The sequence below is a fragment of the Lethenteron reissneri genome, chromosome 16 (genome assembly GCF_015708825.2).
Source record: "Lethenteron reissneri isolate LAM-NWPU_2019-01 chromosome 16, ASM1570882v1, whole genome shotgun sequence".
Classification (NCBI taxonomy): domain Eukaryota; kingdom Metazoa; phylum Chordata; class Hyperoartia; order Petromyzontiformes; family Petromyzontidae; genus Lethenteron; species Lethenteron reissneri.
Window position 1 is genome coordinate 10,677,153 of NC_083794.1, and position 121,896 is coordinate 10,799,048.

The window sequence follows — 121,896 nt, forward strand, 5'->3', positions numbered from 1 at the left end:
ATCACGTGGCCAAACGTCGCTGCCACACTGGAGGCTGGGAATACATCACCTGGGACCCGCCATGGGCTGCTTGGGAGACTAGATGGAGACAAGATGACGCGTATTTCCTTTCGCGGCAGCATCACCGCAAGCAGTACAGTTATGCACGCAGGAATCTCCCTGTCAACTGCGAATGGTCAAGCCACAGGGGCGCCATCGGCGAACCGTCCCTCCAATAAATTTGGCGTAAAACCATGATGAGGAGGGAAAATCGTTACATGCCAAACATAAGATCCTACTTGATAAAATGGCCTTGTCACATACGTGTGAATTTCTCAAAAAGTGTTATTTCTTGTAGTGACCATTTGCTGTGCTGTTTTCGTTGTAAACCAGAAAGGTCGGAAGGGATCCAACCAATCGCATAGTTGTAATTGTTTATTTTCAGTCGTCTATTTTTTTAGTATGGCTGTGATATTCACAGTAAAACAAGACAAGTCTTGTGGTGCAATGATAATGTGACTTCTCCGATAGTCTGTTTTCCTATAACGCGGTAGTTGCGTTCCTGTAAAACACCGCATTATAGAAAAATCACGTTCTAATAATACGGGCTAAAGCACAGTCCGCGATAACACGTGAGATGCGGATTGTGCAGGCTGAACAAAGATTGAGGCGCGTGGATAGCACGCGCCTCAATCTTAACCTGGAGTGCACGCACGCCCTGGGGGTGCGAGATGATGCCCTTTCCGGAAGGTTAAGAACCACTGATCGAGAAGCAGAGGTCGCAATTGGGTACCCGATACCCGTACCCGACCCGATACCCGGCTGGGTACGGGTACCGGTTTGCGACCCTGGTGCGGCCAGGTACGGGTAGGCCCTGAGTTACTGGTGAGTCACCGTTTGTCACTCATTTCCCAACGTCTTGTCTCTTCTCACAATTCAAGTTCCTCGAATCAACCCACCCGTGCCTGCAACATGACTTCATCCCAGAGGTCGCAATCGGGTACCCGTTTGTGACCCTGGTGCGGCCGGGTACGGGTAAGGAATCAAAACCCGTTTGCGACCTCTGTCGAGAAGTATCCCGCCTTGGTTGATGCTATGCCGAGGCAGCCGTACAACGGCTTATTCCGACTCGTGCGACGTAGTTCTGTTCGCTCAATCGCGTGATATCCAATTCACATCAGCGTCATGAAAAAAATGCGCACCCTAATACATTCATCACGTCATATCCAATTTGCGTTGTGAAAATGCGGCGTTATAGGAGAACAGACTGCACGTGAATAGATCGAGTACTTTACTCGTGGTAAAGTGTGACCTGTAAGCCCTGATCTACGTTGTAATAAACATGTACATCTGTTAATCAGTTGTGTGAATGTGTACCGACTTGCGTTGCACAGTGCAGAATAGTGGCGTGCATATTATTTTGTACATAAATGCGTTTTAAAATAAAGGCAATGTTTTTTTGTACAAAGCAGTGATTTGTTTTTTGTGTTTGGAACAATTCCTATTTAAGTTCCCATACCATCGATATGTACAAAACATGTGCCTAGGTTCTGTACATTTGTCAAATCGATAGTTACAGAAATGTTAAAGTGGCCACTCAATTATAAAGTACAGGATTGAATTCCCTGCCTGCATATAATGTAATGCAGGCATTTATAAATGCCCTGCTGGATGAAGGCCTTTCTACGCAAGTGTTGGTAATGGGGGTTGTTTAACAAAAAATCACCATGCTTGCCACATGAACTGCAATTCCTTGCGGATCTCGTCAAGGAGCATAAACCATCCCGCGAGCTGCAGTCATCCTCGCAGCGTCTCTTGTCTAACCATCGAACAAAGACGGTCACTGCATCTCGCGCTTTCAGATGCGCTTCTGCGGCCGTCTGGAACACTTTCCCGATATGAGGAGGCCTCTGGACTTGTGCACTTTTAAGTCTGTTGAAAACTCATTTCAATAGAATTGGTTTTTGTGTTTAGATTGTTGTCCTTCAACACCTCCGATTAGCACGGTTGGCTACGTACGGTGCGAAAGATGTTCAACATACAGCATACACGTTGGTGAATTGGAGCCTTGGGCCGGTTCATACATGACTCAACACTGATTTTAGCTGTGGCCAGAAATCGAACTCGGGAGGTTGTGTTAATAACGCTGTGTGATAACCAGCCCCTGGGATACCTCCTGTATACCAGGCGAGGTAGTTAACATCTCATAGCCACTGTAATGATGAGAGAGAGACACGCAAACTCCAAATATACAGCAGGCGTCAGGGTCGGGATCGAACCCACGACCTCCTGTATACCAGGCGAGGTAGTTAACATCTCAGTCACTGTAATGATGAGAGCGACACGCAAACTCCAAATATACAACAGCAGGCGTCAGCGTGCGGATCAATCCCACGACCTCCTGCATACCAGGCGAGGAGGTTAACATCTCCAAGCCACCTCGAAACGAGGGTAAATCTACCACGCGGTGACTCAGGCCGCCGTGCCGTTTGTACGCCACATTCCACTGGAATCAAATACCAGGTTGCTGATATTCTGAACAGGTCATGGATTATGACGAGTTACCGGTTAACAAACCTAGACGGTACAACAAATACAATACTGTACCCGTTTTAGCACGTACAATTTTGCGACCATTATCTATAATAAGGGGGGGGGGGGGTTTATATCGCATAAATATAAATGTGTCGTTAACCCACCACCACCCGACACAGCCAATGGGTAACGGGTTGTCACTTAAACAAAACGTGCAGATTAGTTCTTCCTGATAACGAACGCTTGTGTTGCGATCAAAACGTAGGTTTTTGTATTTTTTTGTTATTTACTTTGACTTTACCAAAAGACCCAATAATATATAGTTACTACTTCACCACACAACCCGGAGTGTGCTGCTGAAGTACAGCAAACCCAACAACGTGTACAATTTGAGCACCGACCCTGAGCTTTCGCCCGCGATTCTACAACCAGCTTCATCAGGCGGATAACAAAAAAATCATGCACCCGATCGTAATCGATTCTCGATTCCGGGCCGCATTGAAACCGTGACGTCGGAATCGATTCTTACACCGCTAAGGACAAATTCTTGTGCTACAGTTAACAGCAGCGACTTAACGACCCGCTGTTATACAACACTGACAACAGTCTGAGTAAGCATTAAACAACACCGCCTGCCCGCGATGCTGGAGCTGAGGGTGGTGGCGGGCACGCTGGGCCGCCCTCTCCTTCGCGGGGCGCAGCGGCTGCCGTCTGGACCCTCAGGCCGGGACATTCACTGGGGCCTAGAGGGCCCCAACAGAGCCTCGGTCTTGACTGGACACAGAGGCCGCGGGCGGGGAGAGGAAGGGCGGGGAGCGCGGGCGGCTCACAGGCGGGCTGCGGGTGAGAGGGCGCGGGGGGATTGTGGTGTGTGTGGTGTGTGTGGGTGTGTAGTGGGTGATGTTGTGGTGTGTGTGGGTGATGTTGAGGGGTGGGTGTGTAGTGGGTGATGTTGTGGTGTGTGTGGGTGATGTGTTTGATGATGTGAGGATGGGGGGTGATGTGAGACTGGGTGATGTTGAGGTGTGTGTGTAGTGGGTGATGTGTTTGATGGTGTGAGGATGGGGGGTGATGTGAGAGTGGGTGATGTTGTGGTGTGTGTGGGTGATGTGTTTGATGGTGTGAGAGTGGGTGATGTTGAGGTGTGTGGGTGTGTAGTGGGTGATGTTGAGGTGTGTGTTGGTGTGTAGTGGGTGATGTTGTGGTGTGTGTGGGTGATGTGTTTTATGGTGTGAGACTGGGTGATGTTGAGGTGTGTGTGTAGTGGGTGATGTTGTGGTGTGTGTGGGTGATGTGTTTGATGGTGTGAGACTGGGTGATGTTGAGGTGTGTGTGTAGTGGGTGATGTGTGTGTAGGTGATGTGTTTGATGGTGTGAGAGTGGGTGATGTTGAGGTGGGTGTGTAGTGGGTGATGTGCTGTGGGTGGGTGATGTGTTTGATGGTGTGAGACTGGGTGATGTGGTGTGTAGTGGGTGATGTTGTGGTGTGTGTGGGTGATGTGTTTGATGGTGTGAGAGTGGGTGATGTTGAGGTGTGTGTGTAGTGGGTGATGTGTGTGTAGGTGATGTGTTTGATGGTGTGAGAGTGGGTGATGTTGAGGTGGGTGTGTAGTGGGTGATGTGCTGTGGGTGGGTGATGTATTTGATGGTGTGAGACTGGGTGATGTGGTGTGTAGTGGGTGATGTTGTGGTGTGTGTGGGTGATGTGTTTGATGATGTGAGACTGGGTGATGTTGAGGTGGGTGTGTAGTGGGTGATGTGGTGTGTGTGATGTGTATGATGATGTGAGACTGGGTGATGTGGTGTGTCGTGGGTGATGTTGTGGTGTGTGTGGGTGATGTGTTTGATGATGTGAGACTGGGTGATGTTGAGGTGGGTGTGTAGTGGGTGATGTGGTGTGTGTGATGTGTATGATGATGTGAGACTGGGTGATGTGGTGTGTCGTGGGTGATGTTGTGGTGTGTGTGGGTGATGTGTTTGATGATGTGAGGATGGGGGGTGATGTTGAGGTATGTGTGGGTGTGTAGTGGGTGATGTGTTTGATGGTGTGAGGATGGGGGGATGATGTGAGAGTGGGTGATGTTGGTGTGGGTGTGTAGTGGGTGATGTGTTTGATGATGTGAGGATGGGGGGGTGATGTGTGTGACTGAGCGATGGGATGTTGTGGTATGATGGGAGGTTGTTTGTATTAAGCGGGTGGTGTGGGTGACGTTGTGACGTGTGTGTGTGACATGGCGTCATTTGTGATGGGCGGTGTGATTTGGTTGGTGTGATGTGTGTGTGGGAGTAATGTAGAAGAAGTATGATGCGATGGGTGGTGTGATGGAGTATGGTCCGTGTAATGTATGATGTGTGGAATTAAGTTGTGCTGTGATATCATGTGTGATGTGTGCGATATGATATTTCACATGCGTGAATGCATGTGTATGAGGTTTTTCCACGTAAACATGCAATGTGTTTGGAATCGTTGGACCAACGTTATTCCAACGTTCCATGTGTACTGGGTTATGTGGCGTGATGTGATATGATATGTTACGTTAGATGCCACGCGTGTGATACGGTGTATATCACGTAGTTGTATTCACATTGTAGGAATGTGTTTTTGACAGTGTGTAAATTGCTGCATGGCATAGCGTTGTATGCAGTGTGCTGTTGCACAAGGTCACATGCATTAACTGTGATGCAGTCTGTGTAAAGTCAGTGTCCTCATGTTCATTTAACTTTGCAAAGTCCGTACAGATGCCTTTTTCTCACCCTCCACAGCAACTTGCTGGAAATTCCACCGAGCCTACTGTGAAACTCAAGATTCAATTTAAAGAAGGTCTTGTGTTTGGAATGTTTGGCCAATGATTGTTTTATATTTTGCCTGTGGGAGCAAATTTCGAGACACTGCACACAATCGATAGGATGCAAAACTGCGCTCACATAGCCTTGTAACCTACTTGCTGTACGCACGTGTGCGCTCGTGTCCACGTTTGTAAATGTTGTGATGCAATGGCAGTAGCGGTTAGCAATGTGAACCCAGCAACCTCGGTTCGACTCAAGGCCGTGGCTGCCGGAAGTGGCAAGTGATTATTGGACTTGTTTTGGCCCTCCCCTAGGTTGACTGAGCCTTACATGAGTACCTGGCGATTTGTTTAAACATTTGCATTGGGGAGACAAAAGCAGCCACCCATCCCTCTTGTATGTCGTTTCGGCCTTAATAGGTGCTCACTGAAAGCATTCTCCCAACAGTCTGTTAGAGACTATATGGGCGGCGCACTTTATCTTTGTCTATGTGATTGTATTTGTCTCTCTTTGCATGTGTGTGTTTGTCTATATCTTTGTCTTCATACGTGCGTCTTCGTCTGCACGTGCGTGCGCGTATGTCCGTATGTGCACCACAGAACCCGCCGGTGCGGATCTGTCACCACGAGAGGAGCACCGGCTGTCGTATCTCTACGATGGCTTGGTGAGCGGGCAGCGCGCGTGCCTGGCGGAGGCCATCACCCTCACCGAGTCCACGCTCCCGCGCCACCGCCAACTCGCCGGGCAGCTGCTGGGGCGGTTGCTTCACCGCCAGAGGGAAAGGGAAGGGAGTACAGAGGGGCGGCCCGAGACCTTCCGCATAGGTTCAACTCCCTGTCCCCCAAACAGTCGACTTGTCCCATATTTACTCCTGGCAATTCCCGCGATCCTACATACATATATAATAGGTTATGATTATAATGTGCAGATAACAATTTAGAGCTGTTTTGTCGATCTGCTATTAGATGAAGGCATCCCCACACCGAGTTGGTTGTTTGAACCTACTTCACGTTATATTCTTGGTTCTTTCGGTAAAGTCACGTAGTGGATTTCACACCTGATGATGATTGCTCGTGTTGCAGTCGATACGACGTGATAATTTTTATTTTTTATATTTGTATTATTTTATTATTTCCCTTATACGTGACTTTAGCGAAAGAACCAAGAATATGAATCCCTGCAGTCACGAAAGCTTTAAATGAAAATCTACTTCACGTTGTTCAGTGCGGGTTGTGATGGGGGATACCCAGAACTGGTTCAGATCTCACTCACTACTGATCTCCGTGGCTGTGAATCAGACTCAGCCCAGTCGATTTGCAATTTCACAAATCTCTGCATGATCCACCAGCTCTCACCTCGTCCATTTGCCAGGTCACAGGTCTCTGGATTAAACAGAGTATTGGTGTGTCGTTTGCACCAGGACTGTCAGGGCCTCCCGGAGCCGGGAAGTCGACGTTTATCGAGGCCCTGGGGACGATGCTGACGACGCGAGGAGAGAAGTTGGCCGTGCTTGCTGTGGATCCCTCCTCCAGCACCTCTGGAGGTGTGGGCCCCAGGGGGTTCTGCACCACAGCAGAGAAACTCGCATGAGAAGAAATAGTGTTGCCAACTCCTTTTGCGCAATGTTGTCAAACCAACCTCTAGAAGTTGCTAGATGTGGCCAGATAGACCTAGTCATCAAAAATGTAATCAGATGGCGTGCCGGGTATGAGCAGTAAACTTATACAAGACAGAATATGAATCTGGAATGGTTCCTAAATCTGCATAATTGTCCTCATCTCAGTTGTTTGCTACAGAAACCCAAAAAGTTATGAAATCTAGCCAAAAAAATCAAGTTGGCAACACTGACAAGGAACGTTTGCCAGCGCATAAACATTTAGCTCTTCGTGACATTCTGCTGCCGGGCAGGCTCGCTGCTGGGCGACAAGACGCGCATGCCCCTGCTGTCACGTGACATGCGCGCGTACGTGCGCCCATCACCCAGCAGCGGGACGCTGGGCGGCGTCACGCGAACCACCAACGAGGCGATCGTCGTGTGCGAGGCGGCCGGCTACAGCACCGTGCTCGTGGAGACTGTGGGTGAGACTCCGGCTCGCTCGCTCAAACGGTCGTCCACTTGGCCGATCGCTCACCCAACTGATTGACTCGCTCGCTCACTCGCTCAAACACTAAACTGGTCACTCGCCCAGCCAATCGCTCGCTTGCTTCACCGATCGTTGACTCACTTGTGGCTCAATTGCCTCTACTGTCTGTCTGGTTGAAGTGGGAAACTCTGGAGGTGGCTGGGTGGCTCAGAGGCCAGATTGCTAAGCCAGACTGCTCGATTCGAATCCAGGTTTCAGATACCCATGATTAAATTGTGTTTCAAGTGTAACGACATTATCTCTGTCCACTTACCAATACCTATATAAAAAGCGCATCACATTCAATGTGCTTCTACGCTTAAATTGTCTACTTTGCAGCTCTGAGAATAAAAAAATATGAATTGATGAACATTATTCTTCGTGGGAAAGTGCTTACCCCGTACTGTGTGAACCAGAGGCCACTTCAGTGAATCTCAGAGGTAGCTCTGTGACATCCATTTCCTCGGGCAGTTGTTTAACACAAAGGGCGGCACTTGCTCTGCGAGGATTCCGATTGGATACGTTGTCTGGTGACGTGTCATTAGTACAATTGTGATACATTTGGGGCAAATGTTTTCAATAAAGTAAGTGGTAATCTTTGTATCTTCTGATGCTGTGAAGCAGAGTGGGAGGTTTGCGTCTGAGCCAATCCTGCCCCTTTGTCGGTAGGTGTGGGGCAGTCGGAGTTCGCCGTAGCTGACATGGTGGACATGTTCCTGCTGCTCATCCCTCCCGGAGCTGGCGATGAACTCCAGGTCAGCTCTATTATTCCTAGCACCCTCTACTCCCTTGTGCCCCCCATTATGATCCCTGTATTAATCCACTATCTACCCATTCCCCAAAACCTCGGCATCTGAAGATTCATCTCTCCCAATTCAGATCCAGCCAATACAAATTATTTGTTACTTCCTACATAAGAATGAAAACTCATCCACTGTTATTGAGGATTATGGGTAATAATATAATAAGTAATTTTCCACCACCTGTGCTTGTGATTAAATAGTTGTATTTTATCCCCTTACAATAGTTTAGTTTTCATTCGTCCTCACTCTTTTGTACACTATTGTTTGCCCCTTTAGTCTGAAGATGACGTGTTCTACTGGCAGCATATACAAAAAAACCCACCGCGGCCTGTATTGTGCCTGTTGGATGGCGACGCTGTGTACCCCATCGCAGGGCATCAAGCGCGGCATCGTCGAGGTGGCGGACGCGGTGGTGGTGACGAAGGGAGACGGTGACCTCCTGCCGCAGGCGAGGCACATTCAGGCGGAGTACACCAGCGCTCTGAAGTTCATGCGCCAGCGCTTGCCCACGTGGAAGCCTCGGGTGAGACCAAGTCATACGCTCCATGTCATGGCCACACAACCACAGTGCATCCTCGAGATGACATAGGTGGACACATCATATTCTGATACGCTGTGTCTCTGACCTCTGCACCAGCCTTACCATATTCCTAACAATACGGCACATCGCCAACACGTGTGCACACACAGGTACTGCGCGTCTCCGCGCAGACGGGCCAGGGTGTGCCGGAGCTGTGGGACGTGGCTCTGGAATTCCGTGAAATTGGACTGTCGTCAGGCTCCCTGCAGGCACGGCGGCGTGCCCAGCGCACCTCCTGGATGCGCTCCCTCATCCGCGACGGCGTCCTGGAACTCTTCCTCGCTCACCCAGTCGTGCGCGCCCGTGCCACCCAGCTGGAAACCCGCGTTGCCGAGGGGCTGCTGGCACCCGGGGCGGCGGCCGATGCCTTGCTGGCAGCCTTCACGGAGGATGTGGCCAAGGAGCGGTGATAGCGGTGTATGGTCCATCACCCAGTCACCCCATTTTGTTGTTCGCATGATTGTCGAATGATTGTGGTGTGATTATCTCCTGATCGCTGCTTGATCATTGCCTAATTGTTGCGCAACTTTCCTTCGACTTTTTCCAGATCAACGCACGATTGCGGTGCAGTCGTTCATTTTTTTCTCATCATCTCCTGATTCCTGCCCCATCATTGATTGATTTGACTCAAACGTTGCACGATTGTTGCGCGATCGACGTCTGATTGTTGCCCGACGGTTGCCCGATCAATGCCGGATTATTGTCCGATCGTTACACAAATTTTACCCGGACACCGCATGAGTTTTCTCAGGCAGGAGCCGACTTTCTCAGGATTTGTGTTTCTGCCTGTGGTGGAAGCCTTTGACTTCTGATGAGCGAGGGGGTTAACGCGCACCGCGCACGAGTGTTGGCGCTGTGGCTGTGCGCGAAGTTAAATGAATGGGAATTGAATGCCGCGGTGATAATTAAAGTTGCACCCCGCTGGACTCGACTGTGCCAAGGTGTGCAGTGGGGATGCTGTCAATTGGGGTTTACTTTTGCCAAAGGCGTTCTATTATACATTCATGTAAATTTTAATAAATGTGTTCGTGGTGGTTATACATATATTTAGGGGCCATACATATGTTGTGTGAATATTATCACTTATTACAAGCGGTTTAATTATCTAAACATGAGCCACATGTTTACTATTTGCATATAAATGAAAACATTAATTTATAATCATTGAGGCTACAGCCAAGAAGAGATTTGTTACAATGTAAGATATTTATTTTTTAAATGTGATTAAAAGTGATTGACGGCTGCCGAATAGAAACATTTGGACTCAAGACAACAAGATATATTAATCTTTGAATTGCTTAAAAATGGCTTTTTGCAACGAACTGTTTGGGCTCGAGCACATTGACATTTAAAAAAAAACTTGAATAATTTCTATACTGGCTCCATGAATACTGAAGTAATAAAAACATAAACATCTTAAGTTTTCCCAATTATTGTTTCCATAACAATGTACATATGGTTGGTATAAAAAACTGTAAATATTTTAGAGATGAGATATATATCGGAAGGATATGGAATGTACCCAAGCTCAGGTTCTATCAGATGAGCCCTGGACAATGTTCGTCTCTTGTAGTTCTGAGCTATGTAAGACAAATTGCATGTGGCCTAGCAAGCAACCATGCTTCTTGGCACACTTGAGATTTTGTTCATTATTTGTGAATGTTTATGTCGGAGAATGTAATTCACACCGATTTAAAACTTCATCCAAATTTGTATTTTTCTTTACTTGGCTGGAGAGGTGCATTATTGGAATTATAATAACAGAGAAACACATGACATGAATCGGAGAACATGAAGGTTAGAGATTGACTTGAGACCAGTGTACATAAAATAGAAGTATCTGATGATCAGAATATCCTGGAGGAATCCGATGAGCTATAAAGATCTTTTTCACAGATGTCCCACATGATGGCTGGTGGTCGAGACTTAACGGAATGGCAGTCTTCAAGTGAACATGCTTGAGAGTACGTGCTCTGAGGAGATGGAGTGATAAAATTTGTGTGCTCATGCCTGGCTCCAGTTTGACAGCAGAGGTCTCCGAATCAATCGAGCAGAATTATCTTTTCATCGGTTGCGTAACGCTGTGTGGAAGCTACCTGGTCTGTCGCTCTGCATGAAACTTCAGGTCTTGGCCACAGTCATTCCCTGCCTTCTCTACACTTGCGAAACGTGGACCCTCCTAATGGAGCATCTTTGCCGGTTAGAAACATTTAGGCTGGCCTGCCTACGATCCATCCTGGGTTTAGCCAGGCTGGATTGTGTGAGGACACACAAATCCTTGAAAGATGTGGTCAAAGTGCCATCGGTGAGCTCCGGCAAGCAAGGCTGCGTTGGCTGGTTCAAGTAGCCCAGCCACCGCAAGCCTAAACAGATTTTGTTCGGCCGGATCGAGGGGGCTAAACAGGCGCGGTACGGGCTAGAGAAGAGATGGAGTGATGTGGTACAGGAGGACGTGGAGCTGAGTGGACTTGCCGATGACTGGTACCAGCAGTGTCAAGATCGGCCTCTGTGGAGGACGCTACTGGGCAGTTGGAGGCAGTCGCCCTGCATCAACAACGGAGGGCAGAGGAGCGACGCTCACAACAACGAGCGGAGTGCCGGGTGGCTAAAGCAAGTTGGCACAGTAGGGGGCACAGGTGGTGCATCAGCCAGTCATCTCGGTCATCTCAGTCGACCCGTGGCACCTGGGTCTGCCCCGTGACCTGCCAGCGGGCGTTCGACACTTCACGTGGCCTCAAGGTGCACATGGCCTGGCACAAGCGTCGTGGAGATGTCACCGCCACATAGTGGCGAATGACGCTTGTTGAGATGGAGCAATAACATTTTATAATGTGCAGGAGCTATAGGAATTGTTTTTCGCTCGACTAAGAGATGGTGGCTGCTTGGGTTGGGCATTCATCATGGACGTTCCCTTGCTTTGTCACGTAGAGGGGCCGTCCATAAATGACGTCACGCGATTTTGGACGATTTTTGACCCCCCCCCCCCCCTTCGTCACACGGCGTCACAAAGTCAGACCCCACCCTCAAAAATGACGTCACAAAGCTCTGCCCCCGCCCCCCAAATAAGACATGCTTCAAATCGCTTTAAACTATTGTCATTGTAGTGCGTATTTAATGTGGCGCTGCACTCTGATGTAGGAGAAAACGTTTATTAAAAAGTCTATTTAATTAAGTAGAACGTGTCGTCTTTATTTATTTAAAGTTGCGCATTTTGATGTGACGTCACATTCTCAAACCCCCACCCCCCCTAGGTGCGTGACGTCATTTATGGACGGCCCCAAAGGCAAAAACGTGGATAGAAATGTGATTTTTATTTTAATGTCTACGCAACCAATTTGCTTGGAATAAGCCTGCACTGAACCCCAAGGATCTAACTGAATGTTAAGGTTTTCCAATTAAACCTAAGGATCACAATGAAACATAAGGATTTTATTGATACCGAAGGGTTCAAATTACCGGTAATCTGAAAGATTTTATTGAAGCCTAATAATCCAAGTGAAACCTAAGGAACCCGTAGAAACATAAGGAACCTAATGAAACCTAAGGAGCCCAAATTAACCCTACTGAAACCTAAGGCACCCAAATGAGACCTAATGACCCAGTAGAAACCTAAGAAATCCAATGAAACCTAAGGAACCCAAATGAAACCTAAGGAACCCAAATGAAACCTAAGGACCCAGTAGAAACCTATGAAACCTAAGGGACCCAAATGAAACCTAAGGCACCCAAATGAGACCTAAGGACCCAGTATAAACCTAAGAAACCCAATGAAACCTAAGGAACCCAAATGAAACCTAAGGAACCCAATGAAACTTAAGGAACCCAAATGAAACCTAAGGAACCCAATGAAACCTAAGAAACCCAATGAAACCTAAGGAACCCAAATGAAACCTAAGGAACCCAAATGAAACCTAAGGAACCCAATGAAACTTAAGGAACCCAAATGAAACCTAAGGAACCCAATGAAACCTAAGGAACCCAATGAAACCTAAGCAACCCAATGAAACCAAAGGAACCCAAATGAAACCTAAGGAACCCAAATGAAACCTAAGGAACCCAATGAAACTTAAGGAACCCAAATTAAACCTAAGGAACCCAATGAAACCTAAGGAACCCAATGAAACCTAAGGAACCTAAATAAAACCTAAGGAACCCAAATAAAACCTAAGGAACCCAAATAAAACCTAAGGAACCCAATGAAACCTAAGGAACCCAAATGAAACCTAAGGAACCCAAATGAAACCTAAGGAACCCAATGAAACCTAAGGAACCCAAATGAAACCTAAGGAACCCAAATGAAACCTAAGGAACCAATGAAACCTAAGGAACCCAATGAAGCCTAATGAACCCAAATGAAACCTAAGGAACCAATGAAATATAAGGAACCTAAGGAAACCTAAGGCACCCAATGAAACCTAAGGAACCCTATGAAACCTAAGGAACCCAATGAAACCTAAGGAACCCAAATGAAAAGTAAGGAACCAAAGAAACCTAAGGAACCCAATGAAACCTAAGGAACCCAATGAAACCTAAGGAACCCAATGAAACCCAAGGAACCCAATGAAATCTAAGGAACCCAATGAAACCTAAGGAACCCAAATGAAAAGTAAGGAACCAAAGAAACCTAAGGAACCCAATGAAACCTAAGGAACCCAAATGAAAAGTAAGGAACCAAAGAAACCTAAGGAACCCAATGAAACCTAAGGAACCCAATGAAACCTAAGGAACCCAATGAAACCCAAGGAACCCAATGAAATCTAAGGAACCCAATGAAACCTAAGGAACCTAAGGAACCCAATGAAACCTAAGGAACCTAAGGAACCCAATGAAACCTAAGGAACCCTATGAAACCTAAGGAACCAAATGAAACCTAAGGAACCCAAATGAAAAGTAAGGAACCAAAGAAACCTAAGGAACCCAATGAAACCTAAGGAACCCAATGAAACCTAAGGAACTCAAATGAAACCTAAGGAACCCAATGAAACCTAAGGAACCCAATGAAACCTAAGGAACCTAATGAAACCTAAGGAACCCAATGAAACCTAAGGAACCCGTAGAAACCTAAGGAACCCCAATGAAACCTAAGGAACCCAAATGAAACCTAAGGAACCCCAATGAAACCTTCGCGACGACGACGTCACCCTCCGGTCACGCGGCACGCGCCCTGACGTCTGACGTCATCGAGCCGAAGGCGCTCCTTCACGCGAGGCGGCGCGGTGACGTCATGTCTCCTCGCGAGTTTAACAACCCGCGCGTGACGTCACCGCGGTTCGCACGTGGTTGGGGAAGCCGCCGAAGAGCGAGCGAGTTTGGAGTCGCGAGTCGAGCCGAGCTGAGACGGAGCCGAGCCGGAACCGAGCTAGAGCCGAGCCAGAACCGAGCCGGAACCGAGCCAGAGCCAGAGCCGAGCCGGAGCCGACGAGCTGAGGCGAGCGACTGAGGAGAAGGCGCCATGAAGGAGGTTCCCCTCTCCAACTGCGAGCGCGCCTTCATCCTGCAGGCCATCAAGGAGAGGAAGGTGTGAGCGCTCATTCTCCTCATCATACTCATCATCATACTCTCATACTCCTACACATACTCCTCATCATACTCCTACACATACTCATCATACTCATCATCATACTCATACTCTCATACTCCTAAACATACTCATCATACTCATCATCATACTCCTCATACTCTCATACTCATCATACTCATCCTCATACGCCTCATACACATACTCATCATCATACTCTCATACTCCTCCTCCTCCTCATACTCCTACACATACTCATACTCCTCGTCATCATACTCCTCATACTCATCATCCGCCTCATCCTCGCATGGTGCGGTATGCAAACATCGCCACTGGGGAGACAAAGGCGGCCGGGCGTGGTACTGGCCACCCACCCCACTCACGTGCCGTGCCGGCCTTCATAGGTGCTCGCTGACAGCACTTGCCCCACCACTCTGTTGAAGGCTACACGGGGGACTTTTATATTTGTCTAGAGCGGTCGTGGCGGTCACTGATGAATATCTGGTGGTGGTGGTGTTTAAACGTCGTCAGCATTTGGGGAGACAAAGGCGGCCGGGCGTGGTGTTGCCCCCCCCCCTCGTGTGCCGTGCTGGAAGTCTTCACAGCTGCCGCTCGCTCACAGCACTTGCCCGACAGTCCCTTGAGGCTATACGGGGTTTCTCTATTTCACTTGGCTTTTATGGGATTATAAGAGCGGTCCTATAACCCGCATTAGTTTAGCACGTAGTCGTAGGAGGCTTTCGCGACCAGTATCCATAATAGATAAATAAATTGGGGGGGTTAGATCACGTTAATATTAATGTGTCGTTAAACCCGCCACCACCCGACACATGCCACACCGCCCCCCCCCCCCCCCACTGGTTCCGCCAGTGCCCATGCTCAGCAGTGCGGTTGACAAAGGGGCTGTACGTGTTAACAGCACACTGGTCACAGACATGGCCACTCACTCGGCAAAGTTCTCACCTCTCGTCTCCGCTACCCGTGGCCGTGCGGCAGCGCCTCGATGGCCGGGAGACGTACGACTACCGCCGCATGAAGCTCGTGTTCGGCGTCGACTCCGGCTGCTGCATGGTGGAGCTGGGCAAGACGAGGTGAGCGGCGCGCGAACGAGTGGTGAGACTCGGAGACAATCGGGGCTTTGTTTCTGCCGGGTAAGGCCCACAGAGCTGAGCAACTCTCCTACAAGTGTAACAGAAAGTTTAAAAAATAACGAGTGAACACAAACACAATAAATAGAGAGCGACTCGGCATCCTTTATTCCAAGGCTTGTCGGCAGTTACAGGACATTGCAGTTGCATAGAGACAGAGGGAGCAGTGAGTGGCTAGCAACCCACTTAGCACCTGCACACGAATTAATCTCATCGCTCCATCACCCCATGCACAGGAGGCGTTGCTCATATGGTAAGCCCACGCTTACCGCGTGTTCACACAACGCGTTTTCGCTATAACGCAGTTCTTTCGTGAGGGAACACTTTTTGCCAAACATGGAACGCGCACTGTTGAAATGCGGTTTATGAGTGGTCCACGACCAACTACTTTCTTGAGCTGTGCAGCTGAGCAGTACGATACAGTACGCGGAATGATACCGCAACACAGCAGCGCACCTTCAGTTATTTTCCCGCCTTCTCGCCGTGCGCGTGCCTGCATCGTATCTCGCCAAACTTGATCGTTTTTCGCTCGACGCGTTTCATTCGCTCAACGCTGCGCTTTCCACGAGCGCGTCTCAGCGCCGCGTTAAACAACGAGGACCCGCTCTCCTTTTGCCCTCCGCGCCGAGCCGTCTCCTCCTGCCCACAGGGTGCTGGCGCAGGTCTCCTGCGAGCTGGTGGCGCCGAAGCAGAACCGGCCGACGGACGGCATCCTCTTTGTCAACCTGGAGCTTTCGCCCATGGCGTCGCCGGCGTTCGAGGCGGGCAGGTGCGCTCTCGTGAAAAGCTGCCGCTGCCACCGTCTCCCGTCTTCGCACGAGTCTCTGTCGCGTGCGCGCACACACGTGTGCAGGCGGGCTCCGGTTTTACGACGGTCCGATTTTACGGACGATCCACGTTTTTATTAAGTTTACGTAACGGTCGCCGTGGATCGATTTACGAGGCAGAAACTTGTTTTACGGCGCATCTTCCTCCGGCATAAATACATTCTGATTCTGCAATTGAACAGAGTCGGTCTGGTTTCTGATGTGACTTGGCATGGAGCTTTTGTTATTCTGGAGTTTTTGCGGATTTTTACCTGTGAAACCATGGTAAATACGGCTGATAAAAGGAAAAATACATCGACAAATGATTTTTTTACCGTTACAGAAAAATAGGGTCCGATTTACTGTGATCCGGTTTACAGCGACGGGGTTTCCAGTAACAACGCATTACGTCGTAAAAGCGGGGACCGCCTGTACATGTGAGCGTGTGGCTGTACATGCGTGTCTATTCGTGTGTGCGTCTGTCTGCATGTGTGTAAATTACTTGATTCGGTTTATACGTAACAATCATCGCCCCGCCTCCCCCGTACTGCATTAGTCTGCCAGTAGGGGGCGAAGTCATGCTTATGTAGATGTGTCGAACTTGTTTTGCACCGTACACAGCCAACCGTGCGTGCGGTGTGTGCGCGGGTGTGCACGCGTCACCACAGGCAGTCTGAAATGGGCGTGGAGCTGAACCGCCTGTTGGAGCGCTGCTTGAGGACGTCGCGCTGCGTGGACACCGAGTCTCTGTGCGTGATCGCCGGGGAGAAGGTGGGTCATCACTGCCGCTGAATGTGACGCGTACACGTACAGCCCCTTCGTCTATTGTCTATCCACCGCTGGGTGAAGAAAGCCTCCCCGAACCGTCACCGTCTCTCGCCGACTTGCGATGAAACGATCCGCCGAGCTCCTGCACACGAGCCGATCTCAACCGCTCCATCTCAGCAGTCGATGTCTTCTCGGGCGTCTTACCGTCCTATGGCCGGCACTCCATCGTTAGTCTCGACCACCGGCTGTCACCCCTTCTAGTGACAATGCAAAATAAAACATTTGTTTACACATTCGATATGATTTACGTTCTCTGATGCCATGTGTTCCTCTTGCATTCTGCCTCTCTTTCTGTCTCGGTGTAATTCCAAGCATGCACATCTCCCAGCCAATTAATGAGTGTTGATACACATGGGATAAAAACGGAGCACCTGGAGAACACCCACGGGTGCGAGGGGGCAACACTCTATCCCATGCAGAAGGCGAAGATGACATTGTTGCATAGTTTTCTGTCCTGTCTCCTCCTGGCAAGCCCAGGCTATGGCACCTTGTCATTCCCACCGCAACACATGCGCATGGAGTCACGTGTTGTTATCGGTGCCCTTGCAGGTGTGGCAGGTCCGCGCCGACGTGCACCTGCTGAACCACGACGGAAACGTTCTGGACGCGGCCACGGTGGCGGCCGTCACGGCGCTCGCCCACTTCCGCCGGCCCGAAGTGTCGGTGCAGGGCAGCGAGGTCACCGTGGGGGGGGCCGCCCCCACCGCCCCCTTCCCCCCCCCCCCCCACCGCGTCCACCCGCTCGCCAAAGAGAAGCGCTTCTCAATTTTTCCTCGGCCATGGTCAATCCACTGCTGGACAAAGTCCCTCCCCAAGTCGTTGCCCATCCCTCGCGGATCTGCTCTGCAGAAATCCACCTAGTGCCTGCACATTGAACAGATTCCTCATGAATATAAAACAAATAGAGCGGCACAGATACCTACCAGTACGGTTAGTTGCACGCATGTTGGGATGTGAACGCATCGGTGATGGAACACAAGGCCCATCTGTTTCTGTCCGTTTCCGCGCCGACTTTTCTTTGCGCAGCCTCATTCCCCCAGCAAAACAATTGTAATTGATGTTCCCTTAACGAATTGGCATTCCAGCTGGTTTTTTTCTTCTTCTTCTTCAATGAGTGAAGCGACGCGATTTTTCTCTCCACCCCTTCCCAAGTACCCGCCAGAGGAGAGAGAACCCGTTCCGCTGAGCATCCATCACATGCCCCTGCCGGTGAGCTTCGCGTTTTTCGAGCAAGGGTGAGTTCCACACGAGGGCGCTGTTGGCTAGGCATGCGACTACTCCCCCACCTGCACCTCCGCCACTGACAGACTGTGATCGTCCTTGTAAAATAATTGCTTAGCTCAGTGGGGGCTTTGAGAGTTTCCGTGACTTTTCGCAATTCAGGGTAGTGATGTGATTTTAAATATTTTGTGCATTTTTTTTTGCTACCTGCTAATGCAGTGTAAATACTCACGCGTGATGTGTGTGGTTTGTATGTATGTATGTTGAACTTATTTCGCACCATGCTAATCGGAGGTGCGATTGTTTATATTTATGTTTAGATTCACTTGTATTTGTGTCCCTAGTGTGCCACAAGCATCGTGGTGATGCCCACGGTCACTTACTGGCGAATGGCGGTTATTTTAGTTGTGTATGTGAGAGCGGTGGTGCAGTGGTGTGTGCGGTGGGTATTGCGCTGCATTACAAACCCGGAGACCTGAGTTCAATTCCCCCATCACGGTTAACATCGATGGAGAGCGGGTCTCCCCTAGGTCACCTCATCCATTACCAGTTCCCGGTGCGGTGTTTAAACATCGGCTTTGGGTAAACGAGCTTAATAATAATAATGTCTTAAATGTGTCGGTGGCTTTCGGTGCAGCACGTATCTGCTGGTGGACGCCACGGAACTGGAGGAGCGGGTGATGGACGGACGACTCGTGATCGCAATGAACAAGCACGGAGAGCTGTGCGCCGTGCAATCGAGCGGCGGCATCATGCTCACACAGGACCAGGTGAGACAACCACACAGACACACGGTGACGTCACCACGGCACCTGTGCCAGGGCAGGTGCACTTTGAGGCCACGTGCACCTGACACACGCGCACACACACGCGGACACGCCGGCAAACATGGGCAACTGTGGCGAGATCACAACACGCATACACAAACTATAATAATCGTGGCGCTGTCCCTAACCCACGTACCCTGGTTTGCTCTCTCCATCACACGTAGTCGATCTGGAACCCCGTGCTGCCCCACCACCACCACCACGGCTCCCTTCCCCATTACGCTGACTCTGCATTTGCTTGGTTGCCGCTGCCCCCCCCCCACTTCCTTCCCCACCCCCCCCCGCCACCAGATGCTGCGCTGCACGAAGATCGCGAACGTGAAGGTGGGCGAGATCACGGAGCTCATCCAGCGAGCGCTCAAAAACGACGCGCAGGCCCGGTGCGTCACGGAGCCACTGTTTTTAAGAACATACGGTCGCGTGTGTGGAAAGGGTCGTACTCGTGAACATCTATCGAACGTAACAATTCCACCTTGCGCAAATACCGAGCCATGCTCGCGGGCTGTTAAATCGGTTCGGGGCGGACGTTTTGACAGCTCGGATGCACGACCCTGTACCGTGTGGCCGGTTTGCTGTCCGGAGCAGGAAGGAGGGGCGCAAGTGCGGCATGGCGGAGTCGCTGCCAACCCAGCGCATCACGGCATTGCGCGCCGAGGAGGCGGTGGTATCGGCGGAGGAGGCGGAGGAGGCGGAGGACCGAGCTCGCGAGGTCGTTGCCCAAGCGGAGCCCGCGGCCAGCGTGTGCGTAACCGCGCCGTCGCCCCCCACCCACCACCACGGCACCGCCAGCGTACGCCGCGACCACGATGGCTTTACTTTGCATCGTTACGCGCCTCGGGGTCCAGGTCAACCGCTCGCCAGATGCTCGCCCACTCGCCAGATGCTCGCCCACTCGCCTTAACATCACTTGGGGGTGCCGTGATTGGTGAAATGTTAACCACCTCGCCTGGTATACAGTTGGCTGTGGGTTCGATCCTGACCCTGACGCCTGTATATTCGGAGTTTGCATGTTCTCTCTCTCCCTGTGGTGGTGTGCGTGCAGCGTATCGGAGCTGAAGGTGTGGGGACGCGGCACGGCGCAGATCGGCGAGGGCCTGCACAACGCATGGGCCGAGGATGAGGAGGAGTTGGAAGGCGAAGATGACACGGTGGAAGAAGAGATGCCGGGAGAGGAGGGTTTGGCCGATACCGGCACGGAGGTTCGCGATCCAGCACCGGTGCAAGGTGAGTGTCGGAGCAACTCGTAAACTGGGCACTTGACCTTCCACCCTCCTTCAGCAGCTCGCTGAACTGCCACAATTCGACTGTGGGATTTTTAACCCTCCTGTATGAATTATGACATGAAATCCAAGGATGTTTTGCATCACTTTAATGTGATTGTTAGGAGTCTTAAGTCACTCCCCAGATGTATCGAGGACCTCTTGCATAATTTCATAAGTCCACCGCAGCAAACTTGATGCTTGAGGGTTAAAAATTCCATGTTTTTGTATTGATTTGACTCTTTCGTTTGTATTCTCATTTGTTCAGTTGGGTTTGTTTTGTTAACTGCATTGGCCGATATATAATATCGGCATATAATTTGCGTATTATTTCGATAGTCAATTATAATAAATTGTTGCACAATCTATTACCTGCACATTTTATAAGCGTGAGAATCGATTTGAATAACTGAATCGATGCATCAGTACGGGCCTCACTGAAAAAATACAAAGAGCAGTGCGCACTTTAGGCAATATTTATTCAACAGTATAAACCTCTTTGCTCACAACAAGTCACATTTATTTAACCACGTGTGTGATTCCATTGAGAAACGATATGTAGTTTACACCTCCTGCAGAGTTTCATCTGTACGGGTTTAAATAATGTGCAAATTAGCAGTCATTTTCACTTTGAGTAGTATTTCCAGTAACATTTGAGAAAATATAACTTTACATTTTTTTCGGGACGCTTTACAACCAAGGTAGAAAGTGTTTATTCATCAGCTCCCTCCCTTAATCCACAAAGGGCCGGAGGGGGGGGGCACGGTAACACTCATACGATCCAATAATCAAACCCGGGCAAGAATGACCATTTCCAAGAACGCATGTTGGATAGCGTTACGGAATCCACGCGTACGCACGATTTTTTCTCTCTCAAATTGATTAATATTTTTTTCAGCGGACAAGAGTCTGGGCTCGGATGACAGCGAGGAGGACGAGGTGGTCATCCTGAACCCAGCAACGACGAAAACGCAGGGCAGGTAACGTGGGACTTCACTCGTCCGCCACGGCTGCTCCAACCACCCAACCCCGATAGTCTAGAAAGCACATTCTCTCCCTCCCTCCTGACTACAACACCCTCCCCCACTGCCCCATTCAAGTCCAGACTCCAAGACCCTGCTCTGGAATCCTGACTGCCTCTTCCTGTAAAATACATATGCATACTGTTCCTGTAGAGCATTCTGAGATGTAGTCTCATTTAGATGCAATAAAAATCCATAATTCTGTTCAGGTTGTGTGTAGTGTTATCATTGCTTACTTTAATTTACAAATAATAATCAATTCCCAATTGTGCTGCTATTGAACAAAGCACGTATCCATTCTTGAACCTAGCGGCAGCAGAGCCATGTCACTGTGTGTAATAAGCTGTTTGCTAGATAATCTTAAATGTCCCATCTTTGTGCCCGCTAAACTTAAACCCTCAGCTGCCAAATAAGCACTGGAGAGTTAAACTTTATCACAATTGTTTATTTTGTTTTGATGCAAGACTACTAAGAGCACTACCCAAGACGATGGGTTTATTTTTGTGGAAATCATCATCAGCCAAGATCAATCCAGTGCCGGATGAAGGCCTCCCCCAGGCCACCGTCACATCTCATGATCCTGCAATGCAACAATCGATCTTGCACTTACACACGTGCCGATTCCACAGCTCCGTCTCCATGTTGGGTGTCCGTTGGGTGTTCGCTGGGGCACGATGCCTCCTTCGGCTGCCACTCCGTTGTTAGTCCCGGCCATCCCATCTAGCGACGTATCCTACCCAAGCCAACTTATTTTCGTTAAGTCACTGATGCGTCTGACGTGCATATTGTGGAGTACTGGATTTAAAACTAGGACGTCAGTGGTGCCAGCTTCTGACAAGGGCACAGCAATTATTTTCCTGAACCACTTGGCCACCTCGCATATCTACTACGCAGCCTTCTATCGCAGACACCGTGTGGCCGTGGCCACGTTCAATACCTAATGGCATCGAGAAGTTCACAATGGCACACCTTGCACACGTATGTAGGTTACGTGTGAAGCCTTACACGCATGTAGACATCGTACAAACCTTTTGACACGTGCACAGCCTTATTCACGATGCACCCCCAGCCACCTCTCAAGTGTTGCATTGTATATTTGTCTTTGAGTCAAAGAAGGCACTTTATGGCGGGGTTGTTTGTGTGTGCAGGGCTGCACAGAATGCTGGTGCAAGGCCCAAGACGGGGACAGCCAAGACACCAGCAGCGGACAAGAAGAAAACAAAGAACAAGAGGAAAAAAAACAAATCCTGGAACCTTAGTCAACATTTGTAAAAAATAATAATTCTGGGTTTTTTTATTAACTTCAAAAAATTGTGGCTAAAAACCCACACCACAACAAACCTTCATTTCCCATTTTTGACCGCACGCTCAAGACGTTTAGAAAAAATCCTATTTTTCCGTGACATCTACGAGACATTTATGAAAATAGTTCAAATAAATATTGCTTAACCAGCATCGCGATTTTCTCGGTTATCTGATTTTCTGTTTTTGGTTTTCAAGAAATACCGACACGCGAGTGCATGTGACTGCGCACCATTGAAACATCTTCACGTTCCTTAAAATTGTCTCTGGGGCAAAGCACCGACACACGGCAGAGGAGAAGAGGGAGGTGTCTTGGAGTTGATTGCACACTACGCCACCGACCCAGCGAGCCGAGTTCAATCCCGGCCACGGCTGACATCAGTGGCAGGGGGTGATATGTAAAACCAGCCCTCCGAGCACTGCGACCGCTTCGCTTGCCAGCACTGAACCCACGAGCATGGTGAAGTATTGGTCCTCAACCGTACAGGAGGTGGGTTGGTTGTGCGGTCCTCTTGTCCGTACGGCGTGCGTCACTGTCCTTCCGGGCCGGTTCCACGGCGCGACGTTACGCGATCTCCGCCCGGCGATGGTTTCTCCGCGATGGTTGCCACGCCGACCGGGAGGATGGGCACGGCGGCCAGGGCGGGCGCCACCGCTTGGCGGCCACCCGGGCCTGAGATGGCCGCCTTGAGGATCCGGAGCATGAGACGCGGGTCTAGGCTGGCGAGTGCCGGGCAATTGCACGCCTCGCGCAGCTTGATCGCCTGCGGCATGGGGGAACGCGGGCAAACACACCAACAGCATGAAACTACTGTCCAGAAGGTGTTTCAAGATGCATCGATTCGTTGGTACGAATTTATTCTGAGGTTCGTGATATACGTACACTGAATTGTGAGCATACCAATTAGTGGTGGTTTTTGATTCGTGTATATATATTGCCCGCTATGACACGGATCATAAATGGAACCATAGTTGTAAAGTGCGCAAAGCCTGCAGAGGTGCATGCTTGGAATTGCACCAAACAGGAAAGAAGTGTGCATATTCATGAAGATCATGTATAAGTTAGAGGCATCATAATGACTATCAAGAACAGTAAGTTGGATTGGGCAAGAGACATCCATGGAAGGGATAGCCGTTGGTTGACGTCGCGACAGCCAAAGGAGAAAACGCACCCAAGAGGACATCGCCAGCAGAGATTGAATAATGAAATAATCTCGTGTTGTGCAGATGCAAGATGGAATATTACATTGTAAGTAAGAAGATTTGTTATTGCGCACTCTTATGAGTCCAGTCCATCACAAATGCACATTGCAGGACTGAGATGGTGGTTTGCTTGAAGAGGCCATCATCCAGCAGTGAATTGATGGATGTTGACAATGATGCACCGAGCCTTGACGCTCTAGGGTGAGGCTGGTTTTTCATCCGCTGGGACTACGAGGGTGCAGTGTGATGTCAATACCTCTTCCACTGCCAACCAAACCCGGATATTTCTCAGCACTGTCTATCATAACTGCAGTAAAAACTATAATACTTCAATTTCATATAGCATCATTCATGCCAACAGCATCCCACAACGCTGTACATTAATTATGTACAAGGACCATATATACGGTTGACTACGCATGGCGCGAAAGAAGCCCAATAAACACACCTACACACCAAGCAAATTAAATCCCTACTACCAAGTAAAATGAATAAAGAAATTAATAAATGGCACCAAAACAAAAAGCACAACAAAAAAAGTTAGCACAAACAAATGAGTCCATTAGGTCACATCCCAGACCACAATCCCAACTTCTCAACCAAGCCAGGATAACTTCACATAAGCGGTACCAGGTCTCGGTACGAATCAATTCCTGCCACCCCAACACAGGTGGCAACCCTCGTATGGTGGTGGTGGAACGGGAAACATACTTCAGGCAGCAGGCGCTGGAGGTGAGCCGCCCGCTGCTCATGCGAGGGGTGAGTCGACAGCCACTCGGGCAGCATGACACCCTCCTCCTCCGACGTGTGCATCTGTTCCCAGAATGCAACACTGGCTCGGACGTCAAAGCAGGCCTGAATTGGCACATGCACGCAACGCAGCGATAAAAATACATAAATATGTACGATCTAAACTTACGTCTCGATTGTGGTATCCGCGTCATGCCATGTAAAGCTCTCGCAGAGCAGTAAGACTCCGCTCGAGAACATGTTGGAGAACGTCCACGGAAGCAGATGTCGTAGAGTTACCTCCGAGATTGCTCCCACATGACCTCTGCTCCACGCATTTAGGCGGTGGCACTTTCTCACATCGTTCTGCCACCGAGAGTCATGTTATGATATTTTTCAAGATCGGAGCTAGATTATACACATTAAGTGCAGAATCGTGGACTAATGTTGGTGACCAAGCTAATACTTTCAACTCATCAACTCTCTACCACTTGAGAATCCGGTTTAATCACAAGGATTCGAACCCAGAATCTCGGCAGTACCAGTTCAGTCCTCTCATCCCCGAGCCACCTGGCTACTTATGGAATTTATCTTATGTTGTCATCAAGACTTGAACGAGGTTTGGCTGTCTTAGTAAGTGGCTGAGTGACTGGGGGCTCAAAATGTTAACGTTGGCTGTAGCCACCCGCGATTAAACCGTGTTGTCGAGTACAAAATATGTGATAGATTTAAGTCACCGATGACTGCACACGTAACCCATGATATTGTTGTTTTCACTTGATGGTTTGCCAGTCCTTGGCTAATTCAGCACGCAGGCATGAACCGCATCGCTAAGGAGCACACTCCAGCAGTTGTAAGATATATCTTCAAAGGATGTCGTGTAAAGCCGCTGTCAGATTCTTTTCCACAATATGATATGCCTCTGGTATGGATTATTTATTTCACCTTCAAGTGCTACACATGGGCAAGAGGTGAATCCTTGGTGCCGCGTAAAGATTAAGACAAAACAGTGTTTTTAAACCTTTTTTTTTGGGCACAAATGTTGCAGTTGCCACATTTGAAAATGGAACAATGCTGTAACCGTTAAAAACTGCTGTAACTTTAGACTGGTGGAATTTTGTGACTTTGTTAAAATTTCACATCATGCCACACCATTTTGTTAAAAATGTTTTATGGTGGCAGCATTATTTTTTGTGACGGAGGCATGCCACCCATGGGCACTAATACTATCAGTTGAAACATTCCAGGATTAAAAAGCATTGCGCTTAATAGCGTGGCGCTGTTGTTTCGTCCCGAGTTTGGCGCGGCCTGCGATGACGGACAGCGGGAGCCGTGTGGGTGGCGATGTTGAGTAGGAGGACACCAAGCAGGGGCCTACATTTTGGCCGGGTCTGACCAGATCGGCAATCCGGAGAAAATGTTTCTGCTCCCAGTGCACCTTGCGCTATGGCTGTGGGTAAGAGTCACGTGCCACCTGCTGTAAAATTGCATGTTCAACTTCTTTCGCACCGTACGTCTTCCAACCGTGCTAATCGAAGGTGCCGGGGGAAGGACAACGAGCTGCCGCTCCAGTCTGCACACCAGCGGCACGGAAAATATTTGCGCGAGATATTAAGCACCGGTGCCGAGGGCCCCCCCCCCCCCTCGTTGTCTCTGACCTTGGCGGCGAGCTTGAGCCCCACCTCGTCGGCCTCCCTCTCCAGCTGGCGGCTGTAGGGCATGTCCAGCAGCAGCTGTGGGCGCCATGACGAAACGGACGACGGTCATTGGACGTAATTGAAATCACGTGATTGTGCATTGAGTTTCGATTTAAAGCTTTCGTGACTGCAGGGATTCATCTTCTTGGTTCTTTCGGTAGAGTCACGTAGAAAGGAAATAAAACATATTTTATTTTTTAATGTTTTATTTTAATTTTATTATTTCCCTTCTACGTGACCTTACCGAAAGAACCAAGAAGATGTGCAATGAGTGTTACTGGGTGGATGTGAAGCTTGGGGATGAAATTGGAAACATCAGTTTTTGCAAGAAAAACTACGTACGTTATTGTTTTGTAACTATAAAATGTGTCAATGTTTTTTAACTGTACATGCTCAAAACGATAATGTTCATTACATCCCTTTGTTAATCCGCTGCTGAAGGCAGTGGATCAACTTATAAAAATTTTGTACATGTTTTTTATTTTCTCATTTCAAAATCAACTATTTTCTGTAAATAAATGCATCTTAAATTGTATTTTTTTCAATAGTTGTTGCTTTCAGTAAGCAATTTATCAACATTTTGACGTAAAAAAAATCGTAAACTTTTTTAGTTTCTAGTAAAAAAAAAATCCGAGTCACGACATGAAAAGAAAATCACAAGCCATTTGTGTCTAATTATGTTTACAGTATAAACATTAACGCCTTTCAAGATGTACGTTGCCGCATTTGGCGTGACTGAAAATGCAAGGGTCAATGGAAAGCATTACCTGCATTGCCTGGCTGTGAGCCCAATGCCCCAGCGCTGACAGCCAGTCTCTCGGCAGCACGGCCCAAATTATCGTGATAAAAACCAGGGAGAAAAAGTCTATGAAGTGCAGGAAGCTCGCTTTCTCCGCCTGCAAGAGCACACAACACGTTTACGACAATTACGACACACAAACCTTTGATGCACTTTTAATGAATCCATCGCCGCCAGCTGCGACTGGATGGATTGCTACGATTTAAAATTAGAATCACGCATCATTATTTTGTGTCTTGGTTGTATTGTCACGTCTCTCTGTACCTTCTGGCAGAGACTGCAAGATGAGAGAAATAGCTTTGATCTAAACAGAGGACACGTAACCCCAAAATATGTAAACCCGGATAAACCTATGACTGGGGCGAGTTACGTGTTGGTAGCAACGCGGAGTGAGCGAGCGACACTGGGTGAGCAAGTATCTGACAGGCACTATTTTACTCTACCGAGTGTTAACATCCTCAGCGTTTAACAGTACTCTCCTTTTTCATATTTATTTAATTTACCCACCCAGCAGCATAACAAAAAGGCGGCTTAATCCTAGCTGGCTTATCTACATATGCCATCTACATTACAAGGGCTCAGTTCCAGCAGCAGTACTGACCATCTCACAACTCCTCCTCTCCCGTGGCCCTTCCTGGCTCCTCCCCCCTTAACCAGTGGGACTTCTCTCCACTTGATACAGATTTTTTTGCTGTGACAGTTTCACCTGAAGACGGAAGCTTGTGTTGCCTCCGAAACGTCGTGATTTTATTTTTTTTATTAATTTTAATTTCATTTTTTTACCTACGTGACTTTACCGAAAGAACTAAGAGTGTGAGCAAGTGTGCTGCCATTACCGCGTGTCCCAGGACGGCGTGGGCCATCTCGTGACCCAGCACGATGCCCAGCTGGTCGGCGTTGGCCACTTTCTCCAGCATGCCCGTGAACACAAAGATCTGTCCATTCTGCCTCGTCGCACATCAACAAGCACACAAACGAGAAAAAAACGGTTGCAATTTGGATGTATGGGGTCAGTGTCTAAAATGTGACTGCATCTCAAGATTTTGAACAATTGAGGTGGCTGGGTTGGCTCGGCGATCGGTGCACTGAGTTGCCACTGCTGAGATTCTGAGCTTGAATCCAGGAAAGCTGCCTGTGATTAAACCGAGTTCTACAAGTGTAGCGAGTTAATGATGTAGGTAAAACATTAAAATTAATGAAAGTAAAATAAAAATAAAAATCGCGACGTTTCGGAGGCAACACAAGCTTCCGTCTTCAGGTGGAACTGTCACAGCACGATAGCTGTATCAAGTAAGAGAAATTCCAAGAAAACAGTCCTCTTACTTGATACAGCTATCGTGCTGTGACGGTTCCACCTGAAGACGGAAGCTTGTGTTGCCTCCGAAACGACGTGATTTTTATTTAATTTTTATTTTACTTTTATTAATTTAAATTTTTTACCTACGTGACTTTACCGAAAAAACCTTATAATGTGAATCCTTGCAGTCACGAAAGCTTCAAATCTAGAGTTAATGATGGACTCAGCCCAGTCACCAATGACTCAGGATTTCAGCCCTCTCAGTGTTCTGATCTCCAAGCTACCTTGCCGTTATAAGCAAGATACTTTTTTATATACTCGTGGAGCAGCACAAAGTACCCAGAGATAAATAATTTATATCCCCTTAGGGATGGCAGCAATGAACACCGCACTGGTGCTGACGGCAGATAAGCGTAGGCGATGCTTGGCCCCAATGAAAGTGGACGTCTGTTGGCCAAGTCGCCATTGAAAAAACTGTACAGCTCAATCGGCTTTACTCGGGAAATTAATTTTTATGAAAAGCAAGCCCACCTTCTGAACAGTCGCTAAGACTGAACGCACGATACGGAACACACGGGACGCAACATACGAAACGGACATTACAAACGAGTCAAGCTTCCCGAATTAAAATAATTATCGGTAAGATATCTGCAAGTCTTGTGTTCCTCCTGTTTCTTCACCGTCTGTCTCTCGCCAAGGTAAGAACTTGTTACGTACTCGTATCCTTTTAGCGCTGTTTGTCAGCGCCAATAAATGTAGGTATATTTGTATGCTGAACATCTTTCGCACTGTACATAGCCAACCGTGTTCATCAGAGGTGCGGAAGGACAATACAGTAAAACCTTGGATTGCGAGCATAATTCGTTCCGGAAACGTGTTTGTAATCCAAAGCACTCGTATATCCGTTGTGATCACGTGACGCTCGGCAGACAAAGCGTATATACGTACTACTCGTATTGCAAGACCTCGCTCGTTTATCAAATGAATATTTATTTTAAAAATTACTCGTTTTGCAAAACACTCGCAAACCAAGTTACTCGCCTTCCAAGGTTTTACTGTACTTGGTATCCGTGCCATTCTTATAATACCAAGGCTATCATGAGTGCGCTATGTTTTATGTCTTGTAAGCTTTGCAGATTGCTTCCATTATTCCGAAAAACCAGAGAGAGGGAGAACTATTCCCTTCGGGACGTCCCACATTTCCAACATTTTCTGAAGCCACAAGAGAGACCGAACTGTTCTCCGGTGACGGGTCACCACGGACGCTGGTGCTCACGGGCAACACGTAGGCGTTGGCTTTGGGCAGGTCCACCACGCTGACCGTCCAGGGCGTGCTCGCCACCTGGGCCACGTCCTGGTTCCTCTCCACCAGTTGCTGCACAGCGAGAGCCACCGCCCTGTGAGCCGCGTGGCTCTCGGGCAGAATGTTGTCCTTGTACTCTTCTATTGTCTGTCGCGCGCACAGGCAAGACATACATTTTTTCGTCGCAGTAAAAAAAGCCAATTAAATTTAAAAAACGTGGCTTATTACGGCAATGAGAAGTGTACATGTTGGTTTGAGTATACAAAAACCTATAACCAAATCGCCCACAACGTGCCTTGTCTCGACAGATCTCAGAAAGGTCATTTGTGAGTAGATTGTCAAATTTAGTTCATGACGGTGGCACACATGGCCGGCTCTTTTTTTTCGTAAACATAACAGGATCCTTAACTTCCACTGTAAAGGGGACGGCGCAGATTTATTTTTTACAGTTAATACACCCACAGTATTAACCAGGGAGGCTGCTGTGCTCACAACCTCGAACTTCTGCAAAAAGCGGCAAATGCACTACCGCTCAGCCACGCCACCGCCCCCGCATGTCACGTAAATGAATTACATCGGACGCTTGTGTTGCGCCCGAAACGTCGTGATTTAATTTATTTATTGTATACCTACGTGACTTTACCGATAGAACCAAAGACTATGAACTACATCACTGCTGGTCGCCGCGGGCCAGCTTCTGAACAACAACAAAAACAAACCGACAAACAAACAACCTCGTTGTACTCCATCTCGGACAGCCAGGTCAACTGCTCGGAGCTGAAGATTAGCAGCCGCCGGCGCCCCGTCAACGGTGTCTCGTCCAGGTGCGTCACGTAGAATGCCACCGAGAGGCCCCCAATGCCGAGCACCACCATCGCGATCCGCCCGCGGTTTCGCGACGCCCACTCCCGCAGCAGGGTGCGCTTGTCTTGCGGGAGGCCCTGCCACCACTTGCGGAGGCTCCTGCACGGGAGGATCGTCGTCGGTCGTAAATCGGCCCGCAACCAGACGATGGCCTACACACAATTGTGCGATGCTACAATTCTCGAGCCGATGTAATTGTTATATTTTTCTACGGCGGATGTTGTCTCAGGCATGCTCTCTCTTTTGGCTGCCACTTCGTCATTATGTTGAACTTCTTTTACGCAACACACGTAGCCAACCGTGCTAATCGGAGGTGCGATTAGCAAGTTGGTCACTGGTGTCAACCAAGGGCATCACCTCTGCGAGCAATGTGACCTGCCCAAGCCCAGTATAGTTTCTTAATGGTCAGCATGATGCCTCTATCTGGTGTACATTCTATAATCAACGTACTCCACTTTTGTTCTGTGGTTACAATACCAAAAATGGATCTCGCCACGATTCTTTGCGTGCTTTTCATTGTTTGTTCCATTTCCTTAGTTAATGTCTACGCTTTTGATCCATGCATAGATAATATGCACCGATTAAAATACTTTCCCTCCGATGTGTTCTCGGGTGTCACCAGTTGTCGTTTGGCATGATGTGCGATGTTTCACTCCACGTGCTTTCAGCTTCTTCAGGAACTGAATCGGAGGGTCCATACATCACAACAGCAAAAAACCTATACTGTAGTAAAGATCTTTCTCATTTAGCCACGGTGATATGCTGCACAATTGGAATATGACTGTGGGAATTTTTTACTAAACAAAACGAACACTTTGCCCATTCCTGGATGTTCTCTGGGTTCTCTGTACCTGCCCAGGATCATGGCCACCAGCTTCTGCAGGGGCTTGGTGAGGAGCCACAGGAGTGCCGGGGGCGCCAACCGCCGTGACGACACATGCAGGGTCCTGGTGGCCGTGGCGCACGGGGTCCCCCGTGGCTCCACGAAGCAGGAGAAGCGGCCCAAACACATCGGCGCCCTCCTGTCGGCAGAGCCGTCGAAACGTCCCAGCCGCTGCACCCGGCCTACGGAGGAGCCTCCTGCCGCGGAGATGGAGCGGCTGTGGTGGGCGAGGTGGCCCGACACCGCGCGGAGACAGCGAGCGCTGGAGCGCAGCATCGCGAGCGTCGCCCTTGCCGGGACGGACTGACGCTGTGGTGCAGACAGATGCGATGCACACCTCTTCTGAGACTCCTAATAAAGACTGGAAGCTTTGCAGTATATAATAATGCAGCACCGCAATTAAGTAATGTAACTACACTAGTTTGTAGGAGAGCAATCGTTAACAAAATGCGTGATATTAATTGATGTATAAAAGACAAGTAAAATGACGCAAGTATTTTGAGATGCTCTTGTATTTGGGTCTAGATGAATGATGTATTTTATAACATCGTACAGATTTTTTTTTAACTACGCTGTACACCTATAGTGTCCATGGCCGTTCGCGCATCACATTGTTCCATTACACTATTGCGCCTTAAATCTATATTTTTTATGTAGTAGTCAGTATATAATAGATGGAACATGGGGGATTCATGCTATCCAGTAATTGAGCACTGGAGTAAATATCAGAGAGTACAGTTATAAGGGAGTCTGTATATCCCATTCATTCCTTTCGGCAACCTCCACTACGGTGTGTCACGAGAGTCCACTATAACCTGTCACAACGCTCATAATCACAAACATAAAAAGGACATTCTAGATTTGAATCTTTCGTGACTGCAAGGATTCATACTCTTTGTTTTTTTCGGTAAAGTCACGTAGGTAAAAAATAAAACAAATTAAATCATGACGTTGCAGAGGCAACACAGCAATATTTTGCTGTGACGGTTTCACCTGAAGACGGAAGCTTGTGTTGCCCCCGAAACGTCGTGATTTAATTTAGTTGTTTTCTTTTTTAACCTACGTGACTTTACCGAAAAACCCAAAGAGTATATAAAGGACAACTTACTGTTGAAACGAAGAGTTGCGCTATCAAATTAGAATACAGGTTTGACTCCCTGTTGCTGGGTCAACCTCAACGTGACTTGTGCGGGGAATTCTTAACCGTGAGATTTCAGCCAGCCTACTAACGCAGTTTACAATGTGATAGATCGATATCTGTCATCCACTGCTGCGGGTTGTTTGGCCAAACTTCACCACTCTGGTTAGTGTGCTGGTGGAGGGCGGGTACCATAACCGGTTGAGTTTTAATCTTGATTTGAAGCTTTTGTGACTGCAAGAATCCATACTCTTTGGTTTTTTCGGAAAAAGTCACGTAGGTAAGAAATAAAATTAAAATTAATCAAAGTAAAATAAAAATCACGACGTTTCGGAGGCAACACAAGCTTCCGTCTTCAGGTGGAACCGTCACAGCACGATTGCTGTATCAAGTCTTTACTAAGTCTTTACTTGATACAGCAATCGTGCTGTGACGGTTCCACCTGAAGACGGAAGCTTGTGTTGCCTCCGAAACGTCGTAATTTTTATTTTACTTTTATAAATTTTAATTTTATTTCTTACCTACGTGACTTTACCGAAAAAACCTAAGAGTATGAATCCTTGCAGTCACGAAAGCTTCAAATCTAACCTTATCAGTGCCCTATCTTATTACAGACCAAATCAAAACGTATTGGTCACCCCCGTGCCGCTTATAAAATATCAACGTTCATCCTAAAAAGTCCCATCACAAGGGACAAACACAAATAGACAGACGTTGTTTTGCCCGTATTGAAACGGCTGTACGCCATATGGACCTGAAGACTTAATTTCGCTGGACAAGAATTCGGGTTTAAACCATATGGGTTGACAGGTATGCTACTATACACTACACTATATACTACTCACCACTATACACTACACTACTATATACACTATGCTACTATACACACTACACTACTATACACTACTATACACTATACTACTATATACACTACACTACTATACACTACACTGTACACTACTACACACAACACGACTATACCCTACACTACTATACACACTACACTACTATACACTACACACAACACTATTATACACTGTACACTATACACTACTATACACTACACAATACACTACACACAACACTATTATACTCTATACACTACACTACTATACACACTACACTACTATACACACTAAAACTACTATACCCTACACTACTATACACACTACACTACTATACACACTACACTATTATACACTATACACTACACTGTACACTAAACACAACACTATTATACACTACACTACTATACACTCCACTACTATACACACTACACTACTATACACTACTATACACACTACACTACTATACACACTACACTGTACACTATAAAACACCCACGACTCGACCCGGACGTTCAGTTTAGACTGACAACAACAAAACGTCGTTCGTTGTCCGTTGACTTATTTTGATCGTAAAAAAAACAAAACCTCCCTAATAATTCACGGAATTGCGGCGTAGTAAACTCAGGCGAAAGCTTTGACCTGCTGGTGTTTGTTGGTTGACACCGGAGGAAAGTTAAACCTTGTTGTTTGTTAAAGGGTCGTCAACACATAACGTTGACCACCTCGTGAATCGCGAACCGCCTCAAATTAAACCTTCACAAATCATCGGGCTCACATTGTTTTGTCACAAACCCCCTCCCCACACACACACCGACAAACGACCACGATATAAATAAAACTAACTCGAGCCGGGGGATGTTAAACTTTAAAACAACAACGATATTATCGAACACAACACAAATGTCAATTGAACGTCACGTACCGGACACACTCGCGATGACCCCTAACCCGCCATCTAGAATTCGTAGTCCGCTCGCGCCAGCCGCGCGCTCCTGATTGGTTAACGGCACCCCCCCCCCCCCACAAACCACCCCCCCCACACCCCTAAACTCGCGCTCCCATTGGCTGATCGGTCACCCGCCACCCCCCCCCACATCCAAATTCGCGCTCCCATTGGTTGGTTGATCACCCGCCAACCCCCCCCACCACCCCCCCACACAAACCCCCCCCCACACCCAAACTCGCGCTTCCATTGGCTGATTGGTCACGTGCCACCGCCCCCCCCCCCAGCACCCCTCCACCACCCAAACTCGGGCGCCCATTGGCTGGTTGGTCCACTTCCCTCCACCACACCCAAACTCGCGCGCCCATTGGCTGCTTGGTCGCCCGCCACCCCCACCACCACCCCAATAATGCCACCCCCCCCACACCCAAACTTGCGCTCCCATTGGCTGGTTGGTCCACTTACCGCCACCACACCCAAATTCGCGCGCCTATTGGCTGGTTGCTCACCCGCCACCCCACCCCACACTACCCCCCCCCACAACCAAACTCGCGCTCCCATTGGCTAGTTGCTCACCCGCCACCCCCACCACCCCCCAACACCACACCCCCCCTCACCCGCGCTGCCATTGGCTACTTGCTCACCCGCCACCCCCACCACCCCCCTACACCCCCCCCCCACACTCAAACTCGCGTTCTCATTGGCTCGTTGCTCACCCGCCACCCCCACCACCCCCCCAACACCACCCCCCCTCAAACTCGCGCTCCCATTGGCTAGTTGCTCACCCGCCACCACCCCCCCCCACCCGCGCTGCCTACCGCTAAGGGCCACATTGACTCCACATGGCCGTGCCGCCAGAACAGCAGCAATGGAGCGAGCGTGTCCACCTCTCCGGGCTGCTCGGGCTCGCCGTGGACGGCAGAGACGCGTCGGCGGCTCGCCAGATTGCCGCGGGTGATTATAGCGAAACGATCGCGGCGTGAGGAGGCGGGCGGGGGGGGTGGTTAACGCGGGAGAGTCGGCCGTGTGGCTGCTCGCTTATCCGGACTAGTATATTGAGTGGCCGGTCTGGTTGTATTCTGTAGTGTTGTTAAGGATGTGGTTTTTTGAGTTTTACGTTCATTTGTTTACGCGTTGATACCAATGGAATTTTGTACACGCCGAAGGGTCGTCGACCCGAAACGTCGGCCTTGTTATTGACGAGCTTTACCAATCGTATGCGCGTGTACAAATACACACAACACTGAAATTTGGGGTGGAAGCATAGATGTTGCAGCGTAGTATAGTACAACAATGAGTTGTGTTGCAACTCCCCCTGCGGTTTTTAACAACTTGTTATGATGATGCATCGTGGATGTCGCCCATCCAGGCACTCTGCAGGCACGAGCCCGGCTTAGCTTTGCGATGTCTGTGTGGATCGGGCTCTCACTCCTGATTTGGTTGACACGCCTGATATAACATTCTGACAATGCGTCCAGTACTCGTTTGTTGTCAAATTCACCCACAAATATTGGTCCCAAGTGTATCAGGTGCACATGCTTTAATGACAGGCCAATGGATGGACTTGTCCTGCCACCTGAATGTGGAACGTTCACTATTGACAAGCTTGATATTATAACAGTTGACTGTGCGTCCAATACTCGTTTGTTGTCAAATTCACCCACAAATATTGGTCCCAAGTGTAATCACATCCTTTAATGACAAGCCAATGGATGGACTGGTCCTGCCACCTGAATGTGGAACGGTCACCATTGACATAGACATGGGTCCTCGATGGAGATGCACGGATTCCCACACTTAGGCTTTGAACTTAATTGGTGTTTGTGAGTACAAGCTGACAAAACTCGTGCTGTAATCGGCCAAGTTACACATTCCTTGGATTACATCAGTTATGTGAGTGACTACTACTGTACTAATAGTAGGTGACATTTGCCATTTGATGGACTATGAATGAACACTGCTTCTGCAGTTGTTTTTGTGGAATCAGAGGTTGGTTTTTATGGGTTCGTTAGGAATTCTCTGGAGCTATGCACTTTTAAATTTTGGTTGAAAACTAATTTATTTAGAAATTATTTTAGTGTGATCAGTTTGTTGTCCTTCACCGAAACTCTGTTTAGCGCGGTCGGCTACGTACGGTGCGAAAGAAGTTCAACGTACAATACATTAGCTATGGTTTAGGGATAGGAGTTAGTTTTTCAGGTTGAGGTTAGGGTTTTAGTGGTTATGGTTTTAGTGGTTAGGGTTTTAGTGGTTAGGGTTTACAGGTGGGTTTTTTGGTTCGGGTTTAGTGGTTAGGGGTTTAGGAGTTCGTGTCGAGGTTAAGTTTAAGGTCTGTAGTTAGAGTTTAGTCATTAGGGTTTACGGTTAGAGGTTTGGCATTAGGGGTAGGGATTTTAACGTCAGGAGTTCGGTTTACCGTTAGAGATTATGGTCGGGGTTGGTTAAGGGTTAGTGATTCACATTTAGGGTCAGAACTTTAAATTAGGTTCCAGGGTTGGGTTTTACGATTAATGGATCGTCTTAAAAGTGAAATAAATTACCGCCACCACTCCTCCCCATATAAGGCACATTCAGTTCAAGAATCTATATTTTTCCCCACACATTGTGATGAATGTAGCAGCCTCTAATGGCTGGAGGGGGAGTGGGGTGTATAATACTTACATGACCTGGGCCTGTTGATCATCAAGTTCATGTCGGTTTGTGTGTGTGTGATAATGATGGTGGCATTGGTGATGGGGGAAGGGGTGATGTTGCCCAAGCTGACAAGTCTCGTCTTTGCAGATGTCGCCGAAGGCAAATGCTCGCTGCTGGACCTGGTGGATAATATGGGGTAGGTGACAACGACAACAACGACAACCACCGATTCAGTGTGTTTGGCGTCTTAACGCCACCGCATCTCAATATTCTTCGCAACAATGACTAAAAACTACATTCGGGCTGAAGGGGTTGGGGTTGGGTGAGGACATAGCCATCGGACAAAGATAGTCACTGCATATCGTGCGTTCAGATGCGCTTGTGCAGCCATCTGGAATGCTCTTCCTGCTGATCTTTGGAAGTCACTGGAGCTTTTTACTTTTAAATCATCTCGATGGAAGACTCATTTCTTTAAAACTGCTTTTTGTGTTAAATGTGTTGTCCTTCGATTAGCACGGTTGGCTACGTACGGTGCAAAAGAAGTTAAGGTTCAACATACATACGAGAGAGTAATACAGCGGCACAGTCCGGGATCCAACAACAACTACGACCCATGACCAACAACGGGGGAAGCCGGAAAAGTCGGGGCCAGCATCCAACAGCAACGACAAGCCCCGGGCACAGACGGAACAGCACCCATGAGTGCCAGACCATCCTCAGGGATGCCAGGACCCGTGTTCACCAGTGTATCTCGGGGGTCAAACGGAAATTCAAAGATTGTGATAGTTCTGAAAAATCACCCCAGACAGTGCCATGGTGGTTGGTAGGGATGGCTGGTGGCTGGCGTATTGCCTGATGTTCCCCCGGGAATTGACTTGTCGGTGACTATTGCATCCTGCTGCTTGTGTGTGCAGGGTCGTCTCTCCCTGTGTCTGTGATATAGGATTATTTCCACCCTCCCCATTCCCCTCTAATGCCTGTTTTTTTCAAGCAGTTTTTTGTTGAGAACGTGGTTTTGTTGTTTAGCAAGGTGCGTTGAGATGCTGCGGGATATCGGCAGCAAACAAACTGTAAATCATCATATTCTGGTTGGCTAAAACCTTGAGCAGTTTCAGTCTCGACCTGGTTTGCGTACGTGCTTCGGACTTTTATCAGTTGAAGGGGCGCATGTCCAGTTGACCTGGGGAGCAACATTTTAAACGGCGAATGCCAGGGCTTAATGTATCGCTCAATATATTCTGGGTCACTGGTAGACTGGAGTAGATGGCACATGACCAGTGGACACAGCCATAGAAAGATGTATAATGGGTGTGGGTGTGCCAGGTGGATAAATATTATTCAAGTGGCCGAACTAGTCAGAACCTGTTGATATTAAACCCTGGTGCATATCCATATGGGTATGAAGCCACCAGTGTAGCGGTTAGCGCGCTGCGCTATGAACATAGCGGCCAGAGTTCGATTCCGGCTCGCGGCCAACACCAGTGACAATTATCTGAACCGGTCCTGGGCCTCCCCTAGGTTGGCGGAGCCTCAAATAAATACCTGGTGCGGTGTGTAAACACCACTGGGAAGACAAAGGTGACCAGGCGCGGTGCTGCCCACCCATCCCCTCGTGTGCCATTGCCGGCCATCAGAGGTGCTCACTAACAGCACTTGCCCCTACAGTCTGTTCAGGCTATACGGGGGGCCACCACGTCGTCGGAGGTTTCACCACCTTGCATCCGTCATCTCGGCGCGTTGCCGTACGGTTCCGCCTGTGATTGTCGCAGGGTCTATCTCACTCACACGGAGACTGAGATCCGTGCGCTGGGGACCCGCCTGCTCTCCGACGTCCTACAGCACAACTTGCGCAAGCTGCAACCCAAAGAGCGTAAGACGTTTAATGGCCTAGAGTCGAGACACCGTCATCGCTTGCAGTTTCTGATGTTGGCTTCGTGTTTTTGTAGGCATGTAGCGATGAATGGAGTCATTGATTTATATTATAAAGGCACCTTTAAACCTTGGTTATTGCGTAACTCAAACCCTAATTATAACCTGAATACTAGTCGCTGACTGGTAGATTACCAACAAGAATTATAATTGGTTAAAATAGATGTTTAAGCTCGTGTTATATACATTGAATCATCCAACTGAGAATCGATCATCTCTAAATCCTGCAAATGACATGCGAATGTCACATTTAGGCTTGTGGAGCAAACAGCACTGTACAAATGAGCCATAAGCAACAAGAAATAATATGATCGCGATGATTACCAAGGAGACGAAAAATAATCTCTTGTATTGAATAGTGCAATGATCTTGATTTGAAGCATTGCTGCTACATTGGCATTGTTGCTGCATTGGCATTGTTGCTGCATTGGCATTGTTGCTGCATTGGCATTGTTGCTGCATTGGCATTGCTGCTACATTGGCATTGTTGCTGCATTGGCACTCGTGCACCGCCCATGCTGCTTGTGCTGTTGATACTCTTGGGCTAAGCCCATCCCCAAACCTTTCTAAACAGTTTGCCTTTAGAGGCTGACTCCTTTGACTGATGACGACCGCGTGTGTTGCGATCGGTGATTAGTTCAATGATATCGCCGATCACGGGAATCGTTAAATGTATTTAGTTTGTTGTTGTTGATAGTTTGCTCCAACGCGCGATTGTGACCGCGTGTTTTCCCAGTGGAAGTCCTCGCCTTGTTCTACGTTGACAAACTCCAGGACCATTACACCGTCCTGCCCGGCGTGCTGCAAGGATTTGTCGCATTGGTAAGGAACCGCAGCTGCACTGCCTCTTTGTTCTTTTCTAATGGGGAGGGTCTGAAATGCTATTGCCAATAAACTGCAACTTGAATCACTACCTGTGAGATCTTCACTCAAAACTGCTCTTGAGGGGTTGTACACCCCTAGCTGCCACTGCTATTCAGTAGCCTAAAATGTTTCGCTCCGGATGACCTCTGCAAAGTATGATCTGTGTTTTGATTTAGTGTACTGATCTTAAAGTTGCATTGAAAAATGTTGGTACTCCGACTGATGCTCCTGCTGTTGTGGAGTGACTCATGCAGCCAGCTATGGTTGCAGGGTTTGGTGGTACATGTTGTTTACGTCGTATATTGTGATAATTCGGTCACAGTTCCTATGATCACTATTATATTGCTTTTATGGCTTTATTTTGGTGATTTCGAAAAGTTTTTGGTTTGGCCATGTTTATTTGTTGTAGTACGGAGTTAGACTGATGGCCTTAATCTAAGTTGTCTTGTGGTTGTTGTTGTTTGACTTGCATCCCACTGTGATTTTTGCACACAGCGTTGGTGTACGGTGCTTTTTCTGCAATATTTTGCTGTCTTTTCTTGGATTTTTTATTTGCACATAGTCACAAAGTTACTTAGTCACTTTAAGATGTTTTCTTGTTCATGTTTTTGTTTGTTGCGGTTGCACCCGATTCAAGAGCCGAATGGCTCACAGGGCTATACCTAATAAATGAAAACTGAAAACTGTGCGACAGAAGTTAAACATACATGTAAACAAAAACACAGATTATGCTGAAATATGTCAATAAGACTTTCACGAACGTTTCATTTACCGATGTAGAAGTAGGACGAAAACTCCAAATGTTCCACTGTGTTTTTTTTTTTATCGCTTCTCAATGTAATCGGTTTACTTGTCAACACGTGTTAAGTGACGTGGCCAATGAATCACTGACCCTCAACGCCAGTGCAGGGCAGCTTATAGTCTAACCAGCGCTTCCGTGTCAATGTATTTGTTTTTTTCGCAAGCACGGTCAGTCGGCAAATCGGGGTAATCCTTCGACGGATAATCCAGAGTTGACTGTGCTGTACGCTTATAAGGAAGCTTTACCTCCTAACAATAGGCCATTATACTGTTAGGTTTTTTCGCTAAAGTCACGTAGGTAAAAAAATAAAATTAAAAGTTAATAAAAGTAATAATGGAAATAAAATAAAATAATAAATCACGACGTTTCGGAGGCAGTAATTACTGCAGTAATTTTAGCTGTGAGTGTCCCACCTGATGACGGAGACTTGTGTTGCCTCCGAAACGTCGTGATTTATATTTTATTTTACTTTTATTAATTTAAATTTTTTACCTACGTGACTTTACCGAAAAAAACCTAACCGTATGAATCCTTGCAGTCACGAAAGCTTCAAATCTAGAATAGGCCATTAGTGTTTTTTAAATGTAGTTTTTGGTGCTATGTGTAAGCAAATGGCTTTTGTGTTTCCAGAGCAGCGCCCCTAATCTTCCCGTGGGGCTCGAGGTGCGGGTGCTGAAGGCCATCTTCCAAGATGTACACGTTCAGGTGAAGGCTTCCACCTGTCCCCTGAGTTTCCCTGCACTCTTGCGTTGGCGATTTCCTTCAGATGGCCATCGCTATCCACGATCGTGAATCACGATAATAATTCTTAGGCATGCACCGATTCTTAAATTGACGAAATAAGATCAATTCTCATGATCGCGATTCCAATTCCGATTAAATCAGATTCATATAACGTGCTCAACTTTTTGTCGCAAGTCGTGAATTCTCATTAAATATCACAGTGTTGGATGCTCTCCGTCAAACAGACATTCTCATCTACACTGGCATGGCAGTGGCGTTTGTGTCAAACCACATACTCTGCCGATTAACAAGACATCTTCCAAAACTGTAGATAATTACCTTTAAAGTGATGCCCGATGTGTAGCTAAAAGAGGATATACACCCAAGTTGACGTGTACTACCACGGAGATGGAGCCATGTGCAAGTGCTGTGCGAATTTCTGCATCGCGTGACCGTGGGTGAATAGCGATGGCTTTGGGGAAACCTTCCATCTTGCACTGCGTCGACAAGAGGGCTCGAAGGCTACTGGGAGGATTAATTTTTAAATCCTTTATATTAAGTTCGCTTGCTTGCTTACGACCGTGAAAATCTTTCGGTCGTTATTTAACCCACTTCCCGTGATCCAATCGAGCTGACATTTTCCACACAGACTCGTTGTGCGTGACAATTAATGTTCGTGAAAAAAAATTCCAAAATTTTACACTTTTTAGGACAAATATTATATTTAATTACCAATTGCTTAATGGTGCAATGCAATCATCTGACCCATAGGTGGCAGCCATCTCAAGCCAGAGGACGAGAGGACTCTAGCCGCCACGCATATAAAGGATTTATAGTGAAAAACTTTGTTTTTACGGGTTATACTTGTTATGTATCGATGATGAAGTTGCCTCGCTTGTCCTCCTGCCGTCCGCCCCACAGTCCCTGGTCTACTCTGATCGGCGGAGCGTCTACAACATCATCGCCAACTTCATGGAGACCAAAGAGCCAGGTAACTGGGCGGAGCGGGCAAGAGCTGATGGATCGTCTGCGTTGTGTGTCGGTGCGTAAGCGGTGTACGTTATGCAAATGGCAGCAGGTGCAATTGTGTTATATTTAAGTTGTATTATATTCTTAGGTTTTTTTCGGTGAAGTCACATAGGTAAAAAATTTAAATTAATAAAAGTAAAATAAAATAAAAATCACGACGTTTCGGAGGCAACACAAGCCTCCGTCTTCCACTTGAAGACGGAAGCTTGTGTTGCCTCCGAAACGTCGTGATTTTTATTTTACTTTTATTTTAATTTTTTACCTATGTGACTTTACCGAAAAAACCTAAGAATATGAATCCTTGCAGTCACGAAAGCTTCAAATCTAGAATTAACTCGTATTATCCACCATTCTTGGGAAATATCTATAATAATGTTGTTATATGCTAATATGGAAAGGTTTTTCACTACCTGTGTTTTTGTTTTCTCCAGTCATCACCCCGGATAGTTGAGAGTTGACTCCTCCTTGTACTTGGAGCGATGAAATTAGCTCGTGTGCAGGTGCTACGTGGATTTTTACATCAGTGGATCGCGAGAGGTGACGGCACCAGTGGATTGACCACTGCTGATGATGATTAACCAGTGATTGCTTGTATGTATGTAGGTATATACTTACGCGATCTAACCCAAACACCTCTATTGTGGATGATATTGGTCGCGAAAGCCGACGTGTTAAACTGTATGTAGGTATTCATCTTCTTGGTTCTTTCGGTAAAGTCACGTAGAATGGAAATAATAAAAGAATAAAAATAAAATAAAAAAATAATTCTCACGACGTTTCGGCCACAACGCAAGCAGCCGTCCTCAGGTGAAGAACAGGTCTTTCGATAAGACCGAGTCTGAAGCTTAAATAGACGCTCCAAGCCCAGGATGTGTCATTCAGACTCTGTCTTATCGACGGACCTGTTCTTCAGCTGAGGACGGCTGCTTGCGTTGTGGCCGAAACGTCGTGAGAATGATTTTATATTGTTTTATTTTTATTATTTTATTATTTCCATTCTACGTGACTTTACCGAAAGAACCAAGAAGATGAATCCCGGCAGTCACGAAAGCTTTAAATCGAAATGTATGTAGGTATGTTGAATTAATTTTACACCGTACGTCGCCAACCTTGCTTATCAGAGGTACGTGGTAAGGACAACAAACTGAACACAAAAAACTGTTCTAAGGAAATGCATTTTCAATCAAGATGATTTTAAAGTGCATAGCTCCATACTCTTTGCTTCTTTCGGTAAAGTCACGTAGGTATAAAATAAATTAAATCACGACGTTTCGATTGCAACACAAGCAATTATCATCAGGTGGGAAAACCACAGCAAGAACATTTTTTTGCTGAAGTGGGAGAGAGAGTTGCCGTGGGAAGAGGTTATATCGGTAAGAAAGGGGGAGGAGCAAGGGGGGATAGGGAGGGGGGTGGGGTAGGGGGAGGGCGAGCGCTGCGTGGTGTCGCAGTACCCGGCAGATATGATAGACGACAACCAATACAAAGCAGTTAGGGTTTTATCTGGTTAATAACATCCTTCCAATGATTGCTCAATTTGTATCCATCTTCTCGGTTGAAGTTATGTCTGTTTATTTATCTGGATGGCTTCATGAACAAACCTTTGATAGTAGCCCGAAGGTTTGCAGAGTACCTTGGTCTCGGGGAAAAAAACAATATCATGCGAGCCCACAGCGTTATAACAATGGTCAGCCACGGCAGAGGTATTGGCTCTGCCGTGTTTCAGATCTGCCTTGTGTTCGCGAACACGGTCCGAGATATGTCGTTTCGTTTCCCCAACTTCAAATCTAGATTGCATAGCTCCAGTTGATTCCTAATATCGGAGGTAAGAGCGTTCCAGACGGCCGCAGAAGAGCATCTGAAAGCGCAAGATGCGGTGACCGTCAGAGGTCGCAAACGGGTTTTGATTCCTTACCCGTACCCGGCCGCACCAGGGTCGCAAACGGGTACCCGATACCCGGCCGGGTACGGGTAGCCGGGTAGGGTACGGGTATCGGGTACCCGATTGCGACCTCTGGGATGAAGCCATGTTGCAGGCGTGGGTGGGTTGATTCTAGGAACTTGAATTGTGAGAAGAGACAAGACGTTGGGAAATGAGTGACAAACGGTTACTCACCAGTAACTCACGGCCTACGGGTACCCGTACCCGGCTGGGTACGGATTAGCCGGGTATCGGGTGGGGTACGGGTATTGGGTACCTGATTGCGACCTCTGGTGACCGTTGAGCAGGCCAGTTGCGACCTGCGGACTTCATGCAGCCGTGGATTGACCGTGGCCGCGTGACGTGCTCGATGTCCCCTGCAGAGCTGAAGGCACTCGGTACGGACTTCACGTACGGCTTCGTCCAGGCCACGGACGGGGAGAAAGACCCACGCAATCTTCTCATCTCCTTCCGTATCGCCCACGGCATCGTGTCACGCGGGTACCAGCTCGGTGAGCGACGTACGAGTGTCGTGTTCGCTCTCCAACGACGACAGCGACTGGCTCGTAACGGTCGCGTACAAAGTTACAGGCGCTCGGGTGGCTAAAGGGGTCAGGGTACCGAGCTGGCGGTGTTACGGATCATATTTAACGCACTCGAGATTTCTGTTTGTATTGTTTCTGTTACTTTGTCATTATAAATTGGGCTTATTATTGTAACAAGCTCAATTATCCGAACTACAAAATTTTCATGTACGGTAAAACCTTGGATTGCGAGTAACTTGGTCTGCGAGTGTTTTGCAAGACGAGCAAATTTTTAAAATAAATATTAATTTGATAAACGAGCGAGGTCTTGCAATACGAGTAGTACGTGTATATGCTTTGTCTGCCGAGCATCACGTGATCACAACTGATGGATTACAAACACGTTTCCGGAACGCATTATGCTCGCAATCCAAGGTTTTACTGTAATTTGCTACCATTGAAAATACTCGCACGCAATATTTGGTACGTGTTATAAACGAAAGAATATATTTTTAATTGGGAAATTATGAATTGTTGCATTACTGTGCTTGCTTAATAGTGGTGGGAAGTGCCAGGTTATGTGTTTGGTGTTACACAGTCCATGAAGAGGGACAAAGTAATTTAAATATAAATATATCACAACATTATCACATTATTCAGGGATTCATTTCTCAATTAATGCTTTCTTTGGTGGCTGTTAGATTGGAGTGGGCAAGTGATTAGTAGCCACAGCCATTGCAAAAAAAGTATGCTGGATGTCGCTTGCTGGATATGTAAATATTTTCCGGGTTGTTGACCTAGGCAGCACTGGTTCAAAGAAAGCCCCCTGGTGTTACTTCTTGGGTATGGAGGATGGTGCTCGGTTAGCACGCCCGCACTGCAAGTTGGAAAACCTGAGTTCGATTTCTGGCCACAGCTAACCGGGTAAGGGACCCAGAAAACATTACCTTGCCCGGCACACCCCACATCCAGTATACCGCTCGCTCTGGGCTGTAGCTACGAGTTGCGTGCCTACTGCAATCTACCAGTCAGCGGGAGAATAATCGAGAGAGAAATTTAAGGCCTTGTTGGAGATCACAAGTCATTTTGGGGAAAATTTTCCAGATGCTTTTGTACACATCTGACGGTTGCTCCTGTTTGCCGACCGTTGGCAGGGAGTTTTGTGGAAGAACTCTTCGAAGTGACCTCCTGCTACTTCCCCATCGACTTCACGCCGGTGAGTGCCGGTGTCGCCACCGTCGACCCCCGCGCCGCCGGATCTTGGCACGTTTTTGGCTTCCAATTGTCCCAAATTCGGGAAATTATCCGCAAATTGCTCAATTGGGATTATAAATAGCAATCGTTGCCATCCCCCCTACTGCCAAACTGTTGCCCCAGGTCACAAATGAGGGTCATTGTGTTCTCTTTGAGTTCTCACCTGCTTAAACAAACTAAACTTAAATCTTGAATGTTTGTCGCAAGACACGTTTGCCGTGGGTGAATGTTTTTTTGTCTTGGCAGCCGACCACAGACCCGCATGGCATCACCGCCGAGCAGCTGGTCCTGGGACTCCGGGCTGTGCTCAGCTCCACACCAAAGTTTGCCGAGGTACGAGTTTGGGTTTGGGGTTCGGGTTAATGTCAATGTTAGGGTTAGAGGTCATAGTTGAAATTAGGCCCGGAGAGTCAGTGTCAGGGTCAGAGATGTTTTAGAGTTTTGAATTAATGTTCGGTATCAGGTTAGAGTTGGGGTTAAAGTTCAGGTTATGGTGAGGTTAGGATTAGACGTATAGCTAGGGTGAGAGTCATCTTTTGAGGTGGGGTTAGAATTAGGGCTTAAGATGTAGGCCAGGGTTATGATCATAGTCAGAATCAGGATTAGGGTTCGGGTCATGGGGGGGCAGTGCAGGACTTGTGGCATGACCTGAATGAACGTGACGTGTGACCAAACAAGGCGGCAACCCTATATAGCCAACACGACGTGGGGAGGCCTTCAACCAGCTGTGGATTAACAACGGGTTCCACAGTTGTTTCTATCTTTATTCACCTGTCTTTGTATTCTCAGTTCTGTCTGCCGCTTCTGCTGGAAAAGTTGGACTCGGACATCAACAGCGCTAAAGTCGATGCCCTGGAAACGCTGGTGAAAATCACTGCCACCAATTCAACTCGCACCTTGCCATGTCGGCAGCGTGGAATATCGAGACGTTGCCGCGTGTCGTTTAATTTCTGTCACGCTCGTCGTTTCATACTCACCTTTCCCTGTGTGCCACCCCAACTCCCCGTGCTTTTCAGATTTCCTGCTGTGAAGTGTACACGTCCGTGGAACTTGCACCCTCCCTCCCTAGCCTGTGGGCCTCCATCAGACGAGAGGCAAGTTCTGGGATCACTTTAGTCAATCAAATGGCACTTGTGTTTAAACCAGGGTGGGTTTTCAACTTTGTGGCCAAGCATATATGTATGTTGAACTGCTTTCGCACCGTACGTAGCCATCCGTACTAATCGGAGGTACGGGGAACAAACTAAACGCACAAAGCAGTTCTCAAAAAATTAGCTTTCAATCAAAATTTTGAAGTGCATAGCTCCAGTGGCTTCCTAATATCGGAAGGAAGAGCGTTCCAGACGGCTGCACAAGCTCATCTGAAAGCGCACGATGCAGTGACCGTCAAGCAGGCCAGATGTAACTCACACAGGACCCTGAGAGTGCTTACACCGAGAGTTTATGGCCCCGCCGAGATATAAAGAGACACGTGACGTGGCGTGCAGTAGAGGGCAGTGCTGCAATTCCATTCTACTTCATTTGTTCGCTCCCACATTTATTTCCTCCGCTTTCACCAAACCCTCACTGACCAGCGTGGCCAAGTACAGTCTAATAACCCCCCTACAACCCACACGCCGTAGGGAGGCCCTCGTCCTGCGGCGGAGTGCCAGAATGGCTGCTGCGCCTGTAAATGTACATCCACGTAAGAAATTGTTCACTCGATAAAATAATTTGAAACTAAACCGCGCCCTTCACTTGCCCCCCCCCCTCCTTCCTCCGATGGCCGTCTCGTTCTCGCGTCATCACCGTGGGCGTCCCGGGACGGCGCGTCTCACCCGGCTGCCCCCTCCCCCCCCACCGCAGGTTTGCCAGGTGGGCGGCAGCGGCAAGGTGGAGGGCGCCGCCCTGCGGGCCCTGCGAGCCGTCCTGGTCTCCCTTTCGCGCTCGGTGGTGCCCGCCGACGGCGATGACCCCCTGACTCCCTTCCTCTGCCAGATTCACGAAGGTAACGAGTGGGGTCTTGCCTCTCCCGTCTCTTTTTGGTTTTCTTTTCACATTTTTGTTGCAACAAAGAAGCGAGCCCGATACGACGCGCCCTCAAATCCCGCGGTGGTCCATTCCGGAGCGACGGAACCGCATGAAAGGGGGGGGTGGAGGGAAGAAGGGGAATGGGAGTCCCCGCTGCCCTAACCAAGTGAGGACCTCGCGCTGCGGGGAAGATGAATTGCCTCTCTGACTTGACTCGCGATACGACAGCGTATTCCACGATAGGACGAATACAGCGATATCGGTTTTGCCATTACCTTGGTCATTTGTGCTGTGTCGCACTTATTAAATGTTGATACTCCGGCTGATGCTCCTGCGGTTGTGGAGTGACTTATGCAGCCAGCTATGGCTGCAGAGTTTGGTGGTACATGTTGTTTATGTCGTTTATTGTGAAAATTCTTTCACAGTTACTATGATCACTGTTACATTGCTTTTATGGCTTTATTATGGTGATTTCGAAAACTTTTTTTGGTTTGGTCATGTTTGTTGTAGTACGGAGTTAAACTGATGGCCTTAATCTATGTTGTCTTGTGGTTGTTGTTGTTGTTTGACTTGCATCCCACTGGGATTTTTGCACACAGCGTTGGTGTACGGTGCTTTTTCTGCAATATTTTGCTGTCTTTTCTTGGATTTTCTGTTTGCATATAGTCACTTTAAGATGTTTTCTCGTTCATGTTTTTGTTTGTTGCGGTTGCACCCGATTCAAGAGCCAAATGGCTCACAGGGCTATACCTAATACATGAAACTGAAACACTTCCGATACAAAATAAATATCTTGACCCTCCCCACCCCCCTCCCCATAGAAATCTGGTCCAGGAGTCTAAATACAATGTGTGTAATGTTTAACCCTTCTGCCTAATTGTTAGACCATGGGATCAGAACCCTGATCCTTTATCCTAAGGAGGCAAGTCCTATTGCCGTCACAGAGTTTGTATACGATGACTCTGACCCCCGGGGTGCAAGCTCTCATGAGGTCAAAATACGATGTCACGCCAGCCTTGATAGGTGCTTGACTACATTGCTTCCACGGCGGTCTACGCTTTGGCTGCATCGGCGATCGCCGTCATTCGTCTTGTTGCACCTCTCAGATTGCCGGCCTCCGCTCTTGGGCGCCGACATGGCCCTGGTGTGGCCGAGCGCCAAGCTGCTGCAGGCGTGCTGCGGGGCGTCGTACCGCGCCTGTTCCGTCACCGTCTCGGCCATCCTGCCTCTGCTGCTGCAGCAGTACGAGGAGCACCAGCAGGTGAGAGAGACAGAGTACGCGAGGAGCGGTGGTGCAGCGGTTAGCGCGCTGCGCTACGAACCCTGCCACCCGCGTTCGATTCCCGCTCACAGCCAACAACAGTGGGGCTTATCTGAACCGATCCTAGGCCTCTCCTTGGTCGACTCTGCCTCAAATGAGTACCTGGTGCGGTGTGTAAAAACATCGCCACTGGGGAGACAAAGGCGGTCAGATGTGGTGCTGGCCACACACCACCTCGTGTGCCGTGCTGGCCTTCATAGGTGCTACCTAACACCACTTGCCCCTACAGTCTGTTCAGGCTGTATGGGGGATCTTGGCCTTTTTTGTAGGAGCAAACCAGAGATCCAGGGCAAAACCCGGGACTTACACTCGCTCTCTGTACATCTGTCTACATCATCAACACATTTTTGCTGTACATGGCAGGGGGGGAGGGGTGGGTGGAGCGGGTGGACAATAACTGGTTAACGTGATCCAATTTGAGGCGACATTTTACGTAAAGTTGTGTTGATGTTCGGGATTTACTCGATTTAAAACGGGCCAAATTGATGAAAGGGTTTTCTCCAAATCTTGGAGGCTCAAAGCAGTATGATAAGAGTACCCACGTCGGCATCCCGGCCTTGCCAGCTGAGCCGCTATCCGAGCCCCGTTCTCTCATCGTGGCCTGCAGAACTGCTTCCCGTGCATCCAGCGCCACCGCCACCGTCACCGCCGATGAAATGCTTCTGAGGTCAAACGCACGTTGTACAGAACGCCGTGCGTGGTAGGTGATTTTTTTTTTCCTCTTGCTTGTTTCACAAAAGATCCCTTCTCCTGCAGCTGGCAAAGCGGCACACGGTGCTCGGCATCCTGCGTGGATTCCTCACCAAGTGCCTGGACGTCGCGTCCACGGAGGAAGGTGGGTACAGCTCTCCGCCGAACGAGCAGCAACCGCCGCGCCACCGCGACATGCTGCGTTCCCGTCTGCGGAGCTCGAGCGAGCGAGCGAATTGACGAGCGAACGAATGTGTCCTTCCGCCGCCGCAGTGGACAGCCCGGTCGCCCCGTTGGTCGAGCGACTGTGCGAGCTGCTGTACGGGGCCGTGACGGATGCCGGCGTGCAGCTGCGGTGCGCCGGTCTCGCCACCCTCACCGTCCTGGCCAGGCTGCCCGGTACGCGTGATCGCCGTGCTCGCGGACGCCCGCGTCCCGCACGCATTTACACACACACAGAGAGGTGACCTCGAATAAGCCCTGTAGACTGGAGCAGGCTAAGTGCTCTAACACGGGCACCGGTAAACGCAAAAAAAACACGCGCGGAGGAATTCTCCCATTGAGCCGTATTGACGCTACCATGCTGGTGCTCGTGCACAAAAAGACAGATTTCCCCCGTGTAGCTTTAACAGACTGTTGGGGCAAGTGCTGAAGACCGGCACGGCACGTGAGGGGGTGGATGGGCAGCACCACGCCCGACCGTCTTTGTCTCCCCAGTTGGCTTGTTTACACACCGTACCAGGTACTCATTTGAGGCTGAGCTGACCGAGCGGAAGCCCAGAACCGGTTCAGATAATCGTCACTGGTGTCGGCCGTGAGCGGGAATCGATCTCGGGTCGCCAGGTTCGTAGCGCTGCGCGCTAACCGGGAGGCAAGTAGCATGCAAGTCCGAGCCGCCTTTGTCTTCCCAGCGCCGATGTTTACAACCGGCACCATGCGCGCTTTTAATCCGATGCTCGACATGGAATTTGTGTTTCTTGCAGCTTGCCTCGCGCAGGCAGACATCAACTGCGTCGTGGGCCACATCACGCGGCTGCTTGTGGAGGACTCTGACGAGCAAGTCAAGTAAGGCCGCTTTGTCACAGCACGACCACTCGACTGGCACTGATGTGACACAGCAGCAGTGCAATGTTGATGGTGTGTGTACGAACGCCAGCGTTTTTCGCTAATTGTCAGAGGGAGGCCAATTTCGCCGACAAGATGTCACCAGTGTGAGGGCCGCCACACCGCCCGCGAGAGGGGTGTTTTCACTATTTGTGTACTCTCAGGGGCCTCATTAAAACCACCAGGGGCCGCCAGTGGCCTGCCAGCCTTGCAATGATCAACACTGGTGTACACGTACAGCCCGTTAGTCAATCCTCCTCCGCGTTAGAAGAGAGGCCCTCTCCTGCGCCGTGCGGGTCCTGGGTTGTCTTTTCACCACACTTCACCACATTGGACATTCCCAGCGCAAGTCGGTGAAGGCGGCAGTGACGTGATTCCAAGTGTATTAAGGATCCTGTATCACCATTGGTGCCTCATTTTCCAGTAAAAAATATGATAATTGGTTTTTTACCCTTTTATCTGGCAACAAAACTGACACCTTTTTTACGAGGAGTCAGAGTTATGTTTTTTGTTTGCATTATGACTGCAGGTATTGTGGTCTATGCAAACATGACTCCTCGTAAAAAAGGTGTCAGTTTTGTTGCCAGCTAAAATGGTAAAAAAACAATTATCGATCCTGTATCAGTTCACTTTGTATTGGTAAATTATGTAGACCCGCAGCCTGTAACAACCTCTTGCGCAAACACCAGTGGATGAGTGATATCTGAACTGGTCCTCCCCCCGCGTACCCACCCCCACCCCAGCTTCACCAACAAACACTGACCAGTGTGGTGAAGTATGGTCAAATGACCCCCATGACCGACGGAGCATGGCGAGGCCTTCATCCAGCAGTGGATTGACACATCGGCTGTTTGTTATATTTTGTTATACGAGTGACACACAGAGTCCCGCAGACGGCGATTTATTTCCCGGCCGCCCAAACGCCTTTGTTATCGTCCGCGACAGAGAAGCGCACGCGTGGAATTACTCTTGAGAGACGGGAAGAGCAACTCCGCATGCATGGGGGGGAGGGTACAGCACACTCGAGACATCAGTCTCGGCCGTTAACATAAATCAAGTTGTTCTCGGGCAGTCGTGCATCGCTGGAAGGGGCGATGAGCAGTATTCTTAGGTTTTTTCGGTAAAGTCACGTAGGTAAAAAATTAAAATTAATAAAAGTAAAATAAAAAGTGGGCCTTTCCTGGCCCCCCCCCCCCTCAACCATTATATATACGGAGTCGTACTGTGACGGTTCCACCTGAAGACGGAAGCTTGTGTTGCCTCCGAAACGTGGTGATTTTTATTTTTATTTTATTAATTAAAAATTTTTACCTACGTGACTTTACCGAAAAAACCTAAGAATGTGAATCCTTGCAGTCACGAAAGCTTCAAATCTAGAACGATGAGCGGTGGTCGAGACTAACAACAGAGTGGCAGTCAAAGGAGGGAGCATGCCCGCGAAGAGAGCGGTATGTGTGCAGGAGCTAGGCGGGTTGTTGCTTTGCGAAATATTTTTTCTCCTGCAGCAACATCGTGAGCAGAGGTCATCGTCGAGCAGTGGACAGGTCACTGCCGACGACGATGATTTGGATGTGCGTTTGCATCTCCGCAGTGGCGCTGCCATGCAGGCGACCTCTGCCCTGGCTCCTCTTCACACTGACGCCTTCCTTGGCCTGGCTGTTCCGAGACTGCTCGAGATTCTACACTCAGGTGCAGTGGGAACTTTAATTTTTTCTCTTTCTACGTGCTGTTTGTCTTAGATGAGTCTCTAGTGCAGTCTCCTCTTTCCATTAGCTTGATCATTTCTCTGCTGCACTGTTTATTCGGTGTCGATGACGATGATGAATTCCGATTTAAAGCTTGAATATGCTAAATTCCTCTTCATATGCACATTCTTTTGTTAAGGCGCTCTTCTTCCACCTCCAACGCAGCTTATATATAAGCTCCTAGCTTGGCAGTGTCTCATTCTTCACCTGAAGACGGCTGCTTGCGTTGTAGCCGAAACGTCGTGAGAATTATTTTATTTATTATGTTTTATTTTTATTATTTTATTACTTCCCTTCTACGTGACTTTACCGAAAGAACCAAGAAGATGATGAATTCGTATGGGCCAATGCGTTTCTAAGTGATTTTGCCATTTGGTTGGTTTGCCTGAGATTTGGTGAATTGCATATACACCCACCCATCCACTGACCCACTCACATACTCATCCACCCACTCACCCTCTCGCCCACTTACCCGCCACCTTTACACGTGTATTTAGGGCAGCACCAATTTCGCTGCTTCATGGTGCGGTGTTCCATAGCCGCAGTTGCACACAGGGAGAGTTTTATTATCCACGCGAGCATTATTATCTGAATCGTTCGTCGCTTTTGCAGATCCGGTTGAGCTGCTGCCCATTGTCGTCTGGAATATGGAAGCCGTGTATTTTGGCGGTGGGCTTACTATTGAGCTGAGAGTTGAGGAACCCAGGCAGTTTAGTGGTGGGCTTGCTGATGATCTGGGCGTTGTGGAAGCCGGGCAGTGTAGTGGTGGGCTTGCTGATGATCTGGGCGTTGTGGAAGCCGGGCAGTGTAGTGGTGGGCTTGCTGATGATCTGGGCGTTGTGGAAGCCGGGCAGTGTAGTGGTGGGCTCGCTGATGATCTGGGCGTTGTGGAAGCCGGGCAGTGTAGTGGTGGGCTTGCTGATGATCTGGGCGTTGTGGAAGCCGGGCAGTGCAGTGGTGGGCTTGCTGATGATCTGGGTGTTGTGGAAGCCAGGCAGTGTAGTGGTGGGCTTGCTGATGATCTGGGCGTTGTGGAAGCCGGGCAGTGTAGTGGTGGGCTTGCTGATGATCTGGGCGTTGTGGAAGCCGGGCAGTGTAGTGGTGGGCTTGCTGATGATCTGGGCGTTGTGGAAGCCGGGCAGTGTAGTGGTGGGCGTGCTGATGATCTGGGCGGTGTGGAAGCCAGGCAGTGTAGTGGTGGGCTCGCTGATGATCTGGGTGTTGTGGAAGCCGGGCAGTGTAGTGGTGGGCTTGCTGATGATCTGGGCGTTGTGGAAGCCGGGCAGTGTAGTGGTGGGCTTGCTGATGATCTGGGCGTTGTGGAAGCCGGGCAGTGTAGTGGTGGGCTCGCTGATGATCTGGGTGTTGTGGAAGCCGGGCAGTGTAGTGGTGGGCTTGCTGATGATCTGGGCGTTGTGGAAGCCGGGCAGTGTAGTGGTGGGCTTGCTGATGATCTGGGCGTTGTGGAAGCCGGGCAGTGTAGTGGTGGGCTTGCTGATGATCTGGGCGTTGTGGAAGCTGGGCAGTGTAGTGGTGGGCTTGCTGATGATCTGGGCGGTGTGGAAGCCAGGCAGTGTAGTGGTGGGCTCGCTGATGATCTGGGTGTTGTGGAAGCTGGGCAGTGTAGTGGTGGGCTTGCTGATGATCTGGGCGGTGTGGAAGCCAGGCAGTGTAGTGGTGGGCTCGCTGATGATCTGGGCGTTGTGGAAGCCGGGCAGTGTAGTGGTGGGCTTGCTGATGATCTGGGCGTTGTGGAAGCCGGGCAGTGTAGTGGTGGGCTTGCTGATGATCTGGGCGTTGTGGAAGCCGGGCAGTTTAGTGGTGGGCTTGCTGATGATCTGGGCGTTGTGGAAGCCGGGCAGTGTAGTGGTGGGCTTGCTGATGATCTGGGCGTTGTGGAAGCCGGGCAGTTTAGTGGTGGGCTCGCTGATGATCTGGGCGGTGTGGAAGCTGGGCAGTGTAGTGGTGGGCTCGCTGATGATCTGGGTGTTGTGGAAGCTGGGCAGTGTAGTGGTGGGCTTGCTGATGATCTGGGCGGTGTGGAAGCCAGGCAGTGTAGTGGTGGGCTCGCTGATGATCTGGGCGTTGTGGAAGCCGGGCAGTGTAGTGGTGGGCTTGCTGATGATCTGGGCGTTGTGGAAGCCGGGCAGTGTAGTGGTGGGCTTGCTGATGATCTGGGCGTTGTGGAAGCCGGGCAGTTTAGTGGTGGGCTTGCTGATGATCTGGGCGTTGTGGAAGCCGGGCAGTGTAGTGGTGGGCTTGCTGATGATCTGGGCGTTGTGGAAGCCGGGCAGTTTAGTGGTGGGCTCGCTGATGATCTGGGCGGTGTGGAAGCTGGGCAGTGTAGTGGTGGGCTTGCTGATGATCTGGGCGTTGTGGAAGCCGGGCAGTGTAGTGGTGGGCTCGCTGATGATCTGGGTGTTGTGGAAGCCAGGCAGTGTAGTGGTGGGCTTGCTGATGATCTGGGCGTTGCGGAAGCCGGGCAGTGTAGTGGTGGGCTTGCTGATGATCTGGGCGTTGTGGAAGCCGGGCAGTGTAGTGGTGGGCTCGCTGATGATCTGGGCGTTGTGGAAGCCAGGCAGTGTAGTGGTGGGCTTGCTGATGATCTGGGCGTTGTGGAAGCCGGGCAGTGTAGTGGTGGGCTTGCTGATGATCTGGGCGTTGTGGAAGCCGGGCAGTGTAGTGGTGGGCTCGCTGATGATCTGGGCGTTGTGGAAGCCGGGCAGTGTAGTGGTGGGCTTGCTGATGATCTGGGCGTTGTGGAAGCTGGGCAGTGTAGTGGTGGGCTTGCTGATGATCTGGGCGTTGTGGAAGCCGGGCAGTGTAGTGGTGGGCTTGCTGATGATCTGGGCGTTGTGGAAGCCGGGCAGTTTAGTGGTGGGCTTGCTGATGATCTGGGCGTTGTGGAAGCCGGGCAGTGTAGTGGTGGGCTCGCTGATGATCTGGGTGTTGTGGAAGCCGGGCAGTGTAGTGGTGGGCTCGCTGATGATCTGGGCGTTGTGGAAGCCGGGCAGTGTAGTGGTGGGCTTGCTGATGATCTGGGCGTTGTGGAAGCTGGGCAGTGTAGTGGTGGGCTTGCTGATGATCTGGGCGTTGTGGAAGCCGGGCAGTGTAGTGGTGGGCTTGCTGATGATCTGGGCGTTGTGGAAGCCGGGCAGTTTAGTGGTGGGCTTGCTGATGATCTGGGCGGTGTGGAAGCCAGGCAGTGTAGTGGTGGGCTCGCTGATGATCTGGGCGTTGTGGAAGCCGGGCAGTGTAGTGGTGGGCTTGCTGATGATCTGGGCGGTGTGGAAGCCGGGCAGTGCAGTGGTGGGCTTGCTGATGATCTGGGCGGTGTGGAAGCCGGGCAGTGTAGTGGTGGGCTTGCTGATGATCTGGGCGTTGTGGAAGCGGGCAGTGTAGTGGTGGGCTTGCTGATGATCTGGGCGTTGTGGAAGCCGGGCAGTTTAGTGGTGGGCTTGCTGATGATCTGGGCGGTGTGGAAGCCAGGCAGTGTAGTGGTGGGCTCGCTGATGATCTGGGCGTTGTGGAAGCCGGGCAGTGTAGTGGTGGGCTTGCTGATGATCTGGGCGGTGTGGAAGCCGGGCAGTGCAGTGGTGGGCTTGCTGATGATCTGGGCGGTGTGGAACCCAGGCAGCGTAGTGGTGGGCTCGTTGATCAGGAGTTTGTTGATCACGTTTCTTGAATCCCATGAATTGGGCATTGTGACGGCGTCTTAATTTGTCGTTTAAAAAAATGTATAATTGTTTCTTGCACGTGCGCGATATGTGTTGAATTGTGCATGTTGAAAGCGGATAAACAATGTCTTTGTGTGACGTGTATTCACGTGACCCCCGCAGCCACTCGAGGCGTGTACGACATTCACCACAATGGGGGGCGTAGGGAAAATCATCGTTTATCAAATTGAACCACTACCCCAAATCATAACAATTCATCTTTATGTGAGGGGGTGTGAATTCTGCCATGCTGATGCCTTTTGTGCATTGTTTGTGCCCATGATTGGCAAATGATATGAAAGTGATATGCCAACGTTATACTTGAATAGATTGAGCAGAACAATTATATATACAATCATGTTTTATTTAAAATAGTCAATTGTTGCAACTATACGTTTTCCCCCAATTATCTTTAATTGTATTATGTTGAACTTCTCTTACACCGTACGTAGCCAACCGTGCTAATCAGAGGTGCGAAATTGTCTTAATCGTGTTGCCATTTTATTCTGTTCAAATATAGTTATTTCAAATTATACAGCACCCTGTAGATAATTGCAATGAGCTCCAAATAAGAATTTGCGGCATTGCTGGGAATATAAATTAAAAAATAGGTAAACTAACGATGTCTTTTTCATAAATCCGTCTCTCCCCACAAAGTCCGATCTTTTAAACGACGCTTTCCAACAGATAAAAATGGTTTGCGATCGTTGAAATGGTACGATCGTTGGAACGCGACCAACGTTAAAACACGGCGCGACCGATCCAGACTCTCTCCTCGGGCCTGTGTGTGCCCCTTCTCATCCCCATCTCGTGCTCCATTCTATGCTGCATCCACTGCACAAACCACGGCAGATGCGGATATATCTGATGCGCAAATAGAACATTAAAAAATTAACCCGTAAAAACAAAGTTTTTCACTATAAATCCTTTATATGCGTGGCGGCTAGAGTCCTCTCGTCCTCTGGCTTGAGATGGCTGCGACCTATGGGTCAGATGATTGCCTGCCACCATTAAGCAATTGGTAATTAAATATAATTTATTTTTTCCTAAAAAGTGTAAAATTTTGGAAAAAAAATTTCACGGAAATAAATTGTCACGCACAATGAGTCTGTGTGCAAAATGTCAGCTCGATTGGATCACGGGAAGTGGGTTAAAAAACGACCGAAAGATTTGCACGGTCGTAAGCGCGCAAGCAAGCAAGCAAGTGAACTTAATATAAAGGATTTAAAAACTCTCCCAGTGTGCGACTGTGGTCCAGAACGGACCGGACAACGTATAACGACGCAATGCCCCAATCCGCAAATACGAAGGAGACATTCGAGCGATACGCTACTCCACCGATGAATCTGTGATTGTAGTTGTTGATCCCACGTCTACATCAGCCAATACGGAAGAAAGAATCCGACGACTACCCAACGTGACGCGTCGCGCCTTGTCTGGCAGATGATGAGCGCTCCAGGAAGGCCTTGCAGTGCACGGAGCGCCTGTGCTGCCACCCGCGCCTCACCTCCGCCCTCGTTCCGCACCTCCTGTCCTTCCTCGGCTCCACGGGCACAGGTCAGAGGGCGCGACGCGGCCGGCTCCATTATTGGTTTGTTTTCGTTGTTGCCGATGTTGTCGTGTTAATCGCTGTTTATCCGAAGTCGCTGTTTGTTGAAATAGTTTGTGTTGTTCGTTATATTCCCTCCTGTGGGCTTATTTTTCCGGGCGTCAGTTTTTCTGAGCATTAAAGCAGTAGGCACCGAATGGCACAGGCTCGCTTCGTGTGAAATCTCATCAAAGTTGTAAAATCATGATAGTCGTAATAATACAGCAGCCGGAATAAGCATGCGCTAATAACGTGATCGGTGCTCAAAATTAAATCCGTTGCACGTCAACGCAGAGTCTGAAGAGTACGACTTGCATCCCACTCTTTGTCAAATCGACCGAACTCAAATATAGAGGTGCGCTGGTGGATAAGATGTGACCCACCGTAGCATCATCAGTGCGTGGGCTCATTTAGTCTCGAATTGGCTTCGCATTCCTTTACATCCCGACGGGGATTAGTGCCGGATGTCACTTTTTTTTTCACAGTTTGGTGCTTTGGTCTCACCACAGCAATTATAAGAAGTCGCCCGCACGATACGCCGCCTAATTGGCTCGCTAAGTTGAGGCCCTGCCATTGTCTTTTTGTGGGTTTTTGTTTTTTCTAATTTGAAGGCTCATTTGTGATGTTTCGGTGACGGTTGGAGCAAACGTGGTGGGGGAATTCCTAACCGCCGTCCAAATGTCGCCGGGGGGGCAATTGGCCTTCGTGCCCAAACAACGGTTACTTACCAGCTGCATTCGGTGCATTGTGGGTAGAGGCAGGGCGGGGGGGGGGGTGTCGTGAACAGGAACTGCAGAGGGCTTTGTATCCCACCTTGCTTCCCGGCATCATTTTCATTGTCCACCATGATCAATCCACTGCTAGATGACAGTTTGTCCAAGCTGTTGCCCCCAACAATCTTCCCAGCACCCGCTCACGAGCCCCGTTGCACCGTAGACTCTTGCCAGAATCGCGACAGCTGCCTGATGACGCTGTTCAACGTTGTGAGATTGCTCTTCGACGCGCACCGGTGGTGCCGCTGAAACGGGCAATACATTGGCATGGTTATTCACCACGTGACAACTTCATTAATGGGCTGTGTCGGGTGGAGAAGGGTTTACGACACGCAGTTTACTACACAACCTGACTCAGAAATTGTTAATCGTAGTGTTGGCCCGTGAAAGGCATTCGCGCGCTGTATTAATTGTAATTGGCATTCGTGCAGAGAAGCCTCCTGCGTCTCAAGTCTGGTCTGGTTTTCGGGATGTTTTGCCAGTTCCTTGTTTAATGAGTTTTTTTTTTGGCTCTCTGTGTGGAAGGAAAGTGCAGTACCCAGAGAATAGCCACCATGTATGCGAGGGGATTGCACTCAAAAGTCTGCACACATGGCTGAACGCGCACCGACTTGCACTGCCGCAATATCCTGGCCACCTGCGGCCCCCAGCCGATGTGTCATTCACCAATCCTTGCCTTCCGAAGAGCTGGATTATGAGCACGAGCCACTGCGCCAACCAGTTTGTTTTTAGCGTCATTATTTCGGGGAAGATTTCCCGGATATTGTGACAAATGACTTCATGTTTATACGATGAAAAAAGTAACACGATAAAAAAACATCTCTGTACGCAGCGTAACTGCACATCAACCTTGGCCATTTTCAATCCAATTGCACGTCAAAAATGTAGGCAGCCTCTTAATTAGCAACAGGATGACATGTTGTGTTTGGAAGTGTCTGAATGCCACCGCATCTCACCAACGATTGCTGACAGGCACCATTAATGTCACGAAAGATTTTTTTTTTCTCCCTTATTCATATAGCGTGTTCAGGAGCTCTTGACGTGTGATGGGAGGCTTACATCGCATCCCAACTCAAACGTTTGAAACGGCACCCACCAGTGACATGTCCCTGTGCGGCACCAAGGTGACTGCTTTAAATTTCCACGCGATAACCCACTTCGTTGAGCTATTACTTGTGGCCAGGTCGCTTCCAAAAAAGCATAGCTCAGTGGGCCTTACCTGGTAGAGACTTTGAATACTCATAGTGCCACACCAAGCCTGTGACCAAATCACCACATCATTTGATACCGCCCATGTCTGACCGCCCCACCACACAAATTTACCTTCCAACTGGCAAGCGCGGCGTAGCGCCACGGGAAGCGGTGTGACGGTGTGGAGGGGATTCGTGGAAGGTGATCTGGTGGCTGCTTTGGGTTGTTTTTTTTTGTGGGCTCCAGAGGAAGCTGCGCTGGCGGCATGCGCCACCCTCCTGTCTGTGGCCGAGGCTCGGAGCGGAGTCGAAGATTGCCGGCGCCTCCTCTACACCACGGCCGTGCCGCACCTCCTACGCCTGGCCGTGTGCGCCACGCTCCCGCGTGAGTCTCTCCTCTCGACCCGCTCGCCACCCCCGCGTAGCGATTCATCGGTTTGTCCTGTTTACTCGCTCACTAGCTCTCCCCGATCCAGCTCGCGAGATGATTCATCGATCGGTCCACTCTGCTCTGGCCGCTGTACCTTGGCCAGCTCTCGGAAAGATGAATCGATTCGTCTTGCTTTGCTTGCTCGATTGCTCCCCGCTTTGCCAGGTCATGCTGGTTTGCGGGCACGAATACAACGGAAGCATCCAATTTTTCGTAAATCGGAAATAAGAAATGGTCTCGCGCACGACTCTGCATGTTTCACGAGCCCAAGATAAATTTTTAATCAGTTAATCGATGCATCATCGCATGCCTTGTTGCAACCAAACGGGCACTTTTTGGTTGCAACTAGGCATGTTTGTTTTGTCGACTAACATCTAATGCTCACGATGCGTGCGTAAAATTGCGCGTGTGAGAATCAGTCATGCAAACGGACATATTTCTATACTCTTTGGTTCTTTCGGTAAAGTCACGTAGATATAAAAAAAAAAATCTTAATTTTCTAGAGGCTAAAACTCAACGAGCCAAACAAACAGAGCAAACGAGATCGAAATGGGCAACAGGTGACACAGGAGACGGTTGCAGATGAGACGGACGCAACCAAAAATACAAAATGAAACAGTCCAGATGAGTCCGATCAAATGAGACCGTGCTGTTGTTAGCACGTTAACCACTAAGACCACCGCTCCCCCACACCACTTGCTGACCCACACCTCTTCCCGACACACCAGTCTGGGCTTCATTCGCCTTCGTAAAGCCCCAGCGCGCAAGAGCCGATTTCCGCAGTCGGTCGCTCGACTCCCAGCAAAGTATGCTGCAGCCCCTGGTGTCGGTCGCGGTCCCATGTGTTCTTCCACGTCTTGTGGCATTTGAATCCCGGCCGTGGATAACAACACTAGTAGGTCAGCTCGGCCTTAAATCAGTACCTGATGCTGTGTGTGCAAACATCGGGCTACGTAGTGCCGACCTCGCCCGTCCCCCTCGTGCGCCTTTTCGAATTTAATAGGCGCTCGCTCTTGACACTTGCCCCAGCAGTCTGTTGAAAGCTGCAACTGGGTTTTGGTTATCTCTGCGCGTCTCTCAGACTGTCTGGAAACTACTCCAGTCTTGGCGTCATTGCAAACGACGCACAACCACTCACATGTAGCCTACACAGTGCTGTTGTGTTGGAAGCTTGCCAGGTATCATTACATCGAGTGCTGTAATATCCTTAACACTCCCCGCCCGTGAATTGTTTTAAACATCATCTTTCAGTTTAACACGTAGGCTTTCGCGACCAATATCATCCATAATATAGGGGTTTTTTTTTGAGTCGCGTCATCTTTCACATCACAAATAATTGATTTTTCGCGTAAAAATGTTTTTTCTATTCATTTGTTTTTCGATCGCACCTTTTCTAAATTCCCCAGCGAGACGCGCCGCAGAATTCTTGCGCTCCGAGGAGGTCGTGGCTTCCATCGCGAAGGTCCTGAGCACCTTGTCGAGCCGGGCGGCGGAGAGCAGGTCTGCACTCCCACCACACGCTTACGCGCACTGAGCTCTTTCAACGAACGCCCGCCTCCGTGATCGAGAGCGGAGAGAACACTGCACGCCCCGGTCCCTCTGCCTAACGGGCCTTGCGGTGCGCTTCAAATGCCAACGTCTGTGCGATCGACCGTGATATCCGGGTTTGATGCTAGTTGTGTGTCAGTGTTGGAGGAGTTGTAGATTAGGAGTAATCTGGCTGGCCCAATGGCGAGCGCGTTTCTTCCACGGGTCACCGTGCTACTGAGCGTGCGTGGGCTTCTGCCCACAATTTGGTCGTCGTTGATCCGGCCTAGTTGGGTTTGATTGGACACGAAATGAATAAATGGAACGGTGTCGATGTGATGAGATCAAAGTGTCCATTTGGAGCTCGCAGAACAGCGCGACCTCTTCCACGGCCCATGATGATCGTGATCACAATCCATGGGGCAGATCGCCCCGTGCACATTTCGTCTTGTGTTTACACTTTCCTCTGTCTCGTGCCAATGTCCGCAAGCAGTTGGCCGCGTCTTTCTGGCGCCCATCTCTTGTGATGTCGTCGTCAAGCCATTCTCTGTGAGGTCTTCCTCTCTTTCCGGTTCGTTATATTTTTCCGACCAATAAAAATTTTAATTTTCCTGTTGTCCATCCTTCATACGTGTCCAAATAGTACCAATGTCATTCTCATCACCGCCTGCATCATCACCAGGTCGTCTTCTTCTACTTGCAACCCTTTTCTTACTTCTACGTTGGTCGCTCTTTGGGTCCAGCTTAGATGCAGGATCCTTCTGTAGCAATAATATTCGATTCTATCGCTCATGGAATCTGGAATTTCAGTGCTTCCTCCAAGATGCCTTCACGTACCCTCGAATCCACGGAGTTTTGGGGCAGCGATTTCCCACCCACTGTGCATACGAGAGTAATAAGAGCAATGTTAGATGCGTCACATTCAAACTGATATTTAATTTTCAGGGCTGGCATTTAGCCAAATTAAGCGCTGAACCAGATTTAATGCGACGTGGATTTTTTCTTATTGTATTTATGCGTGCAGTCATTTGTGGTGGTCTTGTGGAAACCGTCAACACACGCCACTTGAGGACCCGCTTTTTAATTGCATGTGGCTGCTGTAAGGTGAATGTAAACACAGAGGAGCTCAGCTGTGCTGGCTCCAGTGCTCGCTCATCTCTCCGCCAGCAGCCACCACCACCTCCTCCTCTGAGAAGGGCACTTTAAACTTAGCCTCTCCACAGTCCTTTGTCACAGAGGTTTTTTTTTTGCCCTTTCTCGCTAAGCTGGGCTCCACCTCAAAAAGAAAAGAAAGGAAATAAATTGCCCATTGTCTGGTGCCAGCGGCTGTCCAAGTGTGCCTCTTAGGGCTGCTGTCGATTTTCGCCGGCATTTTCACTAGAATTTGACAATTGGTGAACCTTTGTGCCATTCGTGCCGAGGCGTAATGAGTGCGATCACCAGCCGGCAAGGAAGCCATTAACAATGCATTTGATAAGCTCAATATATAAGTGGAAATCGATGGCCATGTCCTGTGCCTGTGTGGTTGTCATGTGTCTAGGCAGGGGGGCTCAGGGGATTTTGTCTGAAGACCTTGAGCCAGCAATAGCCTGTGCGCCGTATCGAGTGCTTTACCCGGCCTAGTCACTGCTGGGTCTGGGTTTTGATTCCTGGGGCAGGCACTGAGAAGTGTGTGTGTGTGCATGGGGAGCGGTAGTGTAGCGGTTCGCGCGCTGCGCTATGAACCTGGCGACCCGGGTTCGATTCCCGCTCACGGCCAACACCAGTGACGATTATCTGAACCGGTCCTGGGCCTCCCCTAGGTCGACTCAGCCTTAAATCAGTACCTGGTGCGGTGTGTAAACATCGCCACTGGGGAGACAAAGGCGGTCGGGCGTGGTGCTGGCCACCCACCCCCTCGTTCGTGTACCGTTCCGGCCTTCATAGGTGCTCGCTAACAGCACTTGCCCCTACAGTCTGTTAAGGCTATACGGGGGATCTTTGTCTTTGTGCATGGTGCAGCGGTTAGCGCACTGCACTACAAAATCGGCAACCAGAGTTCGATTCCTGCTCATGGTCAACACCAGTCACCGTTATCTGAGCCGGTCCGAGGCCTCCCCTAGGTCAACTGAACCTCAAATGAGCACCTGGTGCGGTGTGTAAAACATCGCCGGGCGTGGTGTTGGCCACCCTCCCCCTCGTGTGCCGTGCCGTCCTTCATAGGTGCTCGCTAACAGCACTTGCCTCAACAGTCTGTTCAGGCTACGCGAGGGCGGGGATCTTTATCTTGTCTTCTCTGTCATACTCTGCATGTGGATAATACGTACTAAAGCTGCGTTCGCCTTGACCGACCGTACAAATCCGAGCTGCCCTCCTCTGCATCCCCTCCCTCCTTGTCGCGGCAGCTGGGCGGACGGCATCGTTTCCCAAATCGTGTCCTTATTCCTGGACGGAGACCTGAGCCTCCTGCAGGAGGATGGTGCAGCCGCAGCCTCCTTCCAGCCGCTCCACGTACGTTCCCGCGTCCGCCCGAGTTGGCCGTGTGTGGGGACGTGGGGTGCGTTTGGGGCCCTGTGGGTGCCACGATGGCGAGATGTTAACTACCTCGCCTGGTATCCAGGAGATTGTGGGTTTGATCCAGACCCTGATGCCTGCTGTATTTTTGGAGTTTGCGTGTCTCTCTCCTTGTGGTCCTGTGTTTTTTTTTCTCTGGGGTGCTATCAATTTACACATGTTGAGCTATCATTTGTGGCCAGGTCGCCTCTGAAAACGAGCTCTATGTGCAGCTCAGTGGGCCTCACCTGGTGAAATATAAAAAATAGTTTTAAGATGGGATCCCAGAGATAGCAGACACGGATCACGGACAGACATGGAGAGAGATGGTCACACAGAACGGAAAGGTGTACTCGGCAGGATTCGGACACAGAGACACACAGTGAGGCAGACACGAACAGAGGGAGAGAGACACCAATACAGACAGACACACAGCGGGGAAAGGACAAAGACATGGAGAGAGACATCATGAGACAGACGCATGACAACAAAATACTGGGACACAGAGAGAAAGACACCAAGTGACACAGAGACACAGAAAGAGATAGATTATGACAAGACAGATGACGATGGTAACCACTGAGACAAAATCACAGACAGGGAGACACCGAGGGACACGTACAGAGATAGACAAAAAAATACAGTGACACAGACATGCACAGATGCGCACAGAAAGGAAGAAGAGACACAATGACACACATCTAGACAGAGACAGACAGAGATAGATCAAGAAAGACGACTGAGATTATTATTTTTATTTCCCCAAACAGGAGCGAGAGCAGTGCGGATTTACACACACACACCACGTAACGACGTCACGCACGATACACATGTGACACACAGACACGTTACACACGCATACACACGTTACACACATTATACAGACGCTACACACACACTCAAACGTTACACACACACACACACACGTTACACACACACACGTTACACACACACACTTTACCCATACACACGTTACACATGTTACACACACACGTTACACATACACACGTTACAGTTGTTACACACATTACAAACTTTACATGCACAGGGTACACACATTATACGCACGTTATATACACACGTTACACACGGTACACACACATGGTACACACACACGTTACACGCACACACACACATAATGACATCCCTGCCCGTCACTCCCGTTAGTCCATGGGGGCCACAGCAGACATCGATACCACCTAAGGTAGCGACACTTGAGTTGTGCCGACGTATTCACGTGCTTATTAAGAGTGAATGATTTGATAACACACTCGTATGAAGTAATTCTCACATAATTCACTGGAGTTGGCCACTTAAAAGAAATCGGAACCCTTGAGGTTCATGGCCCCCACGGCTGGTACCGTCGAGTAAATTGTTTGGCGTTTCCCCTCCCGCCAGGCGGAATCTCCGACGCCGCAGACGCAGCTGACGGTGCTACTCTCCGCGTGCCTCTCCTTCCTGCCCCGAACGGTACGCGGTCACCACCGTCGCCACAACCACCGCCACCGTCACAACCGCCACCACCCCCCCTCCCCCCCCCCCCCCGCTTAGAGGTGCAGCCACACCTCGTGAGCTGGGGTGGGGGTGGGCTTGAGGGTTGCCTTACAAGCGAATGGTTAGAGTACAGACATGAGCCACGAATTTCGATTTAAAGCTTTCGCGACTGCAGGGATTCATCTTCTTGGTTCTGTCGGTAATGTCACGTAGAAGGGAAATAATAAAATAATGAAACATAATAAAATACAATACTCACTATTGTATTTTTTCTCACTATTGTATTTTATTATGTTCTATTTTTATTATTTTATTATTTCCCTTCTACGTGACATTACCGAAAGAACCAAGAAGATGATCCATGTAGTTCGCCACCCACCACCCACAACTCGGCCGTGGAAAAGAGGAGTTGCACTGCAGCGTCGTTTTGTTAAGCTGCTGGTTCCGTACTGAATCCTGCTGGTTTGTACGCTTGTACCTATTTTTTTTCCATCTTTTTTTATCGCAACTCTGCGCGAGCCGGGTACAATACGCCGATCGCGAAAACAGGGTGGAGAACAGAAACTGCTCAAGCAGCAAATCCGATTTCTCGCGCAGCGGGGGGGGGGGGAGGAGATTGGCCTCGCTGCCCCCCCCCCCACCCAAGGTGGGGATCACGTGCAGGGGCACGAAGACGTACATGGGGGGAAGGGGTGAGGGGGGGAAGGAAACTAACATACTGGGGGAAGAAGAGGCCCAGGGGAAGGGAGTAGTACGGACGTTGAAGTTGTTTCGCACCGTACGTAGCGAGCCGTGCTAATCGAAGGTAGGCAGAGGGAGAAGGGGAAAAGGGGGGAACAGGAAAACTTGACAAATAAAAATAACATGCGCGCGACATTTTAGCAGTAACCTCCCACCGAGCGATGCTCCGCCCGCGCCCGTCACCGGTCGAGGGGCACCGCCAGAGGTCGCAAATGGGTTTTGATTCCTTACTCGTACCCGTACCCGGCCGCACCAGGGTCGCAAATGGGTACCCATACCCGTACCCGGCCGGGTACGGGTACCCGTTTCCTACCCGTAACCTACCCCAGTGACTCACGGCCTACCCGTACCCGTACCCGGCCGCACCAGGGTCGCAAACGGCTACCCGTACCCGTACCCGGCTGGGTACGGGTAGCCGAGTATCGGGTAGGGTACGGGTATCGGGTACTCGGTTGCGACCTCTGGGCACCGCACCCTCGTCTTTTACACCCGTCCCCACCGCCCGACGTTCCCGCCCACGCACCTCATTTCAAGCTCCGTAGGTGGGGGGGGGGGGGGATGGAACCGTCTGTTCTCAAACTCCCGTCGCCTCCCTTTCTTACGCTTGTGGCCTTAACGGCTCAATCCCTGCTTGGGCTAGAAGGGTGTTGCGGCGCTGCTGCCCCATGCAAAGGTTCCGTCATCGGCGGACGCAGCGTCGATGGGCGTCGAAGGGCGAAAACACGTGGGCTGAAGAAACGCCCAGGACTTTTGTAAAAAATGAATGTGTAGGCGTACACGCGGCTATATCGGAGGATTTAGGAAGTTGGGGGAGATGGGGAGGGGGGGTCTCTGTGTCCCGACACTCATCAGCAGCGAGTCGGTGGACTCTTGTTTGGGGGGTGGGGGAGTGGGGCGATGGGGGGGGGGGGTGTGTTTTTGATTGGAAAACCTTTTTGCTTTGTACTCGGGTTTTTAATTAACGAAGTACTGCGCCGCGTCGCGCTTTGTCATTCCAGGTAATGCGCCGACCTTGATTCGACGTGCGTGTGTATAGATTCGGCGCGGAGTCGTGCGCGTGCGTGGATTTAATCTCCAGCAGAGCCGCATTCGCTGCCACGCTGCCAAAGTGCGCGCCGTGTAATTTAGTATTAATTTTGAATCGTATCGCAGTGTTTATTAGACAAGGACCCCGATACTTCAGTACAGATTAACTCAATATTACATGGGGGGGGGCGCGCTTTGAAACTGCAAAGTGCGCGATTTAAATTTCGGTAGAAAATTTTAATTGCATCGGTATTATATTAATATTACTACTTAAAATGGGCCAATAAATGTGTGTGTGTAATGCGTGTGACGTCACTCCACATGCTGCACCCCCCCCCCCCCCATCATGAATATTCATGAGCGGGTGGATTTTTACACTCGCGCAGAAGAAGGTCGAGCGGAAAGAACATGTTTTTTTGCAAATTCGCTTTAAGTTTGACGTTTCTTTATTGAAAGTGAATCTAAAAAATAATTCTACGCAGCAACAAAGTGGATTTGCTGTCTTTATTTATTTCTTCAGCACTTGAGACAAAAGGTCAGTCTACTTTATGCTTCTACGTTATGGTAAAATGGACATTTCTCGGTGATTTTCAACATTGTATCGATTTCCAATTAATTTAAACCCCAGCGACCGAAAGCAGAAGAGAATAAAGTATCGGAGCAGTGAATTTGAACAAATTGAAGGTCAGTTATATGCAGTGCTACAGTGAAATGCAGTGAAGTGTTTGATGACATACATTTGTGCAATATTCACTGCCATTAAATTTACACAAGATACAATTATACCCTGCTCAATTTTTTTCCTAAATATTACAGCTTCCGTCCTAGGACGTGCAAAGAAGCAAGTGTATATATGAGGCTGGGAACGAACTTGTCGTTGTATTCGCTCTAATACATGGAGTCGGGGCAAAAGAATGAGGTGTGCATTTCAATTTGTCTGAATTTTATATTCGACCGCAGTGTTATACAAGATTGAAAATTTTCCATTTTCTGCCGTGATGCCGATGTATCGTTCGACTGACACCGCACCACAGATGGCGCCCCCCCCACCCCTCCCCCTCTGCTCCCCACGCATTTAAAGAGTCGGCGAGGCTTGGCGGGGGTCAGGGGGAGGGTGGGGAGCGCAGTGGTGGCGCGGTGTTTGTCGCAAATAATTTAGTCGACGCCTTACATCTCCATCCGCCTGCGATCGAATCGCCCGCAATGCGACCGATCTTGCAGCCGCATCTCGGAAGCTGCGCAGGTTTTAGCCTGCACATTGCTTGGTTGATGGATGAGTGCCGCGCACTGGACATCCGTGAAAAAGAGCTTCACAGCTGATCGGATTCTTCCAGGATAAAGATTCTGATTCTGGTTGTCGTAGGCGGCTGCAGACCTGTGCTGCGTGGTGGATAACGTAGGGCTAGTGTGCGACCAAACCCAGCGTTGCACCGTACTACGCCCCCGCGTCAACACTGCCCGCCAGCGTGGTGCGTCGCGGGTCGCCCCCCCTCCTCCCCCTCAGGCGCCATCGGATTGAACCCGCCGCCGCTGCCTTCCGCAGGTGGCCGTGCCGTCCCAGGACCGACTGCTGCGGGTGCTCGTGCACCTGTGCTGCTGCTCGCTGCACGAGCCCACCTACTCGGCCTCGGCGAGCTGTCTCGCGGCCCTGCTCAACAAACACCCAACCGGTGGGCAAGGCCGTGCACGTGGGAGTTCCTGGGGTGGTGGTGGGGGGCAGGTCGGAGACGCTGAGGGCTGCCACCCCCCCGGTTTCAAAGCTGGAGTTCGGCTCCCCGATCGCGATTAAAGTGTGGTTGAATTGGCGGCACCCATCGGTGTAGGGGAATGGCACCGCAAGTTTTCTTGTTTCATAAAAATGCCGCTGGATAATATTGTTCTGGAAAGCCAGGAGGGTGTACAGTACTTGACCTAACCGTGGAAACTACTGGATATCTGAAAAAAAAATAATATTCTGATTCTATTTGTTTGTGAAGAAACACAACGGAGGTATCTTATTATTCCATTGTATTTGGGTGTGTATTGAATACCCTCCTTAACGCGTTACACACTGCAGGGGAGGAATTGGATTCCCTGCTGGACGACTTCCTGGACAGAGTTCATCGCGGTCTTCTGCCCTCCGAGCCCGCCGCTGAGCGGAGGAGAGCCCTCGTCTCGCTGCTCTGGGTCGGTAGCTGTCTGTCCTGTTCTACCAAACAGCCTCTGCAGGCGATTACAGCTCGCAACAACAACAACAACAATGGCCGTTCACCACTAAGTGGCGGTCACGTAACCACGGCGCTTGTGCCAGGCTAGGTGCACTTTGAGGCCACGTGGTCTGTCAAAGGTCCGCTGGCAGGAGGTCACAGGGCAGACCCAGGTGCCATTGGTTGACTGACTGAGATGACTGGCTGATGCACCAACCGTGCTTGCCCACTGCCAACTTTCTGTGTTTTAGCCGCCCGCCACTCCGCTCGTTGTTGTGAGCGTCGCGCCTCTGCCCTCCGTTGTTGCTGGAGGGCGACCGTCTCCACCTAGCGTCATTCACGAACCTCGTTCACCGATCTTGACACTGCTGGTACCAGTCATCGGCCAGTCCAATCAGTGCCACATCCTGGACCAATCCATCTCTTCCCTAGCCCGCCCTACACCCATTTAGCCCCATCTGGCCAAACAGAAGCTGCTTGGGCATGCGGTGGCTTGGCATGTAGGCTACAGCTCGTACAACAAGACAAAGATCCCCCCTCTATAAGCATAGCAGACTTTTGGAGCAAGTGCTGTTAGCGAGCACCTATGAGGGACGGCACGGCACATGGGTGGATTGGTGGCCAGCACTATGCCCAGCTGCCTTTGTCTCCCTAGTATCAATGTTTACACACCACACCAGGTCCTGATTTGATGCTGAGTCAACCTAGGGGGGCCCAGAACCGGTTCTAATAGTCATCACTGGTGTTGGCCATGAGCGGCAATCGAGCTCTGGTGGCCGGGTTCGTAGCGCTCCCCCGCCCAGCTCGCGCGCAAGAACGCGATGCACACGCCTGCGGCGACGTCAATCAATCCGTTATTCAGTCATCCGGCTCGGGGTAGACGGCTCGGACAATGGATTTCCGTGTCCGTGGCACGTTCATTCCCTCCGTCTTCTCTTGCAGCTCACAAAGGCGCTGGTGATAAGATATCATCCCACAGCGACCTTCTTGGTGAACCAGGTATTGACCGCGTTTTCATTTGGACCGTTTCAAGGAGGGTGACTGCGTTATCCGTGTGTTCCTATAAGTGTCTAACACGAATGTTCACGATGTTAACTAGCTCGCCTGGAATGCAGGAGGTAGTGGATTCGATCCCGACCCTGACGCCTGCTGCTGTATATTTGGAGTTTGGGTGTCTCTCTCCCCGCGGTCGTGTGGATTTTTCTCCGGGTTCTCGTGTTGTTCACTCCACATTTACGATCAACGTGCGTTTTAGAGTATTCGGACGCTATAAAATTCCACGTGATGGAGCCACTTGGTTGAACTCTCATTTGTGATGGCCAGGTCGCTTCTTAAAGCTACACAGCTCAGTGGGCCTTACCCAGTAAAATCAAAACTAGTTTTAGTTTCGTGCCCCAGTGGGGGGGCGACATCACCCCCGGCCCTTCCTGTGATCGCCACAAACCCCCCGACCCCGCAGCTCGTACAGCTGCTGAGCGACCCGGAGCTGGGGCCGGCGGCGGCCGATGGCTTCGCGCTGCTGACGAACGACACGGACGGAGAGCTGAGCCCCGCGGCGCACGCGGACGTGCGCCCGCTCTTCCGCCAGCGCGTGTACACGGAGCACGGGCACGTGCTGCTCCTGCAGCTCGCTTCCGCCCTGCCTGGTGAGTGTCCGCCACAGCTACTCAGCCCTGACACTTAACCCTCGTCACCCAGCCCTCTCACTCTTCACCCTTAAATGTCAACCATCACTCGGCGGGGAGGCGCGGTGGTACCGCTTGTGCCTCGCAGCAACAAGGCCCTGGCTTCGGGCTTCGATTCTCCGTGAAGTTTGTATGTTCTCCCCCAGCTTGCCGTGGGTTTTCTCTGGTATCCTCCCATCGCTAAAACACACACAGTGTCAGTGGTATCGGCCGAATTAAAAGTCGTTATAATTCTTATTATCACAACACTTGTCAACTAGCCTTAACCTTAAACCGACCTCTTAACCCTGTCCAAGATGCTTAGTTCACCAAGCCGACGGTGTTTGGCGGATCACTCTTTCTCATCTCTTCCGCCGGGCCCTGCAAGGTGGTGCTGGAAAGTCCCTCTGGGCCTTCCATGACCTAAACCCAGTGCTGCATTATCCCCGTAGCAAAAGTAGCACGTGCTACTTTTTCTTCCTAAACCTTTGCCGCAGCCTATTGCCAGCAGTGATTCGTGATCACAATCTCGAAAGTTTACGTGACAATCGCCCCGAAGATAACGCAGCAGTATTCTTTAGGGGGAAACAAGTAAACCCGTAAAAACAAAGTTTTTCACTATAAATCCTTTATATGCGTGGCATCGGAGCGGCTAGAGTCCTCTCGTCCTCTGGCAGCATTAAACAATTGGTAATTAAATATTTTTTAAAAATTCCATAAACAGTGTAAAATTTTGGAAAAATTTGTTCACGAAAATGCATTGTCACGCACAACGAGTCTGTGTGCAAAATGTCAGCTCGATTGGATCACGGGAAGTGGGTCAAAAAACGACGATTTGCACGGTCCTAAGCAAGCGAACTTAATATAAAGGATTAATAAGTATAACCCGTAAAAACAAAGTTTTTCACTCTAAATCCTTTATATGCGTGGCGGCTAGAGTCCTCTCGTCCTCTGGCTTGAGATGGCTGCCACCTATGGGTCAGACGATTGTCTGCCAGTACTAAGCAATTGGTAATTAAATATTTAATTTGTTTTCCCTAGACAGTGTAAAATTTTGGAATTTTTTTTTCACGAACATTAATTGTCTCGCACAACGAGTCTGTGTGCAAAATGTCAGCTCGATTGGATCACGGGAAGTGGGTTAAAAAACGACCGAAAGATTTGCACGGTCGTAAGCAAGCAAGCAAGCACGCAAGCAAGCAAGCAAGCGAACTTAATATAAAGGATTTAAAAAAAAAGACTTGACCGAATGTGACAGGCTTGCGTGTACCGCTCGTGTATACGTGCCGCAGTGCTTTTGTCAATCCCACCGCTGCACGGAGGGCTCCCAAGCTCCGCGCGGGTCGTCGGGGTTATTTTACCCTCCGTCACCACGCGGGGTCCCGTGCGCATCGGCGAAGGCAGTGAGCAGACACTTGGGTGCATAGCCGTGTAGGACTATGGATTTGAGCAGTTTACGCCAGCTGCACCCTCCTCAAAGTGAATCTTGAAAGAGTTATTATTAATCACGTTATAATTGCGTTACGTAAGCCAAGCCTGCAAAGATCATCTCGGTGTTAATTACTAATCGGCGCCTTGGTTCAGTCCAATCAATCATTACGTTTGTAACCACTCGCAGTGAATTAGCTGATCATTATATTATCTACTTAGCCTGGAGATTAGAGAGCGGTGCTCAAACTGCACACCGATGGCCTCGCGGCAATATACCTGTCGCGCTGCAGTTAAAGGTGTTTCCATCTTCACACGACTCGCCAACCCCACCTGCCCCATGAGTAATCGCTCGACTCTGCAGGCGCGAGTCGGGGTAAACCCGCACCGATCCGGTATTTATTTCCAAATCTCTTTCTTGTCGCAAAGCAAAATCCATTGCGCTGTACTTCTGTGTACGCTCCACCGATCACACCTCCAGCAAGCAATCGCCGAATTGCCGGCGTGCACTCCGCATCTGCGATCCCCCCCCACACCACCCCCACCGCTTTCGCAAACCGGCATCGACCGGCGTGATGAAGTATGGTCAAAGTAAACCCCCCATCCCCCCAAAACCCGCACGGCACGGGGTGGGGGGGGGGAGAGACTCTCATTCAGGATGGGAATTGATGAAACGGGCTGTGCATAGACACCTCCTCCTCCTGCTGCTGCTGCTGTTGCGGACGAGCGCCAGCAACACGCGACCACCATTCGTGGGAGTGGGTCGCCTTCGCCCTAAATAGATCAATCACGACCGCCAGAGGCAGGAATCGCCCCGAGTCCTTGGCAGGAGAAGGCAGATGTGTCCTCGTGAAAAATGGATCCGTTCATATTTAGCGGCATCTACAGTCTACGCGGAAACCCTGATGAATCAAGTTTCGTGCGTGGCTCGTTTATAAAAAATAAATCAACTAGGGTTTGATTCATGTGCCCCGGGGAGGGCTTGCGCGTGCGTGCATGGGTGCGCGTGTGCGCAAGCGGTATTTGCTTAAGTAGCATGCGTGGCACTTTCCAACAAAATGCAAAAAGTATTAAAATCGATGTTCTGAAATCTGACCGACAAAATTCCATGAAAGCTGCGCTGGTTCAACAAAGACGGGAGCATCAACGGCCAAACCTCGCAACCACCGCCGCCCGCTGTAAAGAAGGGGAAATAAAATGTACATTGGGAGTCGATGTGTCATTGTTTTTTTTTCCCCCCAAGAGCGATTTCACAGAAGCATGTGGCCGTCGCAAGCTGCATTTCTAAATACCGACCCTGCCGTAGACACACTGGTTGTGATACATTTTCATTGTATAAAAAAACAAAAATTCAAGCATTGTATAATAAAAAAAAAAATCCCCCCCCCCCCCCCCAAATAAAAATAATGTTTCACACCAATAGTGCCGTGGGTAGCTGGAGGGGGGGACTCAAGCCCCCCCCCCTCCTTCTGGGTTCTTATCGTCGGGTCAAAGAACAAACAATGATGGTGCATTGCAAAATGTGTACAATGAAAGCGATTAATGGGTGTCGCTTTCAGCCTTTCCTTGTCGTACACACGGAGTGGTGGGGGGATGGTGGGGGGGGTGGTGGGGGGGGTGGTGGAGGGGGTGGTGGGGGGGGGAGGGTGGGGGGGTGGGGGTAGCTCAAAGCCGGAGCAGAATGCACGATGGGCAAACGCAGATCGTGTCGTCGTTCCTCATTCTGTTTAGCGTTTCAAATTTGTTTGCAGCTTATTAAACATCGTGTCACTTTCTGCCCACCCCAGCATCACCCGAGTTTTTGTATGGCCCCCTTTTTAAATAAGGTCATGCTACCATGTTAATAACAGACAACGGCCAAGCCATTTTTGCTTTTTTGCAATGGCTGAGCCATTTGCTTTTGCAATTGCTGAGCCTTTTGCAATTGTAATCAACGACGAGTATCTTCCCTGGTGTCGCTGGCTCTTTAAATTATTTTTGGAGGTGGGAGTGCGGGAGCGGGTGGGGGGGGGGCAGGGGTGGGGGGGGGGCGCGATAACAGCTGTGCCACATTGCTCGTGGCGGGGACCACAGTGACCGTGCATTTAATTAAAGCGCGGACGGCACTCGCTCCCCCCCTCGCTCTCTCTCTTGTCTCTCCTTGCAGATCACAAGGCGCACTGCCTGAGGGCGCTGTCACATCTACTGGGATCCCTGCCCAAGCAAGTTGTCCTCTCCGAAATGCCCACGGTGAGAGCGGTGCGAGCGACGCCCCTTTTACTTGTGGGCCCCCCCCCCGTGCCGACGTCATGGTCCAAGTTTTCCAAATTTGGGAAATATCCGCAATTCACTCGGTTGGAATATACTCCATTGGAACCTCATTTGGCAGTAAGAATATGATAATTGGTTTTTAATCCTTCTATCTGGTTGTGCGCCTTTTGGCGTCATCTGGTCCAACCCATGTGAGACTAGGCTCTAAGGAAAGCTGTCTCGGGTGTGGACCAATCAACTTCAAGGACAGTGCATACATCATCAGAGTTATTCTTTGGTTTTTTTCGGTAAAGTCACGTATAAAAATAAAATAATAAATTAAATAATAGCATACGACGTTTCGATTGCAACACAAGCAATCATCATCAGGTATAATGAAATAGCGACATAGAATATAACCAGAAAACTATAGACAGACATATAAGCAGACAGATATCACCAAGATACATAGAGAGAGCAACCCAGGTACAGAGAGAGGTGATCAGAGTTATGTTTTTTGTTTGCATTATGACTGCAGGTATTGTGGTCTATGCAAACATGACTCCTTGTAAAAAAGGTGTCAGTTTTGTTGCCAGATAGAAGGGTAAAAAACCAATTATATGGAATATACTCGGCAATCATCGCCCCGGACTGCAAAAAAAACTCCGCAGAGCCATGAGACTTTCTGTGTAAACGAGCACAAAATTAATAACATTCCCCACTAGACACGCCTGTATAAATGTACCTTGAACTTGCTTCGCGATGTATGTCGTCAACCGTGCTAGCCTCACGTCTCGTCTCGGCACGCACGGTAACGCAATTGTATCATCGTGCTTTGTTTAACCAGGTAAGAGCCCATTGAGATGATCTATTTTGACAGTGGAAAGCTGGAGACACATTAATGGGGACAGGTGCCAATTTGTACAACCGAGATGTGGGTTGATTAATATACACTCGGCAGTTCGAAATCCAGCACACCGTGACCCACGCTAACCGATCTCTGTCATACTGCGGAGAGAGACACTCGCCCGCGCCATGGGAATGTGGAATTTCTGCCCTTTTTTGGGAATTTCCACCTTGGTTTGATTTCCCGCTGTGAGCAGCTGAAGCGAGAAATGAACCTCCGGCTGCGTGGAGGTAGTGCGTGGGCGGTTGGCGTGTGCGTGGGCGGGGGACGCACGTGTGTGTGTGTGTGTGTGCGCATATGTGTGCGTTTGTGCATGTGTGAGTGTGACTTTGTGGGGGTTCAACACATAGGCTTTTGGGACTGATATTATCCGTAATTGTTTTTTTGGAGGGGGGGTATGGGGAGAGTTCCTGGGTAGAGGATGCGTCGTCGGCCTTGCCGTACGGACATGAGATTTCGTACAGCTGCTATTTCCGCCAACATTACGGCACAAAGGCGATCAAGGAGGCGCTGTCTGTCACAGACGGGCATGGGGGGGGGGGTGGTTTTCCCCGATTTTAAGTAATTCGCCGGGAATTTTTTTTCTTGTTCGAATCACGGCACGGGTTCTTTAACGTCCGCCGTGAAGCAGACGCGGCGGAGTATTTGCGTTCGATTACACCGGCAGTATTAACCAGGGTGGCCCACCGGTGCCCGACCCGCAAATCTGTAATGAGTGGCAGATGCCGCGGCATCGCGCGGCCGTGTAACCCCCATGACCTCTCTCTCTCTCTACTACTGGACATGTGTGAAAAATAACTTTACAGCACATCGGATTCCCCAAGTGTAAATACAAATATTCTGATTCTCTCGCAGCTGTGCCCCGTGCTGCTGGACTCGCTGAGCTCGGCGGACGCGACGGTGCAGCGGTCGGCGCTCTCCCTGCTGCGGGAGGCGCTGTGCGACGCGCCGCTCACCCTGAGCGCGCACGTCGACACGCTCGTGACGCGCCTCCTGCTGCTCTGCGGCAGCGCGGCCATGGTGAGGGGCTGCGTCGCTCGCTTGCCGCCGCGCGCGTTCCCGACGACGCGAGGTCACCGACTCGAACGAACCCGCGCACGGGGCTCGCTCGTAGAACACCTGCTCGCTCTCCCGCGAGACGTCCGCTCACCCGCCCGTACGCGCACGCGGCAATCGTTGGCTGGCTCTCGCGACGCTCGCTCCCGTGCGAGTCGCGCTCCGGCGGTTTGCACGCGCTGCGCTCGGCTCGCGGGCCAATCGATGGCACACCTGACGCTCGAGGCGTCTGCTCGCTCGCTCGCACGAGAGCGACGACGTTTTTTACGAGGCTGCACACGTGGCTCTCGCACTGGCGCACGTACACACACACGCGCGTGCACACACGTACACACACACGTACACACACACACACGTACACACACACGCGCGTACACACACACGCACGTACACACACGCGTACACACGCGCATACACACACACTCGCACGTACACGCGTGTGCACACACGCGCACAGATGAACGCGCAAAACCCCGCGCGGAGAACTGTCGCTCGGCGTACCGCGATGGGGCGATGTCTCTCATCAGATACCGGGTACCGTGGGGGTAGGGGAATGGGGTCGAGGAGGAGAGTGTTTATTTTTTTCACGTCCTCCAGGGAGACTGCAGATGAAATGGCCAGTTTATTTTTATTTTACCTTTGTAACAGGAATCTTGAGGGGGCCGTCAGAGGGTCCATTCCATTAGTTTGAGCAGATTACTTTCCCGATTTGGATGCAACAATTGGTTGACACACGAAGACTAAAGATCGCCTGTTTTGCCTTTAACTGGATGTCGGGGCAAGTACTGTTAGCAAGCACCTCTGAGGGTCGGCACGACACGCAAACGGGTAATGCGCCTTTATCTCCATCGTGCTCATGTATACACACTGCGCCAGATTCTCATTTCAGGCCGAATTGACCTTGGGGAGGCCCAGAAGCAAGGTTTCAGATGTTTGTCACCACTGTTGACAATGAGCGTTTATTTAAAAAGCGTACGCGCTCGCTTGCGTGTCATACACACATGTACGCGCTCGCTTGCGTGTCATACACACATGTACGCGCTCGCTTGCGTGTCATACACACATGTACGCGCTCGCTTGCGTGTCATACACACATGTACGCGCTCGCTTGCGTGTCATACACACATGTACGCGCTCGCTTGCGTGTCATACACACATGTACGCGCACAGGTTGTGCACACTCACGCACTCACACACACATGCACTTACACGCGAGATAAAGTTCCCGCGTGTCCCGTGCGCCTGTTTCCCCCCCCCCCCCACATGCTCATGAGAGCTCGTAAAGAGGAGCGATCCATTACGTTAATCGGAGCCGCAAATGATTCAATTAATCACCGCGGCTGTCGCCAATTTAATGCCGCTTTCTCAAACACACGGCGGCCCGCCGGGGGGAGGTTTGCCGCGACCTCCACGATCGCCCGGCCCCCCCCCCCCCCCCCGACAGAGGTCGCCTGTGGGGGTTTATTTTACGAGAAGCGCCGCTTGCCGCGTTCGGCGTCGCAAAAAAAATGCTGTGCGAGCAGCCCTTTTGCGTGTGGATTCCTTAAGCCCCTTCGCAACCCATCCTCCCCCCGCAGAGCATTTCAGAATAATAATCTGGCAGCACAGAATGGAAGCGCTCCGGGGTTTTTATTTTTATTTCAAAGAGCAGCGTTGTAGCGCGAGATTCTCTGCGCGGAAACATATTTAGGAAATTCTCCAAATAACCGTGCAGTTGCCGCTTTATTATATGTATTAAAAAAAAAAGATGTTTTACAGTAATAGTGGCTCGTAAACATTGCGGTAAGCTGGAGTTATCACGCGGAGAAAGTGGGGCTTCATGAGCGGCGGTTGCCATAACTTCCTTTCACCGTCGTATCATTATCAAACTTTTTCTCTGCCTCGCCCGGGTCAAGGCTGTCCCACTCGACCCCGCCTCTGTAGTTTATACACGGCGTGTGTGTGTTTTCATCTTGTTTGTTACAGAGAGTGAGGATGGGAGCCCTTCAGTGCATCTGCGCGTTGGTGCAGCTGCCAGCGCACGTGGTAAGTCGCCCTTCGCTTCCCGCTTCACGGCCACGCGCTAGTCCGCTGCGGGTGGCGACGTACGTACGTAGAACTTTTATCGCATCGTACGGAACCAACCGTGCTCAGGTGTGTGGGGAGAGGGGGCGGGCGGGTGGGGGGAAGGACATAAACCAAACACAAAAAGCAGTTCTAAAGAAATGAGTTTTCAATCTGCGATGCGATCTCCGGCGCGTCCCGAGAGCGCTTCTCGCGCAAATCCAACCGCGTCGGTCGATGGCGTCGCTCCTCCGAGGGAGCTTAAGACGTCGGTTTAAAAGTGCGAGTTTCGCGGCCGGCGCTGATGAACAGTGATTGCAAAGCAAGCCCCGATTGTCCTTTTTAATAACGCTTTCCAAACCGAAGTTGAAAGCGTTGCTGAATTAGCTTTGCGTTTCCGTCTGTAAAGGGGGGGTGCGGGGTGGGGGGGAAACGGGGGAGACGCGATAATTTTCCTGAAGATGCTTCGCTGTTATTGAAAAAAAAATGTAATAGTGTAAAGCTCCGCTGCTGTCAGGGACTTACCCCGCAGACGTCAGGCCAACTTGGACAAAGCTTTGGCCAAAACTCGGAGACAACAAAATCGAGCAGGGACAAACCCAAGCGGCCAATGAGAATCTCCATTATGCCTCGCGCCAATGTTTGTATTTTTCTCATTGGCGATCTACCCTGTGCATAGTTAGTCCACAAGTTTAATATTACAAAGGCATATTTTGTCAAACTCGGTTTTTAACAAAACTCAAATTCCGCCCCCTAATCATATGGCTCTCCGGTCGATCACCAACCGCAACACCGCGCTAGTCTCCAATGAGCAGTCTCCAATCGCCAAGCGCGTGTACTTTAAGTGCACCGTACAGAAACGCGAAATGAGCTCATCACCACCACCACCATCCCTCCACTTCCATAACCGCTCGCATAAACGCCGCGGATCGCTTCGCTTGCACGCGAATGGTCGCCGGAGATTGCCTTTCAGAATGGACGCGTTTCCAAATTATCCATGAAAACCGAGCGGCCACCAATCGTCTTCATTCGGCAGTGGCTGCACCCCCCCCACCCCCACCTGACCCCGAAGGTCCACGCCACCGGCGATGACAAACATTTGCGTGCGAGGCCCACGACCGCGCCACTCCAATCGTCGGCGCTAATGAGCGCTCGCTTTCCGCGACGACCTCAAACCATGGCAACCCTTGTGCTCATTAAACGCGTCGCGCAATTGGGAGCACTTCCGTGCGACAAGGTGCATACTAATGTCTTCACAGCGCCCAGGCCGGCTTAAGCGGCAGGCTGACGATTTTAAAAACCCACTTACCGCGCGCCGTTCCTTCATTTCGTGTCCATCAAATCAACTCTGAGCCGCTCGGCGCATTAAAATAAATTTCTTTCTTTATTTCCACTCCCCCCCTCCCCCCCCGCCACCTAATTTTTTTTTTTACGAAGCGACCGATTAGCTCTGCGAAGAATAAAGGCGAAGGAGTGAATCTGGGGGTGGGGGAAATTAGCAGCCGACCCCACACAACAATGAGACTTATCGTGCAGAAGACGAATTCTTATTTGTTTAGAAAATTTCCCCGAGGTGAAAGGGGTTCAGAATCACGTGGGGAGAAGAAGAGGCAAGGTACGCAAACGTACAGTACAGGTTACGCTGCAAGGCACTGTCGCGCAAACACCGCAATTTTACCGAATGCCGCCACCTTCGCCGAACGGTGGCAGCGAGCCACTTCTGAAGGTGATGAGCCCGCTGCTGCTGATACGCCAGCGTTGTTGTGACGCCAGCGTTGTTGCGACGCTCGTGTTGTTTGCGACACCGCTGCTGTTGCGACGCTGCTGTTGTGACGCTGCTGCTGTTGCTGCTGCTGCTGAGACGTGTCGGTGTTGTTGCGACGCTGCTGTTGTGACGCTGCTGCTGTTGCTGCTGTTGCTGCTGAGACGTGTCGGTGTTGCTGCGACGCTGCTGCTGCTGCTGCTGAGACGTGTCGGTGTTGTTGCGACGCTGCTGTTGTGACGCTGCTGCTGTTGCTGCTGTTGCTGCTGAGACGTGTCGGTGTTGTTGCGACGCTGCTGTTGTGACGCTGCTGCTGTTGCTGCTGAGACGTGTCGGTGTTGTTGCGACGCTGCTGTTGTGACGCTGCTGCTGTTGCTGCTGAGACGTGTCGGTGTTGTTGTGACACTGCTACTGTTGTGACGCTGCTGCTGTTGCTGCTGAGACGTGTCGGTGTTGTTGCGACGCTGCTGTTGTGACGCTGCTGCTGTTGCTGCTGAGACGTGTCGGTGTTGTTGCGACGCTGCTGTTGTGACGCTGCTGCTGTTGTGACGCTGCTGCTGTTGCTGCTGAGACGTGTCGGTGTTGTTGTGACACTGCTGCTGTTGCTGCTGCTGCTGTTGCTGCTGAGACGTGTCGGTGTTGTTGCGACGCTGCTGTTGTGACGCTGCTGCTGTTGCTGCTGAGACGTGTCGGTGTTGTTGTGACACTGCTGCTGTTGTGACGCTGCTGCTGTTGCTGCTGAGACGTGTCGGTGTTGTTGTGACACTGCTGTTGCTGCTGCTGCTGCTGTTGCTGCTGAGACGTGTCGGTGTTGTTGTGACACTGCTGCTGTTGTGACGCTGCTGCTGTTGCTGCTGAGACGTGTCGGTGTTGTTGCGACGCTGCTGTTGTGACGCTGCTGCTGTTGCTGCTGAGACGTGTCGGTGTTGTTGCGACGCTGCTGTTGTGACGCTGCTGCTGTTGTGACGCTGCTGCTGTTGCTGCTGAGACGTGTCGGTGTTGTTGTGACACTGCTGCTGTTGCTGCTGCTGCTGTTGCTGCTGAGACGTGTCGGTGTTGTTGCGACGCTGCTGTTGTGACGCTGCTGCTGTTGCTGCTGAGACGTGTCGGTGTTGTTGTGACACTGCTGCTGTTGTGACGCTGCTGCTGTTGCTGCTGAGACGTGTCGGTGTTGTTGTGACACTGCTGCTGTTGTGACGCTGCTGCTGTTGCTGCTGAGACGTGTCGGTGTTGTTGCGACACTGTGCTGTTGTCCTGTCAGGTGCTGCCGCACAAGCAGGCGGTAATACACGCGCTGGGCACGGCACTGGACGACCACAAACGGCTGGTGCGCAAGGAGGCCGTGGAAGCTCGGACCGCGTGGTGAGTACACGGTGTGTGGTGAGTACACTGGTGAGTACACAGTGTGTGGGAGTACACGCACGTGATGAGTACGTGGTGAGTACACAGTGTGTGGTGAGTACGTGGTAAGTACGTGGTGAGTACACGGCGCGTGGTGAGTACACAGTGTGTGGTGAGTATGTGGTGAGTACACAGTGTGTGGTGAGTACACGGCACGTGGTGAGTGTGTGGTGAGTACACAGCACGTGGTGAGTACACAGCACGTGGTGAGTACACAGCACGTGGTGAGTACACAGCATGCGTGCGTGCACACGCTGGGCCCCTGGCTCGCCGTGACCGCCTCAACGCGCACCGACTCGCTTGTTCACAAACGACGGCACGCTCGTGCACGCTCGTGGCACGCTCGTGCACGCTGGGCCACAAGTTAAGTCGCCCTCTGGGCATACAAACACGCACTCGCCCACACACAATGGATTTGCTCGCTCACTAATGCTGGCTCGTCCGCTCACTCGCCCACAATCACCAAATCTCACAGGGGGCGGTGGAAAACACAAAGGGCTGTACATTTTACACGTTCCAGTTTATTGAGGCTTTGAACATAATATCAAATGCTTGTAAAATATCCTTTTCTTTGGTATAAAAAAAGCCACACTCTAAAAGGTTAAATTATTTAAAGCAGAACACACTTGAAGCCTATTTTGATTGCTTGTTTAAACAGGGTTTTTTTTTCAGCCGTAGGTTTTTTTTTTTAAATATCTCCTTCCCTGGAACGGAGGCGATGTTTTCCCGCGTCTCGATGGGTTTCGTGAATCTCCCAGTTACATAAAGGACACAAACAATCTGACGCGTGTAGCAGCACTAACGCACGCAATCAGCGCTTGGGCTGCGACAGCCGGTGGAGATGCAAGGAGAGCAGAGGTCACTCGCTCGCTCGCACGCATCTGCCCCACGTGACCCAGGGTGCCCTTGCGTGCCCAGTTTGGATTGGCTCTTTCCCAAGCACTGGAAGAAGGGGGGTGTGTGTGGGGGGTAGGGGGGGGCAGCTTCTTGAGGCGATGCCATCTGGAGTTTTTCTCACACAGTGAGTGGCGCAGATTTCCCACGCTGCACCTGGTACACCTGGAGCGTCTGAGGGGTCGCGGAGCGGGGAAACTACAGCCTGTTGGCCAAACGTGGCCACGCTCCCGCAGTTCATGTGGCCCACGTGCCCCCCGTATGGCCCACTACTATATCGGACCACAGCCTGTGGGCCTTGATGCTATATAACCGCTTCGAAAACAGCCTGCACATTAAATTGTACCCGCCGTTTAAAATGTCCTAGCCACACTGTAATTGGGGACTAAGAAGGGCCATTTTTAGAAAACTGGGCACCAACAACTAATGTGATGGTGCCGTTGTCTCCGCAAGGGCCCCTTGACACAGGCAGGTCAGTGTTGGCGGTGTTGTTTATTGCGTGGCCCGCTAAAAAGAATTTTAAAGTCCTCGAGAGGGAAAGTCCTCCACTGGTATATAGCTTTGTGTGGCGGGCGTGGCTGCAATGGGGTAATGGTTGGCACTTGGTGTCAGATGTAGTTTATTTGTTCTGCCAGAGTAGCAGTTGAAAATGTGGGGCAGGTTTCTCGAATCCCTCCTCTGACTCTGCCTGCCTCGCGGCATAAAGGGAAGCCCGCCTGTGTGAAGGGGGTGAGTGGACTCCCACCACCTCTAAGATGGTTCACTGCTGTGGAAGAGGATATCCTCCTGCTGCTGCAGCCCCTTCCACCAGCAGTGGTATCTGCAAGCAGTTGCAGGGCTGTGCCTTCACCTGCCCGTGCAAGTGTAAAAGGGCGAGTGTGTGGTCTGCACTGCTAATGAGGTCGTGTGCCGTGCGTGTGCCGTGCCCGCCCGCGCCAGGTACATGCTGGGCTGCTGACAGGCGCCTTCCTCGCACCTGGAAAGACCTCCACACCGAGCAGCCGACCCGCAAACAGATTGCCCTTAATCCTAATCGCTCATCTTCTTTTTGGATTCGCCCACTGCGAAGATTGGATCCCCCCCCCCCCCACCGCCATGCCATGTGTTCTGCCCAAGGCATTAGACCCCGCTTGGTCTACGACGGCGGGATGCTCGGAGTGGGGTGAGAGAGGTGTGGGGAAGATGAGGGAGCAGGAGGAGGAGGGGAGGATGACGATGAAGGCAGGCAACATGACCTCCCTCTCTGCCTGCTCACTCCCACCAATCTTGGGCGTGACCTCTTCCTGCAACCCGCAGCGATCAGTAACGTTTTAAATCTGCGCAATATACACGCAGCCGGCCCCCCGGGGGTTAAGAGGCTTTACTGCGAATTGTAATTAAGCCGTCGGGTTCGCCGCCGCCGCGAGGATTGGCTGCCCAGTGGAAGGAGGACAAGGTGGATTCAGCCGCACCCTCCGCTGTTCCGCGAGCATTTCACAGCGTGGATGAGACAGGGGCGTGTTGTTTGTTGAATTAACGCAAAGGCCTTTTTGTACCTTCCCCCCTCCCCACCCCCATCCGTGCAATCGTGCTAATTAAAGGTTTTTCTGGAGCGTGCCAAGCGTTACTGTTCGATCTCGCTGCTTTTAAAAAAGGTTTGACCGACGACCGTGTTGTATCGCAAGGCCTGGGAATAACGTGAATTCTCGACGCAATTAACACAACCGTTCGCCCAAAGTTTAAATAATTGTAAGTGCATTGTTCAGTAGTATGTAGAGACTAGTGCTAGAAAGTAATTTCAAATATATTTTTAAATTACAATTATGAGATGTAAGTTGAAGTAAAAATCTGAAAAAGGCAATGTAAATTCAAGGCACTACATCAACTCTTATTTTGATTTGTAAACAATTCAGCCTTGCCCAGAGTAGATGAAAATCTTCAACTTGAATTTTCAAAAATGTGCATTGGCCAACAAAATATAATTTTAATCTCCAACTGCATAGGATGCGTGATTCTGGGTTGTACCGCCTCTGCTGTTTAGCACGATGTCCGACGTTTCGCACTCTCGGCTTGGTCAGGTTGGAACTAAAACAAGTACCCACGAATAACAGCAGTAAAGCTACACTTCAAACGCAATTTGGCAAGGCCGCCAACTCGCACGTTTCACACAACGGCCTTAGGCAAGGGCCGTTGCGTTTCCAGCTTGGTGTTGACTAATCGGCGATCGCTCCGGGTTGAAAAGCTGCCGTTTGTTGCGGGGACGCTGACGTTGAAGCGACCGGATGGAGAGAAGAAATGGGTTGTGAGCGGACACATCACGCGTTCCACAACGCTCCGTCGCCCGCGGGAAGGTGCGCGGACGGCAGCAGGACTCGCGTGGCCCAGTGCCTGATGGGAAACACGGGCGGGCGGGGTGCGGGATACGGGGTGAAGCGACGGAACCAGTGGGGGGGAGGGGGGATGTTTGTGTCGAGCTCGGCCAACGGATTTGACGGCAATTTGCGTCACTCGAGAGGCGGAATGCGGAGCAAAGGTGACCGCTTAAATCTGCAGAGTTCGACCCGCGCGGTCGATTGGAGGTCGGGTGGATTCGTCGAGCCGCGTTCTCAAAATTGGGGTTGGGGGGAGGAGGAAGAGGTGGGGCTTGGGGCCCAGAATCTCATCTCATCTCGACTGAGCAGTGGAGTGCAGCCACACATTACCGTCCGGAAATAATTGACTTCTTTATATTCGTAATCGGATGCGGGCTCGGTGAGATGGAGAATTACTTATGCAAGGGTTAGCCCTTGCGGGGTTTATCGACAATTTATTTGAAGTTCAGGTGAGAATTTTTCGGGGTTATGATTCTAAAAACGACGCTAGTTTTTTACTTAAACCGCATAAATCAAATTGGAATATGAAAAGCTTTAAAAAGCCAGAGGAAAACGGCAGTCGCGGGTGGCAGAGACACAATTTCACGAGTCTGGGTGAAGGGGGGTCGGTGGGGGGGGCTAAAAGTGATCGTGGGAAGGCTGCAGCGAACACGAAGCGGATTAGTTTTAACGAGCTGATGACGCGGGGTTCAAATCCCCACACCACAGATTACACGGAACCTTTTAAGTCCACCCCCTCGGCTAGGGCGTTTCAAGTAAGGACCTCCCTCCACCACCGTTTTGAATGCGAGTATTCATATTTTAACACGCACACGCTCCATGCGTTGTGGGTGGTATCCGATAAAAGTGTTAACGATACCGCTTGCTAACGGAACGAGCCTACACCCACCCTATCCAGAGATCTTGGATAGGGTGGGGAGACAGTTTTAAGTGTTCACAAGCCTCCAGTTTGCCAAGTCCAGGAGGTCGTGGGTTCGATTCCGACCCTGACGTCCTGTATATGTGGAATTAGCGTGTTCTCTCTCCCCGTGATCGCGTGGATTTTTCTCTGGGTCCTCCCTCCACATTTCGAATAAACACGCATTTAGAGTATTTGGCCGCAATACATTTCCACGTGATAAGCCACTTCGTTGAGCTATGATCTGTGGCCAGGTCGCTTCCGAAAAAGAATTGCATAGCTCGGTGAGCCTTACCTGGTAATTAGGATGCAGGTGGATGTTTACCTTTTGTGCCCGACTCCCAAAAACCGCTTCCAGTTTCCAAGTGGGCCGTGATCGTACGGGTTCCTGTACACCTGCAAAAGTGCAGAGGACACTCCCCTTCGTCATAAGCGATACACCGAATTCGCTTGAAATTAAGAATAAGGAAAAAGTATTTTTAAAAAAAACCTCCACAGGCGTTCCTTCTCTGATGAAGCTGCGGGGCCTTGAAGCGAAAACGCCGGCCCCCCCACGGCGCGCACAATTTGAGACTCGTTCCATCTGCCTCGGTCGGTCGTTCTCCGCCGTGGCAATCTCCTACAATTCCAATTACCGCCCCTCAGTCGACTTGTATTTAAAAAAGACGCCCCGCCGGGTGAGGGGCAGGGGGTGGGGGGGGGGCAACCGTCAAGGAGTGAAGTGGGAAACGAAAAATGAACGAGGACGTTAATCAGAAAGAAATCATTGCGCGGGCCTCCAAAGTGAAAATTTAGCTTTCAGACAATGAAAGGGAATAAACTTGGCTGACCCTGGGGGGGCCCTGCCACTCCAATCTCGACGGGCTTTGGGTGGCTGGCCGAAAAAAAATTACGCTCTCTCTCTGGAGAGAGAGAGAGAGAAAGAATAAAGTCTGCCGCACGAGATTTCGCTGTAATCCTCCCAAGGCTGCGAATTTCACACCTTGTGAGACAAGCTTATCGTCTGGCAGCCACGTAGATTGGGGAGGGGGCTGGACCCCCCCCCCCCTCCCAAGCGCCCCCTCACCTTATACATTCTCATCGTGCAGCAATGACTGCTCACGCGTACACAGACTGATCTGCAGTGTCCTTTAAATGTGCAGGAAAACCGCGGTCGTAAGATGGGGCTGGACAATTGCAATTTTTTTTTTTATAATTAAGAGTGGCGGCCTTTCTTTGTACAAGACAAAGATCCCCCGTATAACCTTATCGGACTTTTGGGGCAAGTGCTGTTAGCGAGCGCCAATAAAGGCCGGCACGGCACACAACAGGGGGTGTGTGTGTGGCCAGCACCACGCCCGCCCACCTTTGTCTCCCTCGTGGCGATGATCGAACCGCGCCAGGTACTCCATTGAGGCCAAGTCATACCACACGCGGGGTGAGAGCCAGAGCAGAATGCACGAAAGACAAACGCAGATCGCATCGTGATTCTGTTGAGCCTTTCACATTCGTTTAGGGTTCGCTTCACAGTTTTGTATTCTCCCCCCCCCACCCCCTTTCCTCCCTTTAAACAATTTTATGCTCCAAAGTTGGATACTCGGGTTGGCGGATGGCTCGGGAATGGACGCTCGATGCTTGTTCATGCTCTGGCGATGTTTTAATCTCCCCCCCCCCCCCCCCCCTTTGCAAGATGAAGGAGACGGAACTGACGCGGGGCTCCGATGACCCCTTTGTAAATGAATCAATTCGCGATCGATCGGCGTGATGAGCGGTGGAAGAAGGCTCTGCGGGATTCCGCTGATGAGAGCTGCGGGCAAGACGAAGGCCCCCCCCCCCCACACCCCCCCCCACACACCCGCCCCCCCCCCCCCCTCTTGGCCCGCTCACATCGAGGTCGGCACGGCGCAGGATGCGCGCATGCGAACAAAAGATAAAGATCCCCCACCCCCCCCGTATAGCTTTAACGAGCTGTTTGGGGCAAGTGCTGTTAGCGAGCACCTACGAAGGGCCGGCACGGCGAACGAGGGGATGGGTGGCCAACACCGCGCCCGACCGCCTTTGTCTCACCGGTAGCGATGTTTACCACACACCACACCAGGTATGCATTTGAGGCTAAGTCGGACTCGGGGAGGGACACAGGACCGGTGCAGATAATCGTCACCGGTGTTGGTCGTGAGCGGGAATCGAACTCGGATCCTCGGTGAGCGATCCTCGTCACCGTTGTACCACCACTCGCCGGACAGTTCGCACACACAGAAACTCAAAACACACACGCACACGCGTGGCCACTCGCACGCCTCGCATCCCCAAGTGAGCACTCATGCACGCTAGGATGAGCGCTCACGCACGCACGCACGCACGCACCTGCCCGCGAGCGTTGGCGTGCGCGCGCGTCCTCTCGTTGAGACGCCGCTCCACGCTCGTTTCCCCGCGCGTCACGAGTCGCGCGTGCCACAGCGTGAGCGCGCCCAGGATCACGCTCACCCCGCTGTGCAGGGGAGACACGGGGGAGGTGGAGGAGACACGGGGAAGGCACAGGGGAGGTGGAGGAGGCACGGGGGAGACATCGGAACATGAGCAGAGAGATTTAAAGCTTTCATGACTGCAGGGATTCATCTTCTTGGTTCTTTCGGTAAAGTCACGTAGAAGGGAAATAATAAAATAATAAAAATAAAACATAATAAAATAATTCTCACGACGTTTCGGCCACAACGCAAGACAGACCTGTTCTTCACCTGAGGACGGCTGCTTGCGTTGTGGCCGAAACGTCGTGAAAATTATTTTATTATGTTTTATTTTTATTATTTTATTATTTCCCTTCTACGTGACTTTACCGAAAGAACCAAGAACATGAGCAGAGAGGTCACGACTAACGAGAAGGCAGGAAACCACAAACTGGAAAGCAGCCATAAATCGGCACCAGCGACTACCCAAGCTCTGTGATCCACCAGCATGTGGGATACTTGTTCTGATACAATCCCAATCGAGTCATTTGGTGGGGTGGGGTGGGTAGGGGAAGGGGGGGGGGCATTTATTTATTTTCGATCGATACTTGACCACGCTGATCAGCGAAGGGGGGGGGGGGGGGGTCGGTGAAACCGGCCAGCGGGGACGCGGGATGAGCGTGGATGTACGGTCCAAGGATGGATATCGCTGAAGGTCGCACAGCAAGTTGCCCACGGCCACAGTTCTATGCGGGGCGATCGCCCATTCGAGCGCCGTTTAGGCGACGTGGCTTTTACCAAACGTCGTCGTCAGCAGCAAAACAAAGGGAGCGGCCAGGCATCCTGAGCACAGGAACCTCCTGCAAAGCCACTCTTGAGACCCGGGAGCGAGGCGTTTCTCGCGCGAGCAAAGATTACGGGTTCGGATTGCATGAAAAGCTAAAGTCAATTCTAGATTTGAAGCTTTCGTGACTGCAAGGATTCATACACCCTTAGGTTTTTTCGGTAAAGTCACGTAGGTAAAAAAATAAAAATAATAATAATAGAAATAAAATAACGATAAATCAATAAAATCACTATTTATTTGATTTATAAATTTATTCATATTTTATTTCTATTTTTATTTTTTACTATTAATTTTTACCTACGTGACTTTACGGAAAAAACCTAAAAGCTAAAGTCAAGGTTGCTCTGTTTGTTGCGGCTTTCTCCATAATCGAGGGAAATGCAATGTCAAAATAATCTGCCATTTCAGAAAGAGACAAAAAAAAACAAATGAAATGATTTCTTTCAAACCCAATCCTTTACCATTCCTTTGCTCATTCTATCAAACTCACTCGAGCGTTCCCCGAGCGGAGTTGACTGGTGCCGAGACATTTATACGAAATGTATTTGTAGTATTATTATTATTGCTCTGTAGGCACACTTGTATTATTTAAACACACATACGGCAGGCGTCGTGCGCGCGCGCGCATGCTCCCGCTGTTTTGTGTCCGCACAAAGCCGCCACTTCTTATCAGCAGCGTAGCCGGCACGGGTCTCGGGGCAAGGAAATTAATGCCCCCCCCCCTCCAGTTCAATTCTCTCCCCCCCCCACACACACCCCCACCACCCCTCCCCACCCACCTCTTAGCCCGACATGTGATGGACTTACGTTCCAGTCTGCAGGCCTCGGGGCAGTTGTTCGCTACCCCACCGATTGCACCCCCCCCCATACCCCCCTCTGTATCTTCACCGTTTCCGCCGATCATTACCTCTTCTGCCAGCGATGAAACCCTCGATTGCCGTCCCTCTTTGAGATGATGCGGCGGTTACCTCCGGATGCGTTTTACTTGTGGGGGTCGGGGGGGGGGTGATGGCCGGGGAAAGACGGAGAGTTTCATTTGTGTGTGAGCAGCGGCGTAGAGAGCGGTTGGTTTTGGCCCCGGGGCAAGGAATGCAATGAGGCCCCCCCCATCCCCCGTCCTGTTCAAGCCGACTGGCTCCGTCGCCGCACTCCGCCGTTACCTGCACATGACCCAGACGTAGACGAGGAAGTTGCGACGGAAGGGGTCCAAGCGCGGGAGGGCGGCGGCGTCCGGGAGGTCGGAGGCGTCCGCCTGAGCGGGGTCATCGTGCGGGGTCATCGTGCGGGGTCATCGTGCGGGCGGGGGGGGGGGAGATCGCGGAGGAGTCGCGACGTCGGCAGCGATGACATGAGCAGCAGTGGCCGTGCACACACGCACGTACACGCACACACATACGTACACACACACACGTACACACATACACACACATACACAAAGAAAAAGATCCCCTGTATAGTCTCAACAGAGTGTTTGGGGAAAGTGCTGTTAGCGAGCACCTGTAAGGGCTGGCGTGGCACACGAGGGGGTGGGCGGCCAGCACCACGCCCGACCGCCTTTGTCTCCCCAGTGGCGATGTTTACTACACACACCGCACCAGGTACTAATTTGAGGCTGAGTCGACCTAGGGGAGGCCCAGGACCGATTCAGATAATCGTCACTGGGTGTTGGCCGTGAGCGGGAATTGAACTCGGGTCGCCGGGTTCGTAGCACAGCGCGCTAACCGCTACACTACCGCTCCCCCCATATAACTACGCACACATATATACACACACGCATGCTAACAGAGGCGTGGGTCGGAGGGGGGGCAGATTGTAAATTAAGATATTTTTAGGTATGTTTCAAGTTCCGTAGAAGTAACATTAAAGGGTGTGAAAACGTAATTCATAAGAAACCGCTATTATTTCGTATTTTACGAGAGCGTACATCATCTCAAGAGAGGCGTTCCGCTGGGGATGCGACCACTAGCCGCACAATCCCCGTGCAGGCTACAAAGGGGACACCTTTGTCTTTGTCCGTGTAAAACAAAAACAACAAAAAAACCCACCTGACTTGCCGGCACGGGGTCACCGCTGAGAGTGACCAGGTCCCAGGTGGTCGCGCTGCAGTAGACGCAGCCCAACGTCATGGAGACACAGAAGCTGAGGAAGTAGCGGTGGTTGAAGTGGCCCACGCAGTTGTCCATCCAGTCTGTGATGACCTCGTTAAGGAGGGGCTCAAGGACACGCCGGTTTAGGAGCTTGTGTGTGTGTGTGTCAGCGCCACGGTGGCGAGATGTTAACTACCTCGCCTGGTATACGGGAGGTCGTGGCGTTTCCATTCCGAACCTAACGTGACTGCAAGGATTCATATTTTTAGGTTTTTTCGGTAAAGTCACGTAGGTAAAAAATTAAAATTAATAAAATAAAATAAAAATCACGACGTTTCGGAGGCAACACAATTTTTATTTTTTACCTACGTGACTTTACCGAAAAAACCTAAGAATATGAATCCAAACCTAACGCCTGCTGCATATCTGGAGTTCGCGTGTCTATCTCACCGTGGTCACGTGCATTTTTCACCCGGTCCTCTGGTTTTTTTCCCCGTCAACGATTAGAATCCTCGTGCGTTTTGAGTGTGTGGCTGCTATAAATTTGCACGCGATAAGCCACTTCGTTGAGCTATCGTTTGTGGCCAGGTCACTCCTGAAAAAGTGCTCGAGAGCTCAGTGGCCTTTACCTGGTAAAAGAAAAAATAGTTGAGTGTGTTTGTGTCTTCATGCGAGTGTGTTCGCAAACAGCACTTGCCCCCTGCAGTCTATTAAAGGCTATATGGGCACCTTTGCCTTTGTGTATGCGTGTGATTGTACATGAGAGTCTGTGCGTGTGTCTGTGTGATTGTCTTTTCAATCTAAGTGGGGAGTGGAAGCGTTGCAGTTATCGCACTGCGCTACGAAACCGCTCATGGCCAACACCGGTGACGATTATCTGAACCGGTCCTGAGCCTCCCCTAGGTCGACTCAGCCTCAAATCAGTACCTGCTGCGGTGTGTAAACATCGGCACCACATCACCCCTGCGGGTGTCGTGCTGGCCTTAATAGGTGCTCGCGAACAGCGCTTGGCCCAACGGTCTGGTAAAGGCTTTACAAGGGGAATCTTTGTCTCGTGTAAGTCAACATCAGACATTTCAATGCAGCCACCCGGTCTGCGTATCGTGAGGAATGTGGTGAATTCCGTGATTTATTCAAACGGCTACAGGAGTTACGGTCTGGGTGTTATAATAAAACCCGACTCGGCACACAGAGGGGACGTTTCTCTTAACGCTGCCAAAACAAAAAATGTAACATTTAAGGTGAACCCTTTCACGAATGGCGCGGCGTTTAGCGCACCGACGTTAGCGGCGAGCGAACTCTTCGCCGGCCCCTCGGTCTCCCCTTCCGTTGGCTCGGTCGACCAATGAGCACCTGCCCCCATCGGCATTCGTAGTACCCGGTGCGGCGTGTTTGCTGGTTGCGTACGGACCGTACCACTTCCTCTTGCGCTGCGATGGCCTTACTCGGTGCCCGCTGACAGTCCAACGAAGCTTGCCCACCCGTCCGCCCCCCTCCCTCCACTTACACCAACCTGCACTGACCAGCGTGGTAAAGTAGTTTGTTCTCCTGGAACACAAATTGGATGTAACGCGATGAATGTGATAGGTAATGCGTTTTGTTTGTTTTGACGCAGATGCGAACTGGCTACGATCGAGTGAGCCGGAACTACGGAATAAGCGGTCGTACGGCCGCCTCGGCGTAGCATCGCACAAGGGGGGATGCTGCTGGATTCTTCTTGATGCTAACCCTACACCGCGCCTCGGTCTTTGTTCAGCCTACGTGACACGCATCGCACGTGTTATCGCGGACTGTGCTTTTTACCCTCTATTGTATACGATGTATTATTACAACGCAATTTTTCCATAACGCGGTATTCTTGTGGAACGCAGCGACCGCGTTATATTATTAGGAGGACAGTGTACAGCTCGAAGAGCCCTCGCGACAAATCAACGGATCACCAGGATGTTCGGTTTCGATGCCGGCTCCAGACTTGCTGTGCTGCCTCGTACGGGGAGGGGGGAGGGGGGGGCGGGTGGCGGAGGATACAGCAGTGGTGATCCATCTTCAGCACGCACCTGGAAACACAGCAGACGGCACGCGTCTGCAGACGCGCAGGCGAGACACGGGAATCCCACGGGGGGCATTGCCGACAGTGACTCTTGAAAATATGTCTCAATATTTATTTATTTCTATAGAAGGTTGCTTCGTCTGTACTGCCATCCGTAACGCGGGGGGAGGGGGCGGGGGGGCACGTAAGCACGTATGTCTGTGGAATTTCTTTCGCACCCTACCTAGCCGACCGTGCTAATCGGAGGCGCGGAGGAAGGACAACAAACTAAACGCAAACAGCAGATCCAACATCGTGCGATGTCAACGACACAGGCGCATAAAGCTCCGTTTGCCCATTAGGCATCGACCCTTTTTCAAACCGGCCAAATTGATTAAACGTTTACCCAATACTTGCAGAAACAACGCAGAGCAAAAGAGGACTGTTTGCAAATATGCGAACGCCTTTTCCACCACCCCACCCCCGCCTCCCTCCCCCCCCCCACAGCAACCGAAGACAAAACGCATGCTGACAAAGATCCGGGTAAAACATGCACGCCCACGATCTTCCTTAACTTTGTTTGATTTGGCTTTCTTGTTACACATACGTTTTGTTCCGCATGCATTTTGTTATGGCATACGTTCCAATCCTACCATCGGCGATATCCCTCCATCCCGGCCCACATCGCACCATCTATTTCTACGTCCAGGATAACCGCGATTAAAACACGTTTTGCATGAACATCAGCTTCCCCTCCTCGATCGCGCAATCAACATCGCCACCCCCTCCACCCCCACCCTCCCAACTGCGCAGAGGTCGCAAACGGGTTTTGATTCCTTACCCGTACCCGGCCGCACCAGGGTTGCAAACGGGTACCCGTACCCGGCCGTACCCGGTAGCGTACGGGTACGGGTACCCGTACGCTACCCGTTCCCTACCCGAAATGAGTGACAAACGGTTACTCACCAGTGACTCACGGCCTACCCGTACCCGGCCGCACCAGGGTCGCAAACCGGTACCCGTCTACCCGTACCCGGCCGGGTAGGGGTAACTGGGTATCGGGTAGGGTACGGGTATCGGATACCCGGTTGCGACCTCTGCCGTGGCGTCTGATCCTCACCTGCAGCAGACGCGACAGTGGTGAGCTCTCGGAGGTCGATATCGCAGGCACTTCTTGCACACGGACGCCTCGACCCGATCGTAGGACCCCTGCGGGAACGCGGATAACGACCGGCGAAAGTCAGCGCTGGCTCGGGGTGTCCCCCGAGTGAGACGGAGATCATCTCAGAAAAGCGACGTCGATCGGCCGTGTTGCTCTATTTAAACGTGGGCATCAAAACGGGGGAGGGGGAATCAATCTGCCCGGGTAAGGTCAGCGACTGGGGAAAAAATACGTCTGCTAACCGGCGCACGGCGTTCGGTATAGCCCTCGCTTTGGCTGTGGCGAGCAGTTACGTGCTCACTTCCCAGTCTATGCCAGCGACCCGGGAAAAAAAGTATTCGCGGAAAAATAAAACAACACGGCGCGCTGCGGACGTGCCGTGCCGAGGCGCGCAGGAAGCCCCGACTGCCAAGCCTGGTCCTCCTTGGGAAGATCAAAGGCACAAGAGAAAGACAAAGACGGAGGTGGTGGGGGGAGGGGAGATCACATCAAGTGGTGGACCCCAGCTGAGCAAGGGAAGCATGACAGGGGTGCCGCAGTGGCGAGATGTTAACTCTCTCGCCTGGTACACAGGAGGTCGTGGGTTCGACCCCAACCCTCATGCCAGGTGTATATTTGGAGTCTGAATCTCTCTCTCTCCCTGTGGTCGCGTGGATTTTTCTCGGGGTCCTCGTGTTGTTCACTCCACATTTAGAATCAACGTGCGTTGAAGAGTATTTGACTGCAATAAATGTCCACATTGACAAGCCACTCCGTTGAGCTCTCATTTGTGATAGCCAGCTCGCTTCTGAAAAACAGCTCATAGCTCTCCTTGGGGCTTTACCTGGTCAAATAAAAATAGTAAAATAAAAATCACGAAAGCTTGTGCCGAGAAGTAGCGCGCTGGTGTACGTCGACCTCCGACCCCGGAGCCGACACCGCCAGATGAAATAGAACCAAATCTCGGGACACTGCGCACACGTGACTGGAGGCATGCAGAGCGCGATCATTTATAGAAGAGGAATCGTGTTTGAAGTGTCGCGTGGGGAGAGGGAAGGGGGGGGGGGGGCGGTAGCACGAGGAGCAGAAAGCTACGGTGGAGCAGAGATGGAAATTCGATGACGGCTGGGGTACGGGTGCGAGTGAGGACAGACAAGAGAGAGAGAGACGGTCCCTCCACGGCGAACAACAAAATAGGGCCCTGGTCTCAGATGCCATTAGGCGCGTCAGAAAACACGGGCGCATTCCCTTTTTGGTTTGTTTAATCTTGTAGATCACAGAAGCAGAAAATCAATTTCATATTTTATAAAAAAAAAACCCCCTTCGTCGGCCGCATCGATATGCCAACAACGGTCGGTAATTTACCGACGCGGCCAACAGACTTCCGCCGCGGCAAAAAATTTACGGCCGGTTGGCGAGGCTGACCCGGGGCGGGTAAGCGGTTTTGTAGAAGCTTCCTTGGCCGATAAAACAAATGCCTGGCTCGTGACAAGCAGCGACAAGCGGGCCGGTGTTTTATACCAGAGGTTTGGAACGATCGGCCTAAGAGGCCCCCCCCCCCCCCCGTCTCCCATCCCCGCCCCCCCGTTTGCGTAAATTATGGCAGCGCACGGGAAACTGCCGACCGCCGGCAGAGAACTCCGTCTCCACACGTGCTTGAGCGACACGTGTTTTAGTCTGCCGGCCTCCTGCCTTTCCAGATCGTTATTCAAAGTCACAAAGTGATTTCCTGCTGCTCACACGAGCATCCAGGCATCGGCGCTCACCGCCGCACGCACGCCCCGTTCACAGCCCCGAGTCAGCGGCGGAGATTACGAATTCCGATGGCACATAGCGGTGCCTATTTTATCGACCCCCGGAGGACATGATGGGTTGAGTCAACCCCCCCCCCCACCCACAACCAACCAAGACTTGAACTCGCAACCTTGCTCCACCGCTGGGTCGCCTGGCCCGTTACTCGACCAATACCATCCGGCAGAAGTTGCCCTAGCAAGCAAACTTTCGACCGGTTTCGACTGCACGGGTCTCATCAGCAGAGCCAGGCTAGTTAACACAATTGCCAGTAGCTATTGGCAAGAGCACTCCCAGCTCAATGATGGGGCCCTGTTCACGTATACACCCACGCTACGCTGCTGTTGTTGTGAAGAATTTATGGGTCGAGGAAAATAAAAGCAGACCTCGGTTCCGCATCTCAACATAATGCATCACCATCACCTCTTCAAATCGAGATGACGTCGGGGGAATGCAACGCCAACGACGATCGCTTTCGACCGGCAAAAGAAAAAAAAGTGTCACAGACGGGAGGTGACGAACCGCGGCAGTCACAACACGCGCGCACGCTCACAGAAAATGAGCGATAATCCCCAGGCAAAGGTAAAATTAACAAGAGCTAAACATAGAGACGACGGCAATTTAAATGTAAAAACGGATGCAAATGAGGTGTCGCATCTCGGCGGAGCCTCCGCTCGTCATAAATAAAGATTAGGTCTGTAAACGAAGTATCCGCAACCGCGCTGCGACGCGTAAATGACCTTCGGATGATGTTCACCGCCGGTCCTCGTTAAAAAAAAAAAAATCACTCCCGCGTGTCCCTCGCTGAACTCGATCCGACGCCTGTGATCGACTCGTCCCGGCGGGACCCTGCGCCCAGTCGCGCCACAATCTCACGAGCGGAGCAGGAAAATGGAGCCTGTGACGGCGCTCGGATGGGCGGTCGTCGTGCCCGCCAGGTCGTTGCGGGCGGCTGCGGGGCCGTGCGACGTGGACGCTCGCCAAAATTTCACCGTTGTACTGTACTCATGCGTCTATACTCCCTTGCCTTCACCGCAGAGGTCGCAACCGGGTACCCGATACCCGTACCCTACCCGATACCCGGCTACCCGTACCCGGCCGGGTACGGGTACCCGTTTGCGACCCTGGTGCGGCCGGGTACGGGTAGGCCGTGAGTCACTGGTGAGTAAGCGTTTGTTACTCATTTCGGGTAGGGTACGGGTAGGGAACGGGTACCTGTACCCGGCCGGGTACGGGTACCCAATCGCGACCCTGGTGCGGCCGGGTACGGGTACGGGTAAGGAATCAAAACCCGTTTGCGACCTCTGCTTCACCAACATGCACTGGGCCAGCGTGGTATGTACGTATGCCCGTTGAACGTATTTCGCACTGCGCGTAGCCAACCGCGCTAATCGGAGGTGCGGGGAAGGACAAGATACTAAACGCACAAAAATAAGTACGGTCGAATAACTTGGGTGACCCACACGGCGTGAGGCAGGGCAATCGTTCGGCAGCGGATTAACGTATCGAACCCTGTTGAACTCTCTCGGTAAGTCGGCGCCTCTGTTAAGCTCGGTGCGGATGGGAGAAGCAACGATGCCCTTTATACCTCGGAAAGCCTCATCATATTTTTTCAGGAGGGTGCCTCAGTAAGATATTTGGCCAATTCCGTGAGTATCTGGTTCCACGTGGGAGAAAACTGGAGGAAGCAGGAGAAATAAACACACGCACGGGAAAAAAAATAGATTTAACAAATCCATTGCTGGGCTTCCCATTTACTAGCTACCTCAGGCCAAGCCTACGACACCTGTAATTCCCATATGCCGAGAACTGATGAGGTTTGGAACATTTCAAGATATTTTATTTCACAACAGAGAGCTCATTAAGATCCGTTATCTTTTTGTTTTTTTGTTTTCAATTTCGATGCGAGTAATTTGATTTTGAGAGCGCAGCCTTCACAAAGAAAGTAGAAAAGACGCATCTTGCTTTTTAATTCACTTCAGATGCTCGGGATGTCAGGGGGTAGGAAAGTGCTGCAGATGTAAATTGGGAAGAGGAGGCTGTGGTAGATTTAACAGATACAACGCCAATGATCAAATTCATTTAAACTATCGTCGTCCTCATAATCAGCCAGCCAATCCCCTGCTGGTTGAAGGCCAACCCCAACTCACCGGCACTTCTCAAGATCCCACCATTGTAATAATCCACCCGGCACCTGGCAACGCACGCGGTTACAACGATGCCGACAAGAACAAGCGTGGGCAACGCCAACAACACCGGCAACGCCAAGAATACGATGACATCGCCCCCCTCCGCGTCACACCTGCGTGGGCTGCCCCGGGTCCGTGGACACGGCCTTGTAGTAATGGAACGAGATGAGCGCCAGGTTCCAGTGCCCGTAGCCCAGGTGCAGCGCGGCGCCCCAGGGGCTCGCCCGCGGGAGCACGGAGGGGTACACGATGCCATACATGCTCAGCACCACGGAGAGCGTCAGCAGGGCCACCGTCACCACCAGCGCCTGCGGGTGGAGGGGGGGGTGGCAGCGTCGTCGTCAGAGGTCGCAAACGGGTTTTGATTCCTTACCCGTACCCGGCCGCACCAGGGTCGCAAACGGGTACCCGTACCCGTACCCGGCCGTACCCGTACCCTATCCGTACCCGTACCCTACCCGTACCCGGCCGGGTAGGGTACGGGTATCGGGTACCTGATTGCGACCTCTGGGATGAAGCCATGTTGCAGGCGCGGGTGGGTTGATTCTAGGAACTTTAATTGTGAGAAGAGACAAGACGTTGGGAAATGAGTGACAAACAGTTACTCACCAGTGACTCACGGCCTACTCGTACCCGTACCCGGGCCGCACCAGGGTCGCAAACGGGTACCCGTACCCGTACCCAGCCGGGTACGAGTAGCCGGATATCGGGTAGGGTACGGGTATCGGGTACCCGGTTGCGACCTCTGGTCGTCGTTCCGCTGTTCGCCAAACGGCCGCCACGGACAGCACGGACGTCCGTGGATGTTGACGCCAGCCCCCCGCGGCACGCTGGCCGCCTCGGTCGGTTGTCGTAGTTATTGTCGTCGTCGTTATCGTCGTTATTGTCGTAGTCATTGTCATCGTCGTCATCATAGGCATTGTCATCATCACCGTAGTCATCATAGGCATCATCGTCATCATCACCGTAGTCATCGTAGTCATCATCATCGTCGTCATCACCGTAGTCATCGTAGTCATCATCGTCATCATCACCGTAGTCATCGTAGTCATCATCGTCATCATCACCGTAGACATCGTAGTCATCATCATCATCGTCATCATCACCGTAGACATCGTAGTCATCATCGTCGTCATCATCACCGTAGTCATCGTAGTCATCATCATCATCGTCATCATCACCGTAGACATCGTAGTCATCATCGTCGTCATCATCACCGTAGTCATCGTAGTCATCATCATCGTCGTCATCATCACCGTAGTCATCGTAGTCGTCATCATCATCGTCATCATCACCGTAGTCATCGTAGTCATCATCATCGTCATCATCACCGTAGTCATCGTAGTCATCATCATCGTCATCATCACCGTAGTCATCGTCGTCATCATCATCGTCATCATCACCGTAGTCATCGTAGTCATCATAATCGTCATCATCACCGTAGTCATCGTAGTCATCATCATCATCGTCATCATCACCGTAGTCATCGTAGTCATCATCATCATCGTCATCATCATCGTCATCATCACCGTAGTCATCGCCGTGATCAGCACCGTGGAGAGCATCGCTCGGTCGCAGCGTTCACAGCCAACACCGGCGTCCCCAGCGCGGCAGGCTTATTCAGCCGCTATCGTCCGCATCGTCAACATCGCAGTCGGCCCCACTAACAGAATCAGAATGTTTGTACTGGAGGAATCCGATGAGCTCTAAAGCTTTTTTTTCTCCTTAGATGCCCAGTAGGGGCGGGTGAGAACGTTACAACAAACAAACAGTACAAACTCTTGTTAGTAGCACCAGCTCACTGCTCGGCTGCTGCTGCTGCCTTCTGGCTTGGCAAGTGGTTTCACGGGGTGATTGTGAGATGCAACTTGAGAAAAGGGTGTTCCGTAAAACTAAAAATGGGATTCATACTCTTAGGTTTGTTCGGTAAAGTCACGTAGTTAAAAATAAATAATAAATAACCATTTTTTTTTAATAATATAAATAAAATAATAAATCACGACGTTTCGGAGGCAACGCAAGTCTCCGTCATCAGGTGGGACCGTCACAGCTAAAATTACTGTATCAAGTGAGGAAAAAATCCAAGAGGCAAGCCCTTAAATACAAGTTAAGGGGGGGAGGGGAGGGGGAGGGGAGGGGAGGGGAGGGGGAGGGGCTTGTCTGAATGGGGTAGCCAGGGGTATGGCCTGATGGTGGTCCTGGGCAGCGGGGCTAAAAGAGAACAATGGTGCACCTCGGCTCATGGTTGTGGCCGGTGCGAGCTGATAATAAGCATAAAAGTAAGCAGTACAGTACAAACCCCACGATAGCAGCGCAAATTATAGGGAAGGAAAACAAATCTCTTTATAAAAATAAACAATTGTTTATCTTGCCGAGTAAAACCCGCTGAGCTATTAGCTTCTTTTTCAGAATCGACCTGCCCATAAATGATTGCCCAAGCGAGCGGCTCATCACGTGGACATTTATACCGGCATGACCATCAGCACCAGTGGCCGCGGCCTAGCAGCGTTATTAAGTCGGGAGGGTCGCTCACTCTCCTGTGCTGCTCACAGTGTCTGAAAACCCCTTGTCCCCCCCACCCCCACCCACCCCATCTCCACCATGCCTCCTGTCAACTCCCTCCCCTTGTTTAAAATCTAGCCTCAAGACCTTTCTTTTATTCCTCTGCCAAAAACCAACTGGTTTGATCTACAAAATAAATTAATATCCCCCACCGCCCCCCCCCGCCGCCCCGTGCAGAATTCTGAGATGCGGTTGCATTTTAAACGCGACGGAAGTCCACCATCATCACCATCATCACCGTCATCATCATCATCGTCATCACACAAAGCACCGCGTCAACATGAGCAACGTCACCGTCACCAACAGCACCTTACGGCATGGCAGCCTTGTTCGGTCTCATCATCGTCATCGGTGTCACGAGCTGTACCTATAATATTAATGGGGATTTTGTGTTGTTGTTGTTGTCGTCGTAAATTTAATCATGAATTTAACATATTGTTTAAAATATTTATATATATTTATAGTGCGGGGGAGATTTATCGCCGCAAACACTTCTCTACCCCCCCTCCCCCACCGCCCCCCGCCGGGCAGGATTCCAGCTCTCTCTCTCACCTTGCCGAACCAGGGTACCACAGCGTCCACCACGCAGTACACCGGCTGGAACAAGAGTTCCAACACGTAGTCCTCCCCGACGGCGGAGTTGTACACCAGGGAGCGGAGCGCGAGCACGCCGTAACCGTACGCCCGGCGGAGCTCCCGCGACTTCCTTGTGCACGCCTTGAGGGTCCTGCGAGTGAAGCGCTCCATTCCCACGGCGCTGGACAGACACAAACGCACGGGCGGGCGGGCGGGTGGTCAGCACACGCAGGGGACACGGGGGACACGGGCGCACAACGGACACGGGAGCACGACGTTCGCTCGGGAACGTTCGCCGCGCGCTGGCATCGCTCAGCAATTTGTGAAACGGACGCACGCTGTCACGTTTGGAAGTCAGTTCCAACGATGGAACAACGCCCAGAGCTCTACACAGAGGGGCGAGGAACCAATTTGCTGTACTGCAACCTCCGGGCCACGTCACAGGGATTCCCATTTAGAACTTTAAACGCCACTTCACATTCCACGAAGGGAAAATGTAATTTGCGCACGCGGAGAAAACGCAAATCAAACTCGCAAGCAGCATAACCGGCAACGCCGGCCGGCGGGGAGCTGCGAAGATAAAGAATGCAAGCGGCACCGTGGCAGAACATGATCCGCGGTGGGAAATGAAACGACCCGCTGCCAAACGTACAAATGGTGCGGTGCTTTATCGGGATGGGGCCCTTCCAAAAAATATTATTTTAGTCGCAGGGCCTCGTACTGAGCCTCACCGACCGCCCTCTTATCTTGGCACGAGGAAAGTGGCCGCGGTGGGAACTCGCTGCGCACGCACGAACGTACGAGCGCCTGCACGCGCAAGTTACCGCTCGGCCAAGTCCAATCACGCCTGCCACCCCGCAGGCCGCCTGTCGCCAGTGACAGATTTGCAAAGCTGAACTTCTCCACTTTTCAATTGAAATATTTGCGCAAATGAAAACAAGATTCATTCTTTCTCTCTCTCTCTCTTCGTCGGTTTGTTTTTTTGTCATCGTGTGGACGTTCCAGCCTCTTGTAGCTCGCAGTGAAAGTATTTCACTGCCCAACGGTTTGTCAGGGTTTTGTGATTTTTCTTGTCACACGACAACATGAATGATGTCATGTGGGCCCGCAAAGCAATCTACGTCGGTCTTAATGACCTTGTCTGGGACATGCTGGTTGCAGACCAATGGATCGTTCACTTTTGTTTGCCGAGCATTAGCATAATTGTGCATAAATTGATGGATCACCTAAAACACGGGTGGATAAGGATGAAGATATAAATGAATTAATGAATGCGTGTGTGGGCATAGATAGATGGTTGTTTGGGTGGAGAAATGAGTGGGTGGGTGGGTGGATGGATGAAGGAACAGATTATTGAATGGATGAATGGGTGAGTGGTAATGTGGATGCATTAATGGGCGGATGAACAAATGGATATTTGGATGTGCAGGTTGGTGGATGGATAGGTGGATGAATGGGTTAAGTTATAGATGAATATCAAATGAACAAATAGATAGATGGATGAACTAATATGAGTAGATCATGTATGATGGATGGTGGTGCAAACCTGTTTTACAGCACTTTGGAAGCAAAACTTCCAAACCCCCTATGCTCTAAAGTAGCCAGGAAATGGCAGTACAGAAAGTGGGTTGCTTAAATCCACGTGTGCAGCCCTTTGAATGTGAGCCCAATCCTAGGCATGGGATTCTCCAGGTACTACAATTTTCTCCCACAGATAAAATGTACATATACACACACACACACTCATTAATGGAATCAGCCAAACATCCCAATGTAAGCATGAGTCTTGTGGCTCGGCGAGGCTTTCCTGGATAAAACGCAGGACAAGACATCGATCGGCTATGTTCACATCTGCTGGAATGCACCCAGTCAAATTGCATCTCAGAAGCTAAGCAGCGTGGAGCTTAGATTGTGTTCGTATGGTGCGGCCCATCAATGGATTTTGCCCGACAGCCCTCTTAACTACAAGGCCTCCGACAACCTGGTGGTCACCCCATGCATAGGCCCTGTTCATGCTTCAAAACCCCGCTCAACTTTAGAGATCCGACGATGTCGGGCACGTTCCAAGTGATTTGGGCCACAGGGTCAACGTTGTAGACGACGTACAGAACAGATGCTCGCACGTGCAATTAGTTGCGTGTCTCATGATCTTAACCCTTTCTTATTCCGATCAATTTAGTTTTTTTTTGAGGGGGGGTTGTGTTCGTGCACCACTACTGCCGGCGTAGCAGCAGCAGCAACAGCGGCATCGCCAAATCACCCTTTGAAGAATTATTAATGTTTGACGCAACAGCAGCCATGGAGACGCGGGGCCCAGGCGCGCTCTTGAGAGGGCATCCGAAAGCGGGTCAACGTTGGGCCATCACCAGAAACGCCGCCACGACACGCGAGAGAGAGAGAGAGAGCGCGCGTGAGACGGGGCCACGGTCCACACTTCAAAAAATAAAAAACGAAACGGCTCAGAAATCACGGGGAACTCGAACGAAGGAAGCGGAACGGCAAACTGAAAAAATTAACCCGTAAAAACAAAGTTTTTCACGATGAATCCTTTATATGCGTGGCGGCTAGAGTCCTCTCGTCCTCTGGCTTGAGATGGCTGCCACCTATGGGTCAGATGATTGTCTGCCAGCATTAAGCAATTGGTAATTAAATATTTTAAAAAATTTCCTTAAACAGTGTAAAATTTTGGAAAAAAATTTTCACGAAAATTAATTGTCACGCACAACGAGTCTGTGTGGAAAATGTCAGCTCGATTGGATCACGGGAAGTGGGTTAAAAAACGACCGAAAGATTTGCACGGTCGTAAGCAAGCAAGCAAGCAAGTGAACTTAATATAAAGGATTTAAAAATGAAACGTGTGATCCATTGCGTCGAGATTCGTGGGAGAGGCGTAGAAGAGTCGGAGTCCCGTGTTGTTCTCTATATAAACCGCATCCGTATATTTTTAGTTTTTATGAGGAATTAGGAATAAGCAATGACACTTACCGGGCACTTTCAATGCAAGCAAGCAAGCGAACTTAATATAAAGGATTTAAAAATCGCGCAAAGGCAGCACGGCGGGACAGACACGGGATGAAAGAGCGCGTCGTGGTGTAGAGCAGCGGCTCTCGACTGGGGGAAACGCGGACCCCCGGGGCTAAGCGGCAATTTCCCTAGGCAGGCAGGGGGGGGGGAAGGGGGTTTCGCGAAGTGATTTATAAACGTGTGAATTGATAGTGCGCTAGAGGGTCATTAGTGATTAATCGCGTGTGAATCTGCCAATATAAAATGACTGCGATAATATTTTAATCCATACGGTAACCTAGAACGATGTAAAAGACCTTTCCAAACTCATTGATCGTAATGTGGTTTCCGAGAGTAACCAGCGAGCGTAAACAAATTACATCACGCGTGGAGAGCGTCCCTTGTTTTGACTTTATTCGCTTGCAGTTACTAGCTACTTAGGATACACCTCGCGCCAAATGGACAATTGGTGAAAATATTGACGTTCATTATTCGCACATTTATTTCTCAGAACCATGTTGGGTCAGGCCAAAAGGGGGTGGGGGGGGGGGTTACTCGGTTCAAACTCACTTCAACAAAGGGGTGCCAGTAGCCAAAATAAGTAATATTTAAAAATACTTTTTTTTTTTAAACACGCTTTAATGAAATGTACCTTACTGGTAATGGCAGAACTCCACGACTCCAGGAATTGGCCCCGAAGCTTTCCATAACGTAAGGAACCGTGGTGATTTACAGCCAACGTCAGTTGAGCGTGGAAAATTCGACCCAAGCCGAGACATAACATATACAAATGAATGTTTAAAAATATATTTTTTTTTATGATAGAATATAGTATTGTCATCAGTATGACATAAAGTATACCAAGTTTGCAGTCGATACCACATTGGGAAGTGGGTTTAAAATGGAGTTACAAGATTTTAGGATACAACAACAACAGAGTGAGTTAATAGAAAGTGTGTAAAAATATTGTTTAAAAAAATTATTATAGAATATAGTCTTGTCATCAGTATGACATAAGTATACCAAGTTGGCAGTCGATACCACATTGGGAAATGGGTTTAAAATCGAGTTACAAGATTTAAGGATACGACAACAACAACAGACAGAGTTAAATAAAAGTGTGTACTAATAATACAAATCGGGGTTGAGAACCACTGGTTTCGATAACACGGCCAGGTTAGAGACGCCGCACCAATTGCTACGGGGAGTTCAGTGGGCTTGGGCGGGCCACATCGTTCGGAGGTGCGATGCGGGCCCCCCCTTGATCGATTACCAATGACGGAATTGCAGCCGAGGGGGATAACAAAACCCTGGAGACGGAGCGATGGAATCGGGCACGTGTATGAATTGTTGCAGGATTTAAGCCTGGAGCGTGCTAGGTCGGACGACCATCACGCACACGCAGATTGTTGTTATCTCGGTGCGGGGAGCAGAGAGAGGGCTGTACAACGACGAGTGTTGTTGTACTTTACTCATATGCTCCCTGCCAACCCACGTTGACGAGTGTGGTGAAGTACGGTCAAACAACCTTCACGTCGTGCCGCAAGGCGTGACGGAGAGCCTCATTCAACAGAAGATAACATGAACGGCTGAACGTGTACATACGTGATAGAAGGCTAGGGATTGGGGAGCAAATCGTGCAGCAGTGGATAGATCTTAGCCGATTTCATGATACCGTAAGGTACCACATCCACACTGCGCACTCGAGTCCCAGATGCAGCAGCAGCAGCAACTTTCATACGGGTAGGAACCCACTGGTTCCACCAGCCCACAGGGGATTATTGTGTCCGTCCGTCGTGCAGGGAGGGGCTGGGTGGGGAGGGTGGGGCTGGGTGGGTAGGGGAGGGTGGGGAGGGGCTGGGTGTGGAGGGTGGGGAGGGGCTGGGTGGGGGGTGGGAGGGGTGGGGCTGGGTGGGGAAGGGCTGGTCACCCCGTGGTGCCCTTATAAAACTCAACGTTTAACCTACTCACGCCGGCTTGTGCCCGCCCTCACAGTCGGGCATATTTGCGGAATGCACCACGCCGCCGTTGACCCTGGCCATTGACCGAGCAACCCAACGTTCCTACCAGCTCCCTCCTCCGCAGGAGGAATGTGTTTGTCAACCTCTCGCGCTCGTCCCGTAACGGGGGCGTACATCACGGCGAGTTTACGATCCCCCTTCGGACAGCGCTGATGATGTGACCACTTTGATTTTCACCGCCACCGACAGCAAGTGACGTGGCTGCCAGAGAAAGCACTTAATGTCGCCGCACAGTGGCTGCGGTGACCTCTCCGCCGACCCCAAACCCTCCGAGCACCCCAGCGTCGTCGGCGGGCTCCAGCCACCAAGGCAGATTTTTGGCCGATTCCGCGCAATTTTTCCATTATTAGGACACGGAAACGTGGTCTGCCTGCCTCCCTGGCCCATACCTCTTGCTGTTCCCAACGGTCAATGTGATGTCGATCACCCGTGCGTGCTCTCCAATCAGTGCGTTCCTTCTAGATTTGAAGCTTTCGTGACTGCAAGGATTCATGATCTTTGTTCTTTTCGGTAAAGTCACATAGGTAAAAATAAAATAAATGAAAATTAAATTAAATCATGACGTTTCGGGCGCGACACAAGCCTCCTGACACACACTTAAGCGGTTGTGCTTTCGCTACGTTGTCCCCATCTGAAGGAGGCTTGTGTTGCGCCCGAAACGTCGTGATTTAATTTAGTTGTTTTCAGTCCATTCCTCTTTTCGTCTCCCAAGTTTCATCACAAAAAGCATGTGCCCGCTCTCTCTCTTTCTCTCGCGCCACGATTCTGTGAAACACCTTCATTCACACCTTCGCTTTAAAGTCATGTCAAACCTCCAGTTGCAGGCGTTTCCCTTCGATGCGGGGTTCACATTTTACACCGGCGTACCGAGACGCGGCCGTAATCATTTAGACATCACCATCAGCTGCAGCGACGATCTCTCCGCTGCTTGGACGAAGGCCTCGCACGACAGCCGTCGCAAAATCTCTCGCGGTCGCACGATGCACCGATCCATCTATCCATCCCGCCCCCACCGCCACCACCGCCCCCACCACCACCACTGCACACAAGTCGGTCACACCGCTCCGTCTCTGCGCTGGATGTATTCTCGTCTGCCCACTTGGGTTTTTCTTTCCAGTCAATATGATTTACAGAACCCATTTGTTCTCCAATCCATGCTGTTCCTCTTTTTCTCTCTGCACACCGAAACTCAAGACACATTTTTAAGGAGGTCACCGCCGCATATAGGATGTTTGGCCAAATCCAGCGACGAATATCCATAATACAGGAGGATTCCTCCACAACTCTGGCTGTCGCCTGATGAAGCTAGTTGTAAATTACTGGCCAAACGTCGTACTCAGATTGTAAATGTTGTGGCTTTGCTCTCCAACACACCGTTGTGCTGTACTAGTATACTACACTACACACTACACACTAGTGCTGTACTAGTTACGAATTGGCACGTTCTGTTTATGTGACAACCCCTCTTACTAATTGGCTGTGTCGGGTGGTGGCGGGTTTAACAACACTTTGAGATATTTACGCCATCTAATCCAAAGCGCTTCTATTATGCCAGTAACGAGTGTTCGGCTACACGGAGTAGCCAGATTGAAGCACCGGGAGGAACCCTACCACTCATGTTTGTTTGTTTTCTCACAGTTGCTGGGCACAGGCCCAAAAAGGGCCAAGCAAAAACAGCTCCACACAGATGGATTCAACGCGCCCGCTGCGTTGCCGGTCGCCTGTCCACCTCGCAGCCCGGCGGGCTTTGGAGCTTCGCAGACCTCAACGTGAACCACCAACCCTCACTGCCAAAGCGTCGGATCACAGGCGGGGTGCGCCTGCCATTCAGCGGCGATGAAAAGATGAAAAGAGGGAATGCACCTCGTTGGGCTTCTGCTGTTGACGGAGATGACAAGTGATGCCGTTTCAAAGAGGACATTTACTTCAAAAGAAACGCGACTGATAATTTGAATTGAAACAATCCGGGATAATATAAAAATATAAAACAATCGTCGCACCTGAGCCTCAGCCGCGGTGTCAAGAGATGCGCTGTTTGCATCGCTGGATACAATATTAGCACCGTTCATAATCTGTCAATATTTTATTCCTCCCCCCCCCCCCCCCCCATTTTTCAATTTATTTTTCCCGATTGTACTATCGGCATCACGTCACGAGGTATCTACTCTGATCTCTCACACCCCCCCCCACCCCCCCGACAGAAGCGGGATATCAGAGCTACTACCTCTTGACAGCGCATTAGGTGCACGGCGATCCATTTATAGATATCCCCTCTGATTTCTATTGACCCTCTCTTTACTCCCTTCTCAACAGGTGATTGAAAATTGTGAAACGATAATGGCTCCATATCTTACAGAGGAGAGCGCTATCAACGGTGTAATACGTGCACCGAGATTGGTGCGAGACGTGCAGAGGCTTTGAAATAAAATTGTGCTTTCTCGATAATTATTCAAGCCGGTTTGGTTTTTTAAGCCGGGCAGTGACGGTGGGTACGATAGTCTGTAATCCGGCGCTGAAGAGGCAGCGGGGCTTGGTGGCGCGGAAAATTCCGTGCCGTGAGCGTCAAGGAGTAGCTGTAACAATGCACAGTAAAGTTTGTTTTGGGTTAGAGAGCGTGAACATAAATGTTTTCGTAAACCCGCCACCACCCAAATTAATTGTCTGCGGCGGGTGGTGGCGGGTTTAACGACACATTTATATTTCGATTTAAAGCTTTCGTGACTGTAGGGATTCATCTTCTTGGTTCTTTCGGTAAAGTCACGTAGAATGGAAATAATAAAATAAAACACATAATCAAATAATTCTCACGACGTTTCGACCTGGTCTTCACCTGAGGGCGGCTGCTTGCGTTGTGGCCGAAACGTCGTGAGAATTATTTTATAGGTTTATTTTATTATTTAATTTTATTATTTTATTATTTCCATTCTACGTGACTTTACCGAAAGAACCAAGAAGATGACACATTTATACTTACGCGATCTAACCCAAAAAAAATAAACTTTTTTCTAGATAATATAGCGTGCGAAAGCCTACGTGCTAAGCCATACAATGGCCTGGCAGGAGAAGGCGGTAGCGCAAAAGTGAGGACTGACGTCACCTGCCCCTGCTGTATGGGATAGAGTTGCTCCCCCCCCCCCTTGCACCCCATGGGTTTTCTACAACTGCTCCGATTTTCTCCGACGTAGTATTGACACCGATTAATGGCTGAAAACACCTTAATATTTATCCATAATATAGGTTTTTTTGGGATTAGATCGCATAAACAAATGTGCCGTTAAACCCGCCACCACCCGACACAGCCAATTGGTAAGGTTTGTCACGTAAACAGAACGCGCCAATTCTTGACTAGTACAGCACCACCGGTGTGTTGGTGAGCAAAGCCACAACGTTTATACTGCGAGTACGACGGTAATTACAACGAGCATCATCAGGCGACCGCCAGATTTGTGGAGGACGTAATTCTTGTGACTTGCCTCTCCCAACACACCGGTGGTGCTGAATTGGCACGTTCTATTTACGTGACAAACCTTACCAATTGGCTATGTGGTTTGCCAGTGTTAACCACACAATTACATATTTACACGATCTAACCCCAAAACAAATAAACCTGGATTATGGATATTGGTCGCAAAAAGCCTACGTGTTAAACCACCTTAATTCTAGATTTGAAGCTTTCGTGACTGCAAGGATTCATACTCGTAGGTTTTTCGGCAAAGTCAAGTGATACAGTAAATCTGGCTGTGATGGTCCCACCTGATGACGGAGACTTGTGTTGCCTCCGAAACGTCGTGATTTATTATTTTATTTCTATTATTATTTCTACTATTATTTTTTTTTTTATTTATTACCTACGTGACTTTACCGACAAAACCTAAGAGTATGAACCACCTTAATATTTAGCGAACTGCAGAGCATGGGCAATTGTTAGTAGCGCCAGCTCACTACTCAGCTGCTGCTGCCTTCTGGCTTGGCATGTGATTTCACGGGGTGATTGTGAGATGCAACTTGAGAAAAGGGTGCTCCGTAAAACAAAAAATGGGATTCATACTCTTAGGTTTTTTCGGTAAAGTCACGTAGGTAAAAATAAATAATAAAAATAATAGAATAGGAAAAAAGTATTATTTTTTTATTTTATTCTTTAAATTTTTCCTTATTATTTCTATTATTTTTATGATTTATTTAAAAATAAATCATAAAAAAAATTATAAAAATAATAGAAATAATAACAGAAATAAAATAATATATTCTTTTATTTATATTATTATTTTCATTTCTATTATTTGTATTATTTATTTGTATTATTTGTTTTTATTATTTATTTTTTCCCTACGCGACTTTACCGAAAAAACCTAAGAGTATGAATCCTTGCAGTCACAAAAGCTTCAAATCTAGAAATTAAAATGGGATCACGCCGCAGAATCGTTCGGAATGGTTCATTTTTACGCTCACCTTCACACATTCCACCTGACACCCACACCAAGAAAATGTGATCAATGTAAAACACTGGCGCTGTGCATTTACTGCAAGCCCTGGGTTTGATGGTTATAACACGTCTGTGCAAAATGCGAGCTCCTACATGTGGAATTCTTTATGGGCCATGCTGCGGTTTTAATCCGAGACGACTTTCTCAAAGGACAGAGGTTTAGGATAGGGCACACGTCCGCATACAAATACGCACGCACAGATATACACACACACACGCACAAAGTAACACCCTGCTCACACGAGCATCGAAGCATTCATGCTCATCTCCTGTTTTATATTCCTGAGCCAGGGGTAGTAATTCCACATTCCTTTGGCAGGGGTAAGTATATTCAAACAACCACTGTGTATTCCTCTACAAAGTGAAACTCGTGGTATGGGGACGATGATCTGAGTCAACCCCAAACCAGGATTTGAACTCGCAAACTTCTGATTGCAAATCTGGCTAGCAAGACGAATATCTTACCAGCAGCAATTGCCCAAGCAAGAAAACCTTCGACCGATTTTAATATTATGGGTCTTGTAAATAAGAATGCCACTCACTGGGTTACCAGTAGTTCCTGGCAAGAGCACTCCATCTATATGATGGGACCCTGTTCAACACAAAGGGCAAGATGGCATACACATCCACAACCATAAAACACCAACACGAACATACATTTTAACGTACACAAATACGCACACAGACGGAAACATAAACACGCATACACCGACATGCAAAGACAAAGGTCTCTCGTATAGCCTGAACAGACTGTAGGGGCAAGTGCTGTTAGCGAGCACCTATGCAGACTGGCACGGCACACGAGGGGGGGGTGGGTGGCCAGCATCATGCCCGGCCGCCTTTGCATCCCCAGTGACGATGTTTACACACCACACCAGCTACACACTTGAGGCTGAGTCGTCGACCTACATACACACACGTATGCACACATACACACGAGGTACACGCACACACATAGTAAACACACTCTGCAGTCTACTCATCCGACCGTACAAACACAGGTCTCCCGCTGACACAGACTGCTGGTAAAGTGCCCTCAGTCGGCACTTACTTAAGGGCTGTGAGTGGTGTTGAAAGCGCAATGCAATCCCGGCCGTATTTGTCTCCTCCAGAGCCAACGATAAATGACCACACCGCACCAGGAACTCATTTTAGGCTGAGCCGACCTACACGCATGCGTGCGTGGCCCAGCTTTTAAATACAGAATTCTGTATTATCATTGAAGCAGTAATACATTGTTACTTTGGTCACATAACTGTATTAATGCTGGTAGGAACCTCCTGGTTACACCAGCCCACAGGGGATTATTGTGTCCGTCCGTCGTGCATCCAAAAATGGGAGGGGTGGGGCTGGGTGGAGAGGGGAGGGTGGGGAGGGGCTGGGTGGGGGTGGGAGGGGTGGGGCTGGGTAGAGAGGGTGGGGAGGGGCTGGGTGGGGAGGGACTGGGTGGGGAGGGTGGGGCTGGGTGGAGGGTGGGAGGGTGGGGGCTGGGTGGAGGGTGGGAGGGTGGGGGGTGGGTGGAGGGTGGGAGGGTGGGGGGGCTGGGTGGAGGGTGGGAGGGTGGGGATGGGTGGGGGTGGGTGGGGGCTGGGAGGGTGGGGGCTGGGTGGGGGGTGGGAGGGTGGGGGCTGGGTGGGGGTGGGAGGGTGGGGGGGGGCTGGGTGGGGGGTGGGAGGGTGGGGGCTGGGTGGGGAGGGGCTGGGTGGGGGGGGGCTGGGGAGGGGCTGGGTGGGGGGGAGGGGTGGGGAGGGCTGGGTGGGGGGTGGGAGGGGTGGGGAGGGGCTGGGTGGGGGGTGGGATGGTGGGGGCTGGGTGAGGAGGGGCTGAGTGGGGAGGGTGGGGCTGGGTGGGGAGGGGCTGGTCACCCCGTGGTGCCCTTATAAAACTCAACGTTTAACCTGCTCACGCCGGCTTGTGCCCGCCCTCACAGTCGGGCATTTTTGCGGAATACACCACGCCGCCGTTGACCCTGCCCATTGACCGAGCAACCCAACGTTCCTACCAGCTCCCTCCGCAGGAGGAATGTGTTTGGCTGTGTCGGGTGGAGGAGGGTTTACGACACACATTTTACTTACGAGACGCGATTCCAAAATAAATCAATTATTAAGTGCTACATAGTCCACCTCGGTCCATGTTAAACTGTAATTCCATGTTAAACTGTAATCCCATAGTGAACTGGACTAACATGGTACAACTATTAAAGACTCTTTACTAGTTTTATTTTATTTTACCAGGTCAGAAGCGACATGGCTATCACAAATGATAGTTCAACGAAGTGGCTGATCATGTTGACATTTATAGCGGCCAAATACTCTAAACGCAACTGGTCTCCCACGGTAAACCACTACTCCCATGGAATAGGTGAACCGGGATGATCCTACAGTACTCAACACTACAGCACACAAAGGCAAAGGTCCCCCGTGTAGCCTTAACAGACTGTTGGGGCAAGTGCTGTTAGCGAGTAGCACCTATTGAAGACCGGCGATGTTTGCTACACACCGCACACAAAGTACTAATTTGAGGCTGAGTCTACCTAGGGGTGGCCCATGACCGGTTCAGATAATCGAAATCGGGTCGCCAGGTTCATCGTGCAGCGTGGCGCTAACCACTACGCCACCACTCCCTCACATATACAGAGACAAAGATCCCCCGTATAGCCTTCACTGACTGTAGGGGCAAGTGCTGTTAGCGAGCATCCACATATACAGTCCCATGATCACACACACAACACACACATATATATACTTACACATCTGTATTCACAACACGACACAATACACAACACACACCCTGCACACCACACGTAACATACAAACAACATAATATCATACCACACACACCGACACACAACACGACACACCACCCTACATATACACCACAACACACACCACACAACACACACAACAGTACTGCACACACACCAATGCTGTACTGTACACGCTCTTAAATCACAAAACACACACGCGGTCACACAGAACACACTGTACAGTACTGTACTCACACTGTACAGCACTGTACTCAGTCACATACACTGTATATCACTGGACTCACACGCACACTGTGCAGCACTGTACTCAGTCACACAACACACTGTACAGTACTCACAGTCATACACTGTGCACACAGCCACACACACTGTACAGAACTGTACTCGTACGTACTGTACAGCACTGTACTCAGTCACACAACACACTGCACAGCACTGTACTCACAGCCACACACTGTACTCACAGCCACACACTGTACAGCACTGTACTCACACACAGCACTGTACTCACAGCCACACACTGTACTCACAGCCACACACACTGTACAGCACAGTACTCACAGCCACACACACTGTACAACACTGTACTCACACACACTGCACAGCACTGTACTCACAGCCACACACTGTACTCACAGTCACAACACACTGTACAGCACTGTACTCACCGTAGACACGCCAGCGCTGTGAAGACCGAGCGCTGTGGTTACACGAGGGGGTAGCCAGCACCACGCCCGGCCGCCTTTGTCTCTCCCCCAGTTACTACACACCGCACCGGGTACTCATTTGAGGCTGAGTCGACCTAGGGGAGCCACCGTGATCGGGAATCGAACTTAGGGCTCGCCGGGTTTGGTCCGCGCGGCGCGCTAACCGCTGCACCACCGCTCCCCACCAACTCGCACAAAGACAAAGGTCCCCCCGGTGTAGCCTCTAACACTGTAGGGGCAAGTGCTGTTCGCAGTCAGCACCTGTGAAGGTCGGCACGGCACCACGTGGCCAGCAACCACGTCCCGGCCGCCTTTGTCTCTCCACCGCAGCAGGTGCTCATTTGAGGCTGAGTCGACCTAGGGGAGGCCCAGGACCGGGTTCAGATAATCGTCACCGGTGTTGGCCGTGAGCGGGAATCGATCTCGGGTCGACCCGAGATCGATTCCCGCTCACGGCCACCAACATCCAGTGACGATTATTTGTACCGGTCCTGGGCCTCCCCTAGGTCGACTCGGCCTCAAATGAGTACCTGGTGCGGTGTGTAGTAAACATCGCCAGCTGTGGAGACAACCCAACAGTCTACTCTAGAACATTAATCATAAGTCGATAATCTGTAACACTAACACTATCTTTAACACTAAACCATGTCTCTAACAGTTATCTTTGATACCAATTTTATCTCTAACACGACTCCCTAAAACTAACCCTATCTCGAACACTAAGGGGCCGTCCATAAATGACGTCACGCGATTTTGGACGATTTTTGACCCCCCCCCCCCCGTCAAATATGACGTCACAAAGCTCTGCCCCCCCCCCCCAAAAAAATATATAAACATGCTTCAAATCGCTTTAAACTATTGTCATTGTAGTGCGTATTTAATGTGGCGCTGCACTCTGATGTTGTAGGAGAAAACATTTATTAAAAAGTATATTTTATGAAGTAGAACGTGTTGTCTATATTTATTTAAAGTTGCGTATTTTTATGTGACGTCACATTTCTCACCCCCCCCCCTCCTCGTCACACATCGTCACAAATGTCTGACCCCCCCCCCCCCCTAAGTGCGTGACGTCATTTATGGACGGCCCCTAACGTATCCGAACCATAACACTATATAACATTAACCATATCTCTAACACTAACGTTAGTTACCTCTCGACCCCTAACTTTAAACCCAGATGTAATATCACCCTAATCCCCAATACTAATAATACACACGATACCGACCTTATCGATACTATTACTCATCATCAGAGTAACTCCTACATCCAGCACAAACATTATCTTTCTCTATACAAACCCTGTTGCAAACCACACCAAAAACACCACTCAACACCTGTCCACAATGCAAACAAAGTCATCAACAGTTGCTGAATTACTCAATCGTGACCCTCTTTTCTCAGGACACCATCAGAACAAATTCGCGTAAATATGATCGATCCCACAGCAACAGTGACACGGATACACCTGTGGACCGGTTTCATGCTTTATACCACTCATCAGTACAGCCTAATCACCAGACCACACACAGCACGGGGTCCATCATGAGCTTGGTGGCCCATGCCAAAGACCATCAACCCACCCCCTAGAAGCCCCCCGAGCCCCCCACCCCGACCCCCCCACCCCGAGGCCCCCACCCCGACCCCCCCACCCCGAGCCCCCACCCCGAACCCCCCACCCCGACCCCCCCACCCCGAGGCCCCCACCGCGACCCCCCCCACCCCGAACCCCCCCACCCCGAGGCCCCCACCCCGAGGCCCCCACCCCGAGCCCCCACCCCGAAGCCCCCACCCCGAACCCCCCACCCCGAGCCCCCACCCCGAGCCCCCCACCCCGAACCCCCCACCCCGACCCCCCCACCCCGAGCCCCCCCACCCCGACCCCCACCCCGAGCCCCAACTACCGACCCACCCCCCACCCCCGACCCCCCCCCCCACTCCGACCCCCCACCCCGACCCCCCACTCCGAGCCCCCCACCCCGACCCCCCCCACCCCGAACCCCACTCCGAGCCCCCCACCACGAGGCACACACCCCGACACCCCCACTCCTAGCCCCCCACCCACGACACCCCCCACCCCGGAGCCCCCCACATCCGACCCCCCCACCCCGACCCCCCCACCCCGACCCCACCCCGGAAGGCCCCCACCCCGAGCCCCCCACCCCGAGCCCCCACCCCGAACCCCCCACCCCGAGGCCCCCACCCCGAGCCCCCACCGCGACCCCCCCACCCCGAACCCCCCCCACCCCGAGGCCCCCACCCCGAGGCCCCCACCCCGAGCCCCCACCCCGAACCCCCCACCCGAGCCCCCACCCCGAGCCCCCCCCACCCCGAACCCCCCACCCCGACCCCCCCACCCCCGAGCCCCCACCCCGACCCCCCACCCCCGACCCCCACCCCGACCCCCCCACCCCCGAGCCCCCACCCCGACCCCCCCCCCACCCGAGCCCCCACCCCGACCCCCCCACTCCGAGCCCCCCACCCCGACCCCCCCACCCCGAACCCCCCACTCCGAGCCCCCCACCCCGAGGCACACACCCCGACCCCCCCACTCCGAGCCCCCCACCCCGACCCCCCCCCACCCCGAGCCCCCCACTCCGACCCCCCCACTCCGAGCCCCCCCACCCCCGACCCCCCCCACCCCGAACCCCCACCCCGAGGCCCCCACCCCGAGCCCCCCACCCCGAAGCCCCACCCCGAACCCCCCCACCCCGAGGCCCCACCCCGAGCCCCCACCCCGAACCCCCCACCCCGAGCCCCCACCCCGAGCCCCCCACCCCGACCCCCCCCCACCCCGAACCCCCACCCCGAACCCCCCACCCCGAGGCACACACCCCGACCCCCCCACCCCGAACCCCCCACCCCCGAGGCCCCCACCCCGAGCCCCCACCCGAACCCCCCACCCCGAGCCCCCACCCCGAGCCCCCCACCCCGAGCCCCCAGTCCGAGCCCCCCACCCCGAGGCACACACCCCGACCCCCCCACTCCGAGCCCCCACCACGACCCCCCCACTCCGAGCCCCCCACTCCGAGCCCCCACCCCGAGGCACACACCCCGACCCCCCCCACTCCGAGCCCCCCACTCCGAGCCCCCCACCCCGAGGCACACACCCCGACCCCCCCACTCCGAGCCCCCACCACGACCCCCCCACTCCGAGCCCCCCACTCCGAGCCCCCACCCCGAGCCCCCCACCCCGAGCCCCCCACCCCCCCCGACTGTTACGACTTCCGAATAGCCTGGAACTGACTCCGAGATGGGGTGAAGATGGACGGATGTGTCATGTTGACGCTGGTGAGATCTTTACAAAGCTGAGCTGCAGCAGCAGCAGTAGCAGCAACAGCAGCAGCAGTAGCAATAGCAGCAGGAACAGCAGCAGTAGTAGCAGCAGCAACAGCAGTAGCAGCAGCAGTAGTGGCAACAGCAGCAACAGCAGCAGCAACAGTAGTAGCAGCAGTAGTAGCAGCAGTAGTAGCAGCAGCAACAGCAGTAGCAACAGCAGTAGTGGCAACAGCAGCAACAGCAGCAGCAGCAACAGTAGTAGCAGCAGTAGTAGCAGCAGCAACAGCAGTAGTAGCAGCAACAGCAGCAGCAACAGTAGTAACAGCAGTAGTAGCAGTCCCCCCCCTCCCATCATAGCGCCCCCTATAGCAGCAGCAACAGTAGCAGCAGCAGCATCTGCAGCAGTACCCCCCCATCATAGCGCCCCCTATAGCAGCAGCAACAGTAGCAGCAGCAGCATCTGCAGCAGTACCCCCCCATCATAGCGCCCCCTATAGCAGCAGCAACAGCAGCAGCAGCGTCAACAAGCAGCAGCAGCAGCGAGCAAGCGGCTCGGCTCATGACGCGTGGTGTGTGTTGGGGGAGACAGGGAGCAGAGAGAGAGAAACAACACAGAGAGAGACGCGAGACACGGAGCACACAGAGAGATACACACAGAGACAGAGACACAGAGAGAGAGACACAGAGAGAGAGACACACAGAGACACACAGACACACAGAGAGACACACAGAGACACACTCACACACAGAGACACACACAGAGACACACACGCACGTGTGAGACACACACACACAGACACACAGAGAGACACACACACAGAGAGACACACATACACACACACAGAGACACACACAGAGACACACACGCACGTGTGAGACACACACACACAGAGAGACACACACACAGACACACAGAGAGAAACAACAGAGAGAGATAAAGACGCAAGACACGGAGCACACACAGACACACACACACGCAGAGACACACACACACAGAGAGACACGCACACACACAGAGACACACACTCAGAGACACACACAGAGACACACAGAGACACACACACACAAACACACAGAGACACACACAACACACACAGAGACACACACGGGATGTACCTCGAGACACACACGCTCGTGCGGAGACACAGAGACAGTCCTGTTGGTGGTGTGTGCACGTAAGAGACACGTCGGAGCCGACAGGCGACATCATCGACTTGGAAACACGGAGCCAGAGAGAGGAGAGAGAGGATAGAGATAGATGATAGAGAGAGAGAAGAGAGATGATAGATAGAGAGAAGAGAGAGAGAAGCGAGAGAGGATAGAGGAGAGAGAGGAGAGAGAGATAATCGCGCACGCACGAACGCGCAACGATAATCGACTTGGTGCGCGGCGGGGCTAGAAGACAGCGGAGACTTTAAAGGAGACGCAAGCAGCTTGAGTCGAGACGCAGATGGGAGCGAGACGACAGCCGAGATAAGAGAGACACCGAGCGAGGAAGAAGACACGATCGGATAGACACCAGAACCACCACCAGCAGCACCACCAGCAGCACTTGAGACGCACGTGGAGTCGCTAGGCACACGCGCCGACTTACACGCACGTGCGTAAGGCACATTCCAAGACGCACACACGCGGACACGCACACACGGCGAGAGGGATACACAGGAAGACAAGACGACTCTGTGCTTCATTAGAGGCATGCATAGGGGGATCACAGGCCATGTGTCACTAGGCAGTGTAGAGTGACGATCAGCGCTGTTATTCCTCGTTAGGTCTTTTGGTGCTGCTTGAGTCGGAATACCGTAAGGCACATTCCAAGACGCACACACGCGGACACGCACACACACACACGGCGAGAGGGATACACAGGAAGACAAGAACGAATCTGCGCTTCATTAGAGGCATTCATAGGGGGTCACAGGACATGTGTCACTAGGCAGTGTAGAGTGAAGATCAGCGCTGTTGTTTCTCGCGACTTCACCTAGAATCGGAATATCGGCGTGTGTCAAAGCCGGGCTATGAACCGATGTGGTTCACGTTAGTGTACAATGCCGTGTGACTTGCAGCATAGCTGCTTGTATGATAGAGCACATGTGTAGTCGTGTCTGTGTGTGTCTGTGGCATAGGCAGTTAGGCAGCATACGCAGTGAGAGGTTGGAAGGCAAAGCAGCAGCGCACACACAACACGTGCGCGCGCGTGTGTGTGTTAGCAGCACGCGTACCTGTAGTTGTAGTTACTGCATCGCATGTAGCGTTGGGATTAGAGTCCCGTGTGTGTGTGTAGTTATGTATACACATGTGGTAGGCGGTGATGCAGTGGGAGCTTGTGTTTGTGTGTGTATGATGTAGTAGTAGTAGTGTGTGTGTTATGATATTAGAGGCAGTCAGGCAGGGGGTATGTGCAGTGTATGGTACATGCAGGGTGTAGTGCAGTATCTATATGGTACAGGCAGGATGAATGTGTAGTGTATGGTATAGGCAGGGTGTATGTGTAGTGTATGGTACAGGCAGGTGGTACGTGTAGTGTATGGTATAGGCAGGTTGTATGTGTAGTGTATGGTACAGGCAGGATGTATGGGTAGTGTATGGTATAGGCAGGGTGTATGTGTAGTGTATGGTATAGGCAGGGTTTATGTGTAGTGTATGGTATAGGCAGGGTGTATGTGTAGTGTATGGTATAGGCAGGGTGTATGTGTAGTGTATGGTATAGGCAGGGTGTATGTGTAGTGTATGGTATAGGCAGGGTGTATGTGTAGTGTCTATATGGTACAGGGAGGGTGTATGTGTAGTGTAGGGACGAATGGTAAACGATGAGGCTGCGAACGGGGCTCCTGCTACGGGCTCTGTCTCTGCTGGGGGTCGTGGCCGTGGTGATGCTGCTGTGGATGAGCTCCTTGGGTGGCTTCGGAGACGTGTCCGTGAGTACCCGTCGATCCATCATCCACCTACCCCATCCACCAGTGCCTGTGTACAATCAGTCTGTCTGTGAATACACTCAACAGTTTATGCGTCTCCATCTTTCCAGGAATGTGTCTATCCATCTCACGTCAATTCATCCATCCGTGTTTCTGTCCGTCCGATCAGTTCATCCGTATATTAATCAACTCTGCTTATTGGTTTATCCATCTTTATATATCTGGCCTTATGTCCATCCACTCCATATGT

The 121,896-nt window shown here is 50.7% G+C and overlaps 6 protein-coding genes across 9 annotated transcripts in view; 4 read left to right on the forward strand and 2 right to left on the reverse strand.

Annotated features, from left to right (window-relative positions):
* LOC133342964 (histone deacetylase 3) overlaps nucleotides 1-1,336 on the forward strand; it is a 13,819-nt gene extending 12,483 nt beyond the window's left edge. The window contains exon 15 of the mRNA XM_061552367.1: nucleotides 1-1,336. This exon is cut by the window's left edge and continues 1,111 nt beyond it. The gene's annotated coding sequence lies outside the window, so the exon portion shown is untranslated.
* A 1,704-nt stretch (nucleotides 1,337-3,040) lies between these two features.
* Nucleotides 3,041-10,222, forward strand: MMAA (metabolism of cobalamin associated A). Its single transcript, XM_061552368.1, has 7 exons — nucleotides 3,041-3,357; nucleotides 5,901-6,125; nucleotides 6,722-6,844; nucleotides 7,210-7,380; nucleotides 8,094-8,179; nucleotides 8,601-8,750; nucleotides 8,918-10,222. Exons 1-7 carry the CDS (start codon nucleotides 3,156-3,158, stop codon nucleotides 9,215-9,217), a joined length of 1,257 nt encoding a protein of 418 aa, XP_061408352.1. The 5' UTR covers nucleotides 3,041-3,155; the 3' UTR covers nucleotides 9,218-10,222.
* Nucleotides 10,223-14,044: 3,822 nt separating this feature from the next.
* On the forward strand, nucleotides 14,045-22,719 carry LOC133342968 (exosome complex component RRP45-like). The gene is made up of 12 exons (XM_061552372.1): nucleotides 14,045-14,325; nucleotides 15,322-15,416; nucleotides 16,123-16,242; nucleotides 16,948-17,050; nucleotides 17,657-17,793; nucleotides 18,259-18,342; nucleotides 18,966-19,098; nucleotides 19,447-19,535; nucleotides 19,741-19,896; nucleotides 20,198-20,379; nucleotides 21,313-21,394; nucleotides 22,585-22,719. The coding sequence occupies exons 1-12, from the start codon at nucleotides 14,260-14,262 to the stop codon at nucleotides 22,706-22,708; spliced, it is 1,371 nt and encodes a 456-aa protein (XP_061408356.1). The 5' UTR covers nucleotides 14,045-14,259; the 3' UTR covers nucleotides 22,709-22,719.
* On the reverse strand, nucleotides 20,877-34,486 carry LOC133342966 (metalloendopeptidase OMA1, mitochondrial-like). Of its 3 annotated transcripts, none has more exons than XM_061552369.1 (9): nucleotides 34,422-34,486; nucleotides 31,482-31,822; nucleotides 30,501-30,729; nucleotides 29,740-29,913; nucleotides 28,003-28,110; nucleotides 27,135-27,263; nucleotides 26,329-26,403; nucleotides 24,653-24,796; nucleotides 20,877-23,502 (listed from the first exon to the last, which is right to left on the reverse strand). In XM_061552369.1, the coding sequence occupies exons 2-9, from the start codon at nucleotides 31,787-31,789 to the stop codon at nucleotides 23,269-23,271; spliced, it is 1,401 nt and encodes a 466-aa protein (XP_061408353.1). In that variant the 5' UTR covers nucleotides 31,790-31,822; nucleotides 34,422-34,486; the 3' UTR covers nucleotides 20,877-23,268. The 3 variants fall into 3 exon arrangements, with proteins under 3 accessions (XP_061408353.1, XP_061408354.1, XP_061408355.1); XM_061552370.1 differs by lacking the exon at nucleotides 34,422-34,486 and adding an exon at nucleotides 34,275-34,295; XM_061552371.1 differs by lacking the exon at nucleotides 34,422-34,486 and having other exon boundaries at nucleotides 30,501-31,310; nucleotides 31,482-31,614.
* A 769-nt stretch (nucleotides 34,487-35,255) lies between these two features.
* Nucleotides 35,256-85,175, forward strand: LOC133342969 (MMS19 nucleotide excision repair protein homolog). The gene is made up of 31 exons (XM_061552373.1): nucleotides 35,256-35,396; nucleotides 37,224-37,272; nucleotides 38,846-38,946; nucleotides 39,742-39,827; nucleotides 41,302-41,376; nucleotides 42,316-42,385; nucleotides 44,728-44,856; nucleotides 46,023-46,084; nucleotides 46,369-46,455; nucleotides 46,912-46,986; nucleotides 47,139-47,216; nucleotides 47,968-48,109; nucleotides 49,239-49,393; nucleotides 50,210-50,288; nucleotides 50,417-50,542; nucleotides 51,127-51,208; nucleotides 52,839-52,936; nucleotides 58,152-58,265; nucleotides 60,507-60,644; nucleotides 62,096-62,189; nucleotides 64,601-64,706; nucleotides 66,147-66,218; nucleotides 69,553-69,679; nucleotides 70,066-70,175; nucleotides 71,138-71,194; nucleotides 71,655-71,841; nucleotides 75,434-75,516; nucleotides 77,279-77,443; nucleotides 79,445-79,504; nucleotides 82,546-82,646; nucleotides 84,519-85,175. Exons 1-31 carry the CDS (start codon nucleotides 35,285-35,287, stop codon nucleotides 84,535-84,537), a joined length of 3,039 nt encoding a protein of 1,012 aa, XP_061408357.1. The 5' UTR covers nucleotides 35,256-35,284; the 3' UTR covers nucleotides 84,538-85,175.
* A 133-nt stretch (nucleotides 85,176-85,308) lies between these two features.
* LOC133342983 (palmitoyltransferase ZDHHC16-like) lies at nucleotides 85,309-115,834 on the reverse strand. 2 transcript variants are annotated; one of them, XM_061552397.1, is made up of 10 exons: nucleotides 115,716-115,834; nucleotides 102,450-102,654; nucleotides 99,449-99,643; nucleotides 95,335-95,423; nucleotides 94,214-94,242; nucleotides 92,144-92,286; nucleotides 91,259-91,350; nucleotides 89,172-89,295; nucleotides 87,154-87,224; nucleotides 85,309-85,946 (listed from the first exon to the last, which is right to left on the reverse strand). In XM_061552397.1, exons 1-10 carry the CDS (start codon nucleotides 115,793-115,795, stop codon nucleotides 85,874-85,876), a joined length of 1,101 nt encoding a protein of 366 aa, XP_061408381.1. In that variant the 5' UTR covers nucleotides 115,796-115,834; the 3' UTR covers nucleotides 85,309-85,873. The 2 variants fall into 2 exon arrangements, with proteins under 2 accessions (XP_061408381.1, XP_061408382.1); XM_061552398.1 differs by lacking the exon at nucleotides 115,716-115,834 and adding an exon at nucleotides 115,416-115,653.
* Nucleotides 115,835-121,896: the final 6,062 nt, after the last annotated feature.

Bases quoted from the DNA above. Each gene is read 5' to 3' on its own strand.
- LOC133342968 (XM_061552372.1), top strand. From the start codon at position 14,260: ATGAAGGAGGTTCCCCTCTCCAACTGCGAGCGCGCCTTCATCCTGCAG. The intron at 17,794-18,258 runs GGGGGGGGCCGC...ACCCCTTCCCAA, and splicing joins CAGGGCAGCGAGGTCACCGT to GTACCCGCCAGAGGAGAGAG. The intron at 18,343-18,965 runs GTGAGTTCCACA...CTTTCGGTGCAG, and splicing joins TTCGCGTTTTTCGAGCAAGG to CACGTATCTGCTGGTGGACG.
- LOC133342983 (XM_061552397.1), bottom strand. From the start codon at position 115,795: ATGAGCACCTGCTGCGGTGGAGAGACAAAGGCGGCCGGGACGTGGTTG. The intron at 102,655-115,715 runs GTGCTGACTGCG...GTGTCTGTCCAG, and splicing joins TGCCGTGCCGACCTTCACAG to CGCCGTGGGAATGGAGCGCT. The intron at 85,947-87,153 runs GTAAACATCCAC...GTTTCCCATCAG, and splicing joins TTGGGAGTCGGGCACAAAAG to GCACTGGGCCACGCGAGTCC.
- MMAA (XM_061552368.1), top strand. From the start codon at position 3,156: ATGCTGGAGCTGAGGGTGGTGGCGGGCACGCTGGGCCGCCCTCTCCTT. The intron at 6,845-7,209 runs GTGTGGGCCCCA...GCTGCCGGGCAG, and splicing joins CTCCTCCAGCACCTCTGGAG to GCTCGCTGCTGGGCGACAAG. The intron at 8,751-8,917 runs GTGAGACCAAGT...GTGCACACACAG, and splicing joins TGCCCACGTGGAAGCCTCGG to GTACTGCGCGTCTCCGCGCA.
- LOC133342969 (XM_061552373.1), top strand. From the start codon at position 35,285: ATGGCCGTGCCGCCAGAACAGCAGCAATGGAGCGAGCGTGTCCACCTC. The intron at 52,937-58,151 runs GTGCAGTGGGAA...CTTGTCTGGCAG, and splicing joins GCTCGAGATTCTACACTCAG to ATGATGAGCGCTCCAGGAAG. The intron at 58,266-60,506 runs GTCAGAGGGCGC...TGTGGGCTCCAG, and splicing joins CCTCGGCTCCACGGGCACAG to AGGAAGCTGCGCTGGCGGCA.
- LOC133342966 (XM_061552369.1), bottom strand. From the start codon at position 31,789: ATGCTGCGCTCCAGCGCTCGCTGTCTCCGCGCGGTGTCGGGCCACCTC. The intron at 27,264-28,002 runs GTAATGGCAGCA...GTGCTCTTGCAG, and splicing joins ACGCCGTCCTGGGACACGCG to GCGGAGAAAGCGAGCTTCCT. The intron at 26,404-27,134 runs GTAATGCTTTCC...TGGCGCCCACAG, and splicing joins CTCACAGCCAGGCAATGCAG to CTGCTGCTGGACATGCCCTA.